The sequence below is a fragment of the Salminus brasiliensis genome, chromosome 3 (genome assembly GCF_030463535.1).
Source record: "Salminus brasiliensis chromosome 3, fSalBra1.hap2, whole genome shotgun sequence".
NCBI classification, from domain to species: Eukaryota; Metazoa; Chordata; class Actinopteri; order Characiformes; family Bryconidae; genus Salminus; species Salminus brasiliensis.
Window position 1 is genome coordinate 2,975,019 of NC_132880.1, and position 129,377 is coordinate 3,104,395.

Here is a 129,377-nt window from a genome sequence, read left to right on the forward strand (position 1 = left end):
AAGTCATTTTGGAGCATTTCTGATCGTCTGTTAATCATGAAATTTGGACACAACCTAAAGAAAAATTTGTCATTCACTTTGTCTAAAAGTGAAAAACAGGAGATACAAGGGTTTTGTGTGACCGCAGTGATATTTAGTAGAGATGCAGTTTTAAAAGAAGAAAATGATCACATACAAAGTCAAAGTGAGGAGAAAGCCACGAGAGACTGTTTAATACCGACTTTATTTCCAAATCCACGTTTACAGCAACGAGTATGAGTGTAAACCAACTGATAAAACGCACAACTACAATGAGGACAATCACGACTGTCAAGCTAGAATGTACTGTAGAACTGCAGTGAGAGAACGGTAGTTATGGTTCTTCTGAAACAGAAAACTGAACGAGATGCCTCTTTCCTACAGTTAGGAGGTTGCAGGATGTCGTCGCGATGCTGCCTTAACAAAACCACCATCTGTTCCTCTGGGCCTCACTCATGCCTCTCCACATTTCTCATGGTTTGCCTAAGCAGCACTCTGCAAGACACTGGGTTTGGGTTGAGGGGCTGTGTTCAGCATTGGGTGCTCAACTGGCCTTCTTATGAACCTTCTTATGAACCCTCGTCCTCTGTGTCGAGCTGTATTGGTCAGAAAACGAGGCTCTGAACTCTTGGATCCTTTAGAGCCCAACATCGGGAACTCTGGAGTAGCCCTGCGCTATCTGGACCCATCTGTCTGAAATCATGTGAACCTGGAGCAGGTGTTTTCAAATGAGGGGTTTCCTCGTAAGTCAGTCTGATCTGACCTAAAGCAGTGGTCTCCAACTCTGGTCTTGGAAGTCCGCGGTCCGTCACATGTTCGTGCCCCACCTCTTTGCTTCAGGACTAACCAGCTGGTTAATGGGGGCCGGGTGGTCTTGCTGGGAGCAGTGACAGCGCTAAAGTGTCAAAGACCAGAGTTGGAGACAATCTGATCCAGGGATGATCAATTCCGGTCCACAGTTTTGTGCTTTTCCTGCTTGAGCGCACCTGGCGCAACCCCCCTGTTAACTTCCCCAGGTTTAGTAGATATATCAAAGCAGGGAACTCAGCAAAACTGTAGCCCACCCCTCTTCTAAGTCTTTGCAGAGATTGGTGGTACCTCACAGGGCCCAGTTTGTAAAAGCACCCTAGTGCTGAGATCCTCTCTTAACTGGTAGAGTGAAGCTCATTCTAACACTGAAGAATCCTCATGATCTTACTGGAGATGCTTTTTGGAAACCCAGCCCAGATCGATTAGCAATCTCTCAGGCTTTCTGTGGAGTTTGTGATATTTAGCACAGGTGAAACGGTGGACTGCTGGAGGAGAAGAGGCAGCTCCAGACGTGTTCTATGTTCATTCACGGCATCATTTAAACCTTTTTTTAAATATCAAAAGGAAAAAAGCTGAGGTGCAGTTGAAGATATAAAAAAGGCGTAATAAATATCAGGTAAGTTTGACGAACAAATAACGCAAACAAAAAAAACGCATTCTTTTATTACAAGTCGATTACATCTCACATCCACAGAATACGATTAGTTAAGAAGTGCGCAGCTTGGATTTTAGCGTGAAGCTTGTGTTTTGATCTCCCCCCCCCCTCTACTTTAAATATGAACCCCCTATAATGTGTAAGTGGAGTCTAGACAGTGTCTTTGGAGCTAAACGGGGCGTGGCAGAGGTGGCAAATTTAGGCCCAGAACGTAAAAATCCACCAGGAATTTTGCTCCAACAGCCTGGAAAGCTCTGCTGCAGCAAAACCATCCAGAACAACTTTACTTTCCGGACCTGGACTTGCCACCGTTTGAACGTGGAGGGTGGCTGTGTACAGGGTGGGTGGTTGGGGGAAAACGGGGCAGATGAAGTTGACGGTAATATAATCTAGCGAAGCTGACTGCGGGCCGGGGAACGAGTGCAGAGGCGTCAGTGTGTTTTGATCAGTGGATTTGGAGAAGGCATCTTTAAAGAAGACTGTTCGGAATTGCGTTAAAATTCATCGGCTCACGGCAGCTTGGTCCAAAACGAGGCCGTTCCGGCAGCATCTTCCTTTTCCGAATAAAAGCCTCAACGTTCAAACGCCGCTATTTACATTTACTTGTCTGAAATGTTGGCCAATGAAGCACGGTGAGGCACTTTTCTTTTTTTACGAAAGAAAAAAAACAAAACATCATCATCATCATCGTCATCGTCATTCACACCACAGCCTGTTGGAGTGTGTGGGAGGTGTGTGGTTCCTGCCTTGATCACTACTGACTATCTAGCAAGTCAACAGCTTGTCTAGTGAGTGCCTGTAAGTGGACGCTAGTGGTCTAGTGAGTGCTTCCAATCGGACAAATCTGTCTTCTTCAAGGTCTAGATCTGGCCCTGGTCGCCTGCACGGATCCATTCACACATTCTTTGGGGCCAAACCACCAACCGTCTTCCGCAAGGCGTCAGTGAGGCAGACTAGTGAACTGACTGATTTGGAGGAGAAGCTGAGTTTCAGGAGGCAGGGAGTCGAACAGTGCTGTGTGTGTTCTACAGGCGTGTGGTCTACCGTGTACTGTAGGTTCCTGTCTCTGATCCTGGAGCACGTTTTAGTGTTTTTCCTGCTCTAATGTTTCCACTTCAGCTCAGCGTAGAAGCTGTAGAGGCTGTGAACACACTCAAAGGTGCAGAGCAAGGTGTGCTCCAGGACCAGGGTTAGGAACCGCCGGCCTGCCACCATTAAAACAGAGCCGGAGCAGTTCATCAGTGGACCACGCTGAACGAGTCAGACTGGGTTAGGAATGAGGGACTGTCTACAGAAGTCCAGAAAGGCCATGTTTTATCTCATCTCATCATCACAAGAACACAGACCAGCCATAACATTAACACCACCTCCTTCTTTCTACGCTCTGTAGTTCTATCATTCCAGACTGTGTCCATCTGTTTCTCTGCAGACTCTGTTCTTAGCCCTATTTTCACCCTGTCGGTTCTTCAGTGCTCAGCACCCCACAGGACTGACCACCACAGAGGAGGTAGGTAGTATTTGGGTGGTGGGTCAGTCATTTTCAGCACTGCAGTGACGCTGACTGACGTGGGGGTGAGTTTGTGTGTTAGTAGTGTGTGTTGCACTGGTGGTTCGCGTCTATATGGTAAATGGAGCTGCTCTAATGGACAGTGAGTGTAGAAATAAGGAGGTGGTGTTAATGTTCTGGCTGGTTGGTAAGTGTCATGGCCTTTCTGAACTTCCGTAATTGTCTCTATACCATTAAACATCAAAATGAACGGACGTTTAAATTTGACTGGGTGACAATCATGTGATTAACAGCAAATTTCATATTGCAGTTTCTGTCTATTTACTTCTGAAAACTGGAGACGTTTGCCTTCTTTTCACTGAATCCTAATAAAGTTTGTGCCTTTGATCAGCAACTAAATGCACTGCTCGTCCAAAGCGCCTGGCGTGTGAATCCGCGAGCTACATCACGGTACGGCAACATGCAAACACTGGTCCTATCAAATTCAGTTGTTTTTTTTTTTGTTTTTTTTGAAGGAACGGCTCAACCAAGCACACGTTAAAAAATACACAGATGTAAGCTAGCAGCCACCAATTAGCACAAAGTCATCTCCATGATTTTTAATATTAGCCACGTTAGCATTGCTGTTTGAGCCTTTCCTTTCAATGGCCAGTGCCGTGGGTTCGGTGTAGGATCGGCTCGGTAACCTCCGGCTTTTTTTGGTAGCAGCCACTTATTAGTCTGATTTCATTTAGCACGGAGAGTCTGAAACTCTTTTTTTATGAAGCTAAGTGTTAAATCTTCCGTTAAAGTCAGCGCAACGTCCGGTTTAACAACTCTGTGCCTCCTTCTACTATCCTCACAGAGCTCTGTTTGGCTTTATTCTACCTCAGACGCTCTTTACTGATTAGCACGTCGCGAAGCATCAGTTCCCGTCTGGTTGATGTCAAATAAAATGAAGAAAAAGAGGAAAAATAATTGTTAGAAGAAAAAAAAAGAAGAACATTCACAATAAGGCAACAAAGCAGAGAGACAGCGATGGAAAGGTAGGCCTACGTTACATCTCATACATAAAAACTTCCTAACATTATAGATGGGCTACTCTGGGCTGCAGAAGGTCGTATGGACCAAACGCAGCACCAATTTCCGCTCAATTAATCAGAGCAAACCAAGCCAATAACATCGTTAATTACTGAATTATCTGTCCCCTAGCTGTCAGAGCCAAAATTCCTATCTTGTTTAGTCACTGCGAAAACCCTTAGTGAGGAAATCCAGCAAGCGCCTCTTTTTTATTTGTTTTTTTTTTTAAAGATTGAGGGAAATATTTTATTTCATTTTCTTTTCTTTTTTTTTTTTGCTTCTTTTCAAGCCATGTCACCCCCTCTGATCCTGGTGAGGTTGAGGGTTAGGGTTGAGGATGGGAGGGGGTGAATCACAGGCCTTGCTTGGCGAGCGAGGCGGACACCTCGTCAGCTAGTGTGGAGAGTTGCGGGGATTCTGTCATGTTGATGCTGCCGGAGGAAGACACTTTGCTGAGGTGGCGGGGTGAGCCTTCCGCTGACATGCTGGGCGACTGGACCACGATCTCGGCGCCGTGGTCAGTGCGAGCTTTCGCCTGCTCGCGGAACATCAGTTTGTGGCTTTCAATCTGAACAAAGAAACGGATAAAAACCGTTACAAGCGTTTACACAGTGTTCTCAAATGTGGTCGACCAGCCAAATCAGACACTTCAGGTTTCTGAAGTTTGAGGTTACCTTGGAGCTACGGGGCTAAGACGTAGCTAAGAAGTAATGATAGCTTTTTTGGCTAAATCACACACTTTCCAGCACATCGCAGCTCAGATAGACCTGCTATTAAAGTGTTTCCAAGATTGATGTATATTTAGACTATATAGACAAATGTTTGTGGACACCACTTCTAATGAATCCAGCTAGTTGCACCCATTACAAATGTGTGCACACAAACAGCTTGTGTAGTCCCTGTACTGCCAACTAACTCTCAGGAGCACATAGTCCAAGGATGAAGCTACTGGCATCATGCATAACGCCAAATGTGGGCTGAACAGGTATAAAGTCCCCAGCATTGAGCTGTGGAGCAGTGGAATGATGGATGGTGCTTCATCCAATACTCTATTAGTTCAGACTACGCCGTCAGCATATGATGATATGGGAGGAGACTTAAAAGAGGGAAGAGAGCCAAGAGAATTCAGGAGCCAGGAATGAGGGTTGTGAGGACTGTCAAAAACGTGTACAGGTCAGATAAATATGGTGTTTATAGGATGTTAGATTGGGAGGAGAGGCTTCAGGCATGTTCTTCAACCACCAAATATAGTTATTTCATAACATCACTTTTGGGATGTTGAGTTGGGGATGAGGTGGAGTGGTCATCATCCAACATCCTGACCTCACTAATGCTCTTGTTGCTGAATGCAATTAAATTCTCATAGCAATGCTCCTCCAAAGTCTAGTAGAAAGTCTTCTTCTCTGCACAGTAGAGACAGTTACTCCAACAAAAGCAGGAGAAACTTTTTTAATACCCTTGATTTTGGAAGAAATAATGAATGAGCAGGTGTCCCAATACTTTTGGCCCTATAGTGTGTATGTAAACATTGAAAAATGCATGAAAATGCAAGAAAATGTGTCCTGATTTACACATGAATTTTGCATGATTGGTTGGGTGATTGCTTCAATTGCTTCCTAGCTACATTAGCCCTGTAGCTCCACTACGACAATAAGGAAACAAACCTCAGACACTAAGTCTTGTCTGATTGACCACATTTAGCCTGAGAGTAAAACTGTACATTTGACAGACTTTAGGTCTTTTGTTCAATTACATCAACTTTGTTCAAACAGTTCTTTGAACGATTCTGTAGAAGAACCACTTTTGGGTCCATACAGAACCATGTCTGTAATAGAGATACGATGTGAGTGTGTATTATCTGTTACATCTGTATTACAAACATCATCATGGAACCTAAAGTGATTCTTCTATGGCAGGGGTGTCCAATCTTACCCGCAAGAGGCTCCGCAAGGCCGGCGTGGCTGCAGGTTTTCTTTCCAGCCAAGCAGAAGCACATGTGATCAGGTTCTTAAAGACTCACCATTTGATTAAACAAGGAATCATGTGTGCAACCTGCCATTTAGAGTTAAAACCGGCACAGGGATGAGGGATGTCCAATCATGTCCACAAAGGGACAAGATAGGGCACCCCTGTTCTATGGAATCGTTCAAAGATGCATTTGAAGCATATTTAGGAGTATCTGATAATGACTACGAGTGCCTCATTCTGTTGTGCACTTACTGGAGTCGTTCAGCTTTACCAGACTGACCTCCCCACATTGGGGGAGACCAAAGCGCTCGTCCCCGTTCGGGTGGACGGACGCCCCAGTAGCCCCCTCTGCTTCCTTCCCCTTCTCCCTCTATGGCGGACGTCATTAGGGGGTTACATTTCAACAAAAACAAACAAAAAAATGACAGGGCTCAACAAACCAACGTGAACGGAGGAGGTCATGAATTAATGGCTGACACAATTTAGATTCAGACGAAATAAATGAAAAAAGCCAATAAGTGTGAAGTAGGAGGAGGAAGTGATGAAAACACAGTGGTTGAGAAAGTGTGATGGAGAGAAGAGGAAGGATAGCCAAACACCAGGCAGCCATCACTTCTAGAACCCACCAATGGCAGCATTTCAGGCAGACTGCATGCACCATAACCTCCACCAACCAACAGTCTAAGAGGTGTTAATCATGTCCAACAATACTTTGTGTCCAGCAGAGGCCGCCACTTGTGTCAGTGTGTAGCTTTACAGACTGTTTCAGTTTTCCTACCAGATTTCATCTTATGGATTCAGTTAAATCCTAAAAAAGCATGCACTGATAGCTTGATTTGAAAACCACAGGGCAGAGAAGCCTGTGAGCAAGAAGAGACAAGCCAGTCATACCAAGATATTCAGATAAAATCAGAATAATATGTTAGTATTATCCCCATAAACTGCAGGATAATTTATTACATATTTGTTATTAATCTCAATATTTAATATTAAATAGCTGCTGTGGGGAACTGAAGTGTTGACCCACCCACAGACCCTTGGAATGGGTTTCCTGGACAGAGATTAAGCGTAAAGCAGAGGTGAATTTAAACAATTTAAAAACCTGTCCAAGAGCTTCTTCCACTTGTGACGAATGTGGTCGAGACCTGCCTCTGAATGTAGAGCGAGTGATGCTCATGTAATCCAGTCACAGCAAGTCCTCAGTGTGTTTACACCCGTTTTTTCATTCAGTTTAGGGAAACCTGAACGTGTTCCCTGTGTTGATGCAAGGTACTTAGTCCGAGATGACTAAATGATATATGACTAAGTGTAATCTTGGTCCAGGTGCTTAGAATTGTGAGTGTTAAAATGAGCGTTAGCTGTAGCTTAGTTGTACTGATCTTGATCAAAGCATCAAAATGGTGGAGCTTACCTTCCTTTGACCACCTCCAGCAACATGGCCGATGTTGTCCAGAGATCCAATTTTCGACTGGGCTTTGAAATCCAACTTCTCTGACTTGATCTCAACATTCCCTCCACCTGGGGTCCAAAGCAAAGATCAGTTTGTACAGAACTCCCTTATCCCACAAAAAAACCCTCATGGTTTCAAGTATGAGCAAATTAACTGAAGGCATCTACATGCAATTTTGATACTGCCAATAAACCCACCCCTCACATAGCAGCCCCCCCCCCCTCTCACACTAGCAATACTCTCAACACTAGGAGCACCGCTAGTGTTCAATGTGAATTTATCTAGGTGGCATCAATGGCAGCCGATACGCTCAGAAGAATGTGCAGGGTCCCTAAGAGGCGCTAATGCTGGTCAACATCGCGTTTAAGAGTGATGTGGGCAGGGAAACACGGTCAATTGTGTTCTAGCAGGGCTCGGGATTTGAACTTTCGACCCCCAGGCTATATCTGTAGCACATTAGACTGCTGGGCCACTCGAAATCTGCACATTTTTCTTTACTCTGAAGGTGTCAGTGCGTCAGGTTGCTGCTTTACCTGGTTTATGGTGGATGTTGGCCTTTGAGCCGCACTTTGATTGCACGTTGCTCACATCTATCTTCTTGTGCACGATTTGAACCTGAACACAATGGCAGGAGAGAGAAGGGCAGAGACAGTCAGCCACAGTCACAGTGCACGGGGTGAAGTGATGGACAGAAGTCGACATGAAGGCTCTCGAGCACCAGCACTGCAGCACTAAACAGAGCATTAGTTGCAATTCACTGCAATGCACTGTGACACAGAGGGAACAAACGGCATCACCACGTCAATTCACAGATGTCTGGAAAGAGGGAGAGAGAGCGAGGTATCCAGTGGACAAAGTACTCATCTTCACACCAGCAGCAGCAAACTGCAAACTCCTTAACAAATCTTCTTACTGATGATTACAGATGATAGATGCTCGGTTGGCTGATGGGTAATGTACATTTTTAGAGGTTTTAGATCAACACATTCACTGTTGAACAGGTTTTCCACACATTCAGAAGATCTGTGTTCACCATCAGGTCATGCATGGTCCTTTTGTCTCGATGTGAGGACAGAAATGTCCACACATTCTCTCTCTTGGGTTTCTAAAGGAAGGCAAGTCAGAGGTAAACAACTGATGGGATTCGTTGACTGTGCTTTCTTTATCACGGGTTGCTAAGGTAAGCCATCTGCCGTTCACAGACAGAGGTATTGGTTTCTCAAGCTGTGACAGAGAAAGCTAAACTGGTCCCACATCAGTGAAAGGGTAACATCTTCAAGGAATGCTTCATGCAAAAGGATAAGTGTTGTTAACGTTGAATAATTCAGCAGCGACCCGGTAAAATAAATGCTGGTCATCAGCCAAGACAAGTTTTCTGGTCCACTATGTTACCACTAAGAGAAGTACTACAGGCTTATACTTCACAAATGATTTTTCTGTCCAATCTGATCAAGTGATTCGGGATCGGGGGCCAATCCAGGCATTTTTAATGGATCAGCTTTTAAGGTTTGCTGAAGCGGAGCGCCATCTGCTGTCCTCCAGGCATCAGCTGCTGCAGATCTGCAGATGATCTTTTTTAGGAAACTACGTCAAAACAAAAGCTAAAATTGGTTGTAATGCTTACTCTCCTTTCCACCTTAAATAGTGCTGCAGTTACAGTGTGTACATTTCAAGAGCAGAGCGTCACTGCTGCATTATTTAAGGTGGAATAGAAAGTTCGGGAAGAGGAAACCTTTAGTTTAGCATGAGCTCAGTCTCGCCGTAAACGTGACTCAGCAGCAACAGAAAATTTACAACCATTCAGTCTGGTTGTAGCTGTGCAACGACATATATTCAATTCCATTATCTCCATTCGGGAAGATCTAACCTTCCTCCCATCCTGTCTTTACTCTGGAATTAAGCCTGATTAGAAACCATTTCATTCAGAATGGCGCATTCAGAACCGAGGAGGAAGCTAATGTACATGCACTAAGTGATCAGACTGCAGATATGTAAAGGAACTGGGTAAGATATTAAACACTATAGAGTTTAAAACAGTCGTTTACAAGGTTGCTTCAAAGTAAATCAGAATGTCTGATAATGGAAACTTAAAAACATCCCTACTTTCTGCAAATTCTACATCTTTAACAAGCTGCTAAGACATCTCAAACTGACTTATTTACGTGATTTCTGATTATGTGAGACATACAAATTACTAGTCTCTCTAAAATTGGACAAAAGTAGTGATTTTTGTCTGCTTCTGTCCATTTTTCACTAATTAACCTCGTATCTCCAGTGCAAACCTAAATAGGCTGACCTCCGACATCAAACATGCCTTGGCTAATTACACCACAAGCTTTTATTCACTGTTAACTAAATTACCATTTTTTGCTTGAAGTATTCCTTTAATACCATCCAAGGAAATCTTAGCACAAGTCAAAGGGGAAAGGCTGTAAAGGAGGAAGGCTGTTTTCACACCTAATGCATTCGTGAGTGCAAGTGTGAGACTGGGTTTCATTCGTTTCAGTTCCTTTCCCCAGATTGTTCACGCAGGGGTCCGCTGATTGGCGGACTGGAATCTGGGGTGGATACAAGCAGTCTGTGTTAGTGCTAAAATCTACTTCTACCTCCCATACATGTGCATCTCAAAAAATGTGAATGTCCAAAGTTCTCAGAGTTTTCAGATGAAAGTAAATTCTGCATTTCACTTTGAGGTGTCTGAAGCCCAGTTTTAGAAGTTTCTGCAGTCTGTGATGGTTTGGGGTATCATGTTGGTCCATGTTTGGGGTGCCTGCTGGTGTTGGTCCAAAGTCAGCTCGCTCCACCAGGAGATTTTAGAGCATTTCATGCATGGACTTGGACTTAGCACCTGACCACAGAGCCAAAACTACTACTAAATGGCTTGATGATAATGACAGTACTGTGCTTGATTGTCCAGCCAACTCTCCGGGCCTGAACCTCATTCAGAATCATTTTGTATTGTATTGTCAAGAGGATGATGAGACCCAGCAACACAGACGAGGTGAAGGCCACTATCAAATCTACCTGGGCTTTAATAACATCTCAGCAGTTCTATAAGCTGTTTGCTTCCATGCCACTCTGTACTGATGCAGTAATTTGTGGAAAAGGAGCCCCAACCAAATATTGAGTGTATATTCATTTTTGTTTGGTCTTATGAAATATTTTAATAATCTGAGATACTGGAATTAGGTTTTCATGAGCTGGAAGCCATTCTGATCAAAAGTAGATCAAAAAGGCTTAAAATATCTCAATATGTGTGTAAATAATATAAAATATATGACAGTTTACCATTTTTTGAGGTGCACCTGTAAAGTTTTCTTCATATAAATGTATTTACTGTCTACATTTATGACAATAAAAGCACCCAAATAATAACTTCTAAAAAAAATTAAAAAAGGTTTTTAAAAACTAGTTATTAGTTTGTAAAGGTCATTGATGCTTTGCCAACATATGTTCCCATTTATCAGCAGCTCACCCTGCCCGATTCTGTCAATCATCAAAAGGTAGAACAGGCAGATTATGTGTTGATGTGCTGCTAGAAGAAGAAGAAGCAGCATTCTCTGATGTTGAATTCCTTTGTTTGCTGCGGACCACAGGTAGCGAGCTGAACCAGCTTTCACCTAGAAACAATTCAACACTTTTTGGACGACCGTGGTTCAGTTCTTTGGTCCGCACCAAACAAGGTAGGTGTGAAAGCGCCGTAACATACAGTGCTCTACTGAACCAACCAGCTACACCAGCTCTCTCAGGCATTCCCCAGAGCATCTCAGTGGCATGATGAGTCTGGGTAGGGGATGGCGGTCCAGGCGTCACACAGGTATGAGCAAGTACCAGGGTTTATTACCAGGTACACATGTACAATAACAAGGTCCAACGCTGGGGAAATCAGTACTGGCAACGGCATCACGAACAATGTCTTGCCCTTCGCAGATGCAATGCCCATGCAGGCATGCTCAGAACCAGAGCTAGCTTGCTAACCCTGCCTGTCTCTGGAACTTCTATAGCATTCACAAATTGTGATTTTGTGAACTGTATCCTCCCAAAGCCTGAATTTGTATGTCCCTGACTTTCCATTGGTAGGAAACCTAATGCTCAGTACAGTCTTGAAACAGTTGAGTTACAAACGTGCCTTCAAGTTCAGTTAAACTAGACTAATGGACAAAAGTATTGGGACACTGCTCATTAATGTTGGTGAGGTCAGAATGTTGGATGGTCACCACCCCTTCTCATCACCAGCTCCCCAACTCATTCCAGAAGCATAGGATGGAGCATCACCATCATTCCACAGCTCAATACTGGGGGCTTTATACCCCTCTAGTCTGCTCCTGGCGTTAGACATGGGGCCAATAGGTTCATGTTGATCTGCTCCAAAGAGTCCTATTCTACTGGCAGTTCTAGTTCTCTCCAGGGGTTTGTTGGTGTAATCCATATACAACACAATACGCATTAAAGCAGAGGAGACGAAAGCTGTTGTTAATTTGTGCGAGTGTTCATAAGGAACTGCCAGCTAGGCTGGTGGGAGCCTGGCTGGTGAGACCCTGCATACCTACAGTACATCTCTACACTTCGCTGATGTCAGCTTAGATAGTGCTGTACTCGTACCAGTCACGTCAGTAGGAAGCTCCTGCGTCAGGAGACTGAAGAATTACTGTCTTTGAGAGCTCAAAAACCTTTGGCGTTCTATCTGAGTTGAAGTGACAGCTGTGGCCAGAGCTTTAGGCTAAACCTCCGCACGAATACAGTGGAGTTGTTGTTTTGTCAGGTTCTTTCACTTGTTCTTTTTTGTTTGAATATCTAAACTTTTGCAAAGAGTCACACGTACAGCGAGTATTCTGCATGAGGGAATATCGTTTGGAGAACTCCTCAGATCCGTCGCAGCACAGAAAAGCATCACAGCACAGTATGGCGTCTGTGATTTATCAAAAATGATGTGAGTGTGCTCAGACAGCAGATGAAATAATCTGTCTGGTGGCTGTTTTTTGTTTATTGGCTGTCAACATAATTTGCATTTATTCCTCATTCGTGTCAATCAAGGCTGACGACTGACAAGGGAGGCCGAAAATTCCAGGGATCTTTTATTCATCGTCTGACGGCTGCATGCTACTTCTTGTAAGAACAACTGTAGAAGACTGTAGAAGCATTTCTATCTTTACCGAGACTATTGGGTTTCTCTGAAGACAACTGCCTCAAACAAGCAGAACAAGTAACATAAAGATTGATGGGCTCAAGGAAGACCCCAAGACAAGCTAGACAGGGTAGCTGCCAAGGCTCTGGTCAATTCTCTGGTTTGTTGCTCAGCTGTACTCACATTCCCACCTCCTGGGACATGCCTGATATTGTCTCTGGAGCCACACCTAGATTGCACATTAGAAAAGTCCAGCTTCTTATTAAGAATAGAGACCTAGAGAGGTAGAGGAAAGGCAAGAGAGTGTTAAGCCTATGTCGAGAGGCTTAGAGGAGCCATGTAGCTGCTGCTCCATGAAGGGTGCCTGAGGTTTGACGTGGACTTCGGGGTGCGTACCGCACCTTGAACAGAGGGAGCAAGGTTTACTCACATTGCCACCTCCTGGAGTGTGCTTCATGTTAGCTTTGGAGCCACACTTTGCCTGCACGCTGCTGAGATCCATCTTCTTGTCGAGAATTTGCACCTGGGAAGCAAGCGGAAAAAATCACAAAAGCCTGCTTCAAGACTCGGTGGCCAGCGACAACCGTGTGCTAGAAGTGGGCTGGGAGTGTATGTTGGAACACAGCTGGAGGAACTGTGTAATGACTGGTAAACGTGACCGCGCCAGAGGAGTGCTCTGCTCCTTGCCCTTTCCTCTCCCGCTCTTCTTCAGGACTGGCTCGATTTGGAAAAGAAAACTAAGAAAATTTGAGCTGAGCTTACCTTCCCTCCACCAGGCTGGTGTTTAAGGTTCTCAGTAGAGCCGATCTTGGACTTGATGTTCTTCAGGTCAGGCATGGGAACGACCGGGCCTATTGCGGTGCGGGACCTGAGAGAGCCAGGTGATTTGGGTGGGGTGCGCACCACCGCCACCTTCTTCACCTGCTGCCCGGGTGTGCTGGCCCGGCTGGCTGGAGACTTGGGCGTGGCAGGGCTGCTGCAGCCGCTGCGGTCAGGAGTCTTTGGTGAATCCGCTGCAGAGAAGCCAAGGAAATACAACACGCTTAAACTAGACGCTCCACGTCTTTATTCTTTTTTACCTTCCCATTACTTCACCTTTTGTACACTGTTTTTTTACTCAGCAATAATCTTCTAAACTGTCATCTCACAGTGTTAAATCACTGCAATTTGCTATGGGGATGATGGGGGGGGGTGATATTTGTTAATGCTGCCTGGGTTGAACCAAGAGCCGTGACAACACACTCTCTCCTTAGGTTAGACTCACACGAAAGAGGTTCTTTTACCTCTCTCAATTGGACTTGCTCCTGTTTTCCGCTGCTCCGCCCGTGAAGCAACTGTGTTACACAAACCCACAAAAGCGGTACAGATCAGACACTTTCCCAGCAGCCTTTCTGAAGCCTTCAGTGGAAAGCTGCCACTAAACGTCTATTGCAGGCAGGTGCTGGTGCAGGGACCTCTAAAGGGTTGATGCATCCGTCTACATGGAGTAGATGTAGAACCATGTACCTCCTACAATGAGGTATGATGTAAAAAGCTCCACATGCAGTGAGGAGTGTTAACTCAGTCCAGCAAGCTTGGCATGCTAGAAAGTGCCCAGGAGTTAGTCTTTATTCTTTATGCTAAAAGGGAGGTTTTTACCATGTGCAAGGAGCAGCTTGATGGACATGGATGCATAGACAGGAAAACTACTGGGGAAAATCAGGCTGGATTTGGCAAGCCACCTATCCTTCACACCTACGTGTTTCTACCATGCAGTCCTAATGTTATTGGTGAGCCGTATTAGTAGTGTGGTTTTAAGAGGATCTGGAGAAGAGAAAAGTGCCTTACCAGGGATTTTGGCACCCACTCCTTGAGGTTTAGCACCCGGGGTCTTCGTCTTAGCGTCACCAGCCTACATATGAAACAAAAATGACACTAAAAATACAACATATTGCAGGTGATAGGACTGTGAATATACTCACATCTAGGTCTTAAGAAGTACAATGTCATAAAGGTGAAGACCTCATGGCCTTGGGAACCCGTTCATCGTGCCCCTTAATGCATTAGACTGATGTACGGGATACAGGGATCTGGGTGCATATACGCCTATTCAAACAGCCTCAAAAATGAGAGGTGGACAGGTAGGTGAAAGGTCACAGGGTTGAGCTGAGTACTCACATTAGCTCTTGGCTCCTTGGTTCCTAAAGTGTGTTGTCTAGAGGGGGAGACCGAGGTGTGTTTTAAAGGGGACACAGGGATGGATGACCCTCGTTTAATGCTGGAGGTGAGCTTAGCTTTGGCTGGTGTGGATGTAGAGGGTGTCTTTTTGTGTTATTGAGAATGAGAGGGAACACAAAAGAAATGTATAAGAAATAATGCAAACCAACAATGATTAGCAAATGAACTTGAAAACAAAACAGAATAAAACTCAAGCTTGAACATGTTAGTGTCAAAGAAAAACAAAGAATATACAACTGAAGAAATGATAAACCGATGATGATAAGAGTAACAAATAAACAACAATGAAGAAAATATCCTCTCAGTCCCGCTGCTAACCTTTTTAAATATATATTTCTGTCCAGATTTCTACAGCTACGGGCAATTATAATGGGAGGATCATAGTCATGGGTCAATCCAACCTAATGGTGACAAAGTAGTAATACTGATGGAAATGCCTGATGGAAAACCCTGGTCAGCAACCATCAGCTTAGATCTCACAGGGCAAGCATAACTGTCAACTGCTCAACAACTGGGTGCTATTTAATAGCTGAAAGTCATACAATTTGTTACTGCTAATTAACCTGTTAATTCAATCTGTTCATAGCTCCCCCTAGCACTAGCGATGCTCCCGACACTAGGTGAGTAATGTCTCCACCGATACATGCAAAGCCAGCCAACGCCTCTTTTCGAACTGCCGGGCAGCCAACACACTCGGAGGAAAACGCAGTATTTCCAGCTCCACCAGTGCTGAGCAACATCGCTTTTAAGACTGATGAGGGGAGAGAGAGCCATCAACCCACCTGGAGAGAGAATGGCCAATTGTGCTCCCTAGGACTCCAGCCACTGATGGCAAAACGTTAAGGCTCAGGCCATAGTGGCAGTGTATTAGATGATGAGCCACTCGGAGCGTAATGCTTAAATTTGTGGCACTGATACGAGGCTCATGAACGCTATTTCATCTTTTGACACATTGTCGCTGTCACGCGAAAACCTTGTATTGCAATAATTTGGCGTTTTTGACCTTTGAACAGAATGTGAATCTGGCAGTTGTATTTAACACCAAATATCATGATGAAATGTTTTTTTACACTGACCTACATTGGATTTTGCGTGACATCGTCCATATAGAGAATACAACATACACAACATGTATAAGCCACCGCCATCATACCTTAGCGTTCTTATCAGCTCCTGCTGCTCCAGCTGTTTAAGGAGAGAACATACATACATATGTGTCAGTGCAAGAAAGCCTGAAAATTCCAGTTCAGGCTTTTCGCTGGGTGTAAAACTGCTAATTACTATGAGCGCTGCTATGTGGGGATTAATGTAATGTCAGTATTTAAAACCCTTGCTGCTATTCCAGCCGCACACTCTCGTGGGCTTCCATTCGGATGCTTTAATCAGTAGACCTTTAAGCCATTAATCTGAACACATGACCTCATTTGTCCGTCTTTGACCTTTGATCAAATGTGGTTAGGCATTTCAGGTTGCAATGACTTCTGTTACAGGCTTACTAATTCACTGGAGTATGAGATATGTGGAGGGGGAGAGGGCTGCGATCAGATCTGTCAACCGCAGCTTCAAAATGGCCCTATTAGTTTAACATTAACCACAAAATGTTTAATATTTTCAGTCACTGCCGCATGCACTTCTAATGGGGTCTAGGTTAAGAGGATTTAATAATAATCGATTTGAATTTCTCTCTGAGGAAATAAGCTCTGAAAATGTGTGTGTTGGTTAACTCTAAGCTTTCCCGCACTTTGTCTGGCAGACACTGGTGACATTACGGGCCCTATTTTAGTGAGTCTTTTGGTGAGTTCTCAACCGTGTCAGTGTGTCTTTGCTATGGTAACGATGGGAAATGTACGTCCTGCTCGCCTCGAAACGAGCAAAAGGCGTGTACTAAGTCTCTTAAATAATCATGGGTGTGTTCTGGGCATAGCATGCAATTAACCAATCAGCGTGTCACTCGTCATGCCCTGGTGCGGTCTGACTTTGGCGAAAAGGTAGTAGACTGTTGACGTCTGCCTAGGTTGTTTTCGGTCAGTGGTGCACCTGTGTTTTCCATTGCCAAGGTAGCAATACGCCAGAAACTGACTTCATCACACCTCATTTCGAGACCACAGCGCCTATCGCCGTCGATATATTCGAAAGCACTGTTACTATTTAAACGACGCTGGCGCCGAAGGCGTGAAAATGACTGTTGACAGGGTGTAAGACAGCAATGAGCATCGCAGCGCTCCTTACGCAGGGTGTAAGATAGAGCCCTTTGTGTCTAATTGTACGTATCTCAACTCAACATACTACCCCACTACTTTCAGTAACTCAAGAGATAGGCAGGGTGTGTGTAGGAGTGTGTGTGCCATAGTGAAAACCGTACAGGTAGGGTTGTCACCCACACAATACCAACACCAACGTTTGTGAGTGATGCACCACAGTCAACAAACATGCACAGGTAACATGCGAAAAAGAGCGGCCAGTGAAAACAGTGCCAGCAAAACAAATAATGCTCAGAGTTAGTCACAGACACAGAGGTGGACAACACACTGACCACAAACACAGAGAAGGGAGGGAGGCGAGTGGTGGGTCTGGACAGACAGATCACAGAGGGTCACGAAAGAGAGACAGAGAGAGATTTGGTGGCTACAAGCAGTCCGTTTCTTTAACCGAACACGTTCTTTTGACTGGCGGTGTGCGCTTTTCAGAAAGGGTGCTGCTTAGCTTAGCTGTTCTACAGTAAAGAAAAAAGCAGGAGGAGATCTGTGGAGGAAAGAGAGAAGGTGGTTTACAGGAGTGGGGGTTGAGGAAAGGAAGGAAAAACAGACCTTTTGACGGGGCGCTTGTTTTTCGGCCCGGCGCGGCCTCTTTTGAGGGGGCTTTCTGCGGTTTTGTGGCAGACTTGGGGGAAGGGGTTGCAGCGACTGTTGCAACAGGCTTCTTTGCCTTTTTTGCAGGAGCGTCTTTCAGAGGTTCTGTTTTGACTGGTGCTGCTCTGACAGGTTCTGGGGCGCTGGGCTTACTAGCAGTGACAGCCGCCGGTTCTGGTTTGGCAACAGGCTGGGCTTTCTGTGCCGCTTCCACAGTAGCAATCAGATCTTCGTCAGTTGTGTCCAAGTACTTCTCTGGCCTCTCCTTGTCAGAGTCCTTTGGCGCCCTTGTTTCCTCAGCCTTGGTGAAAGCTTCTGGCTCCTTCTTAGGTGCTGCCACCAGTTGCTGAGCTGTAGGGATGCTGACCTTTTGCTCTTCTTGTTTATCCTCCAGCTGGTCCTTGTGGGCTTGCTTCCGCTGGTCAGTGAGGGGCGACTCCTGGGCAGTAGTGCTTGGAGAAAAGGGGGAACCCACATCAGCCTTGCAGGAGTCAGGACTCTTGCTTCCTGGAGGGGTTTTATCGGAGCCATTCTCCCAGCCCTCGGAGACTTGTTGACCGAGTTGCTGGGGTTCAGTGTAGTCAAATGACAAGCCTCGCTTCTTTGCTTCCTCTGGAGTCATTGGGGGTTGATATGGAGCTTTGCTGAGCTTGCTCTCCAAGCTTTCATCTTTCTGCGGGGACAGGTCTGAGACAAGAGCACTATGAGCTGGAGGAACCATTTCGGCTTCTTTGTCCTCTTCTTCTTCTTCTTCCTCCTCTTCTTCTTCTTGTTCATCCTCCACTTCTTCTTCTTGTTCTTTTTCTTGTTCTTCATCTTCTTCCTCCTCCTCTTCTTCTTCTTCTTCTTTTTCCTCTTCCTCCTCATCCTGATCTTTTAAGTTAGAACCACCAGTCGGCACACCAGGACTCCCTGCTAAGTCTTCCTCATAAGCAGATCTAAAAGCTCCGCCGTCGTCCTTCTTACCAAACCTCTCGACCTCCTCTTCGTCCCTCTCGTCTTCAGAATCACTGTAAACTTGCTCCTGGACCATCTTTCCTGAAGGACTCTTCTTCACCTGGCTGTCCAAGCTCGGCACCACAGGCCCAAACCCGTCAGCCTGGGCGACTGGCGATGGGAACATGGGTGACTGGCGTAGGCTGCCAGCCTTGACCCCATTCACAAGCTCTTCCTCCTCGTCTACGGAGGCCACGCTGCTTCTGCCACTGTGTGGCGGAGAGAGCTCTCCTGGTGTTAACTTGTCTGATGAGCGGGAGGCACAATGATAGGAACAGCCACAGACAACACTGCGGGATTAGCAACACTCATCCGCCCTCTCTCCACAGTCAACATCACAAAACAACAAAAGGAAAAAAGGAACAACCAAGGAACCGAGGAACTGAAAAGGGGCTCAAACACAAAACAAAGGACAAAAAAACTGATTTGTTTTGGTCAGCAAAAACAGTCAAGTAGAGACACAGTTCAACATTAATTTCAGAGTCGTCATAGCACAACATTGAGCTGTAGGCACTTTTATCATAAGCAATGTTTGCGACTCTAGATTTTGCATTACTTAAAGCTCCAGTTGGGAACCGCTGAAACAGCACCATGGTTGCAGGCTTTCCCAGGCCTTAACACTTGGGTAAAGGTTATCAACTATGCCCATGAAACCCATGTTTTGTGCAGGCTGACATGCTTGCAATTTGTTGCTGAAAAGTCCCCAACATCTGACCTGGCAGTTGCAGCTATTCCCTACTGGAACTTTATATGCAATCAGCAAAAGCTAGGCGAGAACATGGATTACTGCAATGGCAGAATGAGAGGAGGGGGGGAGCTACAAAGGCAAAAATGGGCTTTAATGGCTTGTAAAAGTGCCCCAGAACTCATTTCATCACAAAATACAACCTTCGAACCAAAGAAAAAATCCAAAACACAACAAAAAAACAAAAGCAAAGCCAATACATCCATTCAAAACACAATACCCACAATGACCCAAGAGCATTTCTGTCACTTGCATCAATGTGAAAAGCATCAATGTGACTTGGGATGGTAATGAAGCAGTGCTGCACTGGCTGCAGCATGGTCCATTTGCAAATCGGTTGTATTGCAGAGGAGGCACGTTTTTGAGGGCTGGCGCAGAGCAGATTGTTTTTCGCTTGTTCAGAGTTTGACATTGGTCAAGGCCTTTTCTGCCTGTTTAACGAAGTCGTGTGACAGTGCTTTTAATACTCAAGAGTCACTTCAGGTGTATCCTGATGTTGTTCTCAATGTTTCAGTAATCTACTCCTACTCAACATGTTACAGTAATCGACCTGCTGTATGCTCTCAACAGAATCGATAGAGACATAATTCGATATAAAGATGATATTGATTTTCTGTGAATGATGTTCTCTTTATTGTTTAATGCACAGCTCTGATTGGAGGCATGGGGGTTCTAAAGGCTTCTATTGAGTTCCAAAGTGTATGCAGTAGCAGCTGAGATGGAATAGCTGAGAATGAAAACTAGTGGCAGTGGAGAAGACTGGGGTATGTCTTGTGTGTGTTAGCTAACCAAAGCTAACCACTGGAGGTGAATAAGAGGGGGTTGTAAGCCCACTGTACCTGCACCTGGTCCTGCCATTCCTGTTGAGGTCGGCCGTCGGGTCAGGTCGGGTCGGGACAGGTGAGATGTCACAGGAAGGTTACATGGTAAAGAGAAAGAAAGGGGAGAACAGTGTTATACAGTATGGTCTCAGTGGGGTCAATTTAATTGCAATGCAGAAGGTAACCACTGAACATTAAGAGAGGATCTACGTGTGCTATCAAACTGCTATTGGAGGTTCATTACAGGGGATCCCAGTAAAGTCCATTTTGATGTAAAAATAGATTTTGCATCTTTCTGGCAGTTAGTCCAAGTTTATTAAACTATGCTCAATTCTTATCCCAAGGAATTATTAATAACTTGGAGGGTTTGCTAGTTGTCACAGCTGCTATAAATGTGGGTAAATCTATGTAATTAAATAAATACATTTTGTTACTGGGACCTATTTGGGCGTCCCAAATGGACCCCGTTGTTACATCTCACATGGGCTCCATCTAGACCCCAGATTGGACCCATACAAACGTTCCTGGTTCCATCACTGGCCTTGTTGGGCATCCATATGTAGGACAAATGTGGAACCCAAGGACAAAACCATACAGGACCCACATGCACACGTTAGCTGGGCAGTTACCGGTCCTATTTACTTAAAGCAAAAATTTGCAGCAAACGTATGAATTGATCAGTGCTGAAAAGTGTTGGATCATAAAGTTGGGTGTCCTATAAACATCAGCCTCAGAGTCAATTAGGTGATGAAGGACGCATCCGGCAAATTGCTTCATTTGAAGGAATTCCTTTCAAAGCACACTTCAGATATTAGGAGCATTAGGGTCCAGAGCTTCTGCAAGCATCAGCAATATGGTTTCCACCATTAAAAATTTAAACGCTGGCTAACAGCACTCTGGCCTTCCTCTGCTGACGGCAAACACAATCAAGCCATAGGATGTGAGGGGTCTAATGGGTTTGAAGGACTTATCATTTACAGACTTCATTATTTCCTTATACAAGCTTTACCAGGACTGATTAGATGATAAGCTTCCTTGAAATGACCTGATCCAGGCCCTGAACTTCGGTGACGTAGCCTTGTGAAAACAATGCGAAGAGAGTCCACCTTTATAGTAGCCCACAGGCTTACGACTGTCATATGAACATGTATCTTACTCAGTAACTCGCCACGTACAAGCCTCTCGCGGCCTTCCGGTAACTCTTAGTGATTCATGAACAACAAGTTGATGCCACTCGGGTGTAGGATAGGGCAAAGGGTGAGTGCATCACTCTGAATCATCATCCTCATTAAATTCACTTAGCTGGACTGGCCTTGAGGACGCTAAAAGGGTTTTCTGGACACTAATAGCGCACAGGACGAAAGATGGATTGCTTTGTCAAGGATTGGCTACTGACCTTGAATCTTAAAGAGTTGAGTGAAGAGTTAATGTGCAGACACTCTGGAGAATCAGAAGGTGCACGTTCCCTTTTGTTTTCAGTAGAAACTTCAGAAGTAAATGAAAGAACTGAATGAAATGTTCGGTTTTACAGCAAAGAGGATTACCAACTAGGACGAGGCTCCAAAAAGCATCTCAGAACTTTGAATTAGAAACACTGCAGAGTTTGGCAGATCACACACACACTCAAAGTCATGTTCAGCATTTTAGGCAAGCCTTATCCTGGCAGGAGATACAATGCTTTGTCAGTGTTTCCCACAGATTTGAAGCGAGGGCTCTGTGCAGATGAATAAGTGTCTTTGACTGTTATAAACACAGTTTTCCATTTACAACACTCTGCTGGTTCATTACAGTTGTATGCAAAAGTTTATGCTAATGCTAATGCTAATGCACACACACACACACTCACACACTCACACACTCACACACACTCACACACTCACACACTCACACACTCACACACTCACACACTAAGTGATCAGACTGAAGAGTTGTAAAAGAGCTGGGAGCTGAATGGTAGGTCAGTCAGACTGGACTGTAAGATATGAAACACTATAAAGTTTAAAACAGTCTTTTAAAAAGTTGCTCCAAAGTAAATCAGATTATAATTTAGTCTGGTACTAAGATCAGATCAGAATCGCCTGATCGTCAGCATAAAGACACTTGGATCAGATCGGCGGGTAAAAAAGCTTGATTGTGACATGCCTCATTTTTTATGCTAAAAATTAAGCTGTAATTATTTAATTACGTAATTTTGTACTAAAATAAGCAAATGCAAAAGTGTGTAAAATTATTTAAACATATTTACACAAATAAAGTGTAATTTAACCCACATTTCTCTCCAACAATTGCATCTACAAATATTAAAAACACTACAACATTTTTGTTTTTCATTTATTATATTTATTTTAGTGATTTAGTTTAGTGACACAGGCCAGCAGATGAAAGTCAGTGTCTTTCATTTAACAAAATGTGACGTGAATACATATAAACGGTGGACTGGGCTGACCTGCTGTCTGGTGTATAGCTCAGTGTTTATCTGTGATTCAGATCCGTTTCTAAGTGTTCTGGCACTGGAAGGTCGCGCTACAGCCAATCAGAGGGTCTTATCTATAGAGGAAAACGAAGTAAATCGAAGGGTTTTAAGGGTGACAGGGGGAAATTAGTCTGGTTGGTTGTGTGATTATGTAGTCTGGCTGCATCTAACACAGCACAAACAACCATAATCAGGGGCAATTAAAGACAAAGACGGGAGCCAGACTGAAATTCACTCACAATAACGTCTGCTGAAATGCCTCGGAGTTTACTGGGCTTAACCCCTTTCAGCAAGACCCTGAGCGGGCGCCTTTTTTATTTTATTTATTTTTTGAGGTTTGTTTTCTCTATTAATATCATGATCATCTTGCCAATAGTGCTGCATTTAAGTCAAACAGAGCCCAAAATTGAACCACTGAACAGAAGACCTGTGTTTTAGGATTTCTCTAAATCAATCAGGATAATTGACATTGATTGCCCCCCTTGCTAACCTTTTATACAGCCGTAAATCCGATGGTAGCACATAGATAGCACTGATTTTTTCATGCTGACCAATTGTACAGTGTCGTGCCTCATCAAAACAAACATTTAACCAGTCGGTTTCCACTAGGAGGCCTGAAACAAGTGGCTCCGCTTCCTCGATGACCACCAGACCTGTGCCGAAGTGCTGTCCCCAATTTGAGCAGCATTTATAAGGCAGGCAAACTGAAGTCGAAGTGAGTTTTTTGTTTTAAACAGATTCATAAAAACATGCACATTTATTTTTTCTTAATAGGTCAAATTTTCTTCTAGTGATCGTCCAAATACCTATGTGTGGGAAACACTGCTCAGAGAAACTACGAAGCAATATGCAATTTCTATCACGACACAAGCTGTTCCTGTGGGATTACAACTGCGTTAACACGGACATGTGTAGACATTAAAGCTGCATTAGCAAAAGCCATTTAGTAAGAAATCATATTGTGATAATGACAGGAGAAAAGTGGTGACGGCGGAATGGCAAATGCTACAGCAGGACTAGTGTGGCCTAATTTGTAGCTGTGGTCAAGGCAGGGATGGACAAAGGACTTTCATTTGACCTTTCCAAGGGTTTCCTAGCAGCCCTTCCTCACTGCCTGGTCTCATATATGAACAACCTATGAAAATGATGAATGGTTTAGACCTTCTGGAACAAGAAGAAGTACTTAATATTAAATGTAACTCGTTTGTCCATCCCCATGGAGGAAAACCCGGGTCACCAGGGATGTGAACCCAAAATGAAAGCCGAAGCTGAGGGGTTAAGGGAGCGCCAGCGGTAAAGCCAAGGAAAGGAAGCTGAGGAGGTTGATCCTTAAAGCTTGTTGCAGCAGCGATGCAATTCACATTGGAAGGCCATACCAGACACAACATCCTCTTGAGGCGAGACAGTCTTAGGCTCCGCACCCTCTGTCTTAGGCTCTCGAGAGGTCACCTCAGGTTTTGACCCCTCTGTCTCCTCTTTGAAAGAAGATCTTGTAATTAGTACAAGAACACAGGTGGAGTTACAGTACCAAAAATGAGCAGTTGATGTTCTGGGGTGAACCGTGCTTAATGACAGCTTAAATAAAGGAATCCTGATGGGCCTGTATCATACATTTGCATATATCTGCATATTCAACCTACAGCAGCTTAGCACCGCCCAATTCAAACTTCAAAAAGTAACAATCAGTATTTTAGGGTGTTTTCACAATAGTATTTATTTCTGGATCTGGGAGCACTTTAGCACTTAGTTTGGTACGTTTGGTCAAGTGTGAAAGCTGTTCTCGAGCCTCAGAGTTTTTGGGCACCCTGAAATAGGTGGTCTGGGGTTGGGTGTTTTTGAATGTGCATTCATGGTTAGTAAGTTTATTAACTTACTTAATGATCCTGACATATCTGCCTGTCAGCATGCTGATACCAAACACACGGAGCAAAACAAGTCTTTCCTGTCTTTTATGACTCACAAAGAGTCATAAAAAATACTGTCACATAATAAATACTACACAATTAATTACATAGCTAGGTATAACATTCCCATTCAATTATACGACAAAATGAAAAACTTAATATATAAATATAATGTAATTCAGATTATAATTAACATAAATTGTATTATAACATATATATATATATATATATATATATATATATATATATATATATATATATATATATATATATATATATATATATATATATAGCATTCATTCATATACATTTATATTCCCAATCACTCAGAAACACAAATGTGGCACTGACGTCAGGTCTGAACTTTTAAAAGAATTTCTCTGCGGGTTTTAATCCATGAGCTACTCGTGTTATCACAGGCAATAACTGTGATTTCTAAGGTTAAACAGTACTCCAGGTCTCAGACATTGTGAAGTGTTTAAAATCTGTGGAATTCTGTAAAAAGAGGCAGATATCTGACACACAATGGTGTAGAAAAGTCTGAGACTACAGTAAAAACCATTAAAAAATGTTTCTTTTAAACTTAAGCAAAATCAGCAGCAGTAAGTTTAGGAGCTGTCTTGCCTTTCAGGAACGTGGTACCACAAGCATAGATGTGTTAAGTGCTTAAATGACTCCCAGGTGAGTCTAATCGGAGTAAAAAAAAAAGGTATTATTAATTATATTTATTCAAGTATTATTACAATTCAATCAAATTAAAAGGCAAAACAGAAGCATTTTCACTTGTGTGGTCACATGCGTGGACCGCACTGTATTTCTCAACGCCGTTTGCCCCGTTTGCTGTGGGTTTCGGCTTCATTCGAGGTTTTCTGTCCAACCTCTAATGGCCACATCTTCTGCTATAAACTGTGTCAAAAAGCAACCACAAAACTCACAACAGCTGAATGAAGCTACTTACACACAGCACTGACCCGGATGCTTTTGGTGACTGTAAACACAAAGGCATACAGGGAGCTGTTTTTTATTGCCACTGAAAATCTGCTGGGTTTGTTATGGCCTATTTGTTGCTACTGACATCATCGAGAACAGGTTCCACTGTTTGTGTTTGTGGGCAGTCTGCTATCGTCTCCTCTGTTGCTGTGTCTCAGCATATTCATACAGTCGTGGTGGGGACATTCATCATGAATGTAATGAAGGTAATGGCAATATTTAGCTTTTTAGAACTTCAACCTGCTTTATCCATTCCTCCCTCTGATGTGTGTTTGTGAAAAACCCAGTTGTGTCAATAATTAACTCAATCACTTTATGCAGGGTACCAGTTTCCCTGACAGCAAAATAGCCCCAGTGCATGATTCTACCACCACCATGCTTAACAGATGGTACAGCACAACTGCACAACTTTACATACACAGGTCTACTTCAGCCTGCTTCTTAAGGAGTCTGAGTAGGTAACCAGCACTACTGGAGAACACACATGCAGCCACTTACAATAGCCAATAGACCTCCTGTATTACGAGAATCTCTGGGCTCTAAATAGTGTCCACACATCAGGTCAAATTCTTCTTGAAAACGTGTTGGAGATGATCTCTGCACTGAGCCGTTAAGAAATGGCTCAAAATATGAGCTGTGAGCTGCATGAATATTCTTACTGACCTTTGCCCTGGTTGCCCCCTGGTCCCATATGCATTGCCGTCCCGTTCTTCATGTCTGCCTGAGGGCCGTCGTTGACGGCCATGTTTGCCATGGCGGACGCCACATTCTCCCCAGAGGAGTTCATCAGGTCCTGGTGGTCCATTTCAAGATATTTTCAGTCTAAGGGAAAACAGAAAAGACAAAATGGCAATGATGGTGTTATAGCATTTTGGGCACAACAGCTGTCACTGAAAATGAGTCTCAAGCTCTGGGTCCTGGCGGGTCACAGTGCTGTGAATGAAATACAATCATTCCAAACTACAGTGTTGCAGCTTCTCATAAATTCCAATAAATAACTGGAATAAAAAACTCATATTGATGCACAATGGCAAATTAATCGCTTCTTGTGTCTCGCAACAATTTATTTATAGAAATGGTATTTTATACTGTTTAAAACCAAAACGTTAAATATTTAATACATATTAATATAGTATAATAATGTTTTTGCAGAAAATTCAGGATGGGATACAGAATTTAACAGGAAAAGTGAGTGAATCCAAGCTGATCCTGTCACAAATCCATCCTGGAACAGCACACGGTGAGATCTGATGTTGTTGGTTATGTGGTTTAGCCTGTGTCGGGTGTTGAGTGTTTAGATAGCATATTAGTTCTTGAGTACTTTCAGATGCTCAACTTAAGTGCTTCTATTAAAAACAGCACATTTTAAAGCTAATCAGATTTTAAAGAGGAGACTCAAAAGACTCAAAACCATGGTTTCAAAATCAGTATTGGAAAAGATAATGTGGTATCAGATCTCTTTTGATATTTTTTGATTTTTTATAATTTTGATACTGAAAGAGCATGTTAAACCAAGGCCTAATCTGGACTAGGGCTGTGATTAGTTGATTTGTAAAATTAATCTAAATAATTACTTTTCCTGCAAAAAAAGAGAAATTGAGCACGTCAGTGCAGTGGGGTATTTATAGCCCCTAGATGTGTATTGCCTAGTGTACAAACCACCTTCTTGTTTCCTGCTAATTGGAAGACCTTAGAAACCTATTTCGCGATCAAGCCGCCATTGTGTTTTATAACTGTAGCTTTGAATGGAGCTGACCGGACTGGAGCCACAATGGACGGACCTCATGGTAATGATGGAAAGCGCTTGTTATTTGAAATGAAAAAAATCAAACTAGTCATAGCAATTAAAATAATGTTAAAATGATGCATCAGCTTAAAATATTGACTCCAGTCCTAAATTAAACTGTGCAGAACTGTACTTCCTCAAAACGGGAGCTGCACGCCCCTGCTCAAGATCAAGGCAGGGAATTACTCACATTACTGCTGGGCGTTTAGATAGAGATATAGAGCAGTGTAATGAATGAGGATAGCGGTGGCTATTCCTACTCATTCTCGCTGCTGTGCATCCAGCAAGAAAGGCAGCACAGTGCTTCTTTTATCCTGTGATATAAAACATAGTGTCACACAAAGACCTCAGGTTCCACATGCTATGACCAGAGAGGACATACAGCACCCCGACTTCTCTAGAGGTAATTTTTTATAGGGGGGATGAAGCATTTTTTAAGGGGGCAAGGTTTCTGAATGTATAACTGACAATATATTAGGTAAAGCAGAGCTGAGAAAGGGCTGGTGCTGCAATGGTACAGTATGAAGTGGTGGCATGCTCTCTTCCTCAAACGAGATTTCCGGACCACTTCCTACATGAAACAGCGACGCGGGTGTTTTTTCATAGCTCAAGCCACGTGTTAACCGACGTGTTTCATAAAGATACAAAGAGTACTTTTCTCTATATTACTCAGTAAGCGCTCAAGTAGCTTCTCTATCACACTCGAGAGAAGAGATCTTTACAGCCAGTGAACTTCAGATGGTTTACAGGGTGATTTCCTGCATTCGGGTTTAAGGGAAGCTGCTGTTCATCTTAAAATACAAACACACACACACACACACACACAACACATCCTGTTCTGCTACTGGTGTGTGTGTATGTGTGTGCATGCCGTCTTGTTCTGTAAGCACATTTGACTTCGTTTATGTGTGAGCTTGTTTATGGGAGTTAGAGGGTGGGTATCAGTACTGGTGCAGCATCTCTAGTAATAATTCACAGTTTTAAAAAGTATGAAAACATTATTTTATAAGTAGTTTTTTTATTTTTTATCTTTTAAATGAGTTTGATTCATTTACACAGCGGTAAAAACAGAGGATCGGAATCGCCTAAAATAGCCTGACCTTTAAAAAATAGACCCACATTTTAACCTATTGTCCAGCCCTAGTGTACATTGCAGTGAAATTACCTCCACTCACCAAAGCCTCACATTATAGGTGATTTCAATCCTTACATAATTCGGGTGGGACTGCTGTTGCTATGCAACCATAGACCTGCCTGCCTCTGGAAGTCTGTGACCCTGATAAGTCAGTTTTTCCTTCACCGTGCTTCTGTCCTTCCCTTGGACTGTGCGTGTATGAATGTGTGTGTGTTGTGTCTGTCTGTCAGTGTGTATAATGTCTCCCTGCCATTCCACTGCCCTCAGTGTCACTAACTACGTGTATGTGTGTGATAGAGGATGAGAGAGAGAAAGAGAGAGAGACAGAGAAAGACAGAGAGAGTATAAGGGTATGTATAACCAGCAGCTAATGTACTGTTCAATGAATCAGTGTCAGAAACTGGACCACACAGCACTACTGTATTCGTCCTTATACACACATATAAGACCCCAGTTAGGGGGGGGTTAAACTACCAGCAGGGGCAGAACAGCTTTAAAGATCAGTCCCTTGGCCCTGGTGACCTGCCTTGAGTCCGACCTGGCTGTGAGGTCCATAGAGCACAACACAAATAGATCTCAGACTCGCTTGGGGGGGGGGGGGGGTTGGGTAGGCTTCGCCCTGTCACTTTCATCATCCTCAAACTCAGCAGCAACTCACCAGCAACCTCAGCAGTGTCACATTAACACCTACTGTGCACCAGCTATGAGCTTAACGCTGGAAATCAGGAAGGCCGAAGCCGGTTTCCATACTAAACACACCAATCACAAAATATCCAATCAGTCGAATCCTGCTGTTAAGGCATGGCTAGTAGGGGGGTTATGTGAATACTCTATGGATGCATCTCACTCCGAGAACCTCCTGCTTCATCACGGTGTCCAGCTCAGGCAGCTTTTCTCTATCGCTGACTCAGTTTCAGCTGGAAAAACATAACAAAAAACACTTTTATGCGTAAAAAACAGAAATGTGACCTGCCAGACATCTGAGCAGCTACCTACAATATAGCTGACAAAATCCCAACAGTTGTGGTCAGCTGGCTGTTACTACCCAGCAGACACTGCAGTTATTAAGAAACGGTTAGTTCAGGGGAACTGTGGAGGCCAGAACAACTCTCTTAAAAAACTAATAATATGCTGGTAAGACAGGCAAATCAACCCCGTCATATGACTCTACCTGAAAATTCAGTTGAGTCAGGGGGGTGGTGCACTGCTCCACTGTGCAGTATTGCTCGGACATCAAACTGCTCATCACACATCATCTTAATGGAAGAGTCACAAGAGGTAAACCTTAGCTTCAATTTACTGTCACAAAACACAACATTTGGAGTGTGTTCTGCAATCATATCCTAATATATGGGCTTCATATGGGCCTTCTTGCTCAAAACATTATATGGTGTAGCTTTAAAAAACGTAAAAATCAATTCCTATACTTTTCTATGAAACAAATAATTAATTATTAATAATAAATTATCGTATTATAATTAAAAACGCTCTGTAATTCTACCTGATGACACTACTCTGATAGTAATGCTGGTAGCTTTGAACAATTTACCACAAGGGCTTAACAAAAACACAGCTGCAGGACAGTTAGGAGCTTTAGGAGAGTTTGCAAGCCAGACTTTTAATGTATATCTTATATACAGTTAACATGCAGCATATAGTTCTGTACCTTAATATAGGATGCTATATATATATATATATATCAACATATTGTGATGTGCAAAGATGTTGGTTTTGGTCATTTTGTCACCCAAAGGGAAACGTGAGATAAGGGCACACAAGGGCCGCAGTGGCAGTATTTTTCTGGCTGGGACAAAACCCGTGACCTCTTAACACGTAGCCAAGTTTTCTGACCACCAGCTTACCACCATGCTTTGCCCTGGAGCTGGCTGAGTGGGTGTCTGGGACAGGAGTGGCATGATGCCCAGTGCAGTCCCCCTCACTGCATTCATTACTCAAATACAGCTGTGATTATCAGAAAACACCATTCAGCCAGCCATCTGCACGCACAGCTCTGCGCTAGACCAGCCGCAGCCCAGCAGGGGCAGATTTATTTACTAAATATTCAGCTGAGAGAGCGTGGTGAGGCACTTCAAACCGCAGTTCTGTCCTCTGTGAACCACTGAGCTAAATGGAGATGGGAATACTCATAATCCACACCATGTTTTCGCCCCCCTACAGGAGCTGTGACGGTTCCAGGCTAGTCCAGCTAACAATTAATGGAGGCTTATTGACACAGTCAAACCTGGACAAACCTGGCTCCGAGTGGCTCAGCAGTCTATAGCACTGCCACTACCGGCCTGGGGGTCACACATGCTGATTGGCATGAGTGCTTAGTCAGGAACTTGACCACATGAAGAACTGCTGCCATCCCGTCACATACCACCCTGTCACGTTTTACTGTGAACATGCCTCCAATGTCCTAAAGAGAAAATATAATGAAGAACACCACAATTTTATGCCTGATGTGAGGAAATACATATAGAATGAACATATCCCTTATGTTGTAAATTTAATGATGAGAATTTTGAAACTGCACCCTATTGTTTCATAGATTCTGCTATGTGAAAATGCCTTTGTCCAACAGCCGCCTTAAAATCAAGTAAAATCAACTCTTTTCCAGTTTGGATTTGAGGCTAAAAGTTGAGGCTAAAGCCATTGGCTGAGCACGTGCTCGAGCTGAATCGCAAAGCAAACTGGATCTTTTGGCTTTTGTCCACTTTCAAGCCAGCCTTTGTGCTCTCTGTCCTCTGAGGCAGCTTGCTGGACTGACAACTGAAGCTTTTCATTGAGCTGAGCGTGCCAAAGAACCAGCCCGGTCAGAGTCCCGTCCGCCAAACCATGCGCCTGAAGGCTCAGTGGCCACGACTGGCCCTTTAAGGGACCTCCGGCTCTCTGCTGGATGGATGAGCGCCTCTCCTCTTTGTGTGGGGAGCTGAAATGAAATGGACGCTCAGAAGGGGAGTGATGAGGGGACGCAGGCGGACGCAGGCTCTTCAGCTGAGATCGATAACCAGCCACGTGGGCTGGAGGGTAGAGAGGAGGGCTGTGGGTTTCGAGCGAGACAGGGAGGGCGAGAAGATGGAGAAGTGGCCAGAAGCAGCCGTCTTCACAGTTCGTCTATCAGTACTTTTTTAATGAAAAGAAAGAAGTCCTGAGCGCTATGATTACTATGCTTCCAAAAAACAGCCGAAATATAGCTGGACAACATGACAGCATGATAATCATAATATAATAACGAGAAAATACTGTTATTGAGATAAACAACATACTTTTCTAAATGTGCCAGAGTCTCAGAGTACAATTGGCCATCAGAAAAAGTCAATAAACAAATAAAACCCAAAAACCAAAGACTGATAAGCCCATCTCTAATAAACACTAGGGGTATAAATCTCTCCGCTTCCCACCAACCACATTTATTAGAAAATCACCCAAATGGGAATCCTGGTCGATTTCAATATCCAGTCATTTTCATGTGCGTATCTGCTGATGCTGATACATATCCATTTATAAAAAGCAGAAAAGTGGACTAAAATAAGCTGGATCAGCATTACAGAGAATAAATACACACTGCAATACATACTAAAATATTTAAATGACTAGATTAGAGATTGTACATCTCTAATAAAAGCAATACACCAAGACTTTCCAAATTAAAAATCTTATAATATAAATATTTTATTTTGGCCGAAACAGAAGAGCAAATGCTTTGGTAATCCTTTCAAAAGCAACAGAGCTCCTGTGTCCCACATAGTCATGAAAAGAGCCTAAATGTTTCAGATTACTTAATATGACTTAATATGTTAAGTATTACACTGGCAGGAAGTCAAATAATCACCTTATGCTATTGATAATGAGTTGGGAGGTGGTCCATCAATATTTCAACATAAATCTCTGCAGCAATAAAAAAAAAGAGAATACGAGAGAGAAAGAGAGAGAGAGAGAGAGAGAGAGGAGAGATATGGAACAGGGGCTAGGGGGGTGTGGTTATGAGTAGTGTAGTTCGCCTGACCCTGTACCTTCTCAACCTTACTGGAAACAAAAGAGGAGGAGGACGTTAAGTGACAAGGACAACAGTGAGCGTGAGATGTAGGGAGGGAGAGAGAGAGAGAGAAATGCAGGGCGAGAGGCAGAGAGAGAGAGAGAGAGAAAGGGAGGGAATGTGTGAAGGCTGAAAGAACAAGAGGGAGTGGGCGAGGAGAAACGAAGGAGAGGCAGGAATCAGCAGAGACAAAGAAAACACAGAGGTAAAAGAATTCAGTAGAGAGAGAGAGAGAGAGAGAGAGAGAGAGAGAGAGATGGTGAGAGAGAATGACAGAGCATAGCTAAGCAGATGGAAAGGGCCGAGGCAGAGAGAAAAGACACTACAGAGTGGAGAGAGAGAGAGAAAACAGTGAAATGGGCTGGGTGAGGGACGGGTGAAGAGAGTGCACAGTGAACACTGTGACCAAGATGGAAGGATGCACACACACACACACACACACACACACACACACACACACACACACACAGCCAGTGAGACAGACCGACACACACACACACAGTAGTGTAATGTGATGTAGCTGATTCCTAGAGGGTCCTTTTCTTTTGCTCAGATTTTGCTCAGTGCAGTCTGGCCAACACCCAAGGTCACTCAGCGTTAGACTGAAGCCACTGCAGTCCTGTTGCCCTTCTGACACTGATGCCTCGTGCTTTTTTGGGTAGGGGTGTGTCTAGCCCCAATCCACGTCGCTTTAAATCAATGCAGAGCAGTTCCACTGCTCCACAGCCCAACGCTGGGGGCTTTACACCCTTCTAGCCACTCTTGCCATTGAGCATGCTGACCTTAGGCTCCCCTAAAGTGTCCCATTCTATCGGCACTGCTTTTCTATGGAGATTATACAAGCTGTGAATTGGGCTGTGGACTTTGAAGCGGATGTATTAACTAATTAAAAGATGCGTCTGAATACTTTTGGACATGTAAGTATTGTAGTAGCCACTTCATTCACTACATCAAACCCTGTGGTGGCCCTTCTGCCGATTTATCAGGCTGATAGAGTATCCTATTCCCAAATCAAAACCCAAATCAACCGCAAAATCAGGTTCCCAATGCGTTAATTAACCATGTCCTGAAACGTCCAGCACAGTTCAAACTGGAGTGGTTACTGTGTGGTCAAACAGCAGAGGGTAAAGCCTCACCTCGCTCCTCCGGAGCCTGCTCTCTGTGACCATTCGATCGGATAAACGACCATCTGTCCCGCCCTGCCCCTCACCCAGCCTCCCTAAACACCACGCATGGTGTGTGTGGGAGTATGCCAATGTATCCATGGTGTCTTGGTTTGTGCGTGTGTGTATGTGAGTGTGTGTCATGGGAGCAGTTCTGATACCCCCCCACACCCCTCCCAATCCAACAACCATACACACCCCACTACCCATGCATGCTGCCCTTCGGCTTGGCACAGGTGGTTGCATGTTTGAATGCCTGAAGGATCAGGATTACTCTCTCAGAGACCCCACCAGATAAAACATGAAGATACACTTCAATAGAGCAGTAGATAAAAATAAATTTCATAAAATCAATAAATTTATTCTTGGAAATGTCCATAAATGATCAGATCTGATTGATCGAAGCCCTACTGAACACTCAGATTACACACATATGTCCAAACACAGCAGCCAAGATTTCTACTTGACCACCCAGTTATTAAAAATGATTACAATGTGTGCTGTACATGGGATTATGATTATTATTCATAATAAATAAAACAATATACTGAACACTGCTGCATTTTATCACATTGTATTTTGATGCTGATCTGTAAAACAGTGCAAGTGATAGATATACCATGACATTACATTACAAGGTAATAGCAATGCAATAAGACATGCTCTATGATATGCATTGGTTGCTGATCTGCTTTGCATTTGTGTAATAGGTGGCACTACTGCTCTTCTCTCTGGTGTTCTTGCAGCATCAGTGACTCATAACACATAACCTGAAGTAGTTTAGCACTAAAATTCTCTGGTAGGAAGATGGTGTGGATATAGGTATATCAGTTATAATGCTCTCAAACATGGTTGGTCACAAGGGCAAGACCTACCAGCCTAACTAATCACTATATTTAAACGATTTCTTAGGTTTCTTATGATTTCTTAGGTTTCCATACAGTTGAAAGTCTCAGAACAGAACAATTTCTTCACTTCACTAAGTTAAAAGACCTTGAAGAGGTCAAATGACCCCTCCATTTGGCTGAAATAATGCCTCACTCCAAACAAAACAGGCTTGAGAAGCTGCCATAGTTTGTTTGGGAAGTCATTAAACGTCTCCAACAAACATGTGGGCAATGGGCCTGTCTACTAAACTGCAGGATGATAAGGAAACCCATCCCTGTTAAACATACAATGCTATATAACCCATCATGAGCACTTAACAGACGTTTCTATGCATTACAAATGCATTCCTAATGTAACATCAGTGTTACACTCTCAGCAGGGTGTGAATATTAAAGGAATAGTGCAGGAAGTTGGGCATGACAAAGAACTAGCCCAGTCAGGCTCTGCGAGGTGCGCTGGTATGACAAAGCGGATTTGGGAAAGACAGGAAAACACTCTCGACCAGAAAAGTAGTGAACTTAGTGGAACAGACACGCCGAAATATAGATGTAATGTGCGGAGAGTGGAGCTACAGGCCAGCTATGTACACACTGACACACACACAGGGGACTGGGACCGGCTTCAGTCAAGCCTCAGGCCTTCCCCGACCTGAGACGAAAAAGGACCAATGAAGAGAAACTGGATGAAGAACATCTCAAACAAAACCTAAAGTTCAGGCCTTCAGTCTAAACACTGAATCAACCGTCATGTTGACTGATCTGAAGGCAGGGGTCTCCTGTAAACGGTCATGAGTTCTATTAGCAGGTCATTGTTTCAGGATGGAGCCAATAATGTCAGTCATCGTCGCTGCTGGACATAAATCTGATTACTGCACACATACACACACACACACACACACACACACACACACACACACACACACACACATAATGGCTTGCATCCTTCAGCCACTCTACTACAGGTCTTATTCCCCAAAGAATGGCTAAAACCAGAAAACAGCTTCTGCCAAAGGGCACATTCAGCACAGGAGCTCTGATTCTTGAGATAATTGGCCTACTTTTATTCAATCTGGCACTCTATCACAGTGGAAGTGAAGATATCAGGCCATACAGGCCACCAGAATACTGTGAAACCTGAGCATTGGGTCTATTAGGTAAAGATAGCACGCATCACCAACAATTAGCGTCTGACCAATCTGAGAATTGTCACTAATCCTAATCATTTTAATAAACTAAAAAATAGGATATTATTAGGATAACATTGCTAGGATAATATTAACCCCAGGATTTTTATACTGCAATGTACTGATGTACTGATTATTGCTTACTTAGCATAGTGCTAACTGCCGAAGTCGTCGCACACTTGCGTCAAAGTTTTAGTTTATTTTATATGATTTTAACATTATTTGATGCACTACATCTATATAAACGGCCTCCCTGGAATGGTTTAATGACAAGTGTGATTTATGCATGCATATTACACAATGCTAACAGAATTAAGGCTTCAGTACGTAAGCTAGCACGGTTGCTAAATTAGCTGTAGTGCATGTAGTGCAAGACTGAAGATCAAAACTGTCACATTATTATTACGAGACGCCTTAGTAACCATTAACCTTGGCCCTGCAGTGGAAAAGAGGCCACTAATATCACGATAAAGAACGGTTCAGCTAGGCTAATGCAAGTCTACGTCCCCCAATAAGGTTTCCTATTGCCTCCCGCACAAAGCGCACAGTCCACGCCCACCCATGCTCCCCATCGGCTCTATTGAAAAAGGCCCCATCACCAGGAGCGCTGCAGTCAGACTGTGAATCCTCAGAAGCCTGTGAACACTGTCAGGCTTCCTGCCCTCGTTACGACACTGTGTCTGACTAACTTGGCGGTACGACAGCAAGCTGGTGTCATGTCTTTCTACTTGTCTTAGCACACTGAGCTTATTTGGACTCAGGCAAATAAGATCACATACAGAGCAACTGCAGGCTACGTTCCAGCCTGTGGGTATTTCATCGCTAAGCGTCCAGCCTGACTTGACCGGGCCTTAATTACACGCTGCTTCTGTGAACGAAACATGCTTGAAGTCGTATTAACTAGATTGCCATCTGCAGTCCAGTGTTCCTCTCCCACCAAAATTTATAGGCCAGTCTCTTCCTGAGAGTGCGCCTGACAGACCAATTACATAACTAGCCTCTGTCTGATGTAATTGAAATGCCACAGAGACGCTTCTCGAAGGCTTCTGCGACAGTGCAGCAGGAACTGCAGAGCAAATGTCGCGAACAAAGGCTTTTACCAGTAAAGTCCGGTTAAATCGAGGACACGGTCACCTTTCCGGTGCTAAATTTTACAATAACTAGCATTTCAAGCTGCAAGGGAGGGAGCAATCTGTCTAGTGTGCAATGGGATGGGATGTGAGTGTGTGTGGGTGGGTGTTTAGAGTGGAGGGGCACTGCAACTACCCCATCCATACACAGTTGGATGCCCCTCTGGTTCTGACCTAGATTCGTGGAGCCCATCCCAGCTATTAGGGATCGCCAATTGCAACATCACTTCATCACTGTTTCTGACTCCCTTTTCCTCCCATTTCCCTCTTTCTCTCTCTCTCGCTCTTTGACCACTGCAGTATCCTGATAATAGAGGTGTAGATTCTGGAATTTTAAGAAATTTAACACAGAATAATTTGTGAAGAAGGCTTATTTAATAAACCACTGAATCCATAAATTAATTCACCATCTTTTCCAATTATTTCAGGTTGAGGATCACGGTGGGTCCAAACATAGAAGAACCACATTCGTAATAGAGCATAGAACCTTTTAAAGGTCTCAAAGAACATAACTTGAATTAAAGGTTCTTCACACTTTCACAACTTCTACAAAAATGGTTCTTTATGGAACCAAGAGGTTCTTCTATGGCACTATGTACCATTACCAGGTCAAGTTCACCTACCATGTGTTTTTGGAAGGTATCCGGAGGATACCCAATGGGACGAATACACCAAACTTTTCACAGAAGGAGACCAGAGTGAGGATCGAATCCACAACCTTAGGCCTCTATAGCTGTACGGCTAAGTACTAACTACACACTGTACAAAAAAAAAAAAAAAAAACAGTAAGCCAAGCCTTTAAGTTCAATTTTGGCATTCATTATGATCCAGTTGAGCATTATAAACTTCACACAGCCGAATCTCCACCTTTAGACCACGTCCTTGCATGTGTTAAATGCAGCATGCGTGACTGGTGATGCCTTCCACAACGATGCCCAATGTCCCCTCATGCAAAGCATTCGAACAGCCTCGCACAAGCCTGACAGATCAACCAGCTCAGGAGCGTATTAACCTCGCTTTAAAATCAGGGAATAAAAGTACTCCCCTTGTGAAGATGAGCATTTCAATTTTCAGTGGAGCTGCAGCATAAAAGACACAGGGTCCTTGCACATGGTACAAGAGGTGGGACATCCCATACATATTAGGCATCACACTTCTTGAAGGTGATGTGATGAAGGCAGTAAAAAAGGCAAGTATAAGAATCTGAGACACCTTGACAAGAACCGATGTTGATGGATACACGACTAAATCAGAACATCCAAAACATCAGGCAGGTCTTGTGGGGTGTTCCCGGTATGCAGCGGTCAGCGTCTACCAAAAGTGCTCCAAGGAAAGACAACCAGTGCACCGGCGACAGGGTCATGGGCACCAACATCTTATTGATTCAACCCACGGAGATCCCCCATAAAACAACTTACAGGACTGCTTAAAGAATCTGCTGCTAACATCTTAGAGCCAGATTCCACAGTGATGTTGCAGGGTCAAATTTTCTAAACCAAACTGACCTTAATACCCTCCTAAAATATCTATCTATATCTATCTATAAGACTAGACATCCATGACAGTGTGAGTAAGACACCACTTTGACCTTGCAGCTCCTGCTCTTCCAGATTCAGGGGCGTCCTTGACGTTTCAGCAGGAGACCCCACCAAATATCTCCACCTGCTTTCCAGACAGATCCCAGACCTGCCACTCCCAGACCAAATTCAAAGCAAGATAACAGATCGCACCTTGAATGAACGTACTCAAGGTGCTCATCTAAAATCAGAGTTCACCAAACTGAACTAATTCTGCAGTCGTTTAGTTCCACACTCAAACCAAACCATGTGGTTTTCCTGAACATGCTACATTAATGCAGCCCGTGTGAACTGCAGGTTCCATCCAAAGGCCAGCTGGCATTTACAGCAGCAAGTATGTGCAGATGGTCCAATGTGGGGTAAATGGCAACACTGCGATACTCATCTGTGCACACTTTGTGAGCCAGTGTGTGGATGCAGATAGCTTTGAATGTCAAGCTTGAAATTTAGACCATTCATTGCCGACTGGCCAAAAATGTCTGCGTGCACGCATGCAAGCGCGAGTGTGTGTGTGAATGATTTTCTCATTGTCCAGATGCTACAGGCAAGAGGTCATCTGTTGCTGTGATGCAGTGAGGAGTCTGGGCCATTATACTGTGGGGACGCAGGCTCGCTGGTAAGATCAGGGCTAATGCAATTCCACCATGACGTTCTTTATCCAACTTAAGGCCTAAAATCATCCATCAATCCGTTTGGAAAGTAGCACGCTATGCTTTGAGCTCCTATTTGTTGACAGTATACTCTCATGTCTTGAACTGTGAACCGAGTATCAAGGGCTGAGTGTTTTGTTACACCCGTATGGACAAAAGTATTGGGACACCTGCTCGTTCTTTCATTGTTTCTTCTGAAATCAAGGTTTTTGTTGGAGTCTTTACTGTCCATGGGAAAAAAAATGTTTTACTAGACTTTAGAGGAGCATTGCTGTCAGGATTTGATTGCATTCAGCGATAAGAGCGTTGGATGATCACCACCCCACCTCATCATCCTCAACTCCCCAACTTATCCCAAAAGTACTGAATGGACCACCATCTATCATTCCAGAGAACACTGGAGTCCTACTGCTCCAAAGTTCAGTGCTGGGGGGCTTTATACCCCTCTAGCCCACGCCTGGCATTAGGAGGCATGGTGCCAATATGTTCATGTTTTTCTGCTCTAATGAATACAACTTAAAGTATCTGAATTAATAAATTAGAAGGGGTGTCCACAAACATTTGGATTTATAGTGTATTTTGCCAAAATACTCAATAGTGAGTAAACAAAATGTATTTATTGTCATATCTAATTTAGAGCAATGTGGTCTTCTCATTATTATCACTACAAATAATGAAATAACAAAACATTATCTTGACAAAGTTAATCAAATCCTGTTGGCTGTTGAGCTCTTGAGGCTTTCATTAAAAATCTGGTGTTCATATCAGTGAGTACACTGATTTCCCACAACTCCTTTCGCTCCATCTTAATCATTTTCTTGTTCTTTTTTTTATACTTCTTTATTTTACAAAAAGCATTCAACTGCTTTTAAACCCCTTCACCCCAACCTACAGTAATTCGTTCTGTACTGCATCCATTTTTAATGAGCCCGGCAGGATGTCTGATGAAAGGGGGGCAGGGACAGCACCGGTCAGCCTACAGCTTCAATTAGCACTTAGTCTGTGCCATCCTTTCTATTCACTTAAGAGACTGGCACACAGTCGCACCCCCTCCGCCATATGTGTGCCTGGTCTGTCCACTTCAGCATGAGGCACAGAGAACTGAAGCCTCTTTGCTTGCTCCACCAGCCACCAGTGCCTCAGTACATCTAGCTACACTTAGCACTAAAATAAGCATGACCAGGAGAACCAATGACACGGAACCGTACGCTGTACCGACAAGCAGACAGCTGACAGAGCGCGGAAAGTGAATTAGGTTTCCTGACTGTGCTGTGGTGCTTCTTAATCACTGTGGGTAATTGCATTATGCTGGGGGGAGCTAGAAAGTCTGACGGAGCAGGACTTGGGGTTTAAGGACACGTCCTACTGGATCTGCACTTGGACAAGATCACAAGTCTGTAGATCATGTTCAAAGATGAAGCGTGAATTGTATGGAGGTTGTAATATTGGCTTGGTGCGAGAATTTGAGTAACTTAGTTACGTTGTGATGGCTAGACGACTGGGACTGGGTCATAACATCTCCAAAACATCAAGCAGGTGTTTGCAGTATGCAGTGGTCAGTACCTACCAAAAGTGCTACAAGGAAGGACAACTGGTGAACTGGTGACAGGGCATAGGGGGCCGAGACTAACTGTAATAAGCCTTTCTGCGTTAAAAGGTTAAATGAATATTTGCCTGATTAAATGATTCTTCAAATATCATAACCTTTTAAAAAGGTTCAAAAGATTTGATTATTACTAAGGTGGATGATTATATAGGTAGTAATATTGAATTTAAAAGGATAGATAGATAGATAGATAGATAGATAGATAGAGAAAAGTAAGGGGGTTTGGATGGATGGATGGAGGTTTAGGTATCTATCTATCAATCTTTTGGGAATGGAAGTATCTATCTATCTATGTGTCTATCTTTCTGACCATTCTGAGTCCTTAAAATAGACCTTTTTGGCTTAGAGTACACTGACACCTCCCTAAAATGCTCAGAAAAGTGTACTGTGACATAATTATTCATGATAACGCCAAAATATCATCATATCGGCCACCCCTAGGTATGGCCTATTAGTATTATGGCATGTTACATATAGTAGTTTACATTTACGGCATTTAGCTGATGCTCTTATCCAGTATACAAGAGACTTACAACGTCACTCATATTACAAAGCTGGGCCAATGTAGTGTTAGGAGTCTTGCCCAAGGACTCTTATTGGTGTAGTGCAGCATAGGCACCCAGACCAGGAATCGAACCCCAGTCTCCCACGTGGTGTGGTAGCTCACTGGCAGGTAGTGGTGTTATCTGTTGCGCCACACCAACCAGTTGCATTATTTTCGATACTGCAGTTTGGCAGGCAAATCAACAACTTACTATTCAATACTTTCAGTTCTAAATGTACAAATAATACATATTAATTTAGCTGTAAAATGTGTTTAATAAACAGTTTAAACAGCTTCACAGGCCCTGATTAATGCTTAAAACTGACACTGACCACTGACATGCGCAATCCCGTCCACAACGAAGCTTAACACCTCCCCAAGAGACCATTTCTTCATTTTCTGCCATGAAATTGCCATCAAAATGAAGAGGTTCTTGCACTGTGCCAACCCTTATACAGAATCCATCATGCAGTCAGCTATGAGCCACCTCTAAAGCAAGCTCTTTCTCACTGCACCCAAAGGCTTAAAAGCAGAAGCTCAGACATATTTAATCTCATATTTTAATCTATCATATTAATCCAGCATGCTATATAGTCTATAATATGCTGCAAACTGGGAGGCAGCTCCAGTGCAAGGTATTAGCAAAGGCAAGAAGAGCACATGGATGCAGCATGAGGAGGAGAAGAGCATGCAGGGCGTGGAGGGAGAAATGCACAGACATGCAGAGAGCATGAGCTTTCTACATGCCAGATACACCGAGCAGCTCGTGCATTTGGTTTAATAATAATTCAGATCTGTAAAACAAGCTCATAGCATCGATTAGAGAGAGATTAGATGAGGCATAAAGCCAGGGCTTTATAAGGGCTGGAGAGGAGTACAAGAACCGTGCAGCAGAGCTAGCGAGAAACGAGGGAGGCAGGAAGGGAGGGGGGAGAAAAAGGTGTGTCCGCCTTCGAGAGAAGAGCAGAAAATTAACCAGCTACACCAATTTTAGCTGTGCAGAATAGAAAAACTCGCCAGTTTAGGCTCTATTTTAGCAAAGAGGTAAACACACACAAAAATACAGCGGTTAGATCATTCAAAAGCAAAAGCAAAAGCAAAAATGCCCCTAGACTGAGAGGGGGAATTTGTGCATGGATTAAAAACCCCCCCTCCCCAAGACAAAGCCCCACGTGGTTAATACAGAGGTCAGAAATCCCCCATTTTTGCGCATCTAACACCAAAAGATGCTGCTGAGCTGCACATCTCCACACCTCGCGCAGGTTCCAGCACCCCTTCCTAACTTTCAATGCAAGTCAATGTACAAACACATAACCAGGCCATTCTGCAGCACTATTCGCCCTGAGATGCTCAACCACATCGGCCAGATTCACTATGCAATATTTATATATATAAATACAGCTAAAATCATTCACGCGCACTGTCGACTGATGCACTGCACTGCAAAGGGAGAGAGCGGCGCCCCCCTGCAAACGAGGCAGCATCAGCACCCTGAAACTGCGCCAGTGTCCCTTCGAGCCCAGAATTCAGTGATATTAGCATGCAAGAAAGACACAACCCCAAATCTACAGAGCTTTACACTTTACCCAACGGCCCAAAGGCAAAAAACAAAGGAAAGGCGATGACGGGGGGCGGCGGAGGGGGGGAGAGAGGGGGGGGGGGGGGGGTCGCTGGCCAGCCACGCCGATGCTGAGCTGCTTTAATGGGGCACTGGGGGCAATGTTTTCAGTCAGAAATCCAGTCAAATTCGCCCCTAAAACTAACCTGATCTCCACGCCGGTCAACGCTAGCTCGCCAACACGCACCTCAGTCAACGTAACGGTTTTTTTTTGGGTCAAATTTCCTCCAAAACTCACTGCAGCGGTACAAATTCTGCCCCACGGCAAAACCTCCACACCTACAGAGCTGTTTTTAGATCTTACTGCTCATTAAAATCATAAATCAACACTAATAAACCTTAATAAATGTGAATTTAACGCTGTCAGAGCCGGCTCGAGCGCTAGCTAGCTAGCTAACTTAGCTAACTGAAGGCTAGCGAGCGAGCTAACCGTCCTCACGTTCAGACAGACAGACAGCTACCTGTATTAAGAAGAGCCCAAATATCTGCTTAAAAATATTGAAAGCTCACATAAATCTCACCCAAAAAACCCTTATTAATCACATACTCCTCCAAAACGTCTTAAATGGCCGTTTAAATGCATATTATTTGGTCTAAATGGTCAGAAAGGCAGCTAAGGTGACACCGGCATCCTTTGGGTTTGACAAAGCCGGCCAGGCCCGTCCATACACACCCAGCAACGGCAGAAAACCTCTCTCACACAGCAACAGCGAGGTGCCGGCGGGTCTCACCGCACAGACCGGCCTGGGTCGGGCTCCACACCCTCACTGAGCAGCGCGGTGTGTGTATTCTGTGTGTAAGGTGAGCGGGTTTGGCTTACCTGTGTGACACGCAGAGTTACTGTCCGTCCAACTGCAGGCAGTCAGTCAGCGCTCGCCTCTACTAATAGAACGGCGCAGTTCCGTCGGCGGCCTGGCGGAGAGGGGGGCGCTGAAGAGTTGCGTTTGGGTGTGTTAGGCTGGGCCTGGCATTGTGTCATCTACAGGACCCGCTGGTGAGGAGAGAGGCAGTGCTGCTCTTATAATATTAATATTTTGCTACTACGTTTATGCTTTTAAAGGGTCCTGCAGTTTTCTTGTGTGTAATCTGTTCTCCCTTTTTGATTTTGTCTCATGTATTGCTGTGGATTGCTGTGAATTCATGGTCTAAATGTCCATGGATAAAACCCTACGTTTTTCTTGTGTTGAGTTATCTAGAGTTTTAGGATTAAGGATTTTCTCACCTCTCAAACCCACCGTTTATGTGACTGGGCCTGCAAGACTGTGTAAGATAGGTTGCACATCTTGAGTGGTTCCCTCTTCCAGGCGGTTGCTGGGGGAAACTATATTATACACAACATGTCCAAATATTTTTGGACACCCCTTCTAATGTATGCATTCAGCTACTATAAGTTGCACCCATTGCTGACGCAATCCACACACACACTTGTCTAGTCCCTGTAGAGACGTATTGCCAATAAAACTCTATGTCTCTATGTCTAATGCCAGGGGTGAGCTAGAGGGGTATAAATCCCCCCAGCGTTGACATGTGGAGCAGTGGGGGAACTGTGCTCTCTGGAATGATGGTTGGTGCTCCATCCAACATCCAACAACCTCACTAATGCACTTGTTGAATTCAATCAACACTTCACAGCAATGCTCCAAATGATCGAGCAGGTGTCCCAATACTTTTGTCCATACAGTGTATCAGGTGGTTGGTTTGGGGATGCTAGGTAGTTGCTAGGCGGTTGCTATGCTGTTGCTAAGAGGTTGCTAGGTGATTGCTATTGCGTTACTAGGTGCATGTTAAACAGTTGCTAAGCGCTCAGGTGGTGGCTATGGGGTTGCTAAGCAGTTCCACTGGAGTTGTGGTGGTTATTGGTTGCTAGGTTGTTTCTAGGCAGTTGCTATGTTATCCCAGGTGGTTGCTAGGGTGTCTCAGGTGCTTGGTAGCATGTTGCCAAGAGGTGCCGTGGTACCCAGTGTGGTTGGTTGAGTGTTACTAGTGTATCTGTGCATGTGTATATTTTCATAAGGAGGGTGCACAAACTTTTGCACCCCATTCATTCCTCTGGGTATTGCTTTGCAGTAGACAGCCATAATAACCACTGTTCTGGTTAGCCGCTCTGTCGCGGCTGAAACACTCAGACACTTCCTTGCTGAAAACTTTTTTACGCTTTTTGTTATTTTCCTGCATATGTGGCAACCGACCTTAGATCTGCTTAGCAACCAGACCACCCGTGAATGAGTAGGCATTTCTCAACTGAGCAGAGAGAGTGACAGAGTGAGATAGAGAGAGAGATGGTGTATATATAATTACACATATAATTGTGTAATGTAGGGATATGTTTGGCTTGTTACTTATGTTTCACCCTTAGCTAATACACTTTCATCTGTAGTAAAACGTTCATTAAAAAAATAAAAAAAAACAAATATGTCAACATTATTAAGGTTTGCGTTTACGCCTCAGTCTATAAGCTAACTACAATGTTCCTTGTGTCACTGGCTGCAACGCAAGCCTAAAGCATTACCCTGTGCCTAACAGTTGGGCAGGTGTTCTCTTCATGAAATTCTGCACCCATTTCTCTGAACATACCTTCACTCATTGTGGCCACAAAGCTCAATTTTAACGGCATCAGTCCACAGGTCTGAGGTTCTACAATGCACACCTCAGACGCTGAATTTGGGAGTGAGGATACAGGAGAGGTTTTCTTCTCATGAGTCTTTAATGAAGGTGAAGACGGCTACCTGAAAATGGTGTGCTCTCTTCTCAGAGTCTTATATCTTCTCCTGCTTTGTGGGCATCCATTGTTGTAATTGCTCGGAGTGATATTCAGCTGCTTAGAGGAGCCCATGGCTCATAGTTGTTTGTTAGGCCAAGGTTTCGAAGAGTCCTTAAGGAGAAGCTGTGTACATGCAACAATACAGATCACTGTATAGAGCACTATTATAGGGAGCAGAATTCCACTCATGGAGAGCAGAGTGAATGACTGGGCCCTCTTAAAAGGTTCTGAAGTCAATGAAAAGCATCCAAAGCTTTTTTCTGGTTAGAGAACTGAGCCAAAAAAATGAGGCCTTGCAATGCCCAGCTTCTCTCTGTGTTCACCCCCAGTATAACCAGTAGTCTATGAGCACCCCTGCTGTAAGCTGTGTCCTGCTGGGCAGGAGTGGAGAATCCTGCTGCAGATACAGCTGATGTCATGCTACTTGATTAAAGTTCACTTTTCAGCCACTTGATGGCGCCTTTGACTCACTTTGCCTTTAAGTCAGTGTCTGTTACTAACCTGTGTTTTGTATGTTTGGTGTGTGTGTGTGTGTGTGTGTGTGTGTGCGTGTGTTTGTTAGCATGAATAAATCATGTGTTTTTTCATTTTTCACCATTTATTTAAAACGTCAGACACAGAGATAAAAAGATGGGATGGAGGGTAGAGTTTCACATGAGGGGTCCGGTTCTTCAGTGCCGCATGAGAACCAGATGTTGTAGAACTGTTAAAATCTGTTGACTAAGACTGCTGTCAGGTGCTGGTCCTGAAACAGAGAAAAACACTTGTGAAAAATGACGGTCAAACCACTTGTACATGGTTCTTTACAGAACCTGTTAAACATGGGCCTATTTACCACCCTGTTATTTTACCTCTCCCTCACCTTTCCTTTTATAGGGAATGTGTAAATTTTTTTAAGACTACAATAAGTAGTAATTTTTGTAATTACTGTGGAGTCCAGATCGTGTTGCTTCCTCTGGGTATCAAGTAGGCTTCAGATTGTGAGGTCTGGTTAGCCTTCAGCCAAGCATACCGCCATCACTTTACAGCTAGCTTCATTGGCCTCATGGCTCTCCCTGGCCAGCCACGGCAGTGCTTAACCCAGTCAGCTAGCATTAGCTTTTAGCCTTTTTAGCCTCCCCTCCATATTCTCCTGAAGTAGTCGTTGCGTCGTAGCCTAAATTATGTCGGGTTTGGCTTGAACATGCTCATGTGGGGCTCACATGAGTGGAATGTGGACTAGGTGGGTTCCAGGTGGGCATGGGCTCTGAGTGAATTTGTATATACGTTTTGACCAGGACCCAGTTGGGCTTCCCAAATAGACCTCATTGGTACAGCCCACCTTAATATGACGTGGGTCTTATCTAGGCCCCAGTCTAGTGCAGTGTACAACCCAGATAGGGCCCATGTATAACCCCTCCTGGTCCCATCACTGACCCTGGTGGGCATCCATATCTGGGGGCAATGTGGAACCTATGGACAAAATGTTCTGGTTCCCAGTTGGGCGACCCATACAGGCCCCACATGGGCATGTTAGCTGGGTTGAGGTTTTGGAATTGGCCTCTTAGTTCGGCTGGATGTTTTTTTGGAGGAGGAACAGCAGTGTTTGAGGTATATATATATATAATTTCTTTAATTTCTGACATAAAAAAGACCTGTGACTTACCTCTGACATTTATCCAGACATGATGTGTTTAACAAAAGCTGTTGGAGAAAACAACAAGCAATGATTTCCATATCCTCTCTAGTATGGGTGCTCTAGTATGGGTATATATATATGTAGGCATCATATATTTAGGTACATAACTCCAGTACTAGTACTGTCTTCGTCTTTCTCCGTTGTTGAGATCCATGGTGTGTTTGTGTGATGAAGACAATCTGCTCTTACCTTCATAATTGATGCAGCCATTGCTGTCTTCTTGTCCAGCCATCACCTGCTCAACCTCCTTCTCTGTCATCTTTTCTCCTATAGGGGGAGCAGATTGATGACCCTGCCTCAGTGATTCCATACACTCCTAAAAATAAGGGTGCTACAAATGGCTCTTTGAGTCATAAAAGAACCACTGTTAGTTCATATTTGTCAAAGAAATGTGGGAAGAACCCATAAAAGACCCAAAAATGTTCTTTATCAATGTAATGGTCACATCTCTCTTACAAAAATAGTTCCTCTATGGCATCGCTCAAAGAACCTTTTGTAGCACCTTTATTTTTTGTAGTGTGTAGAGTCAGTACATTGATCTCCTCATATCAGGAAGCATCAAATTCATACAGTCTTCTGGTTTTACAGTATTTTCCACTGCCCCAGTCACAGCATCAGTCACAGCTCTATAGCATTAGAGACTGATTCTACTAATATTCAGGGGCCCTGGCAGGGATTTTGGGCCCCATTGAAAGAGATAAGATATTACACTGGGCCCCGTAACTCTAATAATTCCATCAAAATACTCTATTAATACATTTTTAAGTATTAAACATCCCTATCTGTACTGTACTGTTATTATACTGTAAAAAATCCATTTCACAGGTTCTGCTGTACCTAATGTTTGAAGGACGTGGCGAAGCTCTGCTCCCATTACAGTCCCGTTTCCTTCTTTGTCAAAGACCCTCAACCCCTCCACAAAGTCCTCGAATGTGCCTCGCTGCTTTGACTTGGATATGTGCTGGAACATGGGCAGGAACGTCTCAAAGTCCATCAGTTTGGTGTTCAGTTCTAAAGCCAGACCAACAGGAGGCTTCATCAGAACCACAGAGCGCTTGAAACACGGTTTATACTGGCTGTAAAATCTACTGGTTTAAGGTCAAGCAGCAAACAGCGTACTGTGTGGTGACAATTAAGAACAAACAAAGCTTTTGATCTTCTGACCTTCAGGTTTGGGCTTGCCTAGTACCCTCATGACCTCAGCGTTAGTGGGGTTCTGACCCAGCGCCCTCATGACGTCACCACACTGAGCATAGGAAATCTTCATTTCTCCATTGGGTGTTCTATCAAACAGCATGAAGGCCTCCTTGAACTCTGTGTGGGCAGATAAGAAGCTCAGATAAAGCACGTCTGTTAACCTAACCTAAACCAACATGAACTTTTTGAGAGCTGTATGTTGTTGATGCCTGTAAAAAATCTCTCTTTTTGTTGCTATTTTTCATTTTTGACATAATGTGAAAATCAGGCCAATAGAAATGATCAGATGGTTTGTCCCTCCTCCTGTAAAGTTGATATTTTGGAGATATTTTTGAATAAATTTGGAGATATTTCTTATATTTTGCAAAAAACAAAGAAAAAAAGATGCTAGCTAGCATCAAAAGTGAATTTTCTAATATAACAAATGATTCATATTCATAAAATATTTAATGATCAAACAGTTTTAGCAAATTTATGACTATATATATATATATATATATATATATATATATATATGATTACACTCGTTTAATGAGTTTTAATAATTTAATTAATAAATCATTTAATTTAATAACCATCCATCAGTATAACCATTTTCCTCCTGCTCAGGGTTCTATTGGGCGCAAGGCAGGAATTTTTCCTGGACAGGGCACCAGTCCATTACAGGGTTCCCACAAGCAGTCACTAACACACTAACACACCTAGGGGCAATTAAGCAATGTAGCCAATTCACCTACCAGGTGTATTTTTGGGGGATGGGAGGAAACAAGGGGGACACGGGGAGAACACACCAAACTCCCTGACAGTACCTACCTGCCACCATGCTGGCCAATTTAAAATCTGCTATTTTTTAAAGTCACAACATCCTATGCATTTTATGTGTATTTTTATGCTTATTTATTAAATATTTTTTAATGTATACATAAATACTATATATATATATATATATATATATATATATATATATATATATATATATATAGTAAATATATGTATATTAAATGCCCCAAATGCTTTCAACTGTTTACATTTTGCTTCCAAATGTTTTTAAATGGTGGTGTTAAACTTTATTTTATTTGATATGTTTGTGAAGTTATACGCAACGCTTAATTCTAAATATGCAAATTCTTACCTTCAATCTGATCAGAGCTGAACTCGATCTGGGAGGAGAGAACACAAGAGTTAAACGTCACTCTGATGCACCTCGTTGTTAAAGAAAATGTCCCACTACTGTTCCATGTCGAAGAACCCAATGTGCTCAGAGGGCCGAGCCAACTCTGCCGACTGACTGACCAACACCAAAGAAAACACCAGACGACCACCCAGGCTGAGCTTTGGACCAAGTATGTCCCAACTGTCGTCCTCCACTCAGCCAAGCTGCAGATGCTAACAGGGCCCACAATGGAGCCCAACAGGCTATTTGGGGTCATTCCACCAAGGTCATGAACTGCCATTTTCCCCCGACCCATTACGAGATCTAAGAATAACGGACGCCTGCCTCCTGGACCAGGGGAGAAGCCACTGTGAAACCCCATCCTCCTGCAGCGTCCCTGGGGTGAAAGACGGGGCAAAATGGATCATAGGCACGCTAAGCTTCAACAGGGGAGCTTTTTCGCAGACCAGCTCGAAGCGTGCTGAAGAACGCGGAGAACAAATGGAAAGACAGGTGGACTGAGTGACTGCTGATAGGATGAAGAGCGTTAACATGTGTTATTCATACGCATCCAGCATCTACGCTGCATGTCCACATGTTTGTGGACACGTCTTCTAATGAATGCTGAATTCAACTACTTTAAGTTGCTCCCATTGTTGACATTGCACACACTCACACACTTGTCTAGTCCCTGTAAAGAAGTACTGCCAATAGAATAGAATAGTCTACCTGGACTATAGGACCAGGACTATAGGACTGTAGAACTATTGGACTATTGGACTATCGGCTATTAAGGATATTTACTAGTCTCGCTAAATGAGTAAATGTGTGTATTGATGTACATTAGCATGCTGTAGCTGCCTGGTTTCAGAGGTAATGCCACCCTCACACACACACACACACACTGTCACAGTCCTACAACTGAAGCTTTCTTGAACACCCCCCAAGCCACAACATCCCAACTATGGTGGATCCCATGTGTCCCCAGAAATATGATCACCCTAGCATTTGGATCAGGTGTTTTTAAGATGATGACCAGCACACATTCAACCAGGGGTATTCAAACTTTTGACTGGTACTCTATATGTATGCTTTGCCCCCTGGATAACCACTCTCACATGTGTAGCTTCACAGTTACCCCGGTGACCCCTGGGTCCATTCACCACCATTGTAAAAAAATTAGAGTTGTCAATGGATCCCTAACAACGAACCATTTCACCTCAAACACACTCAGATCTTCTATTGCTTGGATACTCACTGCGATGCACTTCGGGTCAAACTCTGGCTCCTTTCGCTTCTCTGGTTCTGGAGGAGATGCTGGCTTTGCCGCCTCTTTCTTGGGCTCTGGTTTCTTGGGAGCCATGCTCTTAAGACTGGCTAGGCTACAGGGGAGAACAGGAGGTGCTGTGGCCCGAGGTAAGAAGGAACAGGGTTGGGAATGAACAGATGGGTTTTATACCCACCTCCAGCTCCCTCAGGCTCAACCAGAGGGAAGGACCATCCCATCTGAGATGCCATCATGCCCCCGTATAAGGTCCGGAGGCTGAGGCGCTGAGAGACGAGGCTAAACCAGCCGGCTCTCTGAGGAGAGCATTAGCATGTCCGCATATTGTCCTCTCCATGATGATGACGGCGAGCTAATGGCAGTGTCATTAGGTCGTTAAGTTTACTTTGTGGTGGGACAGAGAAAGAGACGGGGTAGCTTGTAGAACAATGCTGGGGGAGCTTTGGAGAGCGTTTTTCTTTCTGCATGTGTGAAGGAAGTGAGGTGCAGGACATTTATCTGCTGGTATTTCTTCTTTGAGACGTATGGTCTATTTTGACTGTAGCATGTCTCTAATGGGCTTGAGGAGGAATGTGCTCCTGGGATGTGTTCTTTGCCGTGTGGGCCCCAAACTGGCTCAGTTACGGAAGAAGAGATGATGGATGGACCACTGCACTGAAGAATCTTGAGGAAGGATACTTGCTCTGTAATGTAAGATGGTGCATTGTGGAGGTTTACTTGAGGAATGGCATTCATGAACTTCTGAGAAGGTTAATGGCAACCTCCTAATGGAGCTCCTCGGTGAACACAGATTAAACACTGACCTTCTCACTGTATTTGGTTCTTGGTGGAGCTGTTTTGAACTACTTTGCTTCTTCTGCATCTGTAAGTCAGAGACTACCCTTCATTTATTGGATTTCCAGTTAAAAATTACCATCACCTTCAAGATTTATTTATATCCTCATATATAAATAGAAGATAATCCACTTGCATAAGAAAGGAGAAAGTCAACACAACTTGAGATCAAAAAAAAAAAAGGATCCCAAGAGATAAAAAGATAAGATAGACTTTGGGATCCCCAACAACAGTTCAAGGGAGACCTGCTAGACCACCAAACCCTCTCCAATCACATAACACGCTCTTAAAGTTGAATTCTGGCTTCAGATCTGAGAACATGAAAAGATGTGAGGACATAGAAAATTCTCAGAACTGGCCCAGAGTCCAGACCTTAATGTCAATGAATGTGTTTGGGATGTCTCGCAGTGCAGAAAATGCTCTAAAACCTCTTAGACTGAACTTCGGAGGCATGAAAGCATATGGAAAGCTGGTCTCCTGAAATGAACGGATGCTGTCATGAAGTTAAGGGATCTAAACTCTCAAACATCTGATAACAAATGCAGATCTCGAGGAATCTGTGTCAAGAATTAATAGATGGTTCTCACATTGCCGTAACAGCTCTTTCTAGAAATGCGAAAACGCATTATGTTTACCCTTGTATTAAATGTGAATGAGATCTGTCTCTGATCACCCCTGAATGTGGTTTGAGTGATCCGATCATAATCCGATCACAATCCGATCACAGTGTGCCTTGGGGGTGTTTACATCTGGCTTTTCACCACCAAAAAATCCTGGTAATGCCAGGTGTAAACAGGGTCCCTAACAGTATAATTTACTCCATTATAGGCCTGTTTACACCTGGCAATAAGCTGCATTTTTGGTGATCGGATCTCGATCTGATTTCACTTGTCCACATGAAAAGCCAGGTGAAAAAACACCCCCAATAAGCACTGTGATTGGTTTATGATCAGATCACTTAAACTAGGTTTGACGGTGCCCAGAGTCTAATCTCCTTCACATTTAACACAAGTATAAATGCTGGAAAGTAAAATCTGATCTCATCTGATTACGCTGGGGGTGCATTTTAATGACAAGTATAAACAGAATCAGGTCAGACCCAGATCCTCTCCAGAGACAAAACACATGTCAATTCCAGGTGTAAACCGGCCCTATGAGTTCAGTAGGCCACCTATAGATCTTCTGCAACACCTGGGCCCTCAAATGAAAGGTGGGTCTGCTGCTGATGCTCCTGTAGGTGGACTTCTGATAGGCCTGCTGTTTTTGATACCCATCTTGAGAAGGTGTGTCTGCAGTGATGCTACTGTGGTCCCACCAGTCTGCTGTGATTCCTTCAGAGGCAGACGTGCTACACCATCAGCCACAAGCAAAAAACCACAGGAGCTACATCATTACATCAAAAACAGCCACAGGCTGATTGAGAGTCCAGTAGAGCTGAGAGCCCTCTGGAAAGTGCTGCATGCTTCATGACAGATATACCTTTCTGTATCCTAGTGGCTCAATCGTCACTGTGGGCAGCGAGGACCCAGCCTGGGAAGAGTGGAGGATTAGCAAAATCCAGACTTAGTTTCATAGGAAGACGCAGCTGCCAACTTCTCTAGCTTACTTAACCTTTTGGAGGCTGCCACATAAACATTTGCGGTAATCATCCAGTAAAAAACACTTTAACGAGAGGAGGTCTGCGGTTTCACGAGACACCCTGGCCCTCCTGCTGTCTATGAAAATGACAAGCAGTCACCCTGTCTCCACCAGGAACCTCAAGAGCTCAAGGCATCTGCTTTAGACAACACAGAGATCCCATTTCAAACCAATGCAGTTGCTGTGTACACTATCTGTCCAAAAGTTTGTAGACACCCCTTCTAATTAAACCATTCAGCTACTCTAGGTTGCACCTGTTACTGACACATACGTGCAAATGCACATGCACAGCTTATCTAGTCACTTTAGAGAAGTACTGCCAATAGAATAGGACTCTCTGAAGCAGAGAAACAGGAACCTATTGGCACCATGCTGCCTAATGCCAGGTGTGGGCTAGCGGAGTATAAAGCACCCCAGCATTGAGGAGCTGTGTTCTCTGGAATGATGGATGGTGTTTCTTCGAATCCTGCATTCGAGTTTAGCAGAGGAGGAGCAGAGCCCTCATGCCCACATCGCATCTCTGACTGGACAGACTGAAGACCATTAGCCCCTCTGAAGACCCCAAGCACTGAAGAGACTCAGTAACTCACCGGTAAAAATGCTGGAGTTGAATATTTTTGAACCTGGAGACTTTCCTAATTGTGTTTGGTTGGATTATGGGTGGATCTAGGAAAGGGCAGGAACTTCAGCCATTGCTAAGCAAGAATGATAAATTTGGGACATAGCTTTTATGGGAATGTCTTTGATGTATATTTGCATATTTAATGTATTTATCCTTTGGTTTGTGTTCGAAGGAGAGGATTGCAGAGACTGGCCAGGACACAAACACACTAAAATGTTATTGTTTATTTGCCTTTATTCTGATAGTTTACTGTATTTGTGCTTATTCGCATTTATTCTAGTGATATGTAGCATTACAGGGTACAAACACGTCCAATTATTAATAGTAATATTGTCACTTACATTATTATTAATATTTTATTGTATTATTAGTAGTAACTAGTAAAATTATTAGGAAAGCAGAGGGGTACAGCTGTGCCCCTCTATATTCTGTGTGTGCCCCAGCACAACCAGAAGTCTGGCTGTAATTAAGTAATTCCTTAATTAACCTGGTTCTCAGTTCAGCACAGACAGCAACATCAAGACGGCAGCGTACCCTGAGCTGATAGGCGAGTTGATTAAGCTGGTCGAGCAGCTTAACTCTGGATCATCGTAAAGTGTGTTTTCATTTGAGGGTAATGGTTAAGCTGGTCAACCAGTATGGCCAACTAGACCAGTGAGATAGATGTTTGGTGGATCAGGGTGGTCAGCTTGGTCATGATCGCCAACCAACTTGGTCACACTGGTCATGCAGGTCAACCAGTGTGGTCATGCTGGCCATACCAGTTCGGTTAGATTGGCCATTCTGAGAAACCAGTTAAACCATCACATTTAAGAGAACGTACTCTATGCTGGACAGGCTGATTTTTCAGCAGGGTGTTCAAGATGTAATATTCTGAGAGGCCCTGCTGAGCTGGATCAACTGTTGCTTATCATTCTGAATCCACCAGGAGGCGCCAAAGACACACTGATCCTCTCAGCAACTACATCAGCCACTGTGTGCATTTCAGATCAATGGGTTTCTGGGTTTTTGCCTCAGTTTCATAGAAACAGTTACTCCAATAAAAGCATCATAAGCTATTGTTTAATACCCTTGATTTCAGAAGGAACAGTTAATGAGCAGATGTCCCAATACTTTTGTCCATGTAGTGTATGTATATTTGGCCCCAGGTTCTTGAATAAAAGTCACAGATACCATGATTAAACTGCAGAGAACAGCTTTACTGGAAAAACATACAAACAACAGCACAAAGCATTTTACAGAGGAAAAGATGGAGCTGATTAATAAGTTAAAAATCTCAGGCTTTGATTTGAAAATACATTTTCTATTTGTCTCACAATCATGTGGTAGTTTGGACACGTATCCAGGAGCTTCCTCATCCACTCAGAAGTTCATATAGTTTCATTTCATTTTAAAAAGCTTTATTTTACTTCACCTTCATTAATAATCCAATTAACCAAAAGCTGTGGTTCCAATTAATCCAGTAAAATCGATTCTTTTAAAGGCGGATTTGATTTGCATAGCACCACTTTGAACTACGTCCCTTTTACAACCTCACAGCTGCAGAGACCAATGAACTCTGCTGATGAATGGATGAGATGTCTTTGGCAAGCAGAATTAATACAGAAGGGTGTTGAAGAAGGAACATGCTAGCAAGGGACGAGTACACTGAGCCACGCCTGACCACAGTGTTGGTTAACTGGCTTTTGCAGGCTGTGGCTTAATGTGCTTGGTTGTCCCCTACAGGGTGCAGTTGGAATCTAGGGATCTCCTACAGTTAGCCACCCTCAGGTAGGTCTCCACTTTGTGCATGTCCTTCTTGAAGCAGGCCAGCAGACGGAAGCTCTTTCTGAGGTTGCTTTCGCCCATGGTCTGGTAGAAGTCTTCGAATGGTAGGGGCAGGGACTCGTTGTCATCCATGTTGGGTTGGCCATCCAGACATCCCTGTAGAGTTTACACAGAGCACAGAAACGCTCGAACACTCGGACTCTGTGTTCAAGCGCTACAAATGTATTCTAATTGGCCAGACAGGCCTTCAGTACTGCTCGTGAAGGCCCAACCAATAGGAGGCTTCACTTGGCAGTTAATGTCTACCCCATCACATGTAATGCTGCCGACACTGGGAGGGTGAGGACTGACCCATGCCTTCTCTGACACATGTGCAACCAGCCACCGCCTCTTTCTGAACTGCTGCCAGTGCAACGTCACCGTACACCAAGCGCACTAGGTTCCCAGCTCTGTTGCATCAGCTAACAGATGCCTGTGCCGGCCAGCATCACACTGAAGTGATGTGGGTAGAGAGAGAGACACCGACCCACCCGGAGAGAGCAAGGCCAGTTGTGCTCTCTCAGGCTCCGGCTGCTGATGGCAGGCAGCATGACCCGGGATTCGAACCAGCGATCCTCAGGTAATCATTTGACCGTATCTCTTGTTGTGACTAAAACTTACTAATTAAATAAGCTTAGTGATTAGCAGATGTATTTGTTCTATTCTCAGAACTCATTGGACCTTCTCTGAAGGCCTAGAAGGTCCAGAAGGATCCCAGTACAAAAAGGACAGTTTTTCCCATGTTCTTCTTCATGATACATTCAAATCTGTGCTCTAATGGTGTCTCTTTTTATATGTAGTAACTAAATTATTTAATGAAGCCTTAGTTTAACTCTAGCTGGTGTCTTACAGAAGCATGTACAAGAGATTTCAACTATTTAAGCAGTTAGAGAATCAGTTAAGCATTCAGTCGGTTCTTTGGGAGGCCATGGTTTGTACAGAACCATTGCCTTTGCTAAAGAACCCTTGAGGAACCTTTATTTAAGGAGGTCTATTTAGAACAGTGTATTTAATACATTACTGTCTTTAATAATCCAGAGCTGCTGCCCATCTCTGTCCACTTACTTTGATAAGCACACTGATGCCCACTTTCAGGTCAGCCAGCTTCTCTGTGATCTGGTTGGGGTTTCCGAGGATCCTGCTGGGGTACTCCCAGGACTCGATAAGACGGTATGAGATGTGCAGCAATTTCAGCACCTTGCAAGATAATAAAGTTTTAAGGCAATAATTCATTTAAATATGTTTATATTATAAAAGGTCTGTTTTTAGAGAACATTAACAGAGGTCCATCAAAGGTCATCATGAAACTGGACGTCAGATTTCCATCCCAAGCATGAAAATATTACATTATACTTTCATTTACTTTATTAAATAAGATTCTCCCAGTATAAAGTAACCGATTAATATCACTGCCTTGAAAATGATGAGCAGTGCTGTGTCTTACAGAGCTTTTCTGGGTCTCGTCCTTGCCAGTGGGAGCTTCAATGGAGTCTGAGTTGCAGAAGGACAGGGGGAAAATCTTGCTCAGCTGTCTGCGTTCATCGGGCAGCAGACTTTCCTCCTGTAGAACGACAACACAACCAGTAAAACAGCCACTTCATGAAGACGCTTCTACAAACTTCTAATTTCTGTGCTCATATTATACTGTAGGATGAATTATGGACAATATGGACGCTGAGAGCCGACCTCATGCTGGAATATTATTTTAAGCTAACTTCAAGCATTGCTTCTGTAGCTCCTTATTTCTGTAGCTCAGCTAGACATGGCCTAGACTGTCTTTGAAGCAGTGCTTATTTCAACAATAAGATAAAGGAGTTTTACAAAATCAGTGATCATCTTGGCAGCCAGCTGATGAAGGTGTTGCACACGGATGACTGCGTTGTTGAAGAGCCGCTGGTTCTCAGAGGTGGAGCCCTGGCTAACGTATAGACTAGCCACCAGAACGGAGAGCAGCACCAAACCTGTAACGTGAGACAGAAGGCCTTTAAGGTTACTTTCATATTTGGACTGGGTTTAGTGAAGATCTCCAGTGGCAACTTACAGCTGACATGGCAGAATCACCAGTATTAAAATCATTGTTCCACCTGATTTAGACTCCGAGAGTTTAATACTTCAGCCATACCAGCCATAACATTAAAACCACTGACAGATAAAGTGCTTAGAATTGACTCAGATCTTGAAGGTGGTCCAAACCATCAGAGCAGGTGGTCAGCATCTATCAAAGGTGCTCCAGTAGGTGACCATGTCTCGCTGATGCGATCCATAGAGGCTTAAAGGATCTGCTGCTAACATGTGGAGCCAGATTCCACAGAACGCTTCCAGAGGTCTTTTGGAGACCATGCCTGGATGGCTCACAGTGTGTTTCACAATATTAGGTGCAGGTATAAGGAGTCTTTCAGCCCAGACTGTTTTCAGGTACTGTACAACACAGCCAATCAGAACATCCAGAGGTCAGTCATTTGCATAGGCCTTAAAGGCACGGTAACTGAAGGGAAATGAAGTGAAGTGAAGACCTTACCTTTAGCCATTTTCAGTCTTCAGTCAGCTCAGAAGTCTCTCAGTTGAAAGCTGGTGAGTGATTGTCTCTCTCGCTCTGGTGGGCTGATATTTATATGTGAGCAGAGCTTGTTTAAATGCATCTATACGAGGAACCCGATACTTTCTCTGATTATATCTGCTGTATTTCTATGCATTAGTTTACACATAGTTTCACCTGTATATGCTAATGTGCTTTCTGGCATTTTTGCGTATGGCCGTTTCCATGACTTGTGGAGGGATGATCACTCTTCCTGCACTAGACGAATGAACTTGGCATTCAGAAAGCAGAAGCAATAGACAGTACAGCTACAGCTGCTCCAGCTACCTTGCTGACCGGACTGTCCGGTCTGAATTGGACTGAAATCATAGACTTATCTTGTGAATCTGAGAAGAATTTTATGATTGCTATGGTTACGAAGAGTGAATTAGCTGTATTTTTCTGGAGTCTAGAAGAAGAGCATCTAGATTCAGGTCAGCATCAGCATCATCCGTGTAGTCTAAAAGCACAAGAACTAGGAAATCAAACAGAATGATTCTTTTATATCAAACAGATCAATCTGGAAAAGCTAAATGAAAGGATTTGTTGTAGTCAGGAGTCTTCAGGGATAACCTATCATCTATGATATGATCAGAAGTGAGTGCAGACACCTGTACTGTAAGCCTGAAAGTTCACCGAACTTCAAAGCTTTGAATGTACTTAAGGTATTAAACCCTGCACGCTAGACAGGGATTGTAGGACAAGGATTCAGGCCTGTTCTGAACTCTATTTTACTTTTAGTGCAGAATCTCCATTCAGACGACTGTTTAGTCTAGTGGTAGGCTTAGTCCCTGTCCAAGGAACATACCCATAATGTTAGAACTACTCAAATACATCAGGTTAGATTAGCTCATAAGGTCGATGTCAGTGCATTAACGCACACGATTAACCCTTTTTTTTTAAGTTGACAGCACTAATCACGACCTTATGAGTTTGCTGACGGGCCAAAAGTGTTATTACAAACTTCTATTACCAAAGAAAAGCTCCACCAGTTTGTACAGACGCCCCTGTAGTTACTGAGTAATACACCTTAGGATTAGTTTCAAACTTTGACTTTCCAAGTTTGTCCTCCAGTAGACTCCCAACTTCACAGAGTCTAATGACGTATTAGCATCATTCGCTACTGTTGAGCTCAGAGGGTAGATCACACTTTATTTCTGCTGAAACATGGATAAAGTCTCATAACTAGCCCTCATCTCTCTCTCTCACACACAGCTGCTCCTTCTTCTTCGACACAGTGGTGGCATCTGCCATCTTTTATGGAGTGGTCTGCTGGGGCAGTAGCATCTCGACGGCAGATAAGAAGAGACTGGACAAACTCATAAAGAGGGCCGTCCGGCTCTGTCCTGGGGTGCTTCTTAGACCCAGTGCAGGTGGTGGGAGACAGGAGGATGACAGCCAAGCTGGCTTCCATGCTGGAGAACAGCTCCCACCCCATGCATGAGACTCTGGCAGCACTGGGCAGCTCCTTTAGCGACAGGCTGCTTCACCCCAAGTGTGTAAAGGAGGGGTATCACAGGTCCTTCCTTCCTGCTGTCGTCAGACTCCACTACCACACTGCTCCCAGCGGACCACATACACACACTTAAACTACACACACATGTTCAGGGAACAGAGGTCCCAATGCCCCCCCTCATTTGCAAGTACCTTCATTTATCTACGTTTTTGCATCTGAGAGTGTCTTGCAATCCCTTTTCTGCTGTGACACTGAGAATTTCCCCACTGTGGGACTAATAAAGGATTATCTTAATCCAGCCCAATGACTGATCATCTATTAACCTCTTAAAAAGTTGGTGGAGCAGTTTCTCTATTAAAGCTTCGTTGTGTTCGAGCCTAAAGTTCTCAAAACGTTCATTTTCAGTCTCTTCTGTATAATGCTTGACTCAATGCTCACCCTCAATACAATGATTGATTGATTGATTTATTGATTGATTGATTGATTGATTTATAGTTTGTGTTCTTATTTGCAGCTCTAACAGCTTCTAAACCTTTTACACTAAATGTTGGAACATTTCTGTGAGGCTTTGATTGCATTCAGTCCCAGGGGAGGGCATTAGTGAGGTCAGGTACTGTTGGATGTTGTTGGATGACACTCAAGTTCTGCCACTCCACCCCAAAGCATCCCAAAGGGGCCTGGATGGAGCTTTGTCACACCACCATTCCAGAGAATGCAGTTCCACTGCATTTACAGCCCAAAGCTGTAGGGCTTTATACCCCTGAACTGGACCCTTGGCTTAGGCCCCTGTGTTCTATTGGCAGTACGTGTCTATGAAGATCAGCTGGATTCGTTTCCAGTTCTTCTTCCACCAGAGCCACCTAAAACAATGTCTCAGGCATCAAGCAACACATTCACATAACATTCACATAACAGCACCCCTGTTGCTTTTAGAGGTGCTTCCATTCACCTCCCCCGTAAACGTAATAAGTGGACTTCCCATTAAACACCTTGTTTGAGGCTACAGTCAAGCTTTCCACCAGACCTGAGGCAACAGTGACCACAACCTCTCTCCCATCTGCACTGCAGTGGTGTCACCTCCATCAGAAAGGTTACTTCATCCATAGTAACGACAGGAGATCAGATCATCTGCAGACGTGGTGAAGGTGGAGCAAGAAGAGCTTTCCTGATCGGGTGTGATGTCAGTTCATATGTAATATTCAGCGTTCTGAGACAGGTGAAATGTCAGCACGGCATTATGGGATTAATGCCCTCCTGGAAAAAACAGAATCCGATCTGTTTACGTGGTTAGGGAGCTCTTGCTCTGCTGGTTAATGAGGTTCTCTGGCTTTGTCTTGTTTTTGGCTTGTTTTTAGTTCTTTCTGTGCGTGACCGTTTCAGCTGAGATCACTGCATTCATGTCAGGTTACAGGTCTAAGGAGGCCGATTAAGACTGTTCTATTTAGTTCAGTAAAATTTCAAAGGGTTTGTAATAGTCTCAGTTCTTAGAAGGTGAATAAGGGAGTTGAGGTTCTGCAGCAGTGTTAAGCTATTTTACAGTGGAACCTGAAAACAGACCATAATATCGGACCCTTTATATAACTCTCACTGAAACGGTCAGTTTTACCAGCGGGAGAACCGGCACTCTAACGCTAATGCTAACACACACACACGCTATAGAAACCACAATCACACAAACACACAGCACATTCACCCACTATAAACCAGTTATTATACACCAGTAGACCAACAACCACAGTCCACAGTGTGTACCACTACACACACATACACACACACACAGGAGGTGATTAGACTGCAGTGTTGTAAAGGAGCTGGGAGCTGATTGGTCAGGGAGGAGAGTCAGACTGGATTATAAGATATTAAACACTATAAAACAGTGATTTTAAGAAAAGTCAATCAGTCCAGAATTAAGGGGGGTGGCGGGAGGTGGGGTGGGGGAGTTGGGGGGGGGGTATTGGCTGATACTCAGCATTCATTTAGAGACTCGGATTCAGGATTAGAGGACAAAATGACTGTCCTCTCACCTATTAATACCTTTACACTGTGCATCACATGTTAGTGGGGCGAAGAATATACACCACAAAACCTGATTTAGATTTTTGATTGGTGAAAACATTAAATCTACCCCTGTGTAAATAACTCTCATCCCCTACAGAGACAGACGTGGGCCTATTCTAAAGCATAAGGACTGTTTATTGGTTTAATTTAACAAACAAAAATTACACCATTTGAACAGGGGTGTCCAAACTTTTTCATAAGACAGTATCCAGTGCCTCTTTAGCCTTTCTTTTAAACAATCTTACCTATCAAAAATAATGTAATAATGAAATAATGCTTCTCACTAAGCGTGAGTATAAAGCAGAGCTGTTTTCCTATAGAATAAGACACTTAATAAAGTACAAAAATTACATAAAGGACTTTAAACCAGTTAAATAATCTGATCCTGCCTTGAGGTGTTGACCATACAGTGACCACAAGGTGGCACTAAAGAGCCTGGTCAATATCCAGCCCCAAGGTCAATCAATGGGAAAATTCAGGCACAACTATAAAGAAAACCAATGGGCTCCACCCTGTAGGGATATACACTGATGAGCCATAACATTAGTACCACAGAAAGGTGAAGTGAACTACATCTACAGTGGGGGACAGTCATCTGTCAAGGGGTGGGAGGGGTGATATTAGGCAGTGAGTGAAAAGTGAGTCAAGGAGAAATGGGTTCCCATAACAACCTGAGCCACTTTGACAAGACCCAAACTGTGACGGCTAGACGACCGGGTCAGAACTTCTGGGGGTTTGCTGGTATACAGTGGTCAGTACTTACCAAAAGTGCTCCAAGGAAGGACAACCGGTGAATTGGGTCATGGGGACCTAAGGTTCACTGATGCAATCCATGAGACTGTCACCATTCACATCTCAGTAAACACCTGCACAGTTACACACATATGACAATGTTCAAGTTGGTGTCAGAATGAGAACCCAAAAAAACCCACACCTGTGTGTGCAGAAACCTGGAAGTTCTTCAGTTTTCCTGATTGTATTTAACCTGTTCCACCACATGAGGGCGCCAAAAGCACTGTGCTGCAAAAGGAAGCACAACAGACTACAAGAAAACACTTACCTCAGTAGGCTGCGTTTCCAATAGGCCTCTTAGCACTGGGATAATTCCTCTTAAATGGTTGAAGGAGCATCACACTGAACACACACACACACTCTCTCTCTCTCTACCAGCTATGATTCTCTTACCACTAAGCTGAGCCCTGTTTAGCTTTTATAAATCACCAGATCTTTCCAAGAGGGCTTATAACCACTCTATAACACATGGTCTAACAGCTGCACATGGTTTACTGAGAGCAATGCAGTGCCATTATTGACTCCAAGTAGTAGTGGAGGATCTGGTTGGGCCAATACTTATGGACAGTGGGTTAACCAAACTTTGTTCCAGCTTCAATATTTCAACGCAGGCTAGAAAAATCGCTAATGGAAACTGGTGAACCCCTGGTGTTTACAATGATGTAAAATAAACAAATAAATAAATAAAATAAAAATTATATGATATATGATTTTAGATAAATATATATCTATTATATCCAGCACCATATACAATATATATATATATATATATATATATATATATATATATATATATATATATATATATATATATATATGATTATATATAAATCTACAAAACCTCTAAAAAGTTTCACAAGAGCTGTTCATGAACATTAATCATAACCTGCATGTTAATTTTAGAGTTTTCTGACAGTGATTTAAAGTTTCTGCCACTTTTGGACAGTACTGTATATAGTGCAAGAACATGTGCTGCCTGCATAGGCTATGTGGACAAAAGTATTGGGACACCTGCACATTCATTGATTTCTTCCAAAATAAGTAAAACAATTATCATATTCCAGTTTCCAATAATTATACTTCAGTTGTATTGATTTGGTGCTCATCATTCTATATCGTGTCTAAAAAACAATTTTAGCTTTGTTAAAGCTATTAAGAAATTGGACAATTGAAAACATTTAAAATGCCATTTTTTACAATTGAAAACATCTAAAACAATTTTTTTTACAATTGAAAACATCTAAAATTACATTTCTACTTTAGAAAACATCTAAAACATCTAAAAATTTCTTGCAATTGAAAACATTTAAAATGCCATTTTTACAATTAAAAACATCTAAAACACATTTTTTATAATTGATTTTTTTTTTTAAATGGCCTCACACGCCATGACATAAAACACCACTTTTTACAATTAAAAACATTTAAAATTACATTTCGGTTGAAAAACATTAAAAACAGTCATTTTACTGCAACAAAGAATTAAGCTCTTTAAAAGGCTTCCCTGCAGTACCCCTCTGAGAACTGTAGCACGCAGTCGCCATGTTGGTTCTAACGGCAAGGCGCCTTAATCCGTCTGACATTACTCATCAGGTCAGGTCAGCGACTCTGGTTTCGGGGCTCTTGCCGGCTCCCTCCATCATCTGACTCTGACAGGAGCTGTGTGATCTTTGGTGAGGGATAGCTGGGCGGGTGCACCGATGGAATTAAAATCCCAAGCTCTATACTGAGATATCATTTCCCAGACAGCTTCCGATTCTCCGTATCATCACCCCTCTCACTACTGTCTCTTTGTATCTGACTCTGTCACACAGACTCTCCCACCTGTATTTTGAGGCCCTGGTTGGGTTTGTGCTGTTTGATGGAAAAGCCAGCATTAACTGTTTCTCTGGGATTAAGGATGGCCCTGTAGGAAAGGGCAGCGAGCTGCTGTGGGAGTGTCTCCATTATAGTCAATGCTGAGTGACCCGTTGTCATAAGAGGCATGCAGGGAGTGTTTAAGCTAGGAAACACTGGCATTCACTGGCTCCTGTCCACTCCTGTCCACTCTTTGGGAAGGGGATGAGTTATAGAGGGAGTGGGGTCGGTCCTGAAATATGTGGTGATCACCCTTGAAGGATGTCAGACTGGCAGGGAGGAATTCTACCACTTCAGGTATCCGCTTTGGGATTTCTCAAGCTTATAAAAGAAGGGGGACATCCCGGCTGTGTCTAAGAGAGCAAGGAATCGAGGAAAGGCCACAAGAAGAGAGGGCGTAAATAATTCCAGATAAATGGACCAATAGAAATGCTCTAAATCTCTTGGAATAAACTGGTATTTTACATTGACTTCCATTCAGAAGTTAAGAGCGTTTCTGCCTTCTCCTGTAAAGTCACTATTTTGGAGATACATGTTTTTTGACTGGACAGCGCCTGTAGATACTGTAGATATGGCAGTCGCAATTCCTCGCTACTTCCGGATCTTCCAGCTCCATGAACAGTGTCAGTCTTCTATGAAGAGGAAATCTCTCTGAAGATCATTGTAACGTATGGTGGCCTTCTTGGATGGGACCACCGTGCCTATTTTAGAGCGCTATCGAGTAGCTCTACTTTTAACATCCGAATCTGTTACTTCCGCTGTCACCGATGCCATTTAAAATAATAGCATTTTCCCACCGGTGCCAAGATAAAGGTGGGGTGGGGTTTGATTTATGAATGACATTAGCGTGTGTAAACTTTTTTTAGACTGTTTAATGCAGGCTAAGACTGTAGAGGAAGACACGGCTTCTTAAAGGAGACTTCCAACTTGCCACAAAATTCAGGGTTGAGGTGTAAACAGTCATTCGGATCATGTTTGATGCTAATGTGGCTAAATATAGCCACTTTCCTTACTATCCAAACCCTCCAGAGAACCTACACGTGTCTTCTGACTTTTATATGTAATGTTGATGATGGTAAAATAGTGAAAAACTACATTTTAGGGGGTCTTTGAGTGTGCACTATATGGACAAAAGTATTGGGACACCTGCTCATTCATTGTTTCTTGCAAATTGAAGGCTATTAAAAAGAGTGGACAGTTCAGGTTTTAGAGGAGCATTCAGCAACAAGAGCATACAAAGTGAGGTCTGGATGTTGGATCAGCCCCAACAGAAGTATTGGATGGAGCACCATCCATCATTGCAGAGAACACAGGAGTTCTACAGTACTGCTCCACAGCTCAGTGCAGGGGGGCTTTATACCCCTCTACTAGCCCACGCCTGGCATTAGGCATTGTGCTGATAGGTTCATGTTAATCTGTTCCAGAGAGTCCTCCATCAAAGTGACCTCCACTTTGTCCGCCATCGTTTCCTTCAACACAGACGTCTACATGTCTAAAGCATCCTTGGCATGTGTAGAATCCCCTCTTCAGACTCTCCGGTAACCTTTAACCCCCAGGAATCACAGGACCCTTGACCCAGCTTGGGTCTCATGGTGTCAAAGCAGGGCAGCTCTTAGTGTTACCAGAAGTGGTGCTCCTGCTTCCACTCCTGCTGACTTGAGGTCAGTTAGTCTGTGCCACGTCCAAAGACAGGGCCTGGTGTTCAGGGAACAGGAAGCAGGTTCGGGGGCAGCTGAAATGGCATCCTGCGGCGTCCTGCTCTTCTCGCCTGACTGAAACACCAACTCCGGTTTCAAAGTGGGCCGTCCTGCCCATCAAAAGCTGGAACGCACTTTCCCCCCCCTTTCACCCCTCCACCACCACCACCAGCTCCACCATCGCAGTCACAACACTTGTGTCCTCTCATGTTGCGGATCCCAGGCAGCTGTGGTTTTGTTGGTTTGGGCGCTGTCCTTGTTGACAGGACGAGCTCCATTGCTGCCTCCTTCACTTATGTAAAGACAAACACCCAGCTAAGAGAGTCACCCCTGACCCTCAGAAGTAATTGTCTGGACAACTTTACAGCACTGGAGCACTGGGCAGTAAAGGAGAACCGTGACTGTTAAACTGTATGCTTCAGTTTGGGCCATGCCTGTGGAAACGCCGCTATGCTAATGCTAATTTCTGCTGGGAATTGCACAGAGCTGTTGCAGAAAGCTAATGCTGGTGCAAATGGACCATTTCTGGGCTGCTTGAGATTTTGAAGCTTGTAGATGAGATGTTGAGATGTTCTCTAGGTTGTATTTGAAGCTTCTACCAGACATTGATACAGGATATACTTGTCTGTAGCAGTTTCAGTAAAGAGCCCTTGACTCTCTCATCATTGCTCCATTGCTTACTTGATTGGTTGACTCAAACGGTTCAACTAGTTACTAAACTAAAGTGTAAGGCATCATGTGCAGCTCTTGAAGGACTAACCAATGGGAGAGCTTGCCCAGAAAAGTACAGGGTCCATGTTGGGCCCACATATGGATGCCCACCAGGGTCAGTGATAGGCTAAGCAGGGGTTAAACATGGGTTGGGCAACCATGGTTGTGAGTTAAATAACCTGCAGAGTTTGATTAAAAGGCAGAGCAAGCAAGCCTGGATGACCCAGTCTAATAACTGGGCCTAAAAAACAGTGGAAAACACTCATCTAAGACCATCCACTTGACCCTGTGCTCTCAGATATGAGGTCTATCCTCTAGATGGGTGGAATCTGAGCCTCAGTTAGCTGTACAGTCCTGGCTGCACATTGCCACAATGCTGTTCATGGACCATTGGTTCTTTGGTCATTTGGATGGCTCGAGTCCGGCTGCCTTTAGTAAATATGTCTGTCTTGTACTATGAAATAACATTACATTTACGGCATTTAGCTGATGCTCCTATCCAGAGCGACTTACAAGGTTCCTCATATTACAGAGGAGGGCCAATGTAGCGTTAGGAGTCTTGCCCAAGGACTGCAGCATAGTCACCCAGACTGGGAATCGAACCCCAGTCTCCCACAAGGTGTGGCAGGTAGTGATGTTATCTGTTGCGCCACACCAACCACCACATGAACACAACATCCAGGCCAGTTCAGTTCCAGAGTGGGATCCAGGGGGATCTTTTTGGTTGGAAACTGGCCTCAAGTCCAAGGTTTTTCCTTAACCTCTAGCATAGCATCAGAAGACGGCGTCCACATTTTTAAAAGCTGATGCTCGTCACCTCACCAGAAGAGGGTGTGTTTTCATACTGGTAACTACAGGAGGCCTGACCAGTGTTGAAGCTGGGTCAACACAGAATAGCCCAATAGGAGCCTTTATTACTGCGTTATTAAAAAAAAAAGATAAAATCCTAAATAAAGCCACGTCAGAAACACACTACATTTAAAGAAAGTTTGACTATTTTTATTAGTTTAAACATCAAAAAACATACATTTTATACACAAAGAAAATTATACAGTCTTGTCAAGAGGTCAGCTAACAGGTTTTACCGAAAAGTGGCCGAACAAACATGCTGTTCTAATGAACACAGTTCAAACAAACGATGAAGAACAATCTAATACTTTATATTTATTATTTTATACACTGATTATATATCAGCCATAACATTAACACCACTTAACATCTCCAAAACATCACGCAGGTCTTGTGGGGTGTTCCCGGTATGCAGTGGTCAGTGTCTACCAAAAGCGGTTCAAGAAAGAAAAACCAATGAACCGTTGTCAGGGTCATGGGCATCTAAGGCTCATTGATGCCATCCATGGAGGCCCTGCCCACTTCACTTACAACTTACAGGACTGCTGCTAATGTCTTGGTGGCCTTCAGAGGTCTTGTGGAGTCCAGGCTTCAAGTGGCCAGAGCTGTTATGGTGGCCCAAGGGGGGCCTACACAATATTTGGAAGATGGTGTTAATGTTATGGCTGATCGGTGTATTTTATATTAAGGGAAATATAATATATACAAATCATGTAAAAATAATTTTATCTGTGTTTTTTAGAATTTTTAAGGTTGCCACCTTAGCCACAGCCAGCACAGATTTTTTCTTCAGTGGTGATGAACAGAGCCAGACGTTGCCAACACAAATATGGCCACTGTAGTTAGAGGTATTCCCATGTATTCCCGTGGCTCAATCTTCTCAAAACATTCATCAAACAGTGTCTCAATCACCAGGAGGTGTAGTCTGCAACATTGCACGTACTAACTGTCTGTGAATGCAGCATTATGAGGCATTACACTCCTCAGACGTCTCGTCCCATTCACCACCACTGTGAAGAATCCTGACCAGAACGAAGGGTTTCACACCTCCTCTGAATGCCTCTGTTTACATTTTAACCGTGTAATTCTGCATAGGTTTTGCATAAAGCTGCTTTAACTGGTAAAATTCAGCATCAAACACTTTCTGATTCAGCAATAAGTGTCTTTAAGACTTTACTCACAAATTCAAAACATTTTAACAAAGTATAAACAGTTGAGTTAGGTGTTACTTTCTGGACTTTTACTATTAATATGAAGCATCTGTTAGTATTTACAGCTGTTAACATCAGTCCTATATAAATAATATACCTTCAGTTACATTTGTATTGTTGGATATTTGTATTTGCATATCAGACGTAGCAATAACGTGATAAAAATGGTTGCAAATGCTTTTCTAGATGCTTACTGTACAACAGATGAATTGTTGATCAGACAAATAGTGCCATTATAGCCACTTTAGTCATTTATTGCCCAAACAAGTTCAACATCTGAACCGTTTTAAATGAAAGAAGAGCTACTCTGACTGACCCCTCAGCCGGCCTGTCACATTTATGTGGAAGGAAAAGGCAAAAAAAAAAAAAAAAAAAAAAACTAACCCTGAAAGTGAGCAGATCAAATAACAGCAGTTTTTAAGTAACACACATGTCTGCCAAAGTCAATCAATCAATGTTATCAATGTTATTTTGGTTCGTCTTTTTCATGCACACTCTTTACCACATCGCTCACCCTGTCACTCGCAGGAACACTGTAAAGAAAGAAATGTGTCTGGGTGCACTGGTTGTTAATGTCAGATGTTGATTAAAAAAATATATATAATTTTCCACAATATAAAAATGTATTTATGACCTGAATAGTGTGTCAGAATAATGAGGATTAAAAAATATATATAAATACATAGCTGTCTTGCAAAAACCTTGTATGTCCTTTTTTGTGTCAGTTTTAGCTAATTTGCATCTGGCAGTTGTTCTTTACATTGTGTCAAAATGTCATTATGAACTGACCAATAGAAATGCTCCAAAATGACAAAAATTAAGTAAAATATCTTTACACTTACTTCAGCTGAAAGCTAAACACCTGAAAAGTCAACATACGATTTTGCGAGGCAGCAATGACATGTAAACAATAAAGCACTAAAACCTTTTAAACCCACAAGTTAAACTAAAAACAAAAATATGCAAAAAAATCCTTAATATATCATCCTTATGTCATAAAATGAATAATAATAATAATAATAATGTCAACAAAACATCAGTGTGCATTTCATTCTATTTCAAATGAGCCCTTTTCCTGTTCCCTCTTAGTAAACCCCCAATGCAGGTATAGTTATACTGATATTTCTGAATGTAAATATAGAATTGGAGTAAAATTGCCCTTCAGACATTTTCTTCACAGTACTGTAGTTTGTTTGTGTAGCATATTCCAGGCATATTAGGTGGAAATACGTTTTTACAGGTTTATTACAGGTTTTGTATTTACATAAGGTTCGAGTTGTTCGCAACTGAGGCGCTTCAGGATGACTGATTATCAGCTTTCAGATTTTATCCAGCCTCTCTGCAACACAAGGGCAAGTGAGAAATGTTTGGGCTTTTTTTTGTTGTTTTCCTCAAAAGGAAACTAAATCTGCACATTTTAGACATCATTTAAAAATGTATTTAATGATTGAATGTCAAATTTATAGATTTTTTAAAGATTTATTGTAGTAATTATACTTTAGAATGTGCTCTCTGTAAAGGATGTGACTATGTTATACCTAGAAAGTCAATCATCAAGAACTCACTCAATATTAGTTTGATGTGCTTTATCTTATGTTTATGTGTTTTTAATGATGTGTATTTACATTGGCACAGTGTTTTACAGTTGTTTTAGATGGTAATCATTTTAAATTAATGCTGATATTTTATCAGACCCATGAAAACAGTCTCATAACTATTTTTTTTTTTTACTTTTTAAATATTAATTTCTACCTGCACAAGATCTTATATATAAACAGTTAGTATAGTCAGTGCTAAAGATGGAAAAAGACTTGAAGGGTTGAGTGTTACATTTTAGTAGATGAGAAGTTCATGTGCTCTTTAGCTTACTGTCAAATATTAAGATTTTAAACTACAATAAATTCATGCCGTGTTTTCAAATGGAAAAAAACTATTGCTATTTTCTAAGCAAGATATATATATTTTTTTCAAAAACAACAGAACAAAGTGCTGCACCTTTTACAATAACAACTCCTCCAGTGTAGTATCAAAACTTATCACAGATGATAAACATATTGTGCCATTCTGCTTTTGTATTACTTCTGCTATTCCGCGATGATGGGAACTGAGCTTACAGCCTAGCTATTTATGATGATTGAATTTTTAAAGAATTACTTTTTACACTCAGGAAACAATCAGTGGTTTAGTTGCCTTACACAGATTTCAGTTGGTAAAGGAATGGTTCAGCATCAAAAACAAATTCACAACATTTTTCCACCTAATCCAGATTTTTAAAAATCAGCCAAGACTGGTTTGGTGTCTAAATTCTGCTTCTTTAGCCACTACTAATAAAGGACTATTAAAGGACTAATAAACTAATAGGACTACTAATAAAGGACTAATAAAGGACTATCTTATCTTATCTTATCTTACATGGCTAATGTTACTAAAAAACACTAGACATCAAAAGTCACCAACATTTTCTGTTTATTTTTACTATTTTTATTGAGGTTTTTGATACACAAATGTATAAAGTGACATGTTTTATTTAATACAAAAAAGGCAGATTCATAATAATCCCCTTCTTTAAAAAAAAACAAACCCAAAAACAGCTGTCAGGATCATCAAGGAGTCCAAGACTATGTCTTCTGTATAAGTGTTATACGCTATAAACTCAGTTTGCTTTACCACAGGTTCAGTTGAAAGTGATTGGCATCATTTATAAAAGGCTGATAGAGTTCCTAGCTTCCCCTCTCAGTAAACAAGGTGTATTTTTTAATTCCATAATCCAAAGTTTATTGCAAAGTCTTCATCAAGGTGGTGCATTTAATTTTGATCATTTACAGTAAAGACTCATTTATGGTCAATGTTAAGGTCCATGTCAATGTCCACTGATAAGGATGTAGCTTTCTGTGTGGACTTTACATTTGTTTCATCTGTATTTTTTGTGCACGATCTCTAAAAGCTTGCGGTTATGGAGGGAACAGAGCAGTACCACTGGAAACCGTGGGGTCAGTGTAGCCCACAGTTTAAGGGACACATGACCACTACCGCATGGACACGACAAAGAAGAAAATGGGTCCGAAAAGCAAATTATGGTGAAACTTTTTACTTTTAAGATTTTTTCCGTCTTTTCTGTAGTCAGTACATTATCACGACCTCCTCCACCGTTGACTCTGAACTGCTAGTGAACCTCTAGTGGATGTATTACTTAGTGTTAATGCCAACACATAAAAATCGCCATTTTCTTACGTAAAGGAAGTAATTATGAGCCTTAAGTCATACGACACTCTATACAACACCAACCAGTCTGCTGTTTTGAACATGTATTAGCGTGTGTATACTGCGTTCTGCATGTGTTTACAGATGTTTGGGTGGCTTTTGACTTTTCAGTGTTTGCACTAAAGTAAAAAAGTCAAAATCTGGACATGAAAAAAGTCTTGGCTGGAGTTAAAACTGTGTACGTTTGATTTTGTACCGAGCCATTCCTTTAACTTTTTCATAGCCAACTCAATTCACCATCCTAGAGGCTCACAAATGGCCACACCTACCACTCGAATGCCCTTCAGGAAGCCCCCTTCAAGCTGCAACATGTGCCAACATCTACCTCTGAAGCGAACAAGCCGTTTGCTGCATAGGATGTAATAAAAGCAATGAAGCTCCTGCTACACAATGGACTCTCTCAGGTTGTCCACATAAGCTGAAGACTCAGGGACGTTGAGAGGGGCAGAACGCAAGACCACCTCACTCTGCACCTCTACGGAGGGAAGCTTCCCCTCAGCTTTGGCCTTTTTCTCGGGGAAAAGGGCGGTCGCAGAGGGAAGCTCCTCTACAGCCTGATCGCCATACAGCAGGCTCAGTCGATTAGCAACCATTCCCTCTTTCTCTGGAGCCTCCTCGTCCTTATTCGTCAAGTCTGCCTTTTCTCGGAACATGTAGGAGGCCTGTTTGAGAGTGCGCTTCAGCACATGCTTGCGGTAGGCTCTTTGGATGACCGCAGCGGCCACCTCCTCCTGCTTGCGCCGAAGAGTGGTGGTGATTGGCTCGTATGACACTTTGGAGGGGTTGTTGGCCATGAATTTCTCCTCCATGCTCGCTTTGAGTGTGTCCATTTCCTCAGACTCGCCAAGCACTTCGGCTGTGAGAGCCAGCAGGATGTCGAGACAGTGAATCTTGTCCCCGGGTACCATGGGGAGGTCCATGCTGATCAGCTTGATAGTGTTCGGCTTGGGGATCTTCAACGGGTCCTTCAGCGTGTCACAGAAATCCGACAGGGAGCTGTAGTTGATGAACTGCGAGGCGTCCGGGTCAAACTTTTCCCAGGTCTCGTAAAACATCTCGAAGTCGTCCTCGCACAAGGGCTCGCCACTCTCCTCGGTCGCCACATTGAAGTTCTCCAGAATGATGGCAATGTACATGTTGACCACCACGAGGAAGGATATCACGATGTAGGAGCAGAAAAACACGATTCCCACCGCAGGGTTCCCGCAGTCGCCCCTCACGTCCGTGCCGGGATTCTGAATGTGCGGGTCGCAGTCGGGAGGTCCGCTGTTGAGGATCGGGGACAGGAGCCCGTCCCAACCTGCAGAAGTCGTGATCATGAAGAGACATATGATGCTGTTCCCGAAGGTCTCGAAATTGAACATGTCGTCGATGCCACCTTCTTTTTTCACATAGGCAAAGTTAGACATGCCAAATATCGAGAAGATGAACATGATCAAAAAGAGGAGGAGGCCGATGTTGAAGAGCGCAGGGAGGGACATCATGAGCGCGAACAGCAGCGTCCGGATGCCTTTAGCTCCTCGGATCAGGCGCAGAACGCGGCCTATCCTGGCAAGACGGATCACGCGGAAAAGGGTGGGCGACACAAAGTATTTCTCTATCAGGTCTGCCAGCAGGAGGCCTGTGGAGAAGAAAGGGAGCGAAACGCTGAGCAGAACATTAATGGCATGTGCATATTTTACATTCGTACATTATTGTTCCAATCGATGGGTCTTATTCACCAATCGCTCTTAGGAAGATATGTCCTCTTCAAACCCACGTACCCAGCTTTCACAGAGGTTCTGACATTCCCCAGTGTTCTTCAGTTTAGGAGGACAATGGGCTTCATCAATATAAGAGCAGAGCTGTGAACTATTCTGAGCTTTAAAAACATGCTATGAATCTGACCTAGACTTTACTTACTTAAGCTTGACACCACATTTACCATTTCTTCTTAGTTCAGTTTAGTTTTATTGTCTTTAGTCCTGTTTTGCATTTTATTATTATTCGGTGTCGACCTGAGGAGGACAGAGGAGGACAGAGGAGGACTGAGGAGGACCCTTTTAAGTCTTGGTTCCTCTCAAGGTTTCTTCCTCTCGATCCGAGGGAGTTTTTCCTTGCCACTGTTGCCACTAGCTTGCTCTAAATAGGCTCGGACCCGGATCTCTGTCAAATTTAACTGAATTTAACAGAATTGAAAATTCGTAGGTAGATATTGAATGATGGTGAATGAGGTCACCACCACCATGTTTTCAACAATAAGCAAGTATTTCCAAACGTGTGTATTTAAGGCAGCTAATGTGAAAATAACTATGTTTACATGCAGACTGAATCGGAATAGACTAGTCTATCGGATTAAACGAGGTGGGTAATCCTTCAAAATCCGTCTATTCCATAGAAGAATAATAGCTGTGTAAACACCTGTATCTGTTTACGTTCCCAATCAGAAAGGTCAAGTACGTTCTCCATTATATGCAAGGCATCATCAACCTGGCTCTCGCGGTAAATGTGTCTATGTGAATTCTCCTTCCTCTTTAACTGGCGAGGCACTGGAGAAGGAAGAGGGCGGAGAATTGCTGTGGACACGTACCAATACTTTATGTTCTGAAGGCGAGATAATCTGTCATCAAGTCATATATAAAATCCTGAAGGAGCGCCGGGTCATACGTCCTTCACTGCTATGACTAATGCTGGTACAACTCTCTCCCACCAGAGCTTTTGTGCATTTGGTGGTGGAGCTCATGTGCCCTGGGAATGTTGCAGGACACGGCCTCTTCCTCGCACCCTTTCTTTCAGCATATAAGGAACGTGAAGTTCATTTTCTGAGTCCGGCATCATATTAAAGTAATCGGACACCACCTGAACATTCTCACCTGCTCCTCTTACTCTGACTCGACTCATGTGATGCTAGAGATTGTCATCAGATTGTTGTCAGACTGGGAGCACATAAACACCTTGATCTCAATCTGAATCTATGTTTGGAACCGACTCAATCCTTGCATGTAAACACAGCCGTCGAGGCCCATTGCTGCTAATCGCTACGGAGACGCGTCTGTCTAGTCGGACCAAACCCTAGTACTCACCCACAATGGAAAGAATGACCACGATAAAATCAAAAATATTCCATCCCACAGAGAAGTAGTATTTCCGAAGGGCAATGAGTTTGAGCACACACTCTCCAGTGAAGATCACGATGAAGACGAAATTGATGTAGAAGAGGATTTCTTCCATTTCCTGACTCTGGTCATCAGTCTCCACCATCATGGTGACCATGTTCAGACAGATCAGCAACATTATCAAGATGTCAAAGAACTGCTTGGTGACCAGGTCGAAGACCAAGCCTTGAATGCAGTTCTTCAAAGAGAGGAAAGGCGTGCGACATGGGAAACAGAAGGGATCGTTAGTGCTGTGACATCAAACTGCATTGAAATCCAGACAAAACCAACTAAACTAAACATCTCCATAGAAATGAGAGCCGATTCTCGTATTCGTCACATTCAGGGCTTACTGCTAATGCAAACAACATAACTTGCATACTTGGGGGCGTGGGATTGGTTTCTGTGGCTTCTTGGAGCCTAGCTTCTTCATGGCGTTGTAGTACTTCTTCTGTTCCTCTGTCATAAAGAGGTCCTGCCCTCCTAAGTGCAGAAACAAAATAAAAATAGTTATTTTAGGCATTTTAGCCAACTCCTATCAATGAGCCAGTTACACGACACTCTGAGTGATGCCTTGTATGGGGAGGAGGTGTGATGAACTTTGGTAAATAATGCAAACATTCAGATTATATTAAACCTGTACATTTAAACTGCTTTAAACCAGTGCAACACTGTAAATAGAGAGTGTGTGTAATGTGTGTGTATGTATAGTATAAGTTAATGTACATGTAAATATTCAGTATTTCTATTTTGTAAATATATGGCTTCTTTTTTTTGTACCGTGACAATGAAAGCGATTTGATTTGATTTGAAGTTTCTTCACCCATCGTTATTACAAACATGGTTCTTCCCTGGCATCACTTAAAGGACCTATGGTTGGACCCTGGGAGGCCAAATTGCAGGGGCCGAGGTAGGGGTGGGCAATATGATGATATTTTATCAAAATTGCGATAAAGCGAGTGTACGTGAATATCGCCAGTGCTTTAAGAACACTGCACAACTGCATGTTTCATTTCAGAGAGAGTAATTAGTGTTTCATCTTTAATCAGATGAAGTGAAATCACTGTAGTCTGTATGGGAGAGAATTTGAGCAGGATTTGAATCTGTCGCCACTGATGTTAAAAATGTCGTGATAAATATCATGTATCGTGAACCAGGGTTAAAATATTGTGATGTAATATTCTTACAATATCGCCCAGCCCCAGTATGTGGGCAGAGGGTCCACATACGAAGCTTTGTCTTACCATTACACCGTATTTTGTTGCTGAGATGCTTTAAAATAACTATTTTTGAAAGCATAATAAGAATTGAATAAGTTGTATTTATTGTCGCTGTCCAGTGAAAATCTTCCAAATGGTGAATTTACAGGACAAGGCAAAATGTTCTTAACTTTCAATGGAAGCAGCTGCAGGGTTCAAATCATGGAGACAGTAGCAATGTACTATAGCACTATCCTTGTTCTTTCACTGAGTGAGGGGGTGGGTTAGGGGAACCTCATCTTGGGACAAAATCAAATCATGATTCTGGTGGGCCAACTCTGGACTTTTAGGGAAGACCTGCTTTAAAGCTTTGGGCATAAGCATGTTTAGTGTTGGTGATAATAAAGTCATTTCTTTGTTTATACTTATCTTTGACTTTTGTTGGTTGAAATTGTCAATGATGACACCAATAAATAAGTTGAGGGTAAAGAAGGATCCAAAGATGATGAAAATAACAAAGTAAAGGTACATGTAGAGGTTTGCCTCGTAAGACGGCTGATCTTCCACCTAATTGAAGAGCCAGGGGAGAGAAGAAAGCATGAAACAGTAAGCCATTCATCTCTGTGCTGAAGAAACCATTTGCAGAGACCCTTCAGCTGATGTCAGGAAATCAAGCTGATATTCCTTTGACATGAAATCTCATGATAACACTGGTTCTTACATTCCGGGAATCCACAGCAGCATACATGATGTCCATCCACCCTTTAAAGGTCGCCTGAGGACAAACAAGAAATTAGGCCAGACGTCCAAAACTCCCAACACCCAAAGCACCCCTAATCTAACAATCCACCCACTGTCATCTGTCAACGCCTTCCTCCTTTATAAGCCAATCAGGTATGAACACTAACCACTTGCAGAAGGGACAGGTAGCCCATGCCAACGTTGTCATAGTTGACCTTCAGGTTCGCCCATCGTGCGTCTAAACCAGCTTCAATGAGGGCAAAGCATTCGGTTTTGTTATTGATCTCCTCGATACTGAAGTACTCCTCAGAGGTGGTGTTAAGGCAATGGTAGAACTTTCCAGCAAACAGATTCACTCCCATTATGCTGAAGATCAGCCAAAAGATCAGGCACACCAGCATGACGTTGAAAATCGAGGGGATGGCTCCAACCAGGGCATTGACCACCACCTGCAGAAATCCACAGGGTGAGTTTCAGATCTCTATTTCAGAACACTGTAAGGGTACTGACAGGGTAATGGCTTTAACTAGAATCAGATTTAAAGTCTAGCTTCTAACATTAGCCACTGGATTTCATTGGTGAAGTGAGATTTTAGAGAATTTTTCAATGTGGTGGTAATAGCAACAACACACACCATATGGACAAAAGGATTGAGGCACCTGCTCCTTCACTGTTTCTTTCAAAATCAAGTGCATTAAAGAGTTTATCCAGGAAAGATGTTGGATAATCACTGACATCCACCTCATCATCCCCAGCTCTCCATACTGGATGGGGCTCCACCATCCATCATTCCAGAGAACACAGTTCTTCCACTGCTCCACAGCTCAATGCTGGGGGCTTTATATGCCTCTAGCTCCACACCTGGGTTCATGTTTATCTAAAGTACCTAAATGCATTCATTAGAAGCGGTGTCCACAAACATTTGGACATATAGTGTGTCGCATGTAATGTATTTAACGTCATGAGTTGCAACTAAATTAGAGTTTGTTCAGGAGAACAGGAGGTACTCACCCTCATTCCTTCAAATCTGGATAGAGCACGAAGTGGTCTCAGAGCTCTCAGGGTCCGCAGGGATTTGATTGGCCCAAGCTCAGAGTAACCCAAAATGTTAGCTGTCAAGCTGATCAGGGAGACCTGTAGGTCAATTACAATCATTATTAATACATTAACGATCGCAAATAACTGGACAAGCTACAAATACAAGGCCATGTTTTACAGGCTATATTGGCCTTATATTGTTTTCAGTGCCGTCTATCCTTGTTGATATTTATCTTAATAACAGAATATATCTTTTTTTGATGCAATCAAAGGAATACTCACGTCAACAATGAGGAAGTCCAGCCAACACCAAGCATTTGTGAAGTAAGTCTTGAAACCATAGGCAAACCACTTTAGGAGCATCTCGACCACAAAAATATAGGTGAAGACTTGGTCTGCATACTCCAGGATGATTTTAATCACTCTCCGCTGCTCAATGTAAATATCCTCAAAGGCCTAGCAGTAAAAACAAGCGAACGTGAGAACATGACTTTTCAGAATTAGCCTGGAGAATTATGTGTCTTCACAGTAAATGAAGTAAATATATACTCATTCCTAACTGTGGCCATTAAACTCTATAACTCCTCCCTCAATGTGTGACACTATGGTTCATCTGTGTAATACTACAATTTTACTGTTATACTGTAATGTGCAATAATAACAGTACTGCAATTCAATTTAATGTGTGTGCAATAACTGGTGCAATAATTTCCCATATTTATTATCACAGGTATTATCATTATGCCACTTTACTATCTTCATATAATTGATATATATGCACATATTTTTTTTTATTTTATTTTATAGAGTGTTTATTCTTACACAAACGGTTGCAACTACAACAACTACAATTTTCCTCCTGGGATCAATAAAGTATTTCTGATTCTGATTCTGGACCAAGCCTTCAGCTTCAGGTGATTTGGGAGAAGACTGGAAGCGAGGGGCAAACTTAGAGGAAGTTCTGGTGGCTTATGCTTTGTGCTAGGCAGCCATTCCCACCCTTGATATGTGGAACTGGGAATAGGAGATGACGGTTAAAGGCGAGGTGACGGGGTGGTTGAGGGTTGCGCAGACTTGTCATGGATACATGAACAATAAATAATATTGTTATTGCTTTTTATACTTTTACTATTATATATATTGTGTATATAGTGGTAATTTATCTACGTTTTTGCATCTGAGTGTCTTGCTATCCCTTTTCTGCTGTGACACTGAGAATTTCCCCACTGTGGGACTAATAAAGGATTGTCTTATCTTAACAAGGTAGAGTTGTAATTTATAGGACGATACTCTCTACAGAACAGAACCAAGCCCACTGTAGTGGCAAATTTAGCGACATGCTAAGCTCAAGTATGAGGGAAAGCAAGCAAACCTGGATGAGCCAGTCTACTAAAAGAGCCTGACATCAGTGGAAAACACTGTCTACTCCATTTGCTCGACTCTCTGCTCTCAGATATGAGGCCTTATCCTCTAAACAGGTGGGATTTGGACCTCACTTAGCTGGATATTCCTGGATACACATCGCTGTTGAGTCTGACTGCCTTAAACTTGAGCAGATAATTTGTTTAATTGCTTGTTTCATTCCTGGTTTGGCCGTTTTTTCTAATAAACACTGAAGCCATGTTCAGTTCTGTCAGCCTGGTGTTTTGCCAGCATTGCCACCTGGTACAGAGCTAGAGGAACTGCCCAATGGCACAGCACAGTTCTATCCAGTTAGTCCTGGGATTTAAACCCACAACCTCACAATCTTTCAGCCTCGCTCTCCTTTATTACAGATACCGTTACCGTTACTACCAGGTTTGTTATTCTGTAGATCTGACCGCAGCTCACCAAAGCACCGCTGCTGAGCAGAATCATGAAGATGATGAAGGTCTCAAAATAGTTGTGCTCCACAATGGTGAAGCAGGTCTTCCGGACGTTCCACCATGACTTTCCTTTGCCCTGACTGATATCTAAATCCAGGCATGGACATCGTCTGATGCACTCTGGTACACAAGAGACAGGAGGAAAAACAACACCATCAAACACTTGAACAAAATGTATATATAAATATAATATATATATATATATATATATATATATATACATATAAATTATATATATTATATTATAAACTTCACTAAATGTAAATCAAATCCTGCACGTTACAGATTACAGACACCACTACTATTTCTTCTACAAATCTAACATAATGGGAAAAAATAAAACATATTTCATTACTTTTGTAACATTAAATGTATATATAATGTGAATTCATATTTTTTGGAACATATTTTATCTAAAGCAAAATAATAATCATTGTGTTTTTCAGTGGACAGAAGTGTGCTCTCTTGTGTAACTACAAAATCACATATGTGCACATTTTCTGGGGGTGCCCAAACTTTTGCACAAGACTGTATATAGACACTTGCCTAACCTCAGAGTACTCTTTAGGTTTGGGGAATTTGGTGGAGTCAGTGGTAGGTCATGTGTTAGCCCATGATCTGATTACTGATAGCTAGATAACTGGACTGATTGAATGATTAATGGATTAATTGATGAATTGATTAATTGGTTGATTTATGTACATTTTGGATCTCTTCAGGCCTGTTCAGGCACTTTCTATTTTAGTTTAAGTCTTATGTGTTATCAATGAAGATATATTTGTATGGCCCCTCTGCCCTGTATTAGACCATGGGATATCCGTAATGCTCAGTAGTGTAGTATAGAGGGTATGCCACAGGTGGCGGTAGTCACTGAGTGGCAAAAGGTCCGACTGAGCGGCCACTAACACACAAAAGAGCTGCTGTGTGACTGACTGTATTAACAGATTTAGCAGGAATTCAGAGTTTCCTCTTATAGAAGAGAAGAGAAACTAATGGATTTGCTGCAATTCACAGAAACAGCTGGAATCCAGGCATCGAAACGTGTGGGAGCTCACTGAAAACAGGTGGAGGAAAAATCAAGCCTACTGTAGTGGCGAATTCAGCAACATGCTAAGCTCAAGTATGAGGGAAAGCAAGCAAACCTGGATGAGCCAGTCTACTAAAAGAGCCTGACATCAGTGGAAAACGCTGTCTACTCCATTTGCTCGACTCTCTGCTCTCAGATATGAGGCCTTATCCTCTAAACGGGTGGGATTTGGGCCTCACTTAGCTGAGTCTAACTGCCTTTACGTTGAGCAGATAATTTGTTTAATTGCTTGTTTCATTCCCGGTTTGGCCGTTTTTTCTAATAAACACTGAAGCCATGTTTCAGAAAGTTCTGCCACTAATGGGAGGGTGTTCCAGCGGGAAAAGCCATTCCCTCTTTGAGCATGAGGGGGAATGGAGGGGTTTAGTAGGTCTCTCTCACTCTCAGTGAAGCAGTCTTCTGGGGTGGTTGGATCTTCTTCCTCCTCTGATTCGGCCTCCTCCACCAGGGGTGGCTTGTCCACGGTGCTGCAGGACGAGTCATCGGCTCCTCGTTCTTTCAGCTGCCCAATAGATAAGAAGAGATGTTAGATCAAATGCACAGCGTATCCAGTCATCTCTTACTTGTCTGATTGGTCGTAACAGCTTTTTGGATAACACTACATGATGACTGGTTTGAACTGTAGCTGTTGTTTCTGTCTCAGCGTGTCAACCAGAGCACTTGGGACATCTTGTACAAGAATATATCTGGTTTTGCAGGCACAGTTCAAAAGGAGCTATATTTAGCAACATGAAGAAGACACTGTGAATGATAACCGGGGCGCATAAATCCGTCCCTCGGATTCAAATGGTATTCCTCTTTCACTGACGTAGATGCATGTAACCGAAGCTCTCAGGAGTAAACAGACCTGTCTGATAAACTGGGATTAGATACAGTGCATAAAGCTGTTCCTATAGGGGCCTCCTTTGTATCGCCATCATAGCCGATCTCGGTGTAGGCACCTACACTGAGATCGAACAGGGTGGTAAATTTAGACCACAATTGCTCCCTCAGACTCTCCCAGAGTTGCTGCAACAGCCAGAGCTCCTCACTGCATGCCACCTGTGGTTATTTTGTCCAGTGATTCGCTTTGTTTTTCTCCATTTTCCAAATCTAGTCAAGTCCAGCAGATTGCTTAGCACCACTGGATCCCCTTCAGCTATGTAGCCCCTTCCCTGAGGAGAAACATGGCTGAGTGTGGCATGCCAGGCGTTGGGACATGAGAGAGTATGTCATCTGAGCCGTGTAATCCTACCCAGTTTACAGACATACCAACAAACAGTTGCCTAATGAGTCAGGCCTTATGCACCTCAATGAAACAAATGTTTCACCAAACATCTGACCCAAACCGGCAGTCCTAGGCTTGTGGCACTCAAAGCTCTGGAAAAGCATGGGCAGATGTTTACCAAGATATCTTGGTGACAAAACTGACTTCTAGCCCACAAGCTGATGACTGGAGGAAGGAGAAACCAGTGGAGGTCAGGTAGTTGTCCAGCAGGTTAACTAATCATGCTGCGCTGGTGCCGTTTCCCACGCTCCGTCACTGTGACACATGACCTCTCCTATGCCCCAAAACCACTTGCTCCTACTCTCTCTCACTCTCTCTCTCTCTCCAGTCATAAGCTGGAGATGGTCTACACAGATGCTCTCTGGGACTCTAAATGATGTACGCAGGTGTCGCAGCATTGGGGGTAACCTTGTACTCCTGTTTCTGTCACATCATCCACCAATACACCAATCCCACAGTGGGGAGCAGTGCTGGGACAGATATCAGCGTGTGATTTTTTTTTTCCTCCTCATTAAATGTTATTACTGTAGATGATCTACACACGTTCACACCATGGACAACCTAACTGGTGAAGCTCAGTTCATTCTCAACAGCATTCAAGTTTCAAGGCTTAGGATTAGGACCAGGACCAGTGTTTTGGGTTGAGGCTAAGGTTAAGGTTAAGGCTAGTTACAGTACCTGTGTTTACTGTAAAATTAAAAAGGCAAGCATCTACAAAGCCTTTACAGTGAGCTTCCCAAATAGATTAAAACGATTTGTCATTTTAACTTATATAAGAATATAAACATCACTCTCTGCAGTTGCTTGTAGCTGGAGATGTATTTGTACGTAGCCTCTAACGTGACAGGGTGGTTATTATATATTTAATAAAGCTTGGGCATGAGATAATATATCAAGATCACATGTCAATATACTGAGGCCACAATGTTATTTAATAATGTATTACAGCTAGTTATAAATCAATATATTATATATTATGGCTTTAATATACATTATATGGACAAAAGTATTGGGACACCTGTAGGAGCTTTCATGACATACCATCATCCCATTCTAAACCCATAGGCTGTATTAATAAGGAGCTGGTCCTCCTTTGCTCTAAGCTCTACCAGCAGCAGCAGGTCTGGAGCTCTGCAGTTATTGAGTCAGTTGGAGGCTTTTCTGCACTCTGCTCTGAGGAGCTCAGCACTCGCTCTGTAACTTTACGTGGTCTGACAGACACTCTGAGCTGCTCTCTGTGAGCTGTTCCTCCTAAACTTTTCCACTGTTCAATAATAACACCACTCACAGCTGATGGAGGAAGATCTAGGAGGGAAGGTCTAAATTTCACCAGCTGACTTGTTGTTGTTGGTGCAGCGGTGTCTCCTGTTACATACAGAACCACGCCGGAGTTCAGTGAGCTCTTCACTGATGTGTGTAAGAAAGGCAGATCATAACCTGCTTATGAACTGGCCTCTACTTCATTAGTATCACCGTTTGTGTTGGTGATGAAGTACAGTGCATTCTCAGTTAACCATAAAACTCACTTTAATTTTTTCATCAGCTTTCCTGTCTTCATCGTCGGAAGTGTCGTCGTAGGGGCTTTCGAAATCGGACTCCCCCTTTGCGATCGGAACATTGGCAGGCCTCTCAGCAGAAGCACCCAGCTTTTTCATCTGCACTTCGTCCCCTGAGTCCATGTGGTTCAGGACCAAATCGGTGTTGGTTTTGAGGTCATCTTCATCATTCCCCTTTTTGTCCTCCTCCACAGGCTTGCGACCCAGCAGACGCCTGACCTGTCCAATAGCTGTGGCCTTGACCCAGTCAATGCCCCTGGTGATTCTCCCGATGGCAATCTGAAGGTTGTTCATTTCACCATCATCATCGGATGCCATGTTATCTCCACTGAAGGAGCTAAGCAGCAAGGCCAGGAAGAGATTCAGGACCTGTAAGGAGGGAGGGAACAAAATTACAGTCTACATGCAAAGTGGTTCACTACTCGATAGGATTTATACTAAACAGGCCTTTATTTTTGAAGGTCTTGACTCTTTTGTTTAGAGCGAGAGATGCTAGGCTAGCATTGCTAACAAACACTGGACTTAGACTGTCACCAATCTCATCTCTCACCCAAATCTTCCACATTTCCCAGCTTCAGAAACAATTAAAAAGCTATGCAACCAATGAAATAAGACGTGGTAAAGAATATATGTCCCAAAAACACCTTCTTTAAACATTTCTACTAAAATTAGAGCTGCATTTGTAGTACTATTCCTATTCCGCTTTCACACTGGACCACAATGCGTGGAATGATACCACATACTGCTCTGAAGTTCATTGGAAAAGTTCATTTATTTATTTTTTAGGCTAAAGTAAGTCACAGCATGCTCTAAACCACATCAATTAGACTGCACCAAACCAACGTGAGTGGGTTCAGAGACTATTTTGGGCAGGTATTTCAATAGCTGAGATTGATGGCAATCCACATCCATTTTAGTTAGCAACATTAGCCTAGCATTTCCTGTTTGAAACTAAAGAAGCAAACTTTGAAGCAAGTAACTTCAAATTTGGCTGTTTTTAGACTGTCTGAGATTGGTGACAGTCTAAGTTCAATGTGTGTTAGCAAAGTTAGCCTAGCATCTCTTATTGCAAACTAAACTTAAGAGTCAAGATCAAGACCCAAAAAAGGTCTCTTCAGGACAACACCTGAACAAGTCTTCAACTGCTTCCATCTAAATTTCTTGTTTTTTTGGGGGTCAAACGATCCCTTTAATTCTGTCCTGCCGGTTATTATTAACTGATGACTGCCGTCATCCCTTGTCGTGAGGCAGGCATTGCTCTCTACCTCAACCCATGATGCCAGTACTCCAAAATGACTTCAGGTCAGGACCTCTGTTTTTCTGGCTGCTCATGCTACTGAAAATAGAACCTACTGTATGTTTCTTCCCATTAGAACCTGCATTGCGAGCGTAAGGCTCTACATACAGTATCGGCGCTGACGTGTAGCGCTTCCATTCGCGGGGACCTCAGACAAAACCCTTTTGTTCGTGTTGGCACTCATCTGTTCCTCAGTTTTTGTCACCCCGCCAGACGAGCTGTTTCCTCTTTGCTCTATGAATAACTGAAATGGAAATCCAGCCGGCAGCATTAATAGTAAATGACTGGATGATACTCGAGGTAAACGAGGAGTATTTATAATTAACCTTCAGTGAGAGGATCGCATGGTCCTGTTCTACTCCACAGAATGCAACGTCTCTGACAGATCTGTCTCCTCAAGCATGCTGGGCATCATCAACTCCGGCAGGCTTGGGGATAATAGACTTGTGGGAGTGGTCCGAGTGCACGTGGCGTGTCACAATTCAATTAGCTCACAGTAACATCTCCTACACCTTTAATTCAGCACATCCAAGGATGGGACGCCTCCATTTATATGCATGCCAAAGTTAACAGACACTGTACTGAGTCTCAGTTAAGCATCAGAAACATTGCTGACTGAATACTGTGTAAGATGTTTAGTCGGTGGCTCATAGTAGGGTCTGTATAGGTAGCTCAAATTGGGCACCAGAAGGTTTTGCCCATGCATTGCTTGTTGGCCCCACATGTGGATGCCCTACCAGGGTCAGTGGTGGTACCAGGAGGGGTTAAACATGGGCCCCTCTTGGCTGTTAACTAATGGGACCCATGTGAGGTTAGGGTGGGCTCTAACAATGGGACTCCCAACTTGGTCCCAGCAAAAACGCATGTACAAACCCACTCAGAGCCCATGCCCACCCGGAACCCACCCATGTGATCCCCACATGAGCATGTTGGCTGGGTTCCCATCAGCAGGTTAGAACACCACCATCACTTGGAGGTTTTTGATAATGGAGCAAGGAGGCCTTGCTAGACTTGATTTGAACTCATGATCTCCTCACACTTGATGAGCAGCACTTAGACCGTAGGGCCGGTCCAGAGCTGTGAAATTACACTATGTAAAAACACACGGTTCTGACAAAATTTACCTTCCCTTCTTTTTTGGACACAGAAATGTACACGGCTTCACAGCTCCGGAGTGGAGCGACAGTCTAACTGCCTGCTTGTCAAGAGACAGAAGATCAGTTTTAATCCCATCAACACCACAAAACTCCATTGTCAGGAGTCTGAGAATAGAAAGGCTTCCCTCCATTGTAACAGGGGAAGATCAAAGCAGATGGGAATACATAGTAAACAGATGGACGGGGCGGAGCCACAGACTAAGCATCTCACAAAGTACAGTTTTAAATTGAAGAACCTCAAAAAGTTGATTGAGGATCTTATCCGTTTTAAGTCTGAGGAATGGAAGTCTGGACCTACTGGTCCTGCTGTCCATAGAGTATATACTTACGTTGACCTGTACCTTCAGCTGGTCAGCAAAAACGTAGGCTACTAGAGTCATCAGGGATCACCTCAGCAATACAATAACACTGTTGTGTACACTGCTTAGTCTCAGACTCGCAGAGCAAGGTGATGGAGGTGACACTCACCACCAGGTTTCCGATCACCATGACCATCATGAAGACTACGATGCACATGCCCTGACCCGCCACCTCCATGCAGTCCCACATGGTCTCGATCCACTCCCCGCACAGGATCCGGAACACGATGAGGAAGGAGTGGAAGAAGTCAGTCATGTGCCAGCGAGGAAGCTCACAGTCCTCCGCGATCTTGCACACGCAGTCCCTGTAGCTCTTCGCGAACAGCTGCATCCCCACCACGGCGAAGATGAAGACGATGATGGCCAGGACCAGGGTCAGGTTGCCGAGGGCGCCCACAGAGTTACCGATGATCTTAATCAGCATGTTCAGCGTGGGCCAGGACTTCGCCAACTTGAAGACACGCATCTGGAGCCAACACATTCATGGTAGGATTATAGTAGGAGACCTTCTGAGACACTGTGAAACGGTCTGTAGTGGTTTGCAGTGAGACGGCACACCAAACAAAGCCCTAGTGGTTCCTAAACCAATGGGAATGGCAATGGGAACATGACATAACATTTGGATCTCAAAGGCAAGCTTTGTGAAGATTGTATTATATAGTCATGGTGGAGACTGGACAAATGTGTACAGTATGTGAGAGCAGGATACAATCAATATTTAGCTTTTTTTCTAAGTATTTATAAAAGTATTTGAGCAAATACATAAAAATATGTGTATTCAACTAAATGTGAGTAGTGAACACTGGCACGTTATTTTTGACCACAAAATAGAAAAGCCAATATCAGAACAATAGCATCTATATATATTATCATGTGGCCTCAATGTAATATCTCATAGCCTAATATGTAATAGCCTGGACATATTATCTCATGGCATAGTTTTTTCTAATGGCCTTAATATATTATTATGTAGCCTCAATATATTATCTTGTGGCCACAATATAATACCTCATAACCTCAATATAATATCTTTTATTAAGTGCCCTTAATATATTATCTCATAGCCTTGATATATTATCTTGTGACCTCCATATATTAATGTGTGTTCTGAATGTATTATCTTGTGGCCACAATATAATACTTCATAGCCTCAATATATTATTTTGTGACCTCAACATATTATCTTGTGGCCACAATATAATACTTCATAGCCTCAATATATTATCCTGTGACCTCAACATATTATCTTGTGGCCACAATATAATACCTCATAACCTCAATGGTCCAAATATATTACCTCATGGTCTCAATATAGTGTATTGTGACATAAATATAATATCTTGTGGCCTTCCTATTTTATCTCGTGGCCTTTGTATATTATCTTTTGACATTATTATATATTATCCTGTGGCCACGATATAATATCTTGTGACCTAAATATATGATCTAATGACCAAAACAGTTAAAAACAATGAGAGACACATTCACATGCTCATATGATGAACTAATGAAACTCATGAACCTAATGAGTTGGAAACATGGGTATTTGGGACTTACCTAACTCAACATGTTGTATAAACGTGTGTGTGTGTGTGTGTGTGTGTGTGTGTGTGTGTGTGTGTGTGTGTGTTCATATAACACATCACAGAATGTTAAATTCACACAACAAATGCAATTCTGTGCAAAGGTTAGCTGAGTTCACAAGATAAGTTAGCTGGAAACAGATACACAAATATTTGAGCAAAATGCCAGCCTCAAGGACGCAGGGTATTGCATTAATCATTGAAACAGCAAGTATCTGAATAGACTCCTCAGTAAACCCTATGGAAATGGCATAGTTTGTTATATATATCATCAGCATATCCCAACAAACAAATAAAATATTGATTTCTAATATCGTAACATTAAAATCATGCCATAGTGCCTTCCCTTTAATCTGATTTTTAATATGATATCGCCCTTGGTTACAGTACATGTTTATTCCTTTTCCATTAACCTAAAGACACTCGACTTTGACACTTATAGGGAGAATAGCATCTCTATCATTGCTATTCCGTGCTCAGCACACCAGAAACTGCTGCGTAACTCGAGTGATATTTGTGTCAAATTTTATAATATTACTCTGCCACCTCAGTCCACATGCTTCTTTACCATACAGGCTCTGTATCTCTCAGCTTGGGACAAATGTCCATTAGTGGTGGCTCAAAGCGGAATTACACTTCCTGACTGTAGGGGGAGACCAAGAGTTTACATTTTGCCTATACTTTGCATTGCTTTTTCTAAATATTGATCTTACTAATTTCTCATTTCCTTCTTATGGTTTTATGCTGCTTTTATGTATATAAAGCACCTCAAATGTGCCTTGCCCTTTTTTATACTAGACTCATTGGCTTCATTGGCTTCCTGTAGCTGCTGCCTGCATCAGATCCTGATGCTGGCGCAAACCCTGACGCTGGTCTTCAAAGCCAAGACTAGACCAGCTCCTCCATACTTGATGTCAATGGTCAAAAGCTGATCTGCACCAAGAGCCCTTCCAGCTTCGAGTACAGATTGCTCAGCTTGACCCGCCATCCTTTAAGATCCACGGAAGATGAGCATCCAGCATCCCCAGATGTCCCCCGCTGTCTTCAAACGTGGACTGAAGATCCACCTCTTTCAAGAGTCCTTAGTGTGCAGAGTAGTGTAGAGTGTTGCGGTCTTCATACTGACTTTTATATTTAGTAGTATCTAAGGGATCTTTAACAAATACCCATTCAGATAGTGGTTCTAGTGGAGATATTTAAATGCACTCCATGCATGCAGCATACCCTGTACATTCCAGCTGCTAGGAAACGACAGCATGGCAAGCTTTGGTAAACTAGACTACTTCAAAAAATGAAGCAGCTTGGGCCTATTGCTTCACGCATAAACTTCATGATAGAACAAAGTGCAGCAACTCGCTTATTTTTCTCAAAGGCCAGCATCACACTAAATGATTCTTCCCCCCTTTTTTATTGCTAAATTTGACTTTATACGTTCAACAGATTCGACTTTGTTGTGAGTAAAAGGTAAAAGGTACACGTCTTACATGGATTTAAATAGATTCTGTTGTTTTCAGATCCCTGTTGTTTTTTCCTCTAGGCACTGAGAAGCATCAGACAGTGTGACGTCGGCTATTTACCAAAACAAAGGTGTGAAGTCCTCCAATAGGCTTGCTCTCCTCAAATTCTCCGTGTCCAATTAAAACGTCCGCCGATTGTAGCTCAAATTCTTCATTCTCTCCATTGTGCTTTTTTACATGGAATAGAGGGACTAGTGCAATGAGTCTATTGAATAGTGAATTTCAGACGTTTGGGTACGAGAAGCAATAAGTCTTCCAGCAGCACTAGGCTAATGTTCAGTAGGCTAACACGGCTGGCACAGTACCACATGGGCTGCAGTTCAGTAAGACATTCTAGAGCAACCTTCTGTGCTAGTATGCATCTGTGTATATATACAGTGGCTATTTCACGGTAAGCAGATAAAGATTTACTCACAAGACGGAAGGACCTGAGCACGGACAGCCCTTCCACGTTGGCCAGGCCCAGCTCCACTAGGCTCATTGTCACTATGATACTGTCGAATATGTTCCAGCCGACCTGGAAGTAGTAGTACGGGTCCATCGCGATGAGTTTGAGGACCATCTCAGCTGCGAAGATACCTGTGAAGACCTACAAAAAAGAGCTATTTGAGAGGCCACCCGAGAAGACATGCCGCTATACTGTGGCACGGTCAATTTCAATCAGCGTTTCCAGCCCAAATTATTTTCTACTCCTAAAAAACAGACTTCCAAAATTCAAGCCAGACCCAGGTCGTAGTTTTTTTGTGGTCTTTCCTGCTTACTAGATTGCTCTGCCATCTGCGTTTGTGGTTGCTAATGGAACAATGTTGGTCAGGTTATGAAATAACTACATTTTATGAGGAGGAACATGCCTGAGGCCTGCTAAATGGCATGAATATAGTTTTTTTTCCGCATGACCTTAATATATTATTATGTAGCCTCAATATATTATCTTGTGGCCACAATATAATACCTAATAACCTCAATATAATATCTTGTGCCCTTAATACATTATTTTCTGGCCTCAATATATTATCTCATAGCCTTGATATATTATCTTGTGACCTCTATATATTCATGTGTGTTCTTAATGTATTATCTTGTGGCCACAATATAATACTTCATATATTACAAAATATTATCTTGTGACCTCAACATATTATCTTGTGGCCACAATATAATACCTTATGACATCAATATAATATCTTGTGCCGTCAATATATTATTGGCCCCTCCTGCTAATCTAACGTCCCATTTATACCATCTCTATGTGGTTTTCTTGTCTATCACAGAGTCTTTAATTGCAACCCTCCACCACCCCATCACCTCCCTTTTACCTCATGTCATATCACTCATTTCTGGCTTCCTGCCACAAAGCAAAAGCCACCTGAACTCCAGCCCAGAGTTCTCCTCCCAAATCAGAATATGCTGATAGCTAGGAAACAGAAAAGCTGAATAGAAAAGCTAATAGAGGTGTGTGGGAGGCTGACTGAATTTAGAAAGCTGGAATACTGTGTGACAATGCTGGTTGCTGGGCTGAAAAAGGTTAAACCTCAGCTAGAAGTACAATAGCTGTGTATTTAGTGCCTTACCAAGTTGCCAATGCTTAAGACTGACTCAAAGTCTTCAGTCATTGGGTAGTGCTCCATGGCCATAAAGACGGTGTTCAGAATGATGCAGATAGTGATGCCCAGATCCACGAAAGGGTCCATCACTATGAAGTACACAAACTTTTTGAATCGGATCCAGGGTGCGCAGCAGTCCCACTTTAGGAATATGTCTGCAAATTTGTACCAGCATGGTGGACAGGGTCTTTCCAACTCTTCTAGTTCTGAAAGAGTGAGAAGATCCGGATTATACCAAGTGTAGTGTTATTTCTGACCACAGTGAATAATAAACCATGTCTAGACAAAAAACACATGCTATACAGTATGGACAAAAGTATTTGGACACCTGCTCATCCATTGTTTCTTCGAAAAACGAGGGCATTAAAAAGTTGATCCTGCTTTTGTTGGAGTAACTGTCTCTACGGTCTCTACTAGATTTTGGATGAGCATTGCTGTGAGGATGTGATTGCATTCAGCGACAAGAGCGTTAGCGAGGTCAGAAAGTTGGAGGATCACCACTCCACCTCATCATCCCCAACCCCCCAACTGATCCCATCCAAAACTACTGGATGGAGCACCACCACCATCATTCCAGAGGACACAGTTCTTCCACTGCTCCAAAGCTCCTCAATGCTGGGGGGCTTTATACCCCCCTCTAGCCCATGACTGGCATTAGGCAGCATGGAGTCAATAGGTTCATGTTTATCATCACAGAGAGTCCTATTCTATTGGCTGTGCACAAACATTCGGACATATATTTCATATGTGAATGATGTCTTCTGGAACTTACCATCTATAGCACTGCCTGCTGCACTGGGTTTCCTATTATGCTCACTGGCCACGTCAAGGTGGTCCATGTGTGCTTTGGATCCATTTGATTGTGACACCTCGAGAGATTTCAGAAACAACAATCAATCCCGCCATTGTTGCTTTAAGTTCTTCAGTCATATGGTATCTTATCCTAATCAATATGTCTCAAGCCCAGTTGTGCTGGTTTCAGACGGCCTCAACTGGTCATTGATGTGTCAAAGTGGTAGAAAAACTGGGCGTCCAGGTTAAGTTAGGTGCACTACCTGGTCTATCAGCATGCATTTACCAAGCTGGTTGTCAAGCTTGTCATGATGGTCAGACCATCTAAACTATCCAACTCAAATAAAAAACTACCCTAGTCTGGTCAAGAGCTAAGCTGGTCAGTTGAGGTAAGTGCATGGAGCGTCAGTGGATTTCACAGGTGTCGACATACCTCTTTGTCTGAGATGGGTTTCAAGTCATTGCTGTCGTGTTCTGTCTTCACTTTGCCACCCCCGTCATCGGTCAAATCATGCTCAGAACTGCTATCACCTTTGTTTTTGCTTGAGAGTGAGGTGCAGCTGCCGTTAGCCATTCCTTTTTTTTGCTGCTCAAACAAGTAAATAAAATGTTTTAAAATCACGGTTATATGAGGTTTTACTATATAATTGTAATATAGGGGGTAAAAAGGCATTTGACTTTAAAGGTAATTTAAGAAGTTAATCATGTAGGGGTTGATGATGTAAAGCTTAAGCTAGAGAAGTGTGGACGTATCCATGCTGGGCTAAATCCTGGTTTAACCACTTCTTCTCTCCACATCAGCTCCCTTAAAAACAAACAGTCTACAGTCTATTCAGATAGCTAACCACACATCACGCTGAGGGGACACAGAGAGGATAGTGACACTGTCAGGTAAAACACAGGGAGAATTACTATGTTCTTGTGACAGTGCTAAAAACAAGGCTATGCTATGCTTAGTCCACAATTACAGGCAAATCAGTGCGTTCTATTCAAAGGCCAAATAACAGGGTGGCAAACAAGCCTTTAGAACCACATGCAGACACTTTTCACCCCAACCAAAGTCCCATACATCAAAAAACAAAATACTCAATAAATTCTATGGAATCTCTAGGTAAATTTATTATTATTAGATATTAAATTATTATTATTAGTAGTAGTAGTAGTTCAATTTACTCCAAGCATTATCATTTAGCATCTATCCAGCTCAAGACCAGTTTTGCCGGTAGCTGGTTTCAGAGGGTCAAGGTGGTAGAAAAGCTGGTGATCCAGGTAAAAACATACCTATGTTACCTATATTAGCGATGTCAGCTATTTGGTGGACTACCTGTTCTATCAGCATGACTTCGCCAAGCTGGTCGTCAAGCTGGTCATACTGGTTGACTAGTTTGGTCAAGTTTGTCATGTCAGTCAGCCTACTTGGTCATGATGGGCAGACTGGGAGACTAAACAGCTAAACCAAAAATGCTAAATGGGCACTAATGTTAGTATTTCTATTTCTATTCATGAAGGGGGTCTTTTGCCTTATGTCTGAGTGGGACTCCTTACACCGCATCCCAAATGTCTTCACAAAACTTCACAATTTAATCTCAAATTCCTCACAAAAGCAAATAAGCAGCCGGACGTTAGTATGATTATAGCAAACCTCAGCTTGCTTCCTCAGCTGTTCCAGGATTTTGGCGTACTCCTCTTCCTTCGCTTTAGCTTCGGCAATGGTGGCTTCATTCTGCTCTGCGTATGCCATGGCCACCACAGCCAAAATGAGGTTGATCAGGTAGAAAGAGCCCAGGAAGATAACGACTACAAAGAAGATCATATAGGTCTTCCCTGCTGCCCGGAGAGTCTGAAATATACAGAACACTGTCAGAAGGCCTAGAACTGATTTTTTCAGACCTTAATGAAATACCATTCATGAGACTGTGAGATCACAGCAGAGTCATATCGTCGCTGTCATGCAAAAACCTTGTTCAGTTTACACTGAAGTCCATTGAAAGATACCAAAGTTTTTTTCCTTGTCCTGTAAAGTTGCAGTTGTTCTAAGTTGTAACCTGGACATGAGTTCTTTGGGTTTTTTTTTTTTGCATTACAGCGAAGACATCACAAATGATGTGTAGCAATGATGATCACGGCATGTTCAGTTTTGTTTCAATGGGGAAAATAGCTGAGTACTCACATTACTTAACAGTGCTACACTTCCTATACTGAGGCATGTCAAAACAAGAATACAAGATTAATAAAATGTGAAATTTATTAAATACTACAGCCTCTAATGTGTGGATGTACAAACCAGCTGGAATAAGTTTTCCCAGAAGTCCTGTGTCATGAGGCGGAAGAGGGCTAGGAAAGCCCAGCCAAAGCTGTCGTAGCTGGTGTAGCCGTAATTTGGGTTCCTCCCAGCTTTCATGCACATGTATCCCTCAGGACACCGTCTGTCAATAATGCAGTGAACAGTTCATTCATCCAAAAAAGCTTGTGAAAGTAAGGTATAGACATTCATAAAAACCTGTGAAGTCTTCTGGAAGTTCTTATGTGCTTCTTTTGACAGATTTTGGATCACTGGCACAGTTTCTTGGGAAGTTTCTAGCTTCATTTTGCTCACTCAATGATCTTTGGGTAAATTTACAATAAGTGCATCGCTCTGCAATTGGTCCGAATTTTGTGGTTCTGTGGCAACTGTTGTGAGATTGGAGTTGGACAAGCTTTCCAGAACATACTGTAGCCGGATTTACAGTTCAAATTGCTGTCATATTGAATTGGACCATGTTTTTGCAGCTAATTGAAGCTAGGCAGGTTGGAAAATACAGCGATGAATAAGCTGCTTGAGGACCCGTCTGAGAACTACTGGATTAGAGATTTTAGGCCAGGTTCTCTTGTGCAGATTAAATCCTAGTCTGTCGTAACACAGTGGCAACGCTCCACGCTTGGAGGAAAAGCTAGCTCTAAAACATCGGCTAGCAGACGCCTGAGCCGACCAGCATTACACTAAAGTGATGCTGGGAGAGAGAGCGAGTCATCTACCCACCCTGAGAGAGCCAGTTGTGCTCTCTCAGGCTCCGGCTGCTGATAGCAGGCAGTATGGCTAAATGCAACTGTTTTGGCAGAAGCTGAGCTGTGTGCTATAAGTAAACTTTAGGAATCCTGTAGAGTTTATCTAACCTCAGGACCACCACCAATGGAAAAGAACATCAAGTCAAATTACAACCAAAAAATGTGAGTCCGATGAACATACCCAGAATCAGAGCTGTTTCCACAGAGAAGTGCATCCAAAGAACCAGGGATAAAGTAGTAATGCTCTGCGCAGTAAAGAAAACGACCAATTAAGCACAATTCTACATTAGAAATAATCCTAACCTGGCAGTAAAATGCAGGTTGAAGCACACCGTTAAGACAACACTGTGGATGATCATATTATGCCTATCTGTGATACCAGTAATATCATGTCAAGGATTACAAATGATAAACTGCACAGTTTCAACATGTGCTGCATGCATTTGCACACCTTGGTCACGAGTTACCTTCGTTATTGATGTATTCCTCAAAGTCAAAAGTGCCATTTCCATAGTTTGTGTCATTGAAGCTTGTCGTCGCGTTCATGTATGCCGTGCCATTGAATATGTCAAATGTTGGGCCTAGAGGAGGCCATATGACACACTTGTTACGCAGATTTCCCATGAACAGCTGAAGGCCGATGAGGGCAAACACGCTGAGACAGAAGACTGTCAGGATCATGACGTCTCCCAGCTTCTTCACGGACTGGATAAGCGCACCAACGATGGTTTTCAGACCTGAAAGACACAATGGGTAGGCATGATTCATCCCAAAACTGACATGAGTTTGAGAAGACAAACAACAAACAATATGAAAGTATCACATATTGCCAGTTCATTAGGTACACTTATCTGACACCTACACTCACTGGCCTTTTTTATCTACCATATAAGTGCACTTTGTAAGCTAACAGTATTAAGTAGTAAGCTTTCATTGAATCAGTAAAAAGTGATCACAGCAATGACTATGTGGTGGTATGGTACTGTATAGGGTACAATGGTGTTGCTGGGGTTTGTTCACATATCACCGTCATTGTTAGGAGTATGGTTCATCAGCCAAAAATGCCAATTTGTGTGTCAGTCAGAGGGTGACTAACACTGTGCCTAAAAGCTATAATGTGCATTTCTTCTCTTTTACCCATCTGTCCTCCCCAGTTTTAGATTAGCCAATTACCCAACCCACTCCTTCTATTACATGCCTCCTTCGACACATACGCAACCAGCCACCGCCTCTGCTGCTGATGCAACGTCACCAGGCAACCAACACAATCTGAGGAATTTAAGGAATCTGGGGTACCCATCTCTCATGCATCAGCTAGCAGGCGTCCATGCCAGCCAGCATCCCACAGAAGTGATGTGGGAAGAGAGAGAGACATCTACCCACCCAGAGAGAGCAAGGTGCTTTCAATTGTGCTCCCTCAGGCTCCGGCTGCTGATAGCAGGTATAATCTACATTTATAAGGTTTGAATGTTCTGAAATAGTCTACAGGATATTCATCAGGAACTATATTATTTGCTTTAATTAATTGGCAAAATTGGATTGTTTAAAACAGGAGTGCCCTTTTTGTCAAAGTGCATTGTGTGGCCACTGAGGTGCTCTTTAGAAGGTTCAGACTCCTGTTTGGTACCCACCAGGAATTACAGTAATAGTTTTCAGGGCTCGGAGAACACGGAAGGTCCTCAGAGCTGACACGTTCCCCAGGTCCACAAACTCTGTGATGTACCTGTGGACAACGATTAGCCAAAATCAGTGAGTAGCTCCCAGATCAGATTCGGATTTTACCACAACTGATCAGTGAACAACGATGGAGCGTTAAGCCTGTTAGTTTATTCTACTCTATACAAAAGTACATGGTCACCTGTTCAAATTTGTGAGATTGAGAGATTTAGCCACACCTGTTGCTAACTGAAGTATAAATCAAGCAGACGTGCAACACTGGCAGTGAAAAGGACTGTACTGAAGAGATACCATCTTTCCTACATGTCAGCTTGTCAAATATTCACCATGCTAGAGCTGCCCCAGTCAACTGTAAGTGCTGTTATTGTGAAGTGGACATGTTTTAACTATGAAACTGAAGGCCACACAAACCGAGTGCTGAAGTGCTCTGTCATGCAGAAATGAATCCCTGTAGCCCTGCATGGGAGGTTAGCGAGGGTTCTGGGATGTGATGTTCAGGTGTCCACATACTTTTAGCCACACTGTGCATCTTGGCATGTTTTTTTAATTAAGGTTAGCTTGACATTTATGTGAAATTCAGCTTTACACAGTTTCCTTAATACACATCAATAGAAACTTCATTGTGTTTGTTTTTTTTTTTAAGGAGGGGATGTGACTTCCCTATGGCGACTACTGTAACTCTTCCAACAAGAAGAGCTGGAGTAAGAGGATAAGATCAACATCTAAAAATAGAGCACTCAACACTTTACAAGTGGTCAAACGTTTGTTGTTGTTTTTTTTACTGTATATCTGGACTCTCGTTTTTAACTGTAGGCTATACGTGGGGGAATCTGTAAATGGGGGGTTTGTAGAATGATTTTTTAGAGTTAACTTGACACTTACGCCATGCTGATCACCATGAAATCCAGCCAGTTCCATGGATCTCGAAGGAATGTGAAGTCTCCAACACAGAACCCTCTGGACAAGACCTTAACCAGTGCCTCGAAGGTGTAGATACCTGTGAAAACATATCTGTGACACAAGAGAGCGCACAGATACGATTACAACAGTGAAGCCGGACCATCTTGTGTGCACTGTATAACTTTAAATTCTAATTTAATTATAAATATTTATTTGAGAGAAAGACAAAAACAACACATATTAAAACTGCTGCATGAATATCTAACAGATGTAAAGTTTATAGACCTTTAATGGGGAATCCCTGAGGTGCTTAGCACAGCCATTTAGCTATTGGCTAATAAATACAACAAAGCTAGAGTTGGTGTAGTACTTAACTCTGCTGTTGAGCAAAATAGCACTAACTTTAATCTTAATCTTAATTAAAAGAGACAATAATTCAACTGAAGAGTGTAAAATATAAGGCTGTATAAGAGTGCGGTATACATGACAGCGATGCTAGCTATGTTTCCTTACGGCCTTCACCAGCTAGCATCTCTCCCTTTGGGGTGCAATTCACCCCAAAGCACTCTCAGTGTTTTTTTAAAGTTCCCCGTACCTTCAGAATAATAAAAAGGGCTATTCTTGGTCTTTAAAACAGAAAAGATCATCCCAGAGATTACATGTTCAGCCGTAACATTAAAACCACCGGCCTCATACAGTCCAGTCTGACACAAACTGCTGTAAACTATCGAGGCATGAACTCCACAAGACCTCTAAAGATGTCCTGTGGTATCGGGTACCAATACATTAGCAGTAGATCCCTAAAAAAAAATCCTATAGGTTGTAAGGTGGAGTCTCGACAAATCACATCAATTAGCCTTAGGTGCCAATGACCTTGTTGCGGGGTCACAGGTTGCCCTTCTTTGAAGCACTTTTGGTAGATACTGACCACTGCATACCGGGAACACCCCCAGACCCTGCCTAAAGTTTTGGAGATGTTCTGACCCAGTGGTCTAGCCTGCAATATTTGGCTCTTGTCAGAGGACCTGCTTCAAACACATCACCGTCATGACCTGACTGTTCTGACCTCACTTGCTGCCTAATGTGTAGATCTGAAACCAGACAATCGATGTAATTCACTTCACCTGTCACCGGTTTTAATGTTATGGCTAAATATGTATTTTATTATTATAGTACTGTTGTTTTTTTACTTACTCCATGTTTTTGCTCCATGCTGGGGGGTTACTCATCGTCATAAACACACAGTTGGACAGGATTGTTACCATGATGAACATGCTGAACAATGTGCTGCGCAGTCAAGGAGAAATTTGTATGGCTGTTTGGCTGCCGAGAGCCACAGTGATGCCAGTGCTGTGATGGAGCTTCTGGACGCTGGCAGGCCATGGTCAGAAATGCTTTGGCAACTTATACTGTTCAAATTAGCCTATTTCTGCTGCTGCCATCACAGTGCATTCATCTGCAGAGCACACTGTATAACGTTAAGACCCTATATTAGACACTATTTGTCCAAATGTTTGTGGACACCTACTCAGAGAGTTAATAGGGGCTTTTTTATTAGATGTTTGAACATTGCTGTGATGATTTCATTAGCCACTGGAGCATTAGCTACTGCAGCTCATGACTCAAGGTATTGGATTGACTGGACTTCTCTCTTCCACAGCCTTTTGGAGGTTTATACCCCTCTAGTCCACATTTATTGGCAGCTCCAGAGCACCAAGGTCTATTAGCAGTGCTTTTTAGGTGAGCTATGGAGCTTCTAAATTTGGACCTGCCAAATAAAATGCGTTAGCCATAAGTGCACCTTAAAATAGCAAAATTCACCAAGTACATCTGTCTGGATACATTGGGACATATTGGACATATTCTGTCTGTGTCTTTATGATCTCAAGTCAGAAATGTGGAGAGGTATAAGGTTTAATTCCATTATGTCTGGGAGGAATCATGCATAATCATTTTACTTTAATTAAAAAACAATACATTGAATTCATTTGGAAATAAAATCTCATTAAAATAAATGAACTTATATTTAAAGGATATGAATGTATGAGTACTCTGATGGCTCCTCTGCGGACACGACTAAATGGACTCAGAATGTAACAGGCAGGCTCAGCGTTGAACCTATTGATTGTATTCCCTTTACTGATCACGATGAAAGTCTGCAAAACAAATGAAAGCAAGGCTCAACACAAAATTCAGATACAATAGTTGCAACACATACAGCAATATCTGCCCCACTGCAGTAAGCATATCATATACAGCTGCTGTGGGAATTAACGGTTAGGCCCAAAATGAAATAAACAATATACAAATATAACTTGTCCCAAATGTAGTTGATCAGCCAAGACATGGGTGGTTTATGAAGTTTGCAATTTTAATTTTGTACTAATTAATTTTGGATTCTGTACTGAGGTAATTTAGCTGTACTGGATTCTGTACTGAGGTAATTTAGCTGTACTGGATTTTGTACTGAAGCTAATGTAGCTGTACTGAAATCTGTACTGAAGTAATGTAGCTATACTGAATTCTGTACTGAAGTAATGTAGCTGTACTGAATTCTGTACTGAAGTAATGTAGCTGAACTGAATTCTGTACTGAAGCTAATATAGCTGTACTGAATTCTGTACTGAAGCTAATATAGCTGTACTGCATTCTGTACTGAAGCTAATATAGCTGTACTGGATTCTGTACTGAAGCTAATATAGCTGTACTGGATTCTGTACTGAAGCTAATATAGCTGTACTGGATTCTGTACTGAAGCTAATATAGCTGTACTGGATTCTGTACTGAAGCTAATATAGCTGTACTGGATTCTGTATTGCGGTAATGTAGCTGTACTGAATTCTGTACTGAAGCTAATATAGCTGTACTGGATTCTGTACTGCGGTAATGTAGCTGTACTGGATTTTGTATCTGTTTTATATATACTTTTGTACATTTTTGAGATCTTATTTAACATCACTGTAGGTATGCAGTTTGCATGATGCCAACTGATGAGCTATAAACGTCTTTCACATTAGCCTTGTCGCCATACTCATGTCTTGGCTCGTTGAGTACATTTGTGCACACAAAGGGAAAATTCGATCTTTGGCTTTAAAATTAAAAGGTGCCCGAAAGCCCTTTTCTAATGGCTGAGAGCGACCAGCTCTTTGAAACATGCTCAGTGTGATTGTGTTGCGTGTAGAGGTCGCAGGACTGACTTTCTGTGCTTTGTAGTAGGGATCCAAGTCCTCCAGAGGAATATTGAGGAGCTCTGGTGGTGGGTCTCCGTAGATGAAGGGCACAACCTTGCCGGCCTCCAGGTCACTGGTGGGTTTGGGGAGGTCCTCCTCAGCAATCTCGATGTTCAGGGCTTTCCTGCGCTCCTGCTCGGCAGCTTCGTCCGCCATGTTCCGCTCGATTTCCACCAGCGACTCCGGCGTGAAGCGGCGGAACACATCGATGCCTGTGGGGGGGAGCAGGCAGGCCATCTTGGCATTCTGCTGGGCGAGGGATGCCACCACCTCGGGGTCTCTCAGCTGTGCCCTGCAGGCAGAGGAGAGGAGAAACGTGACACTAGCAGAAATCCCATTCCACCTGAAGAATTTCGGTTGGAGTCACTATACATTTCCTAGAAACTGGCTTTTCCACCAAGAAGACAATTACAAATGTCACCTGAAGGAATTGCTACAGTTTTTCAGTAGTTTGTTGGCAGAGCATGAATATCAAGAACAATCATGTGAAAAACAAAGTACACCCTGTTAAAATGAAATAATTTAACATAGCAGTCCTAACATTAGATGAACACAACCTCAGATTAACACCAACACACAACAGATTATATAGTGTCTTTATTTAACAAAAACTAGGCCAAAATAGTAGAAACTGTATGAAATTAAGTACACGCTTACTGCCTCCATAGGAATAAGGAGGGGGTAATCAAATGCCCTTAAATGGCCTATGGACCGCTGTCGGGCCAAACATGTTATTACAAACCTCTATTACCAAAGAATAGCCCCATAGTTTGTACAGACGTCTCTGTAGTTACTAAGTAATACACCTTAATGTGTAATAAGCCTTGCTGCATTAAGGGGTTAAAGCATAAGTGTGACCACCTCTATAAAAGTAGATGTTGGCAGTTTGCTGGTCAGGACCAATCAGGTGTGTGTTTACACAATCCCAAGGACGAAATACATCAGCAGTGATCTCAAAGAAGCAGTTTCCCAACAATCTGGGAAGGAGTATAAGTCCCTCATTCTCAAGTTCACGACAGCTCAGTTAGAAAAAGTATGGCGTGTTCGGAGGGTTGACAGGAGAAAGCCTCTTCTGTCTCAAAAGAATGTGGCAACACGGACTAAGTTTGCAAAGTTGCATCTGAACAAACCACAAGACTTCTAGAACAGTGGATCTTTGGACAGAACCGAGACCAAAGTGGAGGTGTTTGGCCATACAGCACAGCACCATGTTTGGTCAAAACCACTTCATACACTTCATACCAACCGTTAAGCCCTGGGGGTGGAGGGGTGATGATTTGGGCTTGTTTTGCAGCCACAGGACCTGCAGGGCAACTTGCGGTCATTGAATCGACCAAAGTATTCTAGAGCCAGCCAACGTAAGCTCACCTATCTCACCAGCTTACACCTGGCCAAAATTGGGCCATGCAACAGGACAATGATCCCAAGCACAGCAGCAAAACTACAACAGAACAGCTGAAAAAAATAAATATATATTTCAATGGCCAAGTCAAAGTCCAGACCTCTACTCAATTAAAAAGCTGTGGCGGGACCTTGAAAGAGCTGTGCATCAACAAATGCCCACAAACCTCAATGAACTGAAGCAACGTTGTAAAGAAGAGTGGGCCAGAACGAAGCAAGAGACTGATAAAGCCATACAGGGGCATGCAGAAAACCATTACTTCAAGTTCATGATAAAGGTGATTGTATGGATTAATTGATTACTTAGATTCTACTTTGTTTTTTACACACTGCTTCTGCATTCTGGCTTCATTATCGATAAATGAATAATGAGCAGTGGAATCTGTTGTGTAGTGTTGTTCATCTAAGATTGGATTTACCTGATTTTAAGACGTTCTAAGGACCAGATGTTTTTTTCTGATACATAAAACAAAAGAACTCTTAAAAAAAGAGGTGCTACAAAAGTTCTTTGAACTAAGCCATAGAAGGATGTGTGTGTGTGTGTGTGTGTGTGAAGAATCTTTATAGAATTTAAAGAATCTTCACTTGATTTAAAGTTTCCTTAACAATTCCAACTCACACCCCTTTCCAACAAATGAGATGCTAGTCTCTTTATATTAATTATTCATATTTAAATAATGTTTATAAATTTGCCCTAAAAAGGTGCTGGAAAATTATATGCTGCATAAAACCATATAAATTGATAGATGGCTAGATGAATATTTCCACACGTCTAAAGCCATTCCGACTATAACAGTTTATTTCATCTCTGTAAATTGTCAGATAGACTGACTCATCAGTAGGACACAGCACACAATACTATAATGACCAAATAACCAACAAACAAGAAACACATTCGTTTAATTAACAACAGCCTTATTTACAAAAAGCATCTCGTAAAAATGATGATCCACCGGATAGTACTATAACTATTACTACAGCCACTGACCGACACGGCACGTGTTTACTCCACATGGGTTAATCCAGCAGTAAGTGTAAGTGTAAAGTTACACTTACAGTTGATGTGGCCATAGTTTCAGGTCTTTGGATTTCTTCAGGCGAGCTGCACGGTTCCTGCGCCACAACTCCAGAAGGGAGATCTTTCGTCTGGGCATTCTACCTGCTGCCTGCCCAATGCGCTGCCTGTTTGCGCTCGAATGCACTGGACTAACGAGGGAAGTACACTAGCTGCCTGCTGTGGCTGATGCACACTTTTATTCTGCCAATTCAGTTGGACTTAGAACAGACAACCCCCCCTTCTCCCTCCTCCTCAATAAGTCCCAAAACTGTCCCGAAAACAAAGGCTCTATTGGTTCTCTGAACAATTTTGGAAACAGCACAGCAGCTCAGCAGGAATGCGATATTCCAGCAGAGTAGCAGGTGGAGCGCTGGTATATATGTAGATATAAAATAATGCACTTCTACTGAATTCAGATCCAGTGACTGGGACTGATTCTGAAGAACTTCTGACTTTGAATGGATTGTGACAGGATGCATGGAAGTAGAGGTTAGAAGATCCATTAGGTCCATTGTGGCCATGAAAAGACAGGGTCCAAGGGGCATGGTCAGCAGCAATACTCAAGCAATTGGTATTAACGGTGGCTCAGCGTGAGCCCAGAAAACATTACACCACCTCCTACAGCCTGGACTGTAGAGACAAGGGAGTTTGGGTCCATGGATTCGTGCTGTCAGCACCATATTCTGACTCCCCCTGAGTACCTTAGCAGAAATCAAGGTTGATCAGACCAGGCTACAGCTGTCCAGTATTGGTAGGCCTGTGCCTCAGCACTGCAGCTTCAGCTTTCTGTTCTTGGCTGATAGAAGTGGAACCCTATTGTAGCTCATCCTCCTCAAGGCTGGACATGTTGCTGTACATCCTGGGAGGCTTTTCTGCTCTGTACAGAGTTACTGTAGCCTTTCTGTCAGCTCCATCCAGTCTGGCTGCCTCTGGATGTGTTTTCTTTATTGCACCACTCTGAATAAACTCTAAACGCTGCTGTGCTGAAGATCCCAGGAGATCAGCATTTCTAGAAATGCTCAAACCTCCACCTCTGACACTAAAAATCATGTCATGTTTGCTAGGGCCTTTTGAGGTTCTCTGACCTGTAAAGGGCCCTAGGAACCTCAAAAGGCCCTAGCAAACATGACATGATTTTTAGTGTCAGAGGTGGAGGTTTGAGCATTTCTAGAAATGCTGATCTCCTGGGATCTTCAGCACAGCAGCGTTTAGAGTTTATTCAGAGTGGTGCCATTAGAAACAAACTGAACAGGGCCCCAGAACCAAGACACTACACTTTTACCATTCATAACATTCCCATTTTTACATCTTCACTAAAATACACACTGTAACTAAAACAGGGGGCTGACGCAGGCGAGCATGTCTACAGCTTTATTGTGAGCGTTGTTTCTACAGCCCCCTCTTGTTTGCTCCTGGGAAATTAATGAGACTTTATCAATAGGAGTCTTTCTTCCTTTGTGTTGTTTAAGTGGGGTTCCTGGAAGACTCTTGGGCTGACTATACCCTCCCAAAAGTTCTCTGATCAGGGTCATGACTCACTCTGCATGCACACGGGAGCACCAGCTAATCCAAAAAACAGAGGGGGGCACAACTTCCCAGAAGTCCCAGGCTGTGACATGCCGGTTTCTGCCAGCAACAACTTTAGAGTGGTGCGCTCTTTTTTTGGGGTCCGCTGATGATGTCAGTCTTTAAAGGGTCCATATCTTACTTTATCATGAATGCTTCTCCTGAGGCCCACTTAGGGCATGAAATGTCATTTCCTATTAAAGTAATTCAATAATTCTTGCCTTTACTTCCTTCATGAGCTCTTTGCTGATGGCTGCCCTTCTCTTGCTCCCCCTCCACTGGGTGGATTCGTACTGCAGAAGGTTAGTAGTAGCAGTAGTATTGGTAGGGCAGCGAGAGCTATTGAGGTTTGGGATTGTGTTGAACAATATAGACGTAGAACATTTGGGAAAACTCAGTCTTCTCAGTCAGAGCCAGCCATTACTGGAGCAGCTTAGCAGCTGAACTAAGAGAGAGTGTTAATTACCACACTTTTAAATAAAAGCTTAAGAAGTGGCTTAAAGCAAATAAAATTTGCAATCATGTCCAATCATACTGTTGATCTCTTTGGCCCTGCTTTTGCATGTGCAATTTATTTACTTATCTTTTGAAGTGCTTATTGATCGGATGACATTATGCTTTTAGTCTGTAATAACCTGCCCAGGGACTACAGATGAAAATGAGATTATTAGCTAATTAGCTGTGCACATTTACACTGACGAAGAAAACCGAAATGCTGATCACTGCATGTGCACTGTCCCTGGTAAATAAAATAAAATAAAATAAAATAAAATAAAATAAAATAAAATAATCAATAAATTGGGACTTATTCCAAAAGCAGTCCAGGCTGAAAAACTACTTATAAGGTCAGCGTGAATGGGTGGGGCTAAAGTGCTTTATTCAGAACAGAAGCATTTATGCAAATGTGTCATAAAAGTAACACATTTAATTGGGAAGTCTTGTCAGTGCAGCTAATGCAACACATAACGGTATATTTTTGTTGAAATAACACCTTGCTTTTTCATATGAATGGTAGTAAAATAATAATAGTAGTAATAGTAAGAGTAGTAATAGTAATAATAGTAATAATAATAATAGTAATAATAATAGTAGTAGTAATAGTAGTAATAATATTAGTAATAGTAGTAATAGTAATAGTAGTAATAGTAATAATAATAATAGTAATAGTACTAATAGTAATAATAATAATAGTAATAGTAGTAATGGTAGTAGTAATAATAATAATAGTAATGGTAATAGTAGTAATAATAGTAATAATAATAATAATAATAGTCATAGTAGTAATGGTAGTAGTAATAATAATAATAGTAATGGCAATAGTAGTAATAATAGTAATAATAATAGTAATAGTAATAGTAGTAATAATATTAGTAATAGTAGTAAAAGTAATAGTAGTAATAGTAATAATAATAATAGTAATAGTAGTAATAGTAATAATAATAAAATCCCTTTGTTTCACTTTTAACTCTTTCAAACCCAACATTTCACATTCAAAAAAGTATAGGTTCTTAAATCATTCTTGGGGTTTTGAGGCACAAAAATGAGGCACAATACAGGGTATCCAGAGCAGAGGTCCTGCTCTAAGGTTAACTCTAAAGACACAATTTAATTCAAAATGTTTCTAAATGAGAGGTTGGAAAACTGAGAAATGGATCATACCCCAACAAAATCCTCATTTACCCTCAGCAGGAAAAAAAATCAAGAAAAAGTGGGATAAGGGCTCTTTAATGCTGGAGGAATGGGCCGTCATAAAGGTGCAGTTACAAGTGGTTGTTTCATCACACTGTAAACCTCTGTCTCTGTTGTGGCTCATGTTCAGTACTGACCGGGCCTCCACGTGCAGAACAGGTGTTTTCAGCTGCAGCGCCTCATAATCTCACACCCTTTGGGCAGCAGTTGCATTACAAGATCACCATTAGAAAGGCACTTGTGACTGCAGCCAGCTGATAATGCTGAACACTGCAGTGGACATTCATACTGATCTTTTAACTGCTGGGCAGGAGCCAACATGAGGCCAGGACGCCCCTATAAAGAGCTCTCTATTACAATGTAAAACATGTCCGGAATGTGGCACATTCTCAGTTCTGCTGCGAAGCACAGCATTTTTAACTAATTAAAAATAAAAAACAATATTTGTGGCAAATTCTATTGTTCTATAGTTACTCTGTCTTTCATAACATAAAACAAAATAATATATATATATATATATATATATATATATATATATATATATCAAATAATATATATATATGTATATATATATATATATATATATATATATATATATATATATATAATTTATTAAACAAATAAAAAATATTGTTGATTAAATAAATAATGAAATTAATAACAAACACTCTGCGGAGGTCAAAAAATTTGAAAACGAAGGTAATCGATGCTCACATGGCAAACCTTGACGTTCAGAAGCCAGATTAGTTTTGGAAGTAGGTGCTGCGAACTGTGAAGCATGGGGATGGTTGCCAAAACTTTCAGTTTTACCATCTTTTACATGCCGTTGTTTTTCTTTTCATGTCATGTTCATGTTCATATGTTAGGAAGCAGTTTGATCATTGGTTGATGTAGATGCAGGGTCGTGTAGACCAATAGTGACAATGAGAAGGCGGGGCTTAAGCAGTTTGAGCAAATGCTGATGTAGATGCAGGGTCGTGTAGACCAATAGTGACGATGAGAAGGCGGGACTTAAGCAGTTCGACCTGTGATTGATGTAGATGCAGGGTCATGTGGACCAATAGCGACAGTAAGAAGGCGGAGCTTAAACAGGTGTGTTTAAAGCTGTATAAATCCATAGGCAGGATGTGTGGCCACTGTAGAAAACAGTGATGTGAAGTCTCTCTGAGACTTCTTGGACATCTAAAAACACTTTTATTTCATAGCCTCAGTTCAGATGTAGGAATCTGTCTAGCAGTGGGATTTTTTGAGCTGCTGGCAAAATGATTGTTTGAGAAGTTTGAGAAGAATGGTCGATATGCAAGTGGGCTAAAAGGCCTCTGGCTACCTGTGTTTGATGATAAGCTTTCTAGGAAAAACAGAAGACTTCTGGGAAATTCTGGATTTACACAAACTTTAACTTTAGCTCCTCCTACATGTACTCATCAAACTAAACTCTAAATGGAGACGTGGTGCTCAATTTTTAATCTTCTTCTAAATGGAATGGAAATTAAGAATATTTTTTAAAGAGTTTCATGATTTGAGGTCTTTACCTCACATCTCATTATGCCTTCAGCAGGCACAATTATAATTATTTCAGTATAGGTGGCAAATCCAAGCCCAGAAAGGAAAAATCCACCCCAGGATTTTGTTCCAACTGCCGGGATGGCGCTACAGCAGCAAACCAGGCCCAGAAAGTAAAAATCCACCTCAGGATGTTTGACAATTTGTAAAAATCTATTTAGCTAGCTGTAGCAGAGCCATCCAGGCAGTTGGGTTGACATCTGGGGTGGATTTTTACTTTCTGGGCCTGGTTTGCTGCTGTAGCGCCATGGTGTTGTTTTTATTTCAATGTAAAAAACAGCTAATAAATAAATCAGTAAAATGTTGAAGTCAGGTAAAGTCAAACGGATTTGTGTTTATTAACATTTGCATTTAGACAGATCTGGACTCAGATTTGTTGCTGTTGCATCTGGGCTGGTTTAAGCTCTGTGTTTACAGTTTCAAAAGTGCAAACAAATGCAAACACAGCCTGAGGTGCACTCTGTACTGTGATGCAAGTACTTTTTTTATTACCCTGCGTAAATAGTACAAAATAACGATGCATAAAACAGACCCCATATAACTGTGTAGCAGTGTCAACATGAACGTACAGTCGCATGCAAATATTTGGACATCCATGTTAAAATGACATGTTGATGTCCTAAATAAAATAAAATAGACTCTAACCTTCTACAGGAAACCAATGCAGAAGAGCCATTTTCTGCACCATTTCTATTTATTTGTATTTCACTTTATTTATTTGATTTTAAGATTTTAATACTTAAAAATATTAGTTACTGTTTGACGAACTGAAGAAATGCAGCCTGCTGTGAAGAACCTTGAATTCTGCTGAGGCACACAGTTGGTAGGGTCAGAATTTGGTGCCAACAGCATGAATCTATTGACCCAACCTGCCTTGGGTCAACAGTACAGTACAGGACAGTAATCAGTCATCGATTGAGCATTGTTGCTAATCATGTCTAATCATAATCTTCTGACAGCTGCTTCCAGCCTGATGGTGCATCATGGCCCATCTCAAAGTGGTTTTACGAACATGACAAGTTCAGAGTTCTTCAGTGCTCTTCCCAGTCACCAGATCTGAGGCCAGTAGAATATATTTGGGAGATTTGCAGCTTGGACGTGCTCCAGAAAAACTGCAGGAATTAGCAGTGAGTTGCACTTCAAAGTCAACGAGGAGCAGAATCTCAAGGGAACGTGTCCAACATCTTGTGGAACCCGTGCCATGAAAAACCGAGGCTATTTTGAGAGTAAAAGGAGGTCCTAGCTAGTTTTAATACACTGAAAGTAGGTTCTGCAGATTAAGGTTCTTACTTTTGACTTTATGAACTTATTGTCTCTGTCAGCCTTGCTGTTTTACACTTTTTGACATAATGTGAATCTGGCAATTGTTCATGATGAATGGACCGATAGAAATGCTCCAAAATGACTTTTCCATTGACTTTCATTGAAAGTTAAGGAGGTTTTTCCATTGTCGTATAAAGCTCATTTTTAAAGCTACCAGGTTTTGCAGGTGTCATGCAGGTTCACCGTGTAGCTCTCATAATCTGCTCTCCCGCTGGCTGTTAACAAGATGCAACCCACAGGTGAACGGAGGAGCGCAGGCCGAGTTTAATTGGCGTGGATTTAGGGATTCGTGCAGGATTTGGGGCATCCGTCACGGCAGCAGCGGGAGCGGTTCGGCAGTGGTCGCCAAGTCCCGAGCAGCTGCTGTAGGCCATCACGCTCCGGCACGGCGTCGGGTTACGCCACTGCCGATGACTCGGCTCATTCCAGCCGTGCACTCGCTCCCTCACATTGTACACAAGCCCCGCCCCCAACATTCCAACCCCGCCCTCTACGACCACTACTGCACACTGACCTGTGCTAAAATTAAGCCCCTTCTGTTTAATGTTGTGGCCCCTTTAATTGAGGTTGTCGTTTGTAGAACTTTATATTAAAACCTTTGAGTAGATTTTTCATAGTCCAGACTAAACTTATATATAAACACTGGGCCGGTCAGAAAGACAACAGACACTGGCCTTTGCTCATCATAGTAGCTTTTCAACGGTTAAATTGTGGTTAAATAATACAAATTATGATCAATATCAGTAGAAAATATAATAATAATCAATAATACCCAGAATATACCACTGATAGCACTAATTGTGCACATGGCTATCCTTGTATTATAGTAAATGTATTATTTTTAATGTACACACTGATTTAAACCAATGCTAAAACTATGAATGCTCTATTTAAAGACATACGGCAGAGCGTTTTTACTTTATATCACTGATATAATTAATAACTACAACCCAAAAATACTAAACATCACTTATATACTGCAATAATATAATAAGCACCTTGTGTGTTTAAGGAGGTAGTCCCATCAGGCTCTTGCAGATGGCGCTGCACGAGGATGATCAGGCTATAAATACCTGCGGGGTGTGTGTCGAGACCCATAGATTGAGAAGAGGTGGTGCGGTGCAGTGAGTGTCTCCTTAGATGAGTGGAAAATGGGTCACAAAACAAATACAGTTAATGATTGGCAGAAGGGAGGGCGTGGCCAAAGACCTCAGTGTGAAGGGAGGATTTTTGCCACTGCTGGTAGACCAGTATGACCGTGTGCTTCCATACACCTGCAGATTCAGTCTTTGGCCATCTGCTTTGTGACCCATTTTCCACACATCCAATGAGGCACTCACTTCACCATACCACCTCTTCTCAATCTATAAATCCCGTCACACACCCCGCAGGCATTTATAGCCTGATCATCCTCGTGCAGCGCCATCTGCAGGAGCCTGAAGTTATTACCACCTTAAATGTACAATGTGTACAATATAAATATAGCTGTTTTTATTAATTTCTGAATTTATATCTAATGTTAATGATGTCAGAATAGTGGTAAAACTAGAATAGTGGACTATTTTGCCTTACAACAGCTTGAATGTACCCCTCCACCATGAATGGCGAAATTTCTCACGGTTTAGTCAAGCTAACTCCCAGACAACAGGGTGATGTTGATACATCATTAATGTTTGATAGGAATCCTCATTTTGGTTGAGGTTATTTTGATATCAGTACTATTTTGGATTGATGACAGGTGATGGTTCTTAACATTGGCTGCAATGTAATAAACGCTGAATATACATTGAGTTATAACTGACCGGGAGATCATGTGACAGAGGACACGCAAGCTCACTCTGACAATTCCAACAGACCTAAGCATAAAAATGTTCAGATTCTGATTGATTATTGATAATACATATCGGTTCTAACTGATTATTGATCATTTTCAAGCATTAACTAAATTTCTTTTACATTATACTCATACAAAACCCCTGATTTTACTTACTACTAACTAGCTACCTACCTATATCTCCAGCTGCATTATTTGTACTGCTCAGATTATGTCAGGCTAGTGTAGGATATATGGGTTACTAGCTATTTCTACTTTTTTATCGTTACTACGGTTACTTCTCCAAAAAAACTATTGAGCTTTTTAAAGAAACTTTTTAATACAGTAATTATTAATATTTTCCTGCCTTGAATGTACTGCAGGCTTTGCTATGCACCAGATTGGTTAGGTGGAACAGGTCTCTATACCCAGACAAGTTCAGCACCTGCTGATCTGGGACATGAACTGAGAGCAAGGACATTAACACAGAGGGGAAAGTGAGGAACAGCAGCAAGCATATACAAGGATACAATATAACATGGATATCTGATGTAGTTTAGCATGTGATTGTGATTTTGGTTAGATTACATCCCCTTACAGCCCTGCTAGTGTTACATCTCAAGATTCACATTTTGCACCATGAAAGTAACAGTGCAATAGTTTTCGGGACGTGTATTTATGTATGCAAATGTATTTCTGTTTAACTGATATTTCTGAAAAATTAAATTTGTACATTTGACAAAGTCTTATTTCAGAATTACGGTCTTATGATTTCTATGTTCTACATTTCAATGTTGTTTCAATATTAACTCAGGGTGCAAAAGTGAGCATGAATTAACATCAGACTGGAACCATGATTTAATAAAGTCAATGTTGACAGCTTAACGTTTATTTAACATCTATTCAATGCCTGACTGCTATCTTGGCTGAGCCTTTCATTTAATCATCCACAGCCCAAATCAAGCCAAAAAGTAAAAAAAAAAAAAAAAGAAAAGAAAAAAGAGCTGTGATCTGCTCATGCCATAAAACCCATGATGTGCCATCACTATACAAGCAGTGAGTTTTAATGTGAGACGACTCTGAGCATGTAAGAGTAGGGTTACATGTTGAGTCCACCCCACCCCACCCCACCCCCCAAAACATATCCCTGTTAGCTGACCTTTATCCTCTCTGCCAGAGATGGATGACGGCTGATATTTTCCCACAACTATTGGGCTTCACTGTGCCATTCTGGGCCCTTGCGGAGCATGCACTCCTGAACAGACTCCCTTTCTCTCCATTTCCTCTTTATTATCTCTCTGCTTTTCTTGCCGTCAGAGACTATTTATGTATCTCAGCGCAGCTATTTAGTTATTATCTAAATGCTAACCTTGCTAATCTTCAGGTCATAGCAATGGATTTTTCGAATCAACTGGCCGCGCCAAAGAGTCCGAGGCCCGTGCCGGCTAATCAGATAATTAGAATCAGGCACTAAATGGCAATGAGGCGTTTCAGCAGAAGCAGCAGCTCATGTTTGGTGTGGGCCCAAGCAGGCCATCAGTGAGCAGCCAGGTCAGCATACTCTGAGATGCGCGCTCTCTCTCTCTTTCTGCATAGTCGCTGCAGAACCTCGTCTACCCGGGGAGCCTGGGCCCCAAGGTGTGATCCGAGAGCCAGTCTCTCCCTGACACACGTAATCCAAAACAGGCCATTAAAACCTGGAAAAATTCGATACATCCAACCTGACAATAAACAGAGACCATCACAGGGCCAGATGGCAACACGCTCACTGCATGTTTTCACCCTGTGGAGCGAGGCACCCGCTATTTGGGCAAGGAGGGGGTGCAATGTATCAGTGGTGTTAGTTAGAGAAACCCCATTGTGATGACAATGTCAACAGCCAGAGAAGGTGTGAGGTCAGGGGGTCAGTATTTACCAGCGGTGAGCCATTTAGCATGCTCCCTCAGTTGCCTCAAGGTATCAACGTTCAAGCAGAGCAAGAGCAAGGGCAATAATTGACGGGGGGCGATCAACGAAATGGGACTGGAAACAGGGACTGTAGCATTTGAAAAGGTGGAGATTTGAGATTCCTGATTGTTGTTATATACAAACCTCCACTCCTACAGTACACCAGTGGACAGCCTCGCTTGTTCCAACCTGTGAGCCTTGGTCATTCTTTAATTGCCAAAGGTTTTCAAAGCCAGTAGACTGTTTGAGAAGAGAAGCCACACACGCAGGAGATGACCAGTGCCAGAGCCACCTCGACAGCCACAATCACCAAAGGCCTATTTATTGACCTGTCTCTTCGCTAACATGTCTTCCTATTCAGTATTCACTATTGAGTATATACAAATACTGAATAATTAATTGGATAATTGATAGCTACTGAATAATAAGTACTTTTTAAATCATTGATAGATACTAAATAATTAGTAATTATCAAAAAAGTAGTAGTTTCTAAATAATAAGTAGATACTGAATAATTAGTAATTATCAAAAAAGTAGTAGTTTCTAAATAATAAGTAGATACTGAATAATTAGTATGTATTGAATCATTAGTAGATACTTAATAATTAGTAATTATTTAAAAATTAGTAGTTACTAAATAATAATAATAAGTGGATACTAAATAATTATTACATATTTAATAAGTAGTAGATATGAATAAAAAAACCAGAATAATTAGTAAATACTGAATAATTAGTACTATTAAACAACTAGCAGATATTGAATAATTGGTAGTTACTGAATGATAAGTACTTTTTAAATCATTGGTAGATGCTAAATAATTAGTAATTATCAAAAAAGTAGTAGTTACTAAATAATAAGTAGATACTGAATTATTAGTACGTATTGAATCATTAGTAGATACTTTTATAATTATATACTTTTATAATTAATAATTATTTATAAATTAGAAGCTACTAAATAATAATAATTGGATACTAAATAATTAGTACATATTTAATAACTAGTAGATACTGAATAATTATTACTATTTATAATATTGAATGATTAGTAGTTACTGAATAATAATTATTATTATTGAATATTTGTGTAATGTATTGATTAACTAGAATAATAACTTTTTTGGAGGATATATCTTTACTAACTTTATAAACTGACTTCAGGGATTCAAATAAAATGCAAGAATAAATTAAAAAAATGTATTTTGTGCTCAAGTCCAGCTTCCATGTCCTTTTCTGCCGATGATGTTGCTTCAGAGGTTTTTCTATAGCTGAAGTTGGCTGTAATTACGTGTTTTGGTTTTCACACAGGGCTGTACAGCACATGCACTCCATGTCACACAGTACTGACACAGGACATGCCTGAGGACAAGAGAGGAAGAGAGGAAGAGAAGGCTGTGAAGGTGTTATCCGACTGAAAGAGCCTCAGCATGTGTACCCATGTGGGAAATGCCAGCCAGGGTATTCTGATCCGGAAGCTAGGTTACACGGCTGAGGGCCTGTGGCTCCGCTGCGGGGATAATCTACCGGGCTTCAGAGGGAGCCGTGGTTATGTAGAGCTTGGGCCGGAGGGCACTTAAGAGGGGGATGTTTTAACGCATCGACAATGTGGTGCTGGTGTGTTGAAAAGGTCACGTGGATGGCCAGACATCTGCGGACAGATGCCGGAATGGACTGAGATTTGTCCACGTTTCTAAGGTATTTACGCCCCCCCCCCCCAAAAAAAAAAAAAAAACAGTCCCCCATCCCGCTAGCAAAAATCTTTTAAGGGTTAATTGCAATGGATACTTTGGGAGAATATGGAAGTGAGGGTAAAAAGGCTAAAAGCTAATGTTAGGCAGACTGGGAAAGAAAGAGGGGGCAGCCTGAGGAAGCATTGTGGAGAAGGCAATGAAATGAGTGGGTGCTAGCCAGACCGACTACAATCTCTTCAGCTAGCTAACAGCACACCATGCCGAGAGGACACTGAGAGGACACTGAGAGGACACTGAGAGGACACTGAGTGGACACTGAGTGGACACTGAGTGGACAGCGATTCTCTTGGCAATATTCTTAAAAAATCATTACAATGGTCCAATGTGCCGTCTCTCTCCCGCTATTATTAAACTACTTCAAGTATCTGGCAGCATTACAGCAATCATTACATATAAAAGTTGAGTGATAAATAGTGTAACATTAAAGTAAAAGACTCAAAAGACTGATAAGCAGATTAGATCCACCTGAGAGTTGTCCAAACGTGAGGTCGGACTCCAAACACAGCTTCAGAGTCATGTTGATGTTCCACTGACTGTAACAGGGAGAATGGCGTTGTTGCCATTGGTACTCCAGGCTCATAACACTGCTAAAAGTAGTAGGGATGTAGGGATGCCCCGATTCGATCCAGTGGATCGGAATCTAAGATCATACAGGCATATTTAAATGGATCGGGTATTGGCTATTTTAATCCCAATCCAGTTCAGAGTCTTTGTTTTAACCACAGTGTTTAAAGCCGGCTGCAGCAGCAATGTGGACGTTCTCAGAAGGTAAATAAAAGAGTTGATGGTCTGCAGCAGTGTGAAGCTATTTTACAGTAGAACACGAAAACAGACCATAATATGTGAACCTTTATAAAGTCACAACATTTTGTTTGTGTTATGAATGTCCAGTACGTCTCTCAAAAAACACATTTGAGCCTGACTCTGTAAGTGTTAGCTCCTCAAGCTTTTGGACAGACTCTGGGGCATTATGGGAAATGTAGTGTCTGCAGTGAATTTGCATTGCGTGTCCTGTAGTTCTGCTCAGCAATCCAGGATAACACTGACATTTTACCACCGTGATTTTAGTGGAGCACAGCTACACTTTACTAAGGCACGTGCCTCATCAGCATCAGCAGGCCGCAGCCGGGACGGGTGGTCCAGCGCGTTCACAGAGATATGAAAAACTGTCCAGAACGATCCATCAGCAGCCTGTCAGAAAGCACTCACTGCCCTGATAGAGGGACGCCACGTGAAGAGCAGGACACAGAGCATCGCTAAGGGCCTTTAGGATAGAAACCGCTGCCAGCACCCTCTCACGGGTGGTCTTATCTCACAGCTCCTCTACCACTGCTCAACACTCTGACGCTTGCTGGTCGGCCTTGGTTTAGGCCCCTCACCCTGCTGGAGGTGTTCAGGCTGCATTTGCAGGCCAGTTACTATCAGCTCCTAACAGAAATACTCTCCCTAAACAGCTAATGCTGCATCTCACTTCAGGCAAAAGAACTGACAGGCTGACTGGCATGCATGCAGTAGTAGAGAAAGACCAAAAGACCAAAAAGACTAAAACTCCAGACCTAAGTTGAGTTGGTTCAACCCATAATGCTGTGTAAGCTACAGAAGACCCAGTGACTCATCAGTGGTTCTCAGAGCTCAGTCACTACACCAATGGTTTCTTAGAGCTCAGCTTCTTTACCAATGGTTCCCAGACCTCAGTTATCTCCTCAGTGAGTCTCAGAGCTCAGTCACTACACCAATGGTTCTCAGTGCTCAGCTACTTCACCAATGGTCCCCAGACCTCAGCTACCTCATCAGTGAGTCTTAGAGCTCAGTCACTATACCAATGGTTTCTCAGATCTCGGTCACTACACCAATGGTTTCTTAGAGCTCAGCTTCTTTACCAATGGTTCCCAGACCTCAGTTATCTCCTCAGTGAGTCTTAGAGCTCAGTCCCTATACCAATGGTTTCTTAGAGCTCAGTTACTTCATGAGCGGTTTCTCAGTGCTTAGCTACTTCACCAATGGTTCCCAGACCTCAGCTACTTCACCAATGGTTCCCAGACCTCAGCTACCTCATCAGTGAGTCTCAGAGCTCAGTTACACCACCAATGGTTTCTCAGAGCTCAGTCACTACACCAATGGTTTTCAGTGCTCAGCTTCTTCAGTAGTGCTTCTCAGAGCTCAGCTTCTTCAGCAGTGGTTCTCAGAGCTTAATTACTTCACCAGTGCTTCTCAGAGCTCAGTTACACCACCAATGGTTCTCAGAGCTCAGCTTCTTCAGCAGTGGTTCTCAGATCTCCACTGGTACACTTGCCAAAAGCCAGTTCTTTCTTTTTATGTGACCAGAGTCCAGAACTTCAGCAGTGGTTTTGGGCAGTCATTGCCTCTCCGTTACCCCTCTTCAGCGTGTCGTTACGACAGCTCAGTCGGGGCTGTATCTCTCCTGTTTCAGAAGCAGTAGCCAAATGAGCAGAGGGTCCAGGCCAAGCCAAGTGCACTCAGGCCACGGAGACCAGCAGCCACAAGCAGAGATCACTTTACACCCAGTGAGCGGGACCAGCACCGCAGCAGGGCTTTATATTTTCCAATGACGAGAAGGTTAAAACACCATAGACAGGCTCATAGACTGAGCACACATGCAAAAATGCTCAGAGGCCCATGCCTCATACAATACCCACTGCCTTATTCCATTACTCATCTCACTTACATGTCTGTGGACAGGCTGAAATGTGTGTCTTTAATACGTCTTTATTAAGGAATCCTGGGCTATGTTTCCCTCGCTGAAGTATACCGTAGGATGTGATGATCAGGGCCTCATGTTAGACGGGTGGCTAAGTTGGAGCGGGTGAGCAAATTAATTCCCGAGGTGACAAACATCAACACCCTCTGCACCCCACCATACACCATTACCCATGGTAATGCAGAGACACCCAAGTGCCCTCCGCTATGGAGGTGCCCTACCAGCGACCTGGTCCAACCAAGCCAGTGCACGACAGTGACAACAAAAAGACAAATGAAAAGAATTTGATCAGAGCAAAAAAAAAAAATCTAATCTGAAAAACTGAAACACAAAGGCAGTTTGATCCCCCCTATAGCTCCTCTCTGAGAGGGTCCAGAAACAGATCCCATGGAAACTGAGCCCTGTTCATCTCCTAAATGTCACAAGCAGCCTACGGGTGCTTGGTCGCCGGAGACAAGAGGGAAAAACACCCACTCAACACAGGGTTCATTGTCATAGTCCGCCACACTGAGCTACAAGCAAGTACAACTCTCACTGGCCAGCCGGAGAAGTCACAGAGATGGGTCAGGGCCCTGGGACACTGCCTCACAGAGCATCCATTCTGTATTCGACGGTCAAGAGAGGGATTTCATGCATGGACCTACAACCGAGACTGAAATTGGAACTCTAGCAACTGAACAAACATGCTCTTAGGTTCCTTGTTCTCTCACTGCTTCCTTCTCTCTCACTGCTTATCCTGTTTGTGGACCGCCGAATCACCATTTCTGCATCGCCAGTGGGCCTGATGGTGTCAGGGGCACGGCATGTTAAGGGCCTGCAGCAGAAAAGAGCCAGCCTGAAGATATAAAAGGAGGTCACGCTGCTGACAGTTACTAATACGAGCAAGAAGCTCCAACCTGATCTTGGACTCTAATGAGAACCCAAGGGAGGGGTGCTTGGCTCCATGCACCTTACACCTCAAGCCTGCTCTACATGACCTGGGCTAGGCAGAGAAGGGGAAGACAGGAGCAAAGAGAGACTCACTGACTGAGAGACTGAAGAGCATCAGCAGCAGGGCTGGTTCTCAATCCCAGAGTTCCACTGTACTGCACATTATAGGCATTCCCTTGCTCCCAGGTCTCCAGTAGTAGACCAGTAGTTCCATTGCTGGAGATCAGCACAGGTTCAGGTATGTGTATGACCCTTGCAAGGCCAAGTAGGGGACAAAAGGACCAAAGACAGACTGGCTAGGACTGAAGAGCATTAGTAGCAGTAGAGTTGCAAAATTGCAGAAAATTTAAAAGTTGGGGAATTTACCATGGGAAATTACGGGAATTAATGAGAATAAAATGGGAATATTCAAAGATAAGGGTGAAAAACGTACATATAGTACATATGGAGGAATAAACGTAAAATAAAAGTGCATGCAGGGGGTGTGGTCTCAATAGCCCTTCTAATAGCTAATTCCCATAATTACCCATTTATTCCCATGGTAAATGTATTTGTACTTTGTACATTGATGAAAGTGATATAGTTCCTTTAAATTATCCAATATTTCCTACTAAATCCAATAAATTCCCAAAGTTCCCAAGCTAAAGTTCCCATGGAAAGTTACCGATAATTTACTGGAAATTTGTCTAATATTTTCCACCCCGTTGCAACCCTAAGTAGCAGTGGTGGAGTACCACTGTGCTGCACATTTTAGACATTCCTATGCTATTCCTATGCAAGACCAGCGCTTCCATTCCTGGAAACACATTTTAGACCTCCTAGCTCCTCCCATGCTCCCAGTATACCTGATGCTAACTAATAAACACCCTTATCAACCCTTCCTGAGGTGAGCTGGGTGTGTTAGAGCAAAGGAAATACTGCAAGACGCAGGGTGGTGGTACTCTAGGACCACTACAACAGATCTAAACATTCCAGGCATAAACTCCACTAGGCTAATGTTAGCAGTAGATCCTTCTGTAAGTTGTGAGGTGGGGCCTCCATGGATCACATCAATGAGCCTAAGGTGTCTTTACTTGGAGCTCTGTTGGTAGGTACTGACCATTGCATACCAGATAAACCCTACAAGACGAGCCCAATGTTTTGGAGATGCTCTGACCCAGTCGTCTAGCCATTACAGTTTGGCTCTTTAAGCCTGTAGATCCTGCTTTTAACACCTTCATCACCTTCAAGAACGGACTGCTCACTTGCTGCCTGGAGACACTGTGGATGAAGATAACCAAAGTTTTGCACCTCACCTGTATAGTGCACTATGTAGGACGTAGGGAGCAGTTTGAGATACAGCCACATCTATATGGAAGCTAGCCCTGGTCCTGGAGCAACCCTGTCCTGCATGCTGTAGTGTTCACCTGCTCCTCAGCTCGGGGAAAGGGAAAGCTTGTTGGTCGGATCAGGAGGATTAGAGCATGGAAAAGGTCAAAGCTGTGCAGGACAGGAAGCAGGAAGAGTTAGATGACTGAAGGGGAAGTAATAGAAACTCGGCCTGCACATCTTACACCCTGCAATCAACAGACAGTTCACACAGACATTCACTTTTCAAACCATTGACACTTGCTCACCCACTCTCACCTCACAGATCTCTCTCTCTCTCCACCAACTCACACGCGCACTCACTTCATCTTCATTGACCAGCAGGCTAGCGTGAGTTCAGCATGCCTGTAAATGTAGCCCTTGCGAGCCGCAGCCCCCCTGGGCTGAGAGATGAAGAGGCAGCATGCCTGTTCTAATGGCCACATCAAAGGGAATTCCCCTGGCTGTGTCTTTGTGTGTGTGTGAGAATGTGTGTGTGTGTGTGTGTGTGTATGTGTGTGTAGAACATACAGATGTCCTGAAGGGAAATCAACCAAGGCTGTACTTTCCAATGCAATCAGAACCTACACCTCATACCACTGGTCAAAACCTTGTACAGGCCTAGATATTAAAGCAAGCAAGTTCCATCACTGACCCAAGGTGCTGTCAGTCGGCTAAGACATGCCGGGTTGGCTTGCTCTGGCCATGCTCCCAACACTGGGAGTGTACGGACTTAACACACCCCCTCCGATACCTGTTTCGCTGGGTAGCCGACACACTCGGAGGAAAGCGCCGGATCTCCAGCTTCACCGCACCAGTTCTAGCCAACAGTGCCATTTACCCACCTGGAGTGCTTTCTCGGACCCTGGTCACTGATGAGCATTACAATAACTCCCATTCATATTTCAACCAGTGGCCTACCTCATTTATAATGGAGAACAAACAGGATAAGCAAAACCTAACAAGCACTAAAACTAACAAACCAAACAAACAGGCGGACAGACGGATGGAAAGACAGACTGAAACTAAACAAGATGGCCGAGCCAACAACCCGCAAACAGACATGAACATACATCCACATGAACATGCACAAGACCAGACAAGGGAAGGTTGAGACAAAAGGGTACTTATACACAGGGACACAAGGAACACCTGGGACTAACAAATGGGCGTGGCTACTGAGGAGACACAGGTGGAAACACTGACGAACAGGCGGGGCTAGGACTGACAAACAAACAGAGCCATGTGCTTGAGAGCACATGGTGAGGCCAGACAGAGACATAGCCAAGACATATATATATATATCTATATTTATATACTATATTTGTGTTGTTGTCATAGCGACCTCTATGTCCTATCACAACCACTGTAAAGAGTCCAAATAGCATTAACTAATAATATCAAGTTTCACCTCCCACCCATACCCATCATTCACATTCACACTGGCCCCAGGTTGGCGTGCTACAGTGCAGCTGAAAGCTTTATACCCAAATTTATAGTAGCTTCCGTTCACGGCAGCGTTACTGTACCTGACTTGGTTAAAGTGAACTACACAGAGGCCTGTGCCAAAACCACTGCTCTAAACATTTCCACCCTGAAATGAATCAGAGCTTTTACTGTCATTTATTGATATTTCTGTTAAAGGACAGATATTAGACTCAATTTGGCGAAGATTAAACAACTCTCTCTCTTTTTCTCTCCATTACTGTGACTTGCTACCGTCTCAGGATGAAGTCTTCAGGGATGAACTGATTTACAACCTTACAACTCACATTACACCACCCCTGGCTCACTTCCACGTCTCCAAGGTCAGTATTAGGACCAGAAGAGAGGGAATTGCTGATGCACTCATATTAAGGTGGGCCTTAGGGTCACATTTTATATTCTGTAGTCCACTACAGAAATACTCTAATAAAAAAAATCCGGTTTTGGCAATAATTCAGATCATAGTGTGTTTATATGTGTAAAGCAACACAAATCATATGATGTGTTTACATGTGCATCGTAATTAAAAAACAAAATTAAAAATGACATGCACCATGCAACTGTGACTTTGCAACCCATCAATAAATTATATATAAATCAATTATATTATTATCAGCTATTAAAGCTGAAGCACATTGGTGCAGAAACGCTCTGAGAGAATACTGGGCTGAATAAGCTGATTCCTGGTCTTATTATACTAATTCAGGGGTCTTTATCAGATATCTCGACAAACTGCTCTTTACAGCCAGCTCGGATCACCTTACAGTCACATTACAGTTCCAGTTAAACAATCTATTTACCCAGTAGCACCGACTGAACCCAAATAGCCTCCCGTTTCTCAGCGGTGGCACATTTTGCAACAGGTGAATCCTTTCCCATGTGTGAATGCCTCTCCTCTCTTATGTTACGGCAGATCTCTGGCTCTAATGATGGCCAATTCTGCGACATGCCGGCCCACCAGAACTGCTGCTCCTTCAGTTCTGCTCTGGACGCCTGTCATGTTGTCGTTTAATCCAAGTTACGGCCCACTACCCCCTCCGTTCTCCCTGTCCTCAGCGTGTCTGCAGTCGCCCCTGTGAGTCCAGCCGTGCACCTGCTAACTAATTAAGCTACAGGGGACCTCACAGGTTACACAGCTGATTCAGCAAAACACCTGAAAGGTTCTGAGGTCGGCTGAAGCGGATGGTGGACATGCTTTACCTTGTAAAAGGAGGTCACAGTCCTCACATTTCTTTAATCAGTGAAACTCCACATGGTGCTGGGCTCCACATTGGCACATATGTCTAAAGCAGCTGAACTTTAATGCAGATAATAACTCTAATGTGTCTGTTGTAAGAATACTACAAGACTATTCCGCTTATTTTTAAACATTTCTTAAAACAAGTAAAAACATCTAGAAATAAACTGAATAATATTACAAACATCTCATAGTGATGGACATGAGCTATATTTTGACTTACCAAAATAGCACTTCAAGTGGTGTATAATATTCTTCTGTAATAATATTATAAAATAACTTGGTTTCATAGCAGATTACTGAGTAATGTATAGCAGTTCCTTAATAAATTATAGCTGTTACTAAATATTTTATAGGAGATACTGGATCATTTATAGCTGTTACTAAATCATTTATAGAAGATACTGGATCATTTATAACTTTTACTGGATCATTTTTTATGAGTTACTGCATATTTTATAGCAACTAAAGAAACGTTTATTGCAGATACTGATCGTTTATAGTATTATAGTATTATAGTACTTATTATAGTAGTATTTATAGTAGACACTGAATAATTCTGTTACTGAACCATTTATGGTAGATACTGAATAATGTATAGTAGATTTTGAATAATGTATAGCTGTTACTTAATTTATAGCAGTTAATAATGCACTGATAATGCACTGACTCCCATAAATTTGAGTTGTTACAGAAAATGTACTGCATATACTGATCACTTATAGCCGTTACTGAATAATTTGTAGTAGATGTAGAACGATTTACAATATTTACCAAAGTGATTAATGTATAGTAGTCACAGTAGTTATGAATAAAACAGTGATTATTGTATTTTAGATGTCGATGGGATTTGGAGGGTTTTTGTCACCACCCTTGAAAAGAAATCTGACCAGATCTCACATCAAACTTACTTGACCGACTTCATTTACATATCAGCAATGCATTATACAAATATTTTATTTAAATGTAAAATTTGAAAATAGATTTTTTTCAGATTTACATCTATCATCATCAGCATTACATACAAGGTTTGTGCAGATTCCCTGCTCGTTTGGATATAAATAAAAAAGTGATTATTGTTTTTTTGATGTTTTGGAAGATTTGTTCACCGCTGCTGTAAAGAAATCAGACCAGATCTCAGACATCAAACCTACTCGGAACCACTTTATTTGCATATCAATATTATTAATTATACAGATTTTAAAACTCCCCTTTAAATAAACTTAGGATCAAACTCACTTAGGGTGAAGCTTTTCTTTATGGTAAAGTTGGCTTTCGTTATGGCTGATTCAGTTCTGTTTTTCTAATTTCACAGTATATTTAAATGTTTTACTGCAAAATAAATAAATAAATAAAATAAATGTATATATATATATATATATATATATATATATATATATATATATATATATATTTGAGGATATAGACACAGTGTAATCACTGTCATGCAAAAACCTTTTTATTTATCAACTATACAGGAGAATGAAAAAATGTTTTAAGCTTTTAATGAACGTCAATGTAAAAAGATTTAGTTTGGAGCATGTCTGTTTGTCTATTCATCATTAAATCTGGACACAATGTACAGAAAAACTGCCAGATCCAAATGATGTCAAAAATCAACAAACCAAAAACTGAGATACTTTATTATATATTTATAATTTATAGCTTAAGCAAATATTGGGCTCAATTTCACTGATATCATAACTGGTCATTTTAAATATCTGTCAACTGTCAAAGCACCAGAGATAGACTTCAAGACATCATGAAAGCCATGTGTGTGTGTGTGTGTGTGTGTGTGTGTGAGTGAGAGAGAGAGAGAGAGAGAGAGAGAGAAGAGAGGGAGAGAGAGCTAGAGGAAGATCATGCACTGATTTTCTCAAGTTGTCTTCTTAAGCACACTGTAAACTCTGAACCCAGATTCTGGCAGCTCCAGAGATCAGGAATCAGAACTCTCTCTCTCTCAAGTTCAAGCCCACGTTCCTCCTTCCCTCCTCACACCCGGGCTGCATGCCTAGCCCCAAAAGCCCTCAGCCTGGAGCCCGAAACCCAGAGCCCTGATCTGCTGTTGCTAGAAGGAAAACACACACACACACACACACACACACACACACACACATATTATCTGACAGTTTCTTTACCTTGTCCACTCAAGCAGAAATTTCCTCTGAGCTGTAGTTTAAACCCAAGGCTTAGTCTTCGTCGAGAACGTCTTCCCCAGTCTCGGAGGCAGCTGTTGCCTGAGCCTGGGAGTCTCAGATGAAACCTGAGAGCTGCCTCAGGTACGGCCATGACTCCGGCCAAACTGGAGACACGCTGCCAGCCGGGCTCCTCGTTTCTCGCACCCGTGGTGGGTGGAGGAGGGAGGGGGGGGGGGTGCTTTGGGGGGGATTATGAGTGCTGTTATGAAAACTTAATCCACAACAGATTTCACACACGGTAGCAGCGTCCACACCAGATAACCTTCAGCAACACACACCTTACACACAGACGCTGGCCCAGGCTCTTAATGGACATTCACAAGTGGAGCATGTGATTAAAAGGGTTACAGGAGGCAAAGGGACGTCCTTGAGACCTATCGGTCAGTTAGGCTTTCTGGTGTCTTTTTTTTGGAGTTTTATTGTTGTCTATTTCATACACCACATTTCATTTGTTTAAAAACCTTGTATCTCCAAAAATGGCAGTTTTACAGGAGAAGAAAAAAAAAGTGGAAGTGAAGAGTCCAGGTCCAGGTCCGTGTCCATTCATCATAAAATGTGGGCACTGTGTACAGCCCATCTGCCAGATATACACTCACTAAGACATCTGCATTATATAATTACGTGCACACTGTACATTCATATGACAAGGTTTGGAGACCCCTATAGTGATGAAGCATTTATCTCCTCAGTAAATCACTGATATTAGAACAAACACTAATAATAACACTCCTACAGAAAGTGGTGGAGGTTCTCCATCACTGTGTTCATCATTAGAACATCTCCCAAGTTCTCCTCATGGAGTCTAGTGTTATTTAGAGTTCTCCTCAGATCAACACCTGGTTTGGTGGTAAATCAGGGCTTAATGATGGTAAATCAGGTGAGCTGCTGCTGCTGCTGCTTCTGCTGCTGCTGGAGTTGAACAAATCCTCCACGCTGTGCTGGCTGGACTGGGGGGCGTCCAGGAGAAACCTGGAGGAACCGAGCTCTGTTCTTCAGACTAGCTCACCGACAACATCTCACTTTCTTTCTTCAGAATGGGAAGCTCTTGTTGAGCTTCTACAGTAAAAACTCTTTTATTGCTGAGAGAAATTATCCTCAGAAATTATGGGATTAGGGGCCTAAAACCTATATAACCTATATATATATATATATATATATATATATATATATATATATATATATAAATTGTGTAAACTAAAACCCTGGCTATAGTATGATTTATGCCCTTACCAAACAGGGCAGGAGGTGGACGGTTGAATAAAAGGGTTTAACATCCAAGCACTCACACCATGACCTTGGATACTCTGTGCTGTTTATGAGACGTTTTGAGAAATACTGAGACCATGGATGTGATGGAGTTAGCATGTGGCACTGAAATGGTGCCCATGTGCTCTTTTAGCCTTGTCGTATATATAGTCTCCTTCTACTGCCGATAGAATAGGACTCAACGTGAACCTATTGGCACCATGCTGCCTTTTGCCAGGCGTGGGCTAGAGGGGTATAAAGCTCTCCAGCATTGAGCTGTGGAGCAGTGGAAGAACTGTGTTCTCTGGAATGATGGTTGGTGCTCTACCTATTGGGAGGGAATCCAACATCCTGACCTCACTTACGCTCTTGTTACTGAATGCAATCAAACCCAAATCTAGTAGAAAGCCTTCCTCCCTGGACAGTAGAGACAGTTACTCCAACAAAAGCAGGATTTCAGAAAAAAACAACAGGTGCCCCAATATGTTTGACCTTTGTCCATTATTTTTACATTATTTTTCCAATTCCCACCCATTAGCTAGGACTCGTAGTGCTGGGAGGGTGAAGGTTAGCATGTGCTTCCTCCGAGTCAGTTCCTCCAAGCTCCACCACATCTTTTCAAACTGTCACTAATACAGCATCACTGGAGCTCGACACGCTTGGAGGAGAACACTAAAAGCCAGGCTGGCATTACACTGAGTGATAGGGAAGAGCAAAAGACTGAGGCCATTTATGCTGTCTGGGACTCCCAGCCATGGATGGCTGTGGCATCACTGGGGATCAAAGAGGCAATATCCTGTAATGATCACCTTATAACAGGCCTCCTAAAGACTGCTTCTGTCAGTGTTCAGTGTGTTGGGTGCTTTCTGCAACGCTGGTTCTCTCTGCTGGTAACACTCCCACTGTTCCGCTTAGGCTTTGCTGGCCAACAACACCTTTTAAATCCATCTGGCCTGTCAGTGCCTCACACTGAGCTGAGGCTGTGGCCTATTACCAAGGCTTTCCCAATCCCAGTACTGGAGAGGCCTCATCCAGCAGATGTGATTCAGCTCATTAGATAATGAAAAAGCTCCTTGTCATTTGTATGTTATGTATACACCCATCAGCCATAACATTAGTACCACTGACAGGTGCAGTGAAGACATTGACAGTGGTTCCTGTCTAGCGTTTGTTGAAGGTGATGTGTTGGTAGTGTAAGAATCTGAGACATCTGAGAACCCAAACTGTGGTGGTCTAGACAACTGGGTCTCCAAAACATCAGGCAGGTCTTGTGGGATGTTCCCTTGTGGTATGAAGTGGTTAATACCTAACAAAAGTGATCCAAGAAAGGACAAAGGATAAAAGCAGACATGGCCGTGAGGCTCCTCCCAGCTCACAACGTACAGGACTTAAAGGATCTGCTGCTAAAATCTTGGTGCCAGATGCCACAGGTCTTGTGGAGTCCATGCGGAATGGTTAGATCTGTTGTGACGGCACAAGTGGGACCTACTTAATATTAAGGTGTTACTAATGTTATGGATGATCTGTATGTATATATATATATATATATATATATATATATATATATATATATATATATACATTGTATGCTTTATTTTAAGGTGCACTTCTTGGATCTGCCTTGTAACTCATTCACTTACATTCTCACTCACTCAGTAACTCAGGTTTAGCAGGCATATTGCATTTCGCAAGATTCACCACAAGGGGGCGCTGTTAGTACATGTGACACTGTGTATATTGTAATATTTTTATCATAAACAATTGCAGTGTAGTTATGAATTATATATTGTATTAATTAGAAATGAACTACACTTTAATTAGCTAACAGCCGCTGACCTGCTGACCTCCATTTATTACGCCAGTAATTGTGACTTTATAGTACAGTACACCCGTGTGCCACCCGTCCATCCAGGCAACCCACAGAAACACAATCCCGTTCCCACACTACTGAAACTGATGAAACGCATAGTTTATGTGCTCTGTAATGGCAGAAATGGACAATCCGGAGAGGAAAACAGGATGTCTAGTGAATAGAGTGCATTGATCCGGCGCCGCACATGTTTCGAGCACTCTTCTCATGCACTGAAAGCTTCTCTCAGAGGATTCTCAGGACCGAAAAAGACTCGTAATTAAATGCAGCATCAGATGTGATCAGCTTTACTAAAGAGCTTCATGCCATTCTGCCATCAGATCACTCCTAACAGGACGGGCTCGTTCTCTGCTCTCTTGCTTCACAACTTCATTTGAAGATTTCTTTGCTGATATATATATCATGTGCATGTGTAAAGTGTATTGTGCAGTACAAAAGTAAACAGTATCTGTACATTGTACATCTGTACAGTAGCAGTGATATATGTAATAGGGTGCATGTCAAAGTGGAAGGGAGGAGTTTTTAAGCGTTATTAATGCACTAAAAAAATCAGCTATAATATATTCATAACAGACTGTCTATACCCCTGACAGGCTCATTTATATGCAAAACATGCCAACCACTAAAAATCTCTGCAATGAGTACCTGTTATTCTCGCCCTCATTAATAGTTGCTGTAGCACTCCTAGTGTTTCCCACTCATTTGCACTGCAGGCTTCACTGCATGCGTGATGGCAGTAAAAAGCAGGCTATAAAAGAGTGAAGTATCTTATATGAACATTGAATGATGATTTATGGCCATTGTGCGAGTCTTAACATGAGTCAGCGGTGTCTGCGATG

The 129,377-nt window shown here is 42.6% G+C and overlaps 4 protein-coding genes across 8 annotated transcripts; all 4 read right to left on the bottom strand.

The window, feature by feature from the left end:
* Positions 1-204: 204 nt before the first annotated feature.
* Positions 205-43,840, bottom strand: maptb (microtubule-associated protein tau b). 5 transcript variants are annotated; one of them, XM_072675179.1, is made up of 14 exons: positions 43,727-43,840; positions 26,251-26,409; positions 24,070-24,168; positions 20,239-20,259; positions 17,617-18,900; positions 15,963-15,994; positions 14,420-14,483; positions 13,876-13,926; positions 13,355-13,605; positions 13,023-13,115; positions 8,001-8,082; positions 7,429-7,535; positions 6,270-6,387; positions 4,528-4,617 (listed from the first exon to the last, which is right to left on the bottom strand). In XM_072675179.1, exons 2-14 carry the CDS (start codon positions 26,390-26,392, stop codon positions 4,613-4,615), a joined length of 2,349 nt encoding a protein of 782 aa, XP_072531280.1. In that variant the 5' UTR covers positions 26,393-26,409; positions 43,727-43,840; the 3' UTR covers positions 4,528-4,612. The 5 variants fall into 5 exon arrangements, with proteins under 5 accessions (XP_072531277.1, XP_072531278.1, XP_072531281.1 ...); XM_072675176.1 differs by lacking the exon at positions 6,270-6,387 and having other exon boundaries at positions 205-4,617; positions 43,727-43,834; XM_072675177.1 differs by lacking the exons at positions 6,270-6,387; positions 13,876-13,926 and having other exon boundaries at positions 205-4,617; positions 43,727-43,834.
* A 3,481-nt stretch (positions 43,841-47,321) lies between these two features.
* Positions 47,322-51,058, bottom strand: myl4 (myosin, light chain 4, alkali; atrial, embryonic). Its single transcript, XM_072674553.1, has 6 exons — positions 50,954-51,058; positions 49,675-49,702; positions 48,510-48,659; positions 48,183-48,356; positions 47,535-47,612; positions 47,322-47,350 (listed from the first exon to the last, which is right to left on the bottom strand). The coding sequence occupies exons 1-6, from the start codon at positions 51,056-51,058 to the stop codon at positions 47,322-47,324; spliced, it is 564 nt and encodes a 187-aa protein (XP_072530654.1).
* A 4,194-nt stretch (positions 51,059-55,252) lies between these two features.
* gh1 (growth hormone 1) lies at positions 55,253-58,451 on the bottom strand. The gene is made up of 5 exons (XM_072675181.1): positions 58,399-58,451; positions 57,702-57,841; positions 57,325-57,441; positions 56,946-57,077; positions 55,253-55,997 (listed from the first exon to the last, which is right to left on the bottom strand). The coding sequence occupies exons 1-5, from the start codon at positions 58,406-58,408 to the stop codon at positions 55,794-55,796; spliced, it is 603 nt and encodes a 200-aa protein (XP_072531282.1). The 5' UTR covers positions 58,409-58,451; the 3' UTR covers positions 55,253-55,793.
* Positions 58,452-67,999: 9,548 nt separating this feature from the next.
* On the bottom strand, positions 68,000-104,004 carry scn4ab (sodium channel, voltage-gated, type IV, alpha, b). The gene is made up of 26 exons (XM_072675183.1): positions 103,853-104,004; positions 101,363-101,687; positions 100,201-100,321; positions 99,360-99,447; positions 98,148-98,276; positions 97,220-97,311; positions 96,056-96,325; positions 95,770-95,833; positions 94,828-94,969; positions 94,186-94,383; positions 92,977-93,129; positions 92,524-92,620; positions 91,719-91,957; positions 90,563-90,736; positions 87,157-87,513; positions 84,205-84,603; positions 81,793-81,913; positions 80,290-80,444; positions 78,742-78,915; positions 78,433-78,555; positions 77,589-77,870; positions 77,402-77,455; positions 77,110-77,247; positions 75,864-75,968; positions 75,410-75,680; positions 68,000-73,968 (listed from the first exon to the last, which is right to left on the bottom strand). The coding sequence occupies exons 1-26, from the start codon at positions 103,948-103,950 to the stop codon at positions 72,731-72,733; spliced, it is 5,607 nt and encodes a 1,868-aa protein (XP_072531284.1). The 5' UTR covers positions 103,951-104,004; the 3' UTR covers positions 68,000-72,730.
* Positions 104,005-129,377: the final 25,373 nt, after the last annotated feature.

Excerpts from the sequence above, each read along its gene's own strand:
- maptb (XM_072675176.1), bottom strand. The coding sequence starts at position 26,392 with ATGGACCACCAGGACCTGATGAACTCCTCTGGGGAGAATGTGGCGTCC. Across the intron at positions 24,169-26,250 it reads AGGGGGCAACCAGGGCAAAG|AGGAGACAGAGGGGTCAAAA; the intron begins GTCAGTAAGAAT and ends CTTCTTTCAAAG. Across the intron at positions 18,901-20,238 it reads AATGGCAGGACCAGGTGCAG|ACAAGTTAACACCAGGAGAG; the intron begins GTACAGTGGGCT and ends CCCGCTCATCAG.
- scn4ab (XM_072675183.1), bottom strand. The coding sequence starts at position 103,950 with ATGCCCAGACGAAAGATCTCCCTTCTGGAGTTGTGGCGCAGGAACCGT. Across the intron at positions 91,958-92,523 it reads AGCAGGCAGTGCTATAGATG|AACTAGAAGAGTTGGAAAGA; the intron begins GTAAGTTCCAGA and ends TCACTCTTTCAG. Across the intron at positions 77,871-78,432 it reads CCAGATTTGAAGGAATGAGG|GTGGTGGTCAATGCCCTGGT; the intron begins GTGAGTACCTCC and ends GGATTTCTGCAG.
- myl4 (XM_072674553.1), bottom strand. The coding sequence starts at position 51,058 with ATGGCTCCCAAGAAACCAGAGCCCAAGAAAGAGGCGGCAAAGCCAGCA. Across the intron at positions 48,660-49,674 it reads CAGCTCTGATCAGATTGAAG|AGTTCAAGGAGGCCTTCATG; the intron begins GTAAGAATTTGC and ends CTGCCCACACAG. Across the intron at positions 48,357-48,509 it reads AGGCAAGCCCAAACCTGAAG|AACTGAACACCAAACTGATG; the intron begins GTCAGAAGATCA and ends GTCTGGCTTTAG.
- gh1 (XM_072675181.1), bottom strand. Across the intron at positions 57,442-57,701 it reads CCAAGATGATCACTGATTTT|GAGGAAAGTCTGCTGCCCGA; the intron begins GTAAAACTCCTT and ends GTCGTTCTACAG. Across the intron at positions 57,078-57,324 it reads ACGAGACCCAGAAAAGCTCT|GTGCTGAAATTGCTGCACAT; the intron begins GTAAGACACAGC and ends TTATCTTGCAAG.